The sequence below is a fragment of the Pan troglodytes genome, chromosome 8, assembly GCF_028858775.2.
Source record: "Pan troglodytes isolate AG18354 chromosome 8, NHGRI_mPanTro3-v2.0_pri, whole genome shotgun sequence".
Taxonomy (NCBI): domain Eukaryota; kingdom Metazoa; phylum Chordata; class Mammalia; order Primates; family Hominidae; genus Pan; species Pan troglodytes.
Genome location: NC_072406.2, coordinates 73,931,179 through 74,075,357, shown reverse-complemented (window position 1 = coordinate 74,075,357; position 144,179 = coordinate 73,931,179). Strand labels below are relative to the sequence as shown.

General features: G+C 36.4%; 1 protein-coding gene across 10 annotated transcripts; it reads right to left on the bottom strand.

The window, feature by feature from the left end:
• Positions 1–39,225: 39,225 nt before the first annotated feature.
• On the bottom strand, positions 39,226–142,228 carry CABCOCO1 (ciliary associated calcium binding coiled-coil 1). 10 transcript variants are annotated; one of them, XM_009458522.4, is made up of 8 exons: positions 141,973–142,228; positions 132,705–132,808; positions 124,257–124,426; positions 119,374–119,518; positions 114,943–115,015; positions 45,373–45,495; positions 44,552–44,692; positions 39,226–39,620 (listed from the first exon to the last, which is right to left on the bottom strand). In XM_009458522.4, the coding sequence occupies exons 1-8, from the start codon at positions 142,045–142,047 to the stop codon at positions 39,546–39,548; spliced, it is 906 nt and encodes a 301-aa protein (XP_009456797.1). In that variant the 5' UTR covers positions 142,048–142,228; the 3' UTR covers positions 39,226–39,545. The 10 variants fall into 10 exon arrangements, with proteins under 10 accessions (XP_009456797.1, XP_009456798.1, XP_009456804.1 ...); XM_009458523.4 differs by having other exon boundaries at positions 44,536–44,692; positions 141,973–142,116; XM_009458529.5 differs by having other exon boundaries at positions 141,840–142,099.
• Between the last annotated feature and the right edge of the window lie 1,951 nt (positions 142,229–144,179).

Sequence of the window (144,179 nt, the reverse complement as noted above, 5' to 3'; positions counted from 1 at the left end):
GTCTTTGGCCATTTCTCCTTCTAAGCAAAGTGCACAACCAGATGCACTGCCTACAGTTCTGTCTACTGAGAGCATTTTCTTTCAACACTGTGTTCAGGTATGTTCCAGAAAGGGACTGCAGTGGTATAGTAGTATACTTTTGAATGGTTCCTGCATTTCATGCAGAACCATCTGTAAGTCTGGCTTGAGTGTTCTCTTCCTCTGTCAGCTGACTACAGAAAACTCCTCATGTGACCATCTCAGTGCAGGCTAAGAAACAGAGGGCAGTGTAGCTGTAGCAGCAGTGGGGACCATGGGCGTTTGGGCCACTTCTTCATGTAACTCATTTGTGTGTTCGAGCCCGCTGGGGCCCTGATCACATATGTACCACTGCCATTTGATGATGGAATGTTGCTGGGCACACTCATCTTTATGGCTGGGTGGATGTAGGTTTGATAATCTCCATCATAGCATTTTTTTAATTCACCAGTCTGACTCCCACCAAAAAACTGATGGATTCTGGTGGTTGACAGTAGACCACTGTAGCCTCAGACAAGTAGTGATCCCAATTGTGGTTGCTATGCTGGATATTGTATCTTTGCTAGAGTAGTTTAACATAGTTTCAGATATGTAGACCAGTGTGTGGCTATTGAGCTGATGAGTGCATTTTTCCCATCTCTATCAATAAGAAAGATCAGAAGCATTCTCATTTATGTGGAATGGACATTCTTTCCCTAGGGATTTGTTGTTTTTTCTTTTTATTGTCATCTAATAGTCTGAAGGGATCTACATCCTAGGGACATTGCACAGAGCATCACCTTGGTCCTTTACATTGAGGACATCATATTCATTGGATCAGATAAGCAAGAGACAGCAATTAACTGGAGGTTTTGGTAAGATACATGTGCTTCAGAGGGTGGAAGTTAAACACTAGGAGTACATAGATGAAAGTTGGTGACACTGATGAAAGTTTTAGAGTTCATGTTGTCTAGATTATGCTGAGACATCCCCTCCAAAGAAAAGGAAATCTGTTTAATCACTTCCCTCTACGACTAAGAAATAATAACAGATTTTAGTTAGGCTTTTTTGGGCTCTGGGGCAGAATATTTCACCTTTGACAATACTGCCTCAATCCATTTATATATGACATGAAATACTGCCAGTTCTGAGTAGCATCAAGACCAGGAAAGAGCTCTATGGCAGATCCAATCTGTAGTGCAACCAGCCCTGCCACTTGGACCATTAGACCTGGTAGGTCTTATGGTACTATAAGTCTGTATGGTGGAAAGGACTCTATGTGGGGTTTATGTCAAGCCCCAATAGGAAGATGACAATGTAGACCTCTAGGATTCTAGGGTAATGCCATACCATCTGCAAAAGAGAACTATATTAGCTTTCCAAAAGTGGCTCTTGGCATGCTATTATTCCCTGGGTGGATAGGCCGTCTGACTTTGTACCATCAAACAGCTTTGTGGCCAGAGTTGCTTATTATGATCTAGATTCTTTCAGATCTACTAAGAATGGGTAGACCCATCATGGTCATCACCACCATCATCACTATCATCATCACCTGGCATTGGCCATGAACAGGGCCAGAAGACACAAGTAAGCTGCACAAAGGGTGTCCAGACCCTTATGCCATCCTCCACTTTGGCTCTAGGTCCTCTTTCTCACACACACTTATAGCCACATGAAGGGTTCCTTATAACCAGTTGACAGAGGAAGAAACTGTGGAGAAGAAAAGACCAGATTGGTCAGCTCAGTATGTGAGTGGAAGCCTAGAATGGACTGCTGATGCTGTACAGTCCTACCCTGTGAAAGGGAATAGTGAGGTGAGATCATCTCAATGGGCAGAGCTTCATGGGCTACACTTGCTCTTCCACTTCGTGTAAGAAAAGAAGTGGCCCAAGGTAAGAATACACGCAGACACATTATCAGCAGCAGATGCTTGGATTGGTTGGACAGAGGCCTCGGAGCAGGAAGATTAGAGGCTGGAGGACAAGATCTGGGGAAGAAGTATGTCAGCGGACTTGTAGAAAGGGACAGTATGCCTGAAGACCTTTGCATCACATGTTAACCCTCACCTACAAGCATTCTCCCTAAAAATGGCACTAGCAACCAAGTGTCTTCTTATTGTGAAATCTTGGCCTTTGGCCAATAGGTTGGCTGGCTTATCATTTGATTTTAAGGTTATTTGCTATGACTCCAGAGAGAACTTTTTTGACCACCTTAACAAAGGGCTTTCCCTCACTGCTCTATCACATCACCTTTATTTTTATTGTTCTTACATAAAATAATTTTGTTTATAGTATGTTATCTATGGCTTTGATTAGTCTCCAACCATGGAAAAGGGGTATCTTTGTCCCATTCATCACTTTATCTCCTATGCTGAGAACAATTCCTAACACAGAGTCTGCATTCATTATATACTTGTTGAATGAAGGCATAGAAGCAAACAAGGTTAGGTAAAGCCATACAGCTAATAAGTGTTAGAAATGAGGTTTGAACCCAGGTCCAGAGTGCTAGCTTTGTGACTTTGGACAAGAGACTAAGCATCTGTCTTTGTGCCTTAGTGTCTTCATTCCTGTATGCAGGAATGATAATAGTATCTATCTCTAGGTTATTGTGAGGATTAAAGGAGTTTGTATATAAAAGTATTTAGAATAGTGTCTGGCACATATTTGGCATGGTAGAAGTGTTTGCTGTTATCAGGTAGTGGAAATGTGATTGAACTTGGGTCTGATTGGCTTGTCAGCTTTGGTAGACCCTCGAAGTGGCATTTTTGAGGGTACTGGGAACTTGTAGGAAAAGGAACAGTGACTGATAAAAGGAAAGGATAGATAATTGTAAAGTTACCTTTATAATCCCACCATTCCTGTGTGTTGAGTATGTAATCTACACAAAGCAAAGTGTTGGGCACTATGGGAAACTCAAAGACAGCTACAATATGAGCTCTGTCTTCAAACAGGTCTTGCCCTAGGTCACAATTCCTTACAGCCACATCATTGAGTCTCAGGTCACTGGGGCAGTGCTGAGGCAGGAAGTGTCCTTCTCCAGGGCCAAGGATAAATAGCTATTGACACCTGCTGCCATCTCACCTGGTTTATATACTTTCCCAGTCCAGTTGTATGAGAACATCTGTAGAAAACCTGTGAAGCCTTCCTCTGACATTGACTCCAACTTCATTTTGACTTGTGTCACTGAACTTGTTCTCTAGCCCACCATAGGTCTTGTCTGAGAAAGAAGGGTAGCCTTCCTGAGAACCTTAACCTGACCACTTTGGGCTTGACTTCTGGACTTCTGAGCACAAAGGACTTTGAGTACTGGTTTAGGAGGAATTGGTGGGCCAGGACCGCTTGGGTTTATACCACTGGCTGATGGAAGCCTGTGGCCACGTTTTCACTCTTAACACTGAAAACTTTACCCGAGTTACTCTTCGGTGAATTGTATTTAACTTTGCCTAGTAGTTTGTGCCAGCATTGTTTACTGCATACTATAGTGAGTGCTGAGCTTATATTTATTGCATAATTTAACTGTTAAGTTTTATCATTTGGGTTGAACTTCATGCATCAAGGTAAATACCAAGGTCCATTATGTCTTAATTTTGTAGATTCGTCCATTGCTACAGGCACAGTGGATTCTGTGTGTCTGACAGTGGCGGCTGATTTTAACATAGGATGCTAGGAGAGTCCTTGCTTTGCTAATATTAGAAATAGGGTCTTTTCTAATGTGAATATGTGTGAAAAATTCTGATTCAACAACTTACATTGCTCTTCTTTTTGCTGCTGGCAATGTATTGTTGGCGTCTCCTTTGCTCTTGGTCTCAGGAAAGGTTATATGTTGTTTTAATAGCATGTGTATATAATGCCCATTAGTACTAATGGGATGTATTCTTTCATCAGGACATAATCGCCGACAGCATGCAAATCAGCACATTTGTTCTTCTTCAACGTTTGCTGAAGGCTCTGTTCTTGGGCAACATATGGTCTCCAGTCACCTCCTCACTTTGCTCTGAAAATTTTCCATTACACATCTTAATCACCAATTTTTCCTCTCTGTTTAAGAAATGAATTAAGGCAATACAAATTGGAATGATGACCACTTTTAGATTGAAAAGAACCTTTCTTTTGGCTGCCAAAACCTAGTGTTACATTTTTATTTTTCATTTTTTTAATTTATTTTTTTACATCACTAATTAGCTCCTCAAAATGGTTTTTATGTCTGGCATGCACGGGGTGTGAACTATAAAAATTATAGTTTCTAAGCTTTTTTTGCTCTGTTCTGTGGAAAAAATTTCCTTTATCAAGCAATTTCATAGGCACAGGGGATAGTAGTTTAAGATGCATCATGGACAGCATTTATTCAGACAGTCAAAGTAATTTTAGAAAATGATAACAGCTAATCTGATGAATACCCAGAAAGAAGAAATTAATATTGAAAGAGCACCTACTATGTGTCAGACACTATATATCATTTAATTTTTTTAATAGAGAAGGCGTCTAAAATAACTGGCCCAGATTTATTCATTCATTTGAACATGACTCTTTTACACACACACACACGCAATTACTGATTTCTACTTTATTCTAGGTGTTGTGCTAGGCACTGAGGATAGCATAATGAGCGTAATAGGCTTGGTTCCTGCTCTTATGGGGTTTACAATCTAATTGTGAGGACAGATAAAATATAGTGAAACAAAGAAATAAATCAACAAAAAACAAATGATTGGTAAACACTCCAAAAGGCTATAAATAGGATGTGGAAATAGAGGATAACTGGGGTTCAGTGTAGAAGGCCCTCCTTTGATCTTGAATGCCATACTGCAAGTAGGGACAAGAGGCTTGATACAAATCCAAGTTTGTCTGCTCACCTGCACCAGCTGAGCAGCTCCCTTCTGAGTTTTGATCATCTCTATGATTGCTAAAAGTTCCTGAGTCCCTACTATGTGACAGGCCTTATTCAATTTTGTGTGTTGCTTTAGCTACCTTATGAAGTGGGAATAATTTTTTCCCTTATTTTGCAGATGAGAAAACTGAGACTTAAGAAAAATCTGCAACTTGCTCAAAGTGACAGTGCCATTTTCTTGTCAGTTCCAATGCTCATGTTCTTAATAGAGAGATTTTGCAGCCACTCTTTTTTCCCAGGGCCCAAGGGTTTTTACTGTGCTCCTTGGGAACAGACACTTAGGCAATGCGGACTGGCTTATGCGACGTTCTCTCTCTCTCTCTTGCTCTAAAATAAAATAATAAAATAAAATAAAATAAACCACCCTCACCCCCCAGCAAAAAAAAAAAAAAAAAAAAGCAACAAAACCCCCCAAACCATTCATGCCTAGATGCTGTGAGTGAAGAATAAAATATATTTTGAATGGTGCTTTACTTCTTTAAAAGCAGCATATATTTTTTAGATTAAAAAAGTGATATGTGTTTATTATAAGCAATTTGAAAAATAAGAAAGAATAGAAAAAATGTAAAGGCAAGAATAAAAATCACTTAAAGTTCTACCACCTGGAAAGGGCAGTATTTTGGTTCTTTGAAGTATTTTTTGAATGTATAGTAGCAAAGATGACTGACCCTTATGTAGCACTTACTATTTGCCAGGTGTAATTCCACACACTGTACATATATTAACTCATATCCATGGTAGCCTTACATAGAGGGTATTATTATTATCCCAATTTAATTGATGAGAAATGTGAAGTAAAGAGTGATTAAAGTAACTTTCCCAAGACCACAGGGTCAAACCTACTCAAACCACACAGCTTGGTTCTGGAGCCCATGCTACTCTTCTCCTATCTCACTTCTCTCTATAAAATGTATATTCACATTTTCTATCTATCTATCTATCTATCTATCTATCTATCTATCTATCTATCTATCTTAAAAACCTGAAATCAAATTTTACTTACAATTCTATTATTTTTATTTTTATTTATATTTTTTTGAAACAGGGTCCTGCTCTGTCCCCCAGGCTGGAGTGCAGTGGCGCGATATCAGTTCACTGCAGTTTCAACCTCCCTGGGCTCAAGGGTTCCTCCCATCTCAGCCTCCTGAGTAGCTGGGATTACAGGAGTGGGCCACACCCAGCTAATTTTTGTATTTTTTATAGAGACAGGATTTCACAATGTTGCCCAGGCTGGTCTTGAACTCCATGGGCTGAAGTGATCCTCCCTCCTCAGCTTCCCAAAGTGCTGGGATTACGGGCATCAGCCACTGCGCCTGGCTATATTTTACATACAATTTTATATTCTTTTTTTTTAACATAACATTATTCAATGGGCATTCTTTCAATATCCCTAAATGTTCTTTAAAATATTTCTGATGACCATATAGACATATTTTATGTAGGAATCCCCACCATTGCACAGTTAAGTTGTTTCTGATTTTTGTTATTATAAAAAATGATGTGGCCAGGCCAGGTGGCCCATGCCTGCAATTCCAGTGTTTGGGAGGCAAAGACAGAAAGACTGCTTGAGGCCAGGAGTTCAAGACCAACCTAGGCAACATAGCTAGACCCCATCTCTAAAAAAATAAAAAATTAGCTGGGTGTGGTGGTGCACTCCTGTAGTCCTAGCTACTTGGCAGGCTGAGGACCTGTCTTTTAAAAAAATTCAGTGAATGTCCATGTTTGTAAATCTTTGATGAGCTTTTTGATTATTTACTCAGGACAGATTCCTGGAAGAGGATGACTTGCTCAGTATTTTGGCATTTGTTCAAATCTTTGGTGGAGTGGAAAAAGGGTTCAAATGTGTGGCACAGATTTACATAACATAGAAACTCAGGAAAGTTAGAGATCTGAGCAAGCAGAGGAAAAAAAAAATCATGGAAGCCTTCTTTGAGGAGGTGGGGCAGAGCATGAGCTGACCTTGGACAATGGGAGCCTGCTAGGGAAGGGCAATTCTCCAAGACTCTTGATGCCCTTTTTCTATAAGTCAGTTGACACAGGCACTGAGCTGGTAAGACAAGACTTCATTGAGCAGAGTCTTAAAGGACAGAAAGGAATTTCCAAGGCTGACAAGGATGTGAGGGGAAGAGGTAAGTGGGCCTCTTAGGTGGTGGGAACCACGTAGGCAGGCCCAGATGTAGAGATGTGAGAGAACCTGGAGGGCTTTGAGTTGATGCGGGGAGGGTTTGAGAGATGCTTAGTAGAAGCAGGCAGGGGCTAGATGGAACCTCATAAGGCCCAGCACATCATTTTAAGGATGATGGATTTTTAAATGTAGGCAATGGATAGTTGCTGAAGACTTTGAGCTCAAAGAGAGATGTGATGACATTTGCATTTCTGATAGACCACTGTGGGGCCAGGGAGTAGACAAAGACAGAGGAAGACCCTTGTGGGAGGATGTTTTGGGGACCTGGAGGAGAACGCTGCCCCGACACAGGCCTGCTCCCAGTTGCTGTGCCCACAGCAGGGCCCACAGCCATCTTCATCATTCCTCATGCCTGGAGGAGTACAGACCGAATATTTATAAAATACCGACATGGAAATGAAAGAGCTGCAGAAACAAAGAGCACAAACATTTCCTCTATTTTGTTGAGAGTTAACATCCATGAGGAATATGCGTGTATGTCAGAGCAGAAAATAATGAGGCAATATACTTCCTTAAACAGATTCAGTTCATCATCGCTGGGGCCTGCACAGGGGAGGACGGTTGGGGGCACCTTCCGTTGTCGGTGTGGCGGCTCCTTTCCGAGCAGACAGGTCACTCAGTGCTTTCTTCCAGGCAATTATTTTCGAGATGACTGGAGATTTCGATCAACCAATCAAGCTTTTATAGAAGCCACTTTCCTTGATTGTGTTCCTGATCTTTAACTCAGGGAGAGATTTTCCTCAGTATGGCTTGACAGCCTCAAGTTTTCAATTAATTTCTCTCTCCTGCATCTTGCTTTTGCTTTCAGCTGGGCAGCTGGCATGTTCACAGGCTCATGTGAGCTCCTGACATGGTGTGTGTGTGTGTGTGTGTGTGTGTGTGTGTGCACGCAAGTGCATGTGTGTGCACGTGAGTGCATGTGCGTGCTTTGAAGGCATCAGAAATCTCTTTCTGGCCTTCGATGAAAAATGTCCTGTCAAAGAGCAGAGGGACTTGTGAGCAGGAAGCTGGATGAACAAGGGGAGTCGAGAAGAGGCACTGTGGATGTGGAGTATCCTGATGCCTGGGGTGGCTGCATTCAGGACCAGCCCAGGGATATGTAGAATAAGGCAGCATGGATCAGTGCTTTCAAATGCAGGAGCCATATCCCTGCTTCCAAATATACTGACAAATATTTTGAATCATAATCAATACATATCTATTCTAGTGTGATTTATTCCACAGAAATGATTGCTTTTCTTTCAAAATAAAGTAATTTGAATAATATATAAATGACTTAAAGGTATGTATAGTTATACTTAAGGTATATATAATCTATAATAACTTGCATAATATTTAAATGACTTAAAGTTTTGGCAAATACTAATTCAGATGTTATGTGAAAGTTGGTGAAACTCTTGAAGGTGGCACATGTATTTCTTAAGATGAGGAGACCCTGGTGTTATGGAAAGAATTTTAGAGTCAGAGAGACATGGATAAAATCCAAGATCTGCCTGTTACTAAATGTGTGCCTGTGGGAAAATTACTTAATTGCTAGACCTCAGTTTGTTAGTCTGTAGAATGGGCATTTAAAACCCACCTTTCAATGTTGCTGCGGGGTCTGGAGATTCATTCATGTATTCATGCAACCTTGAGATATTAACTGTCTGTTATGTGCCATTCACTGCTCTGGCCACAGGGAATACAGCAGTGAATCAAAGTTCCTGTCCTCATGGAGCTCTCATTCTAATGGGGGAGACAGACAATAAATATATAGATAGTTACGTAAGAAACTACGAAGTACTGTGAAAAATACATCAGAGTAAGGGAGAGGTTATAGGAAAGCCTCTGAGACAGGAGTGTGGTAGAGATGTTTGAGGAAAATCAAGGTGGTCACAGTGTGGTGAGAATGAACAGGGAAAGGGAGAAAGGAAGAAATGAGGTGAAACAGGTAGTCAGGTGCCAGGGCAGAGAGTGCCTGGTAGACTAAGGTGAGCCTTGGGTTTTACTTTAACTGTTGATACAAGAAGATGATCAAAAGGTGGTATCTATTAAAAATGACATATTCAATTAATATTAGAATAGTTTTATACCGTGTGCCCAAGCTGTGCAGAGCACCACATCAGGTTCCTAGGTTTGGGGCATACCAAGATAACCTGGACAGAGGAGCTCAAATTCTTGTTGGGGGAACAGTAGACTCTAATGAATTAGTATCTGACATTCATTAAGTACTTGCTATGTGCCAGGCACAGTTCCAAGTTTTCCTTTAATGGAGTAGCTTGTGTAGTCCTTATGAAACAAAAGTACAGTATATAGTCAGTTATTATCCCTATTTTACAGTTGAGGAAACTGAGGCACAGAGAGACTTACCATTATACATACTGCCTCTCAACTTCCAAAGAAAGCAGAGTGGTCTAACGGTGCTTCCCTTGAGGTTGGAAGTGCAGTGGGAGCACAGAACAAACATTACCCCGAAGAGGGATGCCGTAGCCATGGGACTGCAGATGCTCTGGAGGGAAGCCGCCCCTCCTAACTGTGACAAACATGTTGCCTCTCCTCTCTGTGCTTCAGTTTCCTCATCCATAAAATGGGATCAGCAGAGGGTATCCATTCTATAGGCTAGGCATGATGATGAGATGAGACAGTGGATAGGAAATGCTTTTGCACAGAGCCTGCCACATGGCAAGTATCATTTAAGTCTTAGCAATACACCTACAAGAGATTAGGGAGCACTTTATGAACTGGCTCTCCTGGGCCTGGCCTTGAGGCATGAGGAAGACTTTAACAGAAAGCAAAGGTAGAGAAGTAATTTTAAGTTGATGGGGAATATTTCTGGAAATTAATAGAGTGTTGAAAGTGCATGGTGTGGCTGGAGCATGCGACTTGTGGTGGGTGAGGGTATAGCAGATAATTTTATCAGCCTGTGACATTGAGGAGACCTGAACTGCCATCGGAAGAGCAGTGGAGCAGTCTGTGAAGGGTGCCATAACAAGATACCACAGACTGGGTGCTTAAGAAACAGACATTTATTCTTACAGTTCTGGAGGCTGGAAGTCCAAGACCAAGGTCTTAGCAGGGTTGGTTTTCTCTGAGGCCTCTCTCCGGGGCTTGCAAGTGGCCACCTTCTCACTGTGTCTTCCTGTGGTCATTCCCTGGGTCAGCGTGTTTTCTGTGTCTTAATCTTTTCTCCTTATAGAGACACCAGTCCTATTGGACTAGGGCCCATCCGTATGACCTCATTTTACTTTGATTACCTCTTTGAAGGCCCTATCTCCAAGTCCAGTCATATTTTGAGGTACTGGGGGCTAGAACTTCAGCATATGGATTTGGGGTGGGGGTGCATAATTCAGCCCACAAGAGACAATTCAACATGGTGGGGGTGGGGGCTGTGATGTGCCCCATGCTGTCATAGACATGTCCAGCAAGAGCAGGAGCAGAAGAGAGCACTTTCCCAGGTGGCAGGTCCTCCAAGTCTGACTTGCACAATGGAGAGAGGGTGGAGAAGAAGGTGAGGGATGAGACATTTCAGGGGTGGAACCTACAGGGCTTGGATGCTGATTTCTCTGACTCCTTGGAGCTATACAGAAATAAACACAAAAGCAAGAAAATCCAGATTTGCCTTACCCTGGCCTCTTTCTCTGTCCCCCAGGGATGAGTCTACTTATAGCTCCTTAGTTTTCCCATCTGTTAAGTGGGAAAAATAAAACCAGGATCTCATGGTTCCCAATGGGATATAGTCATATGTTATCGTAGCACTGAGACTTTGTACAAATGCAGACTGGTTTCGTTCTCCCTGCTAATAAACTGTCTTTCTACCAGAATACAGTACCAACAAACTTATATTTTCTGGGTATCAGAAAGCAATGGTTTGGGTTTGAGCTATTCACTCACTTATGATCTGAGCTTATTCTAAAAAGACTTTGCAGCTTAGTCTAATTGGGTAATTGGGATGTTTCCAGATGAAATTCAACTTGTAGTTTTAAAAAAATGCTTTGAAGAACTGGTTGCCATGGCGCTTTTCTGCTGACAAGATCCTTCACTGGCTCCCACTAAGCAGCAATAATGGGCTTCTGTTTATTCTGTTTCAGGTTACCCCACCTGAACATCCTCCTGGGAGGAAGCAGGGCATGAATCCGAAGGAATTAGTGAAGTCCTTCCATAGCCATCCTTGATGGCGGAGCGGGGGTGTGTCTCAGCAAAAAGGTTTGTCATTGCAGGGGCTGGAGGGCTTAGACCTAGTAGTGGCCCAGCTGTCGTGCTGGGGCTTCCCAGACCACTTCACTCCTGGGCAGCTGGGAGTTGAGGAAGAAACCACTGTGCATTTGTCACTGTATAAACCAGATGGCTGCTTCAGGATATGAACACTAATCCCCTCATATTTGTGGGCAAATGAGTGTCTGGCAGAGAGAATTGCCCTTATTTTAAGAAATAACATGGTCTTAAAAATTAATATTCATGTTTTTATAGTATCACTGTTTTAAATTTGAGAAGGTCTTTGTTCAAAGTCAATTTTTCAACCTATTGGACACCATTCTTACCCCTCATCCTTAGAGTTCTTGTACCCGAGTGTTTATTGTTAGAATGTGAAACATCTGCCCCAGATGCAGTATTTTTGGCCTCATTAAGAGTTTTTCTAGTTCCTCTTCAGTTATGTCAATATTTACCTTGGACAATGCTTTGTATCCTTTTGTTTATAATTCCAGAATTCTCCAAGACAAACTGATTATTCATGACTCTCTGGCCTGGGTTACAATTTAAACATACCTTATGTTGATGTTTTAAGAATATAAGTCCCCCAAACTATTTCTACTACTTCTCCTAGATTCATACTTCATAATCTTTCATTCTCACTTCATACCCTATATTTTTCCTCCTTCCAGGTATCTTCCAAACATATCCTTTTTTTTTTTTGTGGATTATATTCTTAGAACGTGAGATGCAAAATTTTCCTCCTTTCCCTTTAAAATCCCACGATCCCGGCTGGGCGTTGTGGCTCACACCTGTAATCCCAGCACTTTGGGAGGCCATGGCGGGTGGATCATCTGAGGTCAGGAGTTCAAGACCAGCCTGGCCAACATGATGAAACCCTGTCTGTACTAAAAATACAAAAAATTAGCTGGGTGTGGTGGCATCACCTGTAATCCCAGCTACTTAGGAGGCTGAAGCAGGAGAGTCACTTGAACTCAGTAGGTGGAGGTTGCAGTGAGCTGAGATCACGCCATTGCACTCCAGCCTGGGCAACAAGAGTAAAATTCCATCTCAAAAAAAAAAAAAAAAAATCCCAGGATCCCTCTCTCCTGCCAAGGATGTTTTTATAAGTGCATTGTACCCACATTCTTTGAACACTTCCATTGTTTTCCTAGAGAGCACACTTTTCCACACTGCCTTCTCCCTCTTATTACATTTCTGATCACTGATATAAAAGACACATGACCCTTGTCTCCCCTGTCTGAAGACTATAGTTTAACCTCACACAATGAGTATAAGGAAGCTTAGTGGGTAAATAGACATCAGAAAGCTCAAGCATGTTTTTCTCAAGTGACCCAATTATACAGAGCCAGTCATCTTTCCTTAATCATGCAGGATTTATGAATCTACATAATAGTTTTAGTTCTTGACGTGTGCCTTGGAGTTGTAGATGACTTTAAATTTGCTATTTTACCTATATTATTACATTTGATCCTTATAACAACATTATGAGAGACCCCCAGAGGATTCAAGTAACCTGTTTAAGATTACATTGTAAGTGGAATAAGAATAGTTTTTGCCCTTAAGAATGTTTATATTAATAAACTATTTGAGTTTATACAAGTCTTTCTCTTCCTCTAAAATACTATACTGTTTCTTGATTTGGGAGACATTGCTTGTGCTGTTTCCTTTGCTTGAACTACCTAACTTCTCTCTTTGATTAGACAAACTCTTACCCATTTTTCAAACCTCAACTTCAAGTTCATTTCCTCTAGAAGCATTCCCTGATCTCCCAAGGCTGGGCTAGGATTCCTTTCTCTGTGCTCTGTAACACCCTTAAAATTATGTAAATAAATTCATCACAGTGTCTGCCACCTAATGATAAATATTAGTTGTGATGTCATTCCTTATCCTATCTTTTATCATACTTTATACATCTTGCTTGCCATTGTATCCCCAGTAACTAGGTCTGGGGAGGTGCACAATAGTTGTTGAATGAATGAGCAATGCACTATGAGTCTTCTAGTTGATGTAGTCTTGGGTCTTTGAACTGAAGAGCAAATGCCGGAGATGGCACTGAGGTTGTCTAGAGAATTTTAGGCATTTCCAAGTCTAATCCACAGACTGCCATCTGAGTGTTGGTAGCTAAAATGGTTATCTGTTGTTTGTCTGCCCAACACCCTTTTCCCTTATTTTGCCATCACTCTCTCACTTTTCCTTTGGGGACTGTCCCCTTCCTCTCTTTTGATCAGTGCTGTTCAGGTGGGGCTCCCAACACCTCTTGAACAGGAATAGGTCTAATAAGCACATTCCATCCCCTAGGTGCAGTGTAAAACTTACGGATGGCATTCAACCCAAACTGGGCTGATGCGTGTAACCCTTGGACTTCTGCTGAAACTTTTGGAGGAGAGGATCTGTTTTTTTTCTTTCTAAGATTGCAAGCAACAGAAACAAGCCTGGAACTACAGGTTCTTTGGGAATTTGTGAAGAGATCAGTGAATCCAACACAGAACATCCAGAGCCAGGAGATGGTGATAGAGTGAAGGCATAATGAAGACATCATTTGAGTATCTGGGATTCAGTAGTACCTGAAGCAAGATTGAATTTCCAAGTTTAGGAACTGATAGGTTCCCTTTCTGGTTGCAACTAGTTTGAGTTGCATTTTTGTCAGTCACCAATAGCTGATAGTGTTCTGACTAACTCAGTTGGAAACAAAATATCATGGTATTTTTATTACTGTCATTAGGGCTTTTTGTCCCTTTGTGGATTTGCCTTATGCTTTCACTTTTTCATATGTGTTTTGCATCCATGCCACTTGTCTTAAATAGTTAATCATGAACCAAGTAAGCAAGCATATTTTTGACTTACTTTTCCCAAGTCCAGTGTCATGTGACAGGCTCACTGGATGTCCCCCAGTTCATATTTGAGCTGAGTACATGCTTGGGATTCTTTTTCTGGGAATGGTTATGACTTTACACAGATTCATCTTTCACCCTCTCACACTCTGCCTGTTGGACTCCTGGGGTAAACTGTGGGAGAGTGAATTCGCTGGGATCTCGGAGGGTGACCTGTGATCTCAGAGTAATGTAAGCAAACTCCTGAGCCTGTGGTGTCAGAGCCTCAGAGCTGAACCTAACTGAGCTTTGCATCCAGATCTGGGCAGACAAGGCCTTCAAACTCTCTTTGGAGAAACTTCATGCCCCCTTAGGGAGGTGGAGAATCAAAAGGAATTGCAGCCTATTTGGTTTTCATGGTTGGTGGACACTGGTCTCTAAGTGCTATGGTGACTTCATGCATGGGCTTCTTTGTCCTATGAACTGAAGGATGGATACATCCCTTTTTGCCACAAGCCCTCTATGAAATGGCAATGAAGCTCCCTATGGTGCTTGTTTACCATAATCAATAGATGAATCAATTGCTTTCTATACCTGATTCAAGGAAGTAATTAAAGCAGGGAGGCAGGGGTATCATTAATAGAAGTTCAGTCCTCGCTATTTGCCAAAATCTATTTCTGGAAACTAGATCATTGAATGCATCAGTGTATAATGGATAATATATTCCCATTCAAACAGTGTTATATTTGGGAATTGTGTTCCCAAACAAGGCCACAGCTTCACATAACTCAGAGGTGACCTTTCGTTGTCCTGAAATCCAAGATACAAACTGCAAAGTCTTAAGATAATGAGATTAGAATCTAATTACTATTAAATTGCAAAAATGTAAAATGACAAGTTTAAAATGGAATTATATGTTCCATACCTATTGTTTATATAAGGGCCTGTATTATCCATGAACTATTCATATATCATTAAAAAATGTATTTGACTATCACAATTTAAACAAAAGGGCAAGGTACTAATTATAAAAAGTATTCTTACTTTAAAAGTAAATTAATATTACTTGTCTTCTTAGGATTTTGAAGGGTTTTTAGGAGGATAATTTAGATGGCTTAGATCTCTTTAAATGACCGCTGCGCTGGCCTTCTCTTTTACATTTCCCTACAGTAAGCACCGGTATGCTAGTCTATTGTGGAACCAACTGTGCTAGAAAATATGTGTTTGTAATGATGGCAATGATAGTAATTTAGTGGTGTTATATTCTCTGAATCTGGTAAAGACATGGAGGAGTAATATTCAAGTCATCATCTATATAATAGAGTAAAATTTCAATTAAAAAGGCATAAAATTATCCATGAGGTGAAACCCATTTTTGCCGTGAACCACATTTATTATTAAGGGTAAAATCTGCTTCTCTTCTTCAGGAGGCTGAAGTAGGCAGTTTAGCACTCACTTCCATGTAGCAGATTAAGCAAAGATATTTTGCACTTTCTTCTCATTGTAAACATTCTTTATTTGCTCTTTTCCTGTGATGTCCTAATAATAAGATTTGACTTTAGGCACATGGGCAGGGTGAGGACCTAAAAGTCCTGAGCTAAGGCATAGGCTCCAGCTAACTCTATCAGAGAGCTCTACCTAAAGGCCTGGGACACAAACACAGCTGACAATGATGTATTATTTGCCTTCTTTTTGTCAGGATTTCTTTTGCATATGACTTCCCAAGAAATTTCCTAGGAACCTAGGTCCCTGGGTCTCCAGGACACCATCATTTCCATTCCATCAGTACTTTATAGGATTCCTACTAGAAACAAAAAAGAAAAAAGTTTTCTGCTTAGCCCCAGTTAACCTGAAAATTCAATTAAACAGCATCCTCCAAACACTACAGTTCATTGACGATTAACTATGCACGTTCTTGGAAAGGCCAAACTAGATGAAACTGACATTTTGAGAACTGTATTTTGCACTGAAATAGAAATTGAAGTAGGAATATGTTTTTCCTTGCTTGTTTTGATAGCATTTTACTGATGGGAAGTTTGGGGAGGCCTGAGGGGGCAAATATTGAGCTTTTGATTTATTATCAGTGAACATTTGCTCCAAATTGTACCCCATTGCTTCATTTCCAAGTGATGTTTATCTTTTTGCTTTGGAATTTTATTGGTGCTTTCTCTCTTGCTTCCCTAGAAGATCGTTGGATATATAAGGGCTACAGTCACTGAGGTTAGTGTTGTGTTCTGCATTGGAGGAATTTTCTTGACTTTATCCCAGAATTAGTGGATCCATTCTACTTGGTGACACACTCCTGCCAGAGCAACTGGCAGATGGTCTAGTGTGGAGGGTTGCATTGGGATGGGGAAGATGCTGGTAGGAGAGTGAGTCCCATTTATTTAAAGCCATAATCCTCCATTTTTCTCCTGATATTAAGCATTCCTGCTTCATAACTTTGTTCCACCACTCTAATTAGGCAGGCAGCCTTCCTCTGCCATTTTATTTTATTATTTTATTTTATTTTTGAGACAGGGTCTCATTCTGTCATCCAGGCTGGAGTACAGTGGTGCAATCTGGGCTCACTGCAGCCTCAGCCTCCTGTGCTGGAGTGTTCCTCCTGCCTCAGTCACCCAAGAAGCAGGGACTACAGGCGTGTGCCACCACGCCCAGCTAACTTTTGTCTTTTTTGTAAAGACAAGGTTTCTCTGTGTTGCCCAGGCTGCTCTTGAACTCCTGAGCTCAAGTGATTTGCCTGTCTCAGCCTCCCAAAGTGCTGGGATTATAGGTGCGAGCCATCACATCTGGCCCTCCTCTGCCATTTTATATTTCCACTTGGTTGTACTTCATTTTCAAATTCAACATTTTTATTCCTGACACAGAAAACTTTGCCTAAACTACTCTTGGGTGAATGTCTGGGGGCATTATTCCATAAGTCTACAGCTTGATTCAATCTCCTGCTGAAATTATAAACGGGAAACAGCAGAGTCAATGAAAGGTGACAAGTGGTGCTAACTGAGTGACAAAGGTAATCTCATTCCACTAGAGTTTTTCAAACCAGTGATAGACTAGACACAGAGCACATGCCCTGTAAGATGTGTGTGGTGCTGTTTTGTCTTTGGATTGTATTACTGTGCCTTGAATGACATTAGTTCTTTTATATCTTACGTTCCTCTCAGAACATTATTCTTAGAACATGCTACCTTATGTTCTAGGCCCGGAAGTGTAAGAAACCTATAAATAACATATTTCTGAGTGTCTAGAAATCCAGATATTGTTTTTTGTTTGTTTGTTTGTTTGTTTTAAAGTGTTCTTGATGGAAGGAAAAGGAAGCCTCCATTTGCTTCTAAGGAAATAATAATTTCTTTCCTCCAATGTCTCTTGGATAGCTAATGGCTCTAGAGACAGGCACGGACATGTCTATGGATATAGTCATATGAGCTCAGAATTTTACCTTTGATTTGCTGGGAATCTTTTCTTTAGAGCCCTTTCATGGACATTAATTATCAATTTTTATTTTTAAGCTGTGGATAGTTTACTCACCCTTGAGAGAAACTTTCTTATGTAAAAGTTGTTTTCCACGGTCCCAAGATGGAAAACGACAACTCTTTAATCAAAGGCTCTGAGGTACTGGTGCCACCTTTGTCTCTGGTTCCCAAAGAATGTTCTTGGAATCCTGACACCATAAGGAAAGTGTGGGGCAGCAGGCCTTAAGGAAGATTGTTAAAGCAAGATCCACATCTTCTGTGCATAGCCAATGCCTGCTTTTTCTCCACCATCTTCTTCCAAGTGGTTATCATTCCTCCTCCATGGAGATCCTGCTTTTGCTGCCCTTTCCAGCCTTTAGCTGATACAGGGAATATGGAAAACGTAGAGTGTTCCTTTAATGGTTTATAAAATCAGACCTTCTTAGGGGGTCACACCGAGGGGAATGTTGCTAAAAACAACTGGCTCTTTGGCAATGCTAATCTGCATTTTCCTAAAACACATATCCAAGAAGGAAAAAGTGCATGTGTTAAGATGAAGATGAAGAATGAAGTTATCGATCTTCTTAAAGTTCATAATGTTGGAAGGGTCATGAGAGAAACACACTCTCAAACTGAGTAATAATCTACAAAGAGTTAAAGCAAAAGTTCCTCCAGCCATAGCTGCACCAAGAGAAGTGGGACAGAAGTTCTGATTGAGAACTTTGATTTCCCACAGATTGTTTGAGTCTTACATGAAATTTGGAAAGGTTCCCTGACATCAAAGGCTGTTTCTTTTGGCTAATCTATTGAGTATGTTGTACCTGTCCTCCCATGAGCCCCCCCACGACTGGGAACATATGTCAGATTCTTCTTGTGCCAGTAATTTAGAGGCTCGTGACAATAAAATATCCTTTTTCCAGGTAAAAAAGAAAGGGTGGTCCTGGGGAATGTTAATGCAGCAGAGAATAGCAATGATTTACTCCTCCCTGAAAAAAATATACCAAGTCTGATAGACCCATATCTGAATATTATCTGCATAATTTGAAAATAACACCTAGAAGGAAATAGGCCCAATCTCAGTATCCTGTTCACATTTACATCTGGAACAGCTGCCAGGGCCTCTCAGAGTTGATTTTGTTCAGTTCTGCAGGGCCGATCTGAAACCCAGGCAGAAAATGAAAGTGAGCAAATTTACCTCTGGCATTCAAAGAAATGCTTTTGGTCAAAGTGAGTATTTCTGACCATGACTCATTTTCAAAAGAAGCATTGAATTCGCTTTGTCATCTTTGCCTGGATCGGGCTCAATCAGCCCTTTTATGATTTTTAAAATATCCTATATAGGCGGGATGGCATTTATTAGGCTTCAGTTATTCAATATTGCATTTCAATGTATAAAAGTCACTGTTCAATTGAATATTGAGTTTTCTGAGGAAGTAAACCTACAGAAAAGAAATTTGCAAGAATCTAAAATAAATGAGTTTGAGAAAGATCAAACTGCCCTATGGCTGTTTCAAAGATCAAAAGATCTCTCTTTTATAGAAATCAGGAGCAGTTTGAATAGCCTCTTTCCTCTATCGCAAAGCCCCATTTTTTCACTATCATTGATAGCTTGGGACTGCACCATAATGGTATGAAAGGCCCTGGGGAGGAGGGAAGACGATTTTATTCCCAAAAAGGACGCAGGACTTTTTCGTCTGAAATAGCTGGCTTTTAATTTAATTTGATCTGGAGCCCAGTAGAGTGAGCAAATGAAAACCTGTCCTTAGCTCCTTCAGGAGGAGCAGTGGCCTTGAGGGGCATGAGAGGGTCTCCTGATAATTGTTTTTAAAGGCTGCCGTGTATCTTTGTTTCTGCTTCTAGGAGAGGCTGGATTATATGGTAGATCGCTATCTTTGAGTTCATGTGTTATGCATAACCTTAGGAAGTTACTTAATCTTTGTAGATCTCAGTTGCTTCATGTGTAAAATGGGGATAATAATATGTACCTTATTCTTGGAGTAAGCTCCTTCCAACTCAGGGCCTTTGCTGGTGCTGTTCCTTCCACTGGACTAATTCATGCTTGGCCCCAGAACCCAGCTGGAATAGCTTTTTTCTGGGAGGGCTTCCATGGACCCTCAGACCAAGTCATGCTAACTCCTCCTCCTCCTCCATTAGACCACGTGCTATGATTTTCCTTGTAGTACTTGCCTCAGTTATAATTGAAAACGTTTTGTGTAAGTACTGATGTCATGTCTGGCTCCCTCTATAAGGGATTAGGAAACCTAACTTATTCATCTGTCTCATAAACTAGAACAAAAACAAAATATTTATTGTATGAATGAAATCAATAGAGACAAAGTCTACTAGCAAACGATAGGTGATTAAGAAATGGCAATTTCCCGTGTTCCTCTACACTGTGAGATCCTGGAAGCCAGGACAAGCCTTACCTCTTTACCAGAAGCACCTAGGGTGGGGTCTTGACAAAGTAGCTGATTCAGGAACATCTGTGGATGTGCAGGTGGACATTGTCAGTCATCTCTGTCTACCTATTTGCCTTCTTCCTCAGCCTGTTCTCTGTCTTCTATCTAAAAGTGCACTATCAATTTGCAGAGAGATGCTAGAACCCTTGTTCATTTTCTTATATGGCAAGTTTTCTCTGTATAGTTTCATGAAACCTCCATATATGAAGTTTGCAGTGAGAGGCAAAAAACTGAGTCATGATCATGGTGTTTTTAGCCCCAGTTAGAGGATTAGGTGAGTTGAAGTTGTCAGCCCAGGGAACTTTACAAGTGAGGACAGCTTTTAAACATCACCGCTGACATTATCATCATCAGCAACAACTAATAACAACTTCTTTAAATTTAAAAAAACCTTTGCCTTCTTGCCTAGGAAAAAAATCTCCATCAACATCATAGACCATTCATGGTTGTCTACCATTAGAATCTTTTGCTTTGATTAAGGCCATTATTCATAAGAAGTTGCTATATTAGTCACTGACTATTTATTGTGAATTAGTTTATCAACCGTTTCATCTGAGAAGATGAAGGGCCAAGTTTTAAGTCACTTGGTTGCCTATGTGGGAAGGAAGTATTTCTGTCAGAGTTTAGTTGTACATAACAGAATTCAGTGTAGTCATTTTTAGCAGAAATGAGTTTCATACAAGGAATAAGAGCTTACAAAGATCACTAGAAAGGCTAGAGTTCTTTAAGCAGAGCTTCCAGGAATCACACCTCAGAACAACACCTCAGGGCTGGCCCAAGGAGGCAGTTGCTGCCTCTGCCATGATCAAGTTTGTGAATAAGGAGGTCGCCTCTACAACTGCTGGCTCTGCACCTCACCACGTCTATCCAACCTGCACTTGCCTCTCAATAGCCACAGTGATAGGATCTGGACCCTGGGGGCTCTGTTATAGTTCCCACATGTCTCCACACTGTGCTGGTTAGCAGAAGTAGTGGGGTGCGGCCTCAGCCTTGATGTCTGCTTCTATAGTCCAGCTCTCATGAGGGAGTGTGTTTGGCTCACGCTGGGTTTCACATGGAACCTAAGCAGCAGGGGACTCTGGGAAATGAGGTCTTTAGCTTTTCTGACTCTTGAGGGCCATACAGTAGCTATAAGGAGGGATCTTGCAATGGAGTGAAGTAGTCTGCAGATCTTATCGCAGGGGTTACATAGTGGGCGGGGTGGGGGAGGGGCGTGGGGGCAGGGGAACATTTTTGAGAGAGATGTAAATGGAGAGGGGGCTGAAAAGAATCTTGACTGGCCTCACAACTTTGCCTAGAGCTGGTCCTGGTTATTAAAATGAGGCATTTTGGGAATGCCACATCAGGGAGACATTATTATTTTCCTTGGGTAAGTGGTTTTGAGGTCTGTATGTAAAGTTTCTTGAGTAAATAGGCTCCTTCTTCTATGCTCCTGACATTTATGGTGGGGTGTTTTAGTTTCCTTCTTAGCAGAGACGGAAAAGTGTTCCTATGCCCTGTTCAGACACATCTACTACTGGGTAATCTTTCTTCATGCTAGTGTCCATCTTTAAAAACTTCCCCATGACATCGAGTGAAGAGAGAAGCTTTAGATGCTATCCAGGAATGTCTGACACTTTTATCTGCTAGGTAAATTGCTATTTCCCTGATGAAGAGACCCAAATGAGGGCTGGAAGTCAGTTATTTTGGGTGGATCATGGGAGCCCCTCTGGGTTTTGGAAGCGGGCAGTCAGTGGCACTATCCTGCCATCTTCTTTTTAACATTCCATCTAGCAAACACCTTAAGCTTTAATAAACATCTTCTCCTTTAATAGTGTTGACTCCAAGCTAATAAGGCAACTAGCAAATCCAGTGAAGGTAAATTTCTCATTAACAATTTATTTAACTTTGTTGAAGAGAGCAATTCCAACTTCTGCTAATTGCGTTTGTAATAAAAACATGGATCCATTTTACTGCCACCCTCAGGACCTTAATCAAACTCCAGGAAAGGTAAAGTCACTCTCATTAGCAGACTAAGAGGCAAAATCCAGGATGGAATGGAAGGTATCAGAACACTGTTAAATTCCAGAAACTTCAACAGGATTATAAAGCAGCGGCACAGACTGGCATTTCACAGTGTTTTGAATTTTATTTGCCAGAGGAAGAGCCCTTTTGACATGAAGCTAAAGCTGTGTGTAAGACTTTGAAGATACTGGCTTTAGTATGTGGGTGATGTGTTCAGTTTCTCCCCCTTTATTTAAGATCTCTCTGTGGAATATGGAAAAGTCTGCTGGCTAGACCTGTAAGAGGACTTGCCCTTTTTTCAGTCAATCCAAAGCCTTTTTCTGTGGCTCCAGGAGGTGGCTGTAATTTAGGAGTTTTATAAGGAAACACTGAGGAAGACCGCCTAAAGTGACGGCCCTGTGGGCAGAGGGACATGTGGCATGTCTGTGATCGGCCAGCGATTGAATTTGAAGGGATTTAATAATTCTTCATGAAATTCTCTTCTTTTTCTTCAGACTTTCCTCTGGAAGCCTGATTAAATGCATATTATTTCTTCTTAAGCGATTTTACAGGTCGTTTATTTTGGATTTATGAGCATCAACACGTTTTAAAAGGTATTAGCAAGCTGTACTGCTTTATACTTGTTCTGTAAATCAGTGACTCTACTCTCTATCAGCATCAGATAATAAGAAATCCTTCAAATTATTACTTTTTCTTCTTCTTATATATTCATTCAGGCAACAAATATTTTAAAACACCTACTGGGTGCCAGACATTGTGCTAGGTTCTAGAAATACTCCAGTGAACAAGATAGACATGGCCCTTGCTCTCAGTACATTGTAAAAAAATGTTTAAGTTTGGTGTCCATATTATTGTGAAATTATAGAGAATGAATTTGAGTTAAAGTTCTGTTCCCATTCAGCACTCTTCGTCTACTGAGTCAACATCTATATGGAGAGGCATGAGCAGAAGATGGTTCCTCTGTGTTTTTGACGTATGCTAGTATGTGGTTCCATTTAAGATAGGAATAAAAGATGAGTGGGGGGAAAACTTCCCCTTCTCCCCATCACCTTTTCCCAAGGTACCTGTTCCATAGAATTTGAAATTGTTCAATTGGTCCAAGTTTTTGCCCCAAAAGAGAAAGTGCCTGAAGTGCTGGTAGAAGTCCTTTAACAGCCTATTTTTGGGGGAGGCATCTCAGTTCCTACATCTGCATATAAAACTTTCTGTTTGTCTGTGTCCCATTCACAGGGCTGAAGTATAAGGTGCTGGGACCAGTTGTCAGTAAAGGCAGTATGATTCAATGAATCAATTAAATCAGGATGGAGAAGGGAAGCAAAAAGTCCAAGCCAGATAAGTGGAATTACCCATGAAACTGGAGGGTGTGGTGAACAAAAGCAAAATGATTAGTCACAAGGTCAGGAGCAAGGTGAGTCAAGGGGAGTGGTTCAGAAAGTAGACTGTGAGGAACCTTGGGAAGTGGTGAATGGGGGTGGCTGTGTTTTATCTCAAGCCCCACTTCTCAGTGTAATGGGTAGGGGGCTGTCAGCTGAACAGCTCTTATTAGGCCACATGCATGGAGCCCACTGGAGGCAGTTGGCTGTGCAGCAGCTGGAAGTCTCCCCTAGGACAACTTGTTCATTTTGCCCACAGCATTGGGAAACCTGGATGAAGAAGAAGGTGGGAGAAGACAAGGAGGCTACCATTTTCTCTGCAGGAAATGGTGGTTAGCTCAAAGCAGAGGAGAATTCAGCAGTGTAGATGAAGCTTGAGACTTTACAAAGTACTTTCCCATCCTTTTCTTTTGTCCTTCTCAGTGGCCCCAGGATGAAGAAAGGTAGCTAGATGGAGGATGGTTCTCCTCATTCCACAGATGATGAACTTGAAACCAGTGACAGTGAGTGAGTTTAAGGTCACATAACTACGTAGGGTCAGGGCTTGATTGTAAATCTCATTCTAGCTGTAACTCTTTCCATTACAATTTACTAGTATTCAAACAATATGTAAAAAATAAGAAAATAATGAAACACAGCATTTTGCAAGACATAAGGGTAAGATTGTAACCACGTCTCTGCAATTCTCATGGAGACTTTGGTATTTGCCCTTGGCCACCTCCTTTCCTACCCTTCTGGCCCTGATTGGGCACTGGTGAAAAGGTGTCTGTGAGCATCTACCACACCTGCCTCCCCCAATACACAGACTGGCATTCTCTCTATGGCCACAGTCCTCAGGGTAGTTAAGGTTGTGGAGTAACAGGAAATATTTTATTCAGTAAGATTGTACTCATTTGCTTATTCAGTTGCTGAACTATCTTCCAGGAATACATCAGAAGGTTTTACCATTCTATTTGCCTGCCTTAGTTGGGAGATCTGAAGGAAATGAGTTTAATTCACCCTTCACATTTCTAATTAAAACTTTTTACATTTCAAGCTTTTTGACAGGAAAAAAAAAAGAAAAATTCTGTGGAAGGCAGCTTCGAGAAGACATAATCCATGTGTGATTGTTTGAGAGCAAGAAGGGTTAAAAAAGGCAACAACAAAAAACCTGCTCATTTTTGCTGCTTGCTTAAGAAAAAAACAACTCAAGCCATCTCCAAATGTAGTTTAATCCATTTTCAGACTCTATACATTATGCATCAAGATTTTGTACAAAAGGAATTTGAGAGGAGTGTTTGCATGAAACCACTTCAGTGGATTAAATTTGCAGTTCAGCACATTAGACTCAAAAAGTATACAAGACATTTTGAGAGTCCCTGTCTCCTTCCTTTATATGCATAGTTCCTACTTCAGGTAAATAAGTTTTTAAGAATGAGTGGATTCCAGCAGCTGTCTTTAAGGGAAAAATTAAGAAAGGATTTGGTCTACCTTCCACTTAGCTTCACAATGATTGCAAATGTTTGAAGAACAGAAAGCCTAGTTAAGAAGGTGGATCTAAGCTGTTCTATGGACCTCGAGATTCTTTTAGGCAAAGCTACCCTATCCAAGGTGGAAAAGCTAATGTGAAAAGACATTCTCAATAGAAGGAGTTCACACAGCGATGTCATAACTGCAAACCCCACCCACCTTCATTTCAGAGTTGAGATGCCACTTGCGTAGGCCACCCAGATGGTAAGCTCAGACAGTCATCCAGATGTCTTTATCTAGTGGAGGCCAAACATCACTGAGACCACATCTGGATGTTTAGTGGGCCAATGACATTTTTATTTCCTGCTGTTTAAATAATAGATTTGGGGGATCTTGGAAACGTAGTCTTTATTTCCTCTTACCCCAGAGTTGCTCTGCTGCAGGAACACACTTTATGACAATCGGGTCAAATCAGGAGCAGCCAGAGAGCCACCCGTTTCTGGGCTGTTAATGATGGGAGGTCCTAAACTGACAGGCGGAGTCTGACGTCTAAACATCATGACTGTTATAAACCAGGAGGTGTCCAAACAACCTATGGAGCACCTGAAAGTTTCTATAATAACTTGTATTTTTTTTTTCAAGTGTTGAAAACTTCCTAGCAGTGTGGCTGGTTGCCTGGGCTACAGTGTTGTGTTGACAGCTCTGGTCCTTTTCCTGGCAGCCGAGGATCTGCACAGTGACCAATGAGAGGGGAGCATTCTGCTCTGAACTTTCCATTAGGCTGATGATTCACTTTGAAATCCACACTTTATGAATGCTGTGAATTCAATGTAATGTAGCTGTTGAGGTGTCTACATTCAAATTGGATTCCATTAACTTTACGGTGTGATTAAGTGTCTGAATCATCAGGACTTGGGATTGAATTTATGTGCCTTCTGCGAGCCCTTTTGTAGACTGGTAGTTTTGATGAGTGTAATTTGATGTATGGGATTGGGAGAAGAAACCTAAAAAGATATCACCTCAAATATAACAAGGATCTGAGAACCCAAATTTGAGCGTTGAGGTGGGTGGTCACTCTCAGATGTGCAGAGTGGAGCTACTCTTCAGCATGCATGCTTTTTTCTTTAAAGAACTTGATTTTTGGTGTTAGAAGGGACCTCTAAATTTGGCTTTCAAATTTTAAAGTACTGAACTATTAATTAGGGTGCTTCTTAAAAAAAACCGCCGATTTCAGATCGTGCCTTCTGATTCTGAAGGGCTGGAATGGGATGCAGGAATGGAATTATAGACCTCCCTGGGAGAAATGCTGACTTAGTTGTTTTGCATTTGGGGGAGTGACAGGCCTCATCCATGGCCTTCCTCACAGCTAGTGGTAAGAGAGTCAAGCCCAGAACTGGATCTCTACATGTTTCCTCAGGGGTCATTCATCACGTACTTAGTTCATGCTCATGCGAATTGACATTTATGACATGGAAATTATCGGTAGTAAGAAAGTGAAAAGAACATGGAGTGGCAGAGAGTGTGGCATATTGCAGTTTAGCAAAAATGAGTTCTGAAATCTCATTTGAAAATTTTAAGTTCTCCTTAACACATAGGGGTTAAATGGGAGATGCACAATGCTTCACATATTTGAGTCAATTTTAGGCAGTTGCTAAGATAGCAGTGTACAAAATATTTTTACTTTTGCATTTCCCTTTATAGATTTCTTTGGACTTAAATACACTGAAATTTTAATTTAAATTCTCCATGTATTTAAATTCCAGAATTGATGAAATTAAACACTTTTTCATTATTGCTGACAATTTGTACTTATTTTTTAATTCTTTGTGAATCATTTTTCAGATCCTTTGTGAACTTCTCTACTGAGTTGCTGGCTTTCTTTTTCTGGTATTGTTTTTAAATAGATGTTTTTTATTAAAGTTATTAACTCCATGTCTGTCATACAATTCCCTGAAAGTGTTTTTCTGTTTTTTGTTTTATGTTTATTTATGGTTACTTTTCTTTTATATGGAGCAGTTTAAAATTTTTCTACAGAAACATTAAAATCCTTCCTTTTTTCTGTTCTTTGTGATTATGTTTCATCAGTTTTATTTGTTAAAGCTCTCCCTATTACAAGATCAGGAAAATAATTACTTATACTTTCTTATAGCTATTTTGTAGTTCTAATATTTACTGCTTTCACTTGTTGGTATGCTTTGTAAAATGTAACATACAAAATATAAATATATAACATATAAACATTATTCCTCAAATAGTTGTCCTAGCATCATTTCCTGTATATTACTTTCTAATTGGTTTGTAAAATACATGATAACTACCATTTATTATATACTTAGGTACAGTGCTAAATATATTTAATGAATTGTTCATTTTAATGCATATATATTTTATTTGCTTCTTACAACAACATTCTAGCAGTTATTTTAAATCCCCTTTTACAGATGAGCAAACAGAGGCTTAGATAGCTCAAGTTGCTTATCTATTAAGAGGCAGAGCTGAGAGGCAACCTCAGGATAGAGTGACTCCAAAACCCACAGACTCAGTCACCCAAATCAGTTTTACCATAAAACAAATTCTTAGTGTTAAGGTCATTTTAGGGTTTTGTATTCTGTTTCATTAACTGGGTTTCTATTTTTTGCACTAATATCATACTTTTAAGTATTTTAGCTTTATAATGTTTTTAAAACTGAAAGTGTCACACCTTATTACTCTTCAGCTTTTCAAATATTGAGCTCTCACTGGTTCAATATTCATGTTCACCTCAGACTAACATCAGCAAATACAAAAATACTTCCTGAGATTTTCAATGGAGTTACTTTTAAAACTTGACATCTTTCCTATATTTAAACTTTGCATCTAGCAACATGTCCTTTAGAAGAGTTTTATAATTTTCTTCAAACAGGTCCTTTACCTCTGCCACTTTAAATATTCTGTATGTTTGTCACTCTTGTAAGAGATTTTTTTCCATTATATTTTCTAACCATTGTTAATTTATAGATAATCTATTTTTTTTTTTGAGATGGAGTCTCACTTTGTTGCCCAGGCTGGAGTGCAATGGAGCGATCTCAGCTCACTGCAACCTCCATCCACTGGGTTCAAGCGATTCTCCTGCCTTGGCCTCCTGGGTAGCTGGAATTACGGGTGTGCGCCGCCATGCCTGGCTAATTTTTGTATTTTGGGTAGAGACAGGGTTTTGCCATGTTGGCCAGGCTGGTTGCGAACTCCTGACCTCAAGCAATCTGCCCATCTTGGCCTCCCAAAGTGTTGGGATTACAGGCGTGAGCCACCGACCAAGCCCGGCCAGATAATCTGTGTTTTAATATTTATTTTCTCATTTGACTTCTTACTGAAATTTTTAGAATGATTTTCTCATGGGTTTTCATTGTAGATAGTCTTACAGTCTACAAACAATAATGATTTTGGCTTTGTGTTAATTATACTTTTAAGTCCTACATGCTGTCTTACGGCAGTGGTAGAAAAATCAAAATACTAGTAGTGAAAACAGCCAACCAACCAGCGTATCAGTCTGCCTTCTGCACTTTCTTTCACGAGAGATTTACAAAGTACCTATTCTGCACCAGACACTGTGCTCAACCTTGGAGATAGAGCACCAAACCAGATAGAAACAGTTTCTGTCCTTCTAGAGCTACAGCCTGGGCTGGAGACAGACATTAAACATGGAATAATACAATTACTTCAAATCACAACCCTTATCTCATTCTTGATTTTAATGAGAATGCGTCTGGTGTTTCAATTTTTAGTCAATGTGAGATATTCTTTAAGATGTGTTCTTCTAAGACTAGTTTTCTAGTTTTTTAAAATAAAGTCAGTATGTCTCTTGAGTTTTAGGAAAAGTTTCTCAATGTTGCCTCCTTTCACCTGTTTTCAACTTCATGCATTGTATAAACAATAAACCTGAAGCTTAGTTGGGGAGATGTGACAGGCCCACCATCATGACATTGATTTTGACCGAATCGTTGCTGGAATCCATCTCTAGAATTTATCTCATTACTGCAAGGGCAATGTGTCTATTTACTGGATGTCACGAACCTGTCAATGTATCTAACTGAGATTGGAGGCTTTTCCAGAACAAGAACTGTTTCTGGGATGCTCTTTGGGCTTCCTGGGTCAAAATAGTACCTGCTGCATTCCAATGATTGCTACTGGAAAAGGAGAATCTCCATGCTTCCAGTGGGTTGATCTGGAGGCTGGCAAATGACACTGAAGGCTGGGATGCAGCATACACCAGTCAGAAGCAGTGTTTAATTCTTCTTCTTCATAAAAAAGTCAATATAGAATGTATGAAAAACACAGAAAGATTTTTTAAAAATCACCTGTAGTTTCACCACTAAGAGATAACCCTCCAATTTGTTTGAATTCTTTTTCTTTGCCTATCAATGTTCCCGCACAAACACAAGTCATACTAAATGATAGATTTCACCCTTTTATCATTTGATAGTATATTATAAGCAATTTCCCAAATCTGTAATTGTCTTATTATTTTGTTTGTTTTGTTTCCTCCTTTTAGTGCTGTGCAGTGCTCTGGTGATTCATCTGTCTATTCATTTTGAAATAGTTCTAACAAATAAAGGAGCCTATGAGGACACCTTGAATAAAGACACTTAACTAAATCTGAAATAGCCACACTTGGTTGAATGAGTGATGACCATGTCATCAATATTTCAGCAGAAAGGAAATGGCAATAATAATTCAATATGAGGCCAGCACCCAAGAGCTGAATAGACTTGGTTTCAAAAATTTCTAGCTATTTTTCACAGACATGTTAGAATGCAGTAGCTTTTTCTATGACAATTATTTTTAAACCACACCCACACAGAGAGATAATAATTAGCACCAGTAGCATAATCTTTGAAAAAGAAGAAAATTTCTATCTGTCTGTCTATCTACCTATCTATTATCTATATCTAAATTTGGAAATGAAGAATGAAGTGAATGTTAGGTCATTCCCAGATATAAAATATTACAGAGGAAAGATCGCTTTGTGGAGTAGAAATGGCAATTACCTGCCCAATAGCTGTTCTTTTTTTTCTCTCTAACAGAATCCCAATTTTGTTCAAGTATTGGCTGACTGTGTTTTTCAGGGCCATCCTCTAGCCTTGGTTAGTAAATCTTAACTCACCTAAATCTATCATGACAATTCTACTTCACTTATCAATATCTGGTTTAGGGTTCATCATGTGACACAATTCTGGCCAAAGGGACACAGAAAATTATCTTGGCAGGCTTTAGGAAGTTTTTCTTGTTCTTAAGAAGATATATAAAAGAGGAAAAAAATGTTTCTTAAAAAAATTTTTTTTGAGTATTTAGTCTTTTTGTGAGGATATTGCCGCCATTTTGGGACTATAAAGGAACAATACTGGGGACAAAAGCCAAGGTGCTGGTGAGGGCACCACAGATAAATGATCTGGGTCCTCCATGACGTCATGAAGGGTCTCTACATTTTTTTTTGTTGTTATTTTTTGAGCCATTTTGAGTTTAGCATTTTGCTTTCTTGCAGCCAAGAACATGCCAACTGATTCAGGTGGCACCCATCAGAAGTGAACAACTGGTGACTGGGCATGTTTGCAGGAGGGAAAAACAAAGTTCTGTTTCTCTTTCCAACTCTGTGTATGATCTGACTGTGCCTTTTATTTTAACCTATGGAACGGTCTACTATCTAAGCCAGATTAATACTTCAGAAATACATACTAGTGTTTAGAACTGGATATAGTTAATATCCATAGCAGCCAACACATCAATATTGGCTCTGCTAAGGGACTTAGACATGTTCTTGGAGTAGGTATTTAGTAAATAATTTTTAGTGAATTAAAGACTATAACAGCTGAAGAAATGACCTTGGCCTAAGGGGAAAATTACTAGAAAATTAATAATTTTGGGTCTTGTTTTTTACATTGCTTATTAGAGAAATCCCAAGCCAATCATAGACATTTTAAAAATTACTAGCCTCACTTAAAGGAGAAAGTAGTTAAGGTGTGGACCCTGGTAGAAAATTCCTAAGTGTGCAATTCATCATACTTGTGAGGCTCAGTGAATTATTTCATAGAATGTCAGTTTAGGAGGGACTGTGACCTTATATAAACTAAGAAGTAATTATATTATATAATAAAACTATAAGCAGGTCCCTAGTTAATGAATTTGCTAGTTGCTTTTTCCAGTTTATAGACATTGACCCATATGAGACATATTATGTATGCTAAACATAGAAAGACATATCGATTGAGTTAATTAGAACAGGCTAAGTTGTTGTAAAGAATGGACCTAAGAATGAAGTGGCTCTAAGAAGTGGAAGTTCATATTTATTGCTCATCAGACAGTCTGGATGTGTGCTCCAGGTTGGTGAGTTTCTCCTGTCAACGTGTTTATTCAGGAACCCAGGCTGATAAGTGCACTGTTACCTTCAAATTCTCATTGTCCTCAATGCTATGCAGCCAGCGGAAGAAGAGAGGAGAGAACATGGAGGAGGTGTTGCCTGGTCTTGAGCAAAGCCCTTAATATAGCCAATTTCACTTCTGCCCACATTCCACTGGGTAGAACTTCATCACATGGCCATACCTAACTGCAAAGGGATCTGGGAAATGGAGTCCAACCACATGGTTAGGGAGAATGGGAAAATGGATTTTGGTGGGCAGATTCTGACGCATATGTAGGGTAATAGAAAGAGCACTGGGTTGGAAAATATCCTAACTGGGGTGACCCCATCCTCCCAGGTCTCTTCTTCATTCTCCCTACTGCAGCTAGAGTAATCTTTGCATAGTGCAAAATGCCTGTCCTTCACCAACCACCTCCAAGTTCTGCTTAAAATCTTTTAATAACTTCTGATTGTATTTAGGACAAAGACAAAACTCTTTATTCTGACTTACAAGGTTTTGCATTATCTAATCTCCACTTATATTCATCCTCAACTTTGAAAAATGCTCTTTCTCACTTAGAGACTTCAGCCACACAGGCCTCCTTTCACACCCTCTGCCTTCCATATTTTATTTCCACAGGGATTTGCACTTGCTGTTCCCTTTGCTTAACAACTTTCTCCTCTCCTTGCTTAACGAGTGCTCAATTCATCCTCGACATGTGACTCTTCAGTAGAACCTTCCTTGATTAGGTCAAATTTATCTATGTAAGCTCTCGTTGCAGGGTATACCTTTTTTCATAGAATGCGTTATAGCTTTTTTAAAAAATAATTGTTTATGTGATTGATTAAAATCTACCTCTCCCAGTAGACTATAAACTCCATGAGGCAGTGGTTTTATCTGTTTTTGCTGATGTATGCTTAGCATAGCTTCTGACACACAGAAGATACCCAGTAAACATTTGTTGAATATAACCATGTTTGAATGAATGAATCATAATGTGGATGCTAGTTTGGACTTTGTCATAAATTACTTGTGTTATTACAGTGTCTTTTCACTTTCCTGGCCCTCAGGAAAAGTGAGGGTTATTGTGAAAGGGTTAAACTAGAAGATGTTTAGGACTTTTACCACCATGGTCTTGTGGTAGTACTATTTTTAAATCGAATCTTGTTGGTCATTGCTTTTGTTCGATCATTCAGTTATGCATACTAAGCAAATGCAACAATTCTGGGTCTGGCAAAATGGAGTGAGAACACTTTTTATTTGGAATTTTTGACTATTACAAATTCAATGCAAATTTTAAATTTATTCTAATCCATAAAGTCCAATAACAATGCAAAAAGGGACTGGATAGAGTTAATGAAAAATAATAATATCAATTTTTATACTAAAAAAGGAAAGAAAAATCTATATTTTGTTGGTCATTGTAACAGTTTAACTCACGCATGAGGTTGGAAGATGAGTACTGTTACTTTTATTCTGGTTGAATTTGGGCCTTGGTTTTATGAAAGCTATCCATGTATTGACAATGCATTAATATAAAATGTCATTCATATTAAAAACGGGTTACTTTTTCCTCTTTTTGATTTTGAGATGAATATTCAATGAAAATATTAATAACCAGGCTATTTTGATCTCTTTTTTTGGTGATAGGATGGCAGGTGATATGATTATTACCAAGCTTGATTTTAAGTAGCTGGATAGCATTTCTTTATTTGTTTATGTATTTATTGTGTTTTCCATGTTATATAAAACAAGGACTGCTCATTTAGAGAAGTCTTAGCAGAATCTAAAGAAGTCTTACCTCATTGTGAGCTACTTGAGAGACTGGGGCCATTCTATAGATGGTTGATCTCTCTCTCTCTCTCTCTCTCTTTTTGTTTGAGAGATGGGGGTCTCACTCTGTCCCCCAGGCTGGAATGCAGTGGTGCAATCATAGCTTACTGCAGCCTCAAATTCCTAGGCTCAAATGATCCTCCTACTTCAGCCTCCCAAGTAGCTGGGACTACAGGCATGTGCCACCAGGCATGACTAATTTTTAAAAGTTTCTTTTGTAGAGACGAGGGTCTCTCTATGTTGCCCAGGCTGGTCTTGAATTCCTGGCCTAAAGCAATTCTCCTGCCTTGGCCTCCCAATGTGTTGGGATTACAGGTGAGCCACTGTACCCAGCCTGGTTGATCTCTCTATTTAAGATTAGCTGATAGAACATATTATGATGTTGTGTTATACAATGAGTTTGGTACTAAAAGAAATCAATGTACTCTGCTTTTATAAAGTATGCATATTTTTGGAAAGTTTCGAATTCTACTATGGAAGTAAGAAGGTATGAAGAGGCCCAGAACAGATGAAAGTTACAATTACCCTTTTAAAATGGGATATATTATTTTCTGTTTTTTCTGAGTATATTTTTTCTAATTTGCAAGATGACTATATTTGATTTTTCATGTGACATTTACAAGGGGGTATCATTTTATTAATAGTGACATCTGACTGTGGGCATTTTTTCTTCTAATTAATTTTGTTTTGACTGAGATTCTTTTTAAAAAATTAATAGATTTTATTCTTTTAAAACAGTTTTAGATTTTTTTAGAAAAGTTGTAGATTTGTAGAATAATTGAGCAGATAGTACAGAATTCCCCTATGCTGTCCCCACTCCACCACTGCACACAGTTTCCTGTTAGTATTATTATTAATCTTACATTAGTATAGTACATTTGGTGCAACTGATGAACTACTATTGACACATTTTTATTAATTGAGTTTCATAGTTTATTCATATTTTTTAAGATTTCCCTTTTCTGTTCCAGAATCCCATCCAGGATACCGTACTACAATTTAGTTGTCATTCTCTTTACGCTCCTCTTGGCTGTGACATTTTCTTACACTTTCCTTGTTTTGATGATTTTGGCAGTTTTGAGGAGTACTAATCAGGTGTAGACTGTTCCTTCATTGGAATTTGCCTGATGTTTTCTTCATGATTAGACTGGGGTTTTAAGTTTTTGGCATGAAGATCACAGAGATCTTCACCATTTTCACCTCATATCAAGGGTACATGCATTAACATGATTTACTGACTGTTGATGTTGACCTTGATCACCTGGCTGAAGCAGTGTTTGTCAGGTTTCTCAACTATGAAAGCATTACTTTTTCCATACTATATTCTTTGGAAGTCTCTACGTACAGCCCATACATCAGTGGAGTTATATTCCTCCTCCTTTGAGTGGAGTATCCACATAATTTATTTGGAATTCTGCAAAGAAGATTTGGACCAAAATTATTTTAAATAGGTGGGTTTATCTGGGTTTGAGGATTATCCTTCTAAGCATTTTGTGGTTATAATTCTGCATGTTCTTTTGAAAAAGAACATTCACTTGTGTGTCATCTGACTCTAGATTATAAACGTCATTAATTCCATGGACTCCCTCAAGTCAAGGACCTTAATTGTATTCTTTCATTCTGCTACTTAGAAAGCCCAGAATAAATTACAAGCTAGATTAAAAGGAAGAAACAAACACCAAAATGACCATCGAAGACATTTTCAATGATCATTCTCTGAAGCTAAAAATTATATTAACATAAAACACTTTGGCAGCTCTGACAAATAAAATACGATAAACCAATCTTCTTCACTGCAGGTTCTTCTGTGAAAAGGAAAGTCATCCTGAAAGCGAAAGGAATTTTTAGTATTCTCTCTTTGGTTTGGAATTACTTTGATCTGGATGGAATTATTTTGATCTGGATTCATCTTTCTTTGGAAACTTAAATTAATAGGTATTATGGCTGTCATGAGGGGGTCTTGACTTCTCTTATTTAACAGATGAATGTCCAGGAAACAAATGACTTTCATGTCCAGAAGAGGGACGTCTTCCAGAGGCTGAAATTTGAGATGTCAGAAGTATTTCTCCTCTACAATTCTTGGGAAAAGGAGCACATTTATTCTCTAGGGGAACTGAAGCATACTGAAATGCAATCTAAGAACATGCAAACTTATTATCTACCAGGATGATTGAATGGTTCCAATCAAATGAAGGATAGAAATAGAGGCTTTATATTCAGATTTTGGAAAAATGACTCCACAGTTATATTTAGGCACAATAGTGCCTGCAAATACCTGAAATAGTGGTAGTCTGTGGCTTGTTTATAACATAATGAATATATTTGCTCTTTGAAACTTATCATGGGATCTATGCAAAAAGCTTTCCAAGTTATTCCTGCAAATGGAAGAAACATACTTTATTATGGATGACAAGAGAAAAGCTTCTCCTAAGTGATAGGTTGGTATTATTTTTAAATTGGCTCTTCAGAGGGCAACCGTTATGCCAAAGACTACTTGGAGTAGGTGGGCTCTGTCACTTTAAAAAAGTCAAACATTTTCTTTATTTCTCCCTCTCTTAGAAACTGCTATGAAGTGGTGCTATGGCATCATTAGCAGTAGGACTCTTTTTATAAGCATATTCCCTTTTCCAGGTCTCCATAGACAGAAGTCTTGGTACTAGAGAGATGACCTTTTTAAAAACATAAATCTGATGTCACTTGCTACTTAACATTTGTCAACAATGAGTCATTGTTTTTAAGTTAAAAATCTGTGCCCAGGTGCGGTGGCTCATGCCTGTAATCCCAGCACTTTGGGAGGCTGAGGCGGGCAGATCACGAGGTCAGGAGATCTAGACCATCCTGGCTAACACGGTGAAACCCTGTCTCTACTAAAAACACAAAAAAATTAGCTGGGCGTGGTGGCGGGCGCCTGTAGTCCCAGCTACTCAGGAGGCTGAGGCAGGAGAATGGCGTGAACCCAGGAGGCAGAGCTTGCAGTGAGCCGAGATGGCGCCACTGCACTCCAGCCTGGGCAACAGTGAGACTCCGTCTCGAAATAAATAAATAAATAAATAAAATAAAAATAAAAAATAAAAATAAAAATCTGTAATGTGGTCCACAACCCCACAAGAGCCTTGGCTCTGGACAATTGTTCAGCTTCAGCTTGTGTCCCAAGGACTTGGCACATGCCTCCTTCTGTCAGAAACACATCTTCCTTCACCTTCCCTCTGGTTAAATTTTACTTCTTGGGCCCAGCTCTGAAGTTACCCATAGGAAGCTTCTCTGACCTCTTAGATGCCACCAAGCTCCTTTGCCTTATATTCTCCTAACTCCCTGAGCTTGTCTTTACCACAGTTACTATTAACTGCCCCCACTAAATTATTAGGGCAGATACCATGTCTATTTGGCTCACCACTAAATGCCCAGGCACATAGAAGGTGCTCAACAAATACATAATACGTGAATAGATGAATGGAAATGAGTTATATATTCTATCCTTGGATACATTTTCCAAAAACTTAATACACTCATTAGCATAAGCAAGTTTGTTCCCTTATTATAGTAATAAGGGAACAACAACAAACTTGCTTATTCTAATAATATTATTATATAATAAGGAAAAGGAAAGGTTAGCTTTCCCTTGATTTCATGTCAACTATGAGATGGCCAGATGAAGATAAAGGTTAAGCACGTGGGTTTTGTGATCGTACAGGCCCAAGTTCCAAAGTTAATTCTACCACCTACTGGCAGTACGATCATGGAGAGTTACCTAAACTTTCTCTGTATTCCAGTTTCGTCATCTGTAAAATAGGTCAGACTTGGTTTGGAAGCCCCGTCCCACCAATTATTAAATGTGTAACTTGGTTTAGGTTAATAATCCCTCTAAGCTTCAGGCTCCATAAGTATAAAATGAGGCTAACTATTAAAGGCTAATAGTATCTACCTATCATCTCTCTCTCTCTCTCTCTCTGTCTCTCTCTCTCTCTCGGTTATTAGGAAGACTAAATGAATATAGTCTTCCTAATAACCATAATATATATATTATCATCACACATTATATATGTTACATGAATATATGTATATATTTTCTTATAAACATATGAAAAGGTGTTCAACCCATGTGGAGTAAAACAATAAAAGCAAATTAAAGCAGTAGCGTGACATTATTTTCTATCAGAATATCAAAGACAAAAAATTGACAAATGTACGTTGTTGGTAAAATGTAGAGAAAGAGGTATTCTTATACACTGTTGGTGGACATACAAAATGGTGAAATATCTTTGACAATATCTAAGAATATTGGAATGCACATACAACTGGACCTAGGAATTCCACTTCTAGAGTTTTGACCTACAGGTATAATCATACACATTCACAAAGATGTGTGCACAAGGGTGGCGATACAGCATGGTGATAACAAACTGCTGGAAACAAAAAAGTTCAGCAGGAGGACCCATCAAAAAATCGTGAAACTGATAAATATTACATGGTTGTTAAAATGTACTGATAGGGAATTATCTCTCAGATATATTACTTGATGAAAAAGGAATGTAAACAGCAATATTAATTGTGTAAAAAAAGACCACTTATGCATGTATCCAATTGTTTGGGCAAAAAATACTTTTGAAAGTTGTGGTTGCTCTTGCTCCTATTATCATTCTGAAGGTTGGGTTGCCAGAGAGATCCCTGGGCTTCTCCACCATGGAAAATATAGGAGATCAGAGTGGCAGGGTGGCTACCATGGGATGACTTCAACAGAGGGAGAGGACATGCTGCCCCACAGGTGCCAGTGGAGAGACAGAGAAGGCTCGGAATTCTGGCAGACAGCCTAATCAAGCAACTGGGCAATGGGTATTAGGGATGGGCAGTGGCATATTGAGTCCTCATAACCACTTCAAAAATAAGTGTTACTTCCATTTAATAGATGAGCAAATAGAAGTTGAGTAGCCTGTCCAAGGTCACACACTCACCAGTGTGAAGCCAATATCACACTGTGGGAATCTCAGTCTAGAGACCACAGCTTTAAGCACACTTACATATATTGTCTCTATATAGTGTTTAGGCATCCTAGTGCTATTTTGACTCAGTCTTAGAGTCCTGATACTTCTGACTGATACCCTTGCTCAAGTAAGCACTCTTTATTAGAAATGCAGGTCTACTCTGTGCCAACAATTGCACTTGAAGCTGTTTTTGGTGACTTTTGGAAGCTCCTTTATTCCACATTTGCTGTCTCCCCAGTTTCAGTTTGCTCTGGAGAAAACACTGCTTGATGGAATCCAGACTTCATGAGCCCTCCTACTGATCTGCAGCCATCAACGTTTTCATTCAGGAACGACAGCTCAGAGAAGAAACACATCTCCAGACCTTTTATTTGTGGAACTACAGGAAAAATAAACATTGTTTTACCTCAAGGGGTACTCTTACTTTACTGATCAGTGTAGTTAGAAAATTACCAAATGCTGTCAGATCTGCCTGTGCCCCCAGTGAATATATTTTGGGCAGTTTCTTTGAACTGATGGAGAAAGTAGGGTTAAAGATGATATCCAATCAAGTGTCACCCAGATCCAAGTACTGTATAGCCTGGAAAATTTTTGAAGAAACTGCTACCTCCTAGCAATGCTCTCCATTCCAGTAAACTCTGAAGTATAAGAACTTTGGAAAAGAGTTTGGTAGTAATTAATTAATTTGTCCAACTGGGGACAATCAGCTGGCAAATTGATATTTTTCTTTTGAAATTATATTTTAGTAAAGGTATTTAAAGACTTGAGATTTAAAAAAATCATTCCACTTCAATATAATGGCTAATTCTGGGAACTCTATGAGTTTGATTTGTATTTAAGATTTTTACAATCTATTTATAGGTTGGTCTTTAATAACCATTTATACATTGCTTCTTTTTATATAGGTCATGTATTCTCCTGGGAGAGTAACAAGATTAGAAATAACAAATACAGTACAGAATAAATTAAAGTGCTTCAAACTGCATTATATAATTTCAGAAAATTGGTTTCACACTGAAACGTTTAAATAAGAAAACCAAATGACTTCAGTAAAAAAAAAAACCTCATATATGCATTTGAATTGCTATTGTTTAACAAATTTTATCCTCAATAGTGTGGTACTGGTATGTTTTCACAGTGTTCCAGTAACGTGGCAGTCCGTTTGGGTCAAAATGGATGAAGTTATTATCATCTTTCTTTATTTCTGGTTATTTAAAAAGTTGACTTAATTCTCCTTGAAGATGAATAGCATTTATTAGTCAAAACGTCAAAGGACTATCATAAAAGTAATTGTATTTTTATATATAATTCTCCAAACTCTTGTATACAAAATGTTCTCATTACACTTGGTGCAATAAATTCAGAGGCTGTTATGGGATGGGAGATAGCAAAATTGGGACCAATACTTTTCTAATTACTTAGGAAAATAAAAAGTGGGGCTTGGTTTTCCTTTCACAACTAGGTGATGGAGACACGACGCTCCAGAGGGTCTATTATTCTGGCTGGTTTTGTTTGTTTCTGTGAAGTTTAGCATCACTCTCCTTGTACCGAGTCCTTAGGCCTTTTTCAATTTTTCTATTCGTGCATTAAAGACCTCTTCCTGTATTTGCAGTTTTTCGTTTATCTCGGTCTGTGAAGACAATCATAAAAAACGTGGTTATGATGGAGCTATCTTTTGCTGCACATTGTCTTTGTGGTTTTGACATACTATAGTGCCTAAAGACAGACATTATCCCTCACACACCTTCCTGTTTTGCAGACATAGCTGTGTTTCAGCCTGTAGTGATGTGATAACACTTTATCATATTTCTCTGCACATTTCCAATGTATAGCATGTCTGCTATGAACAGGAAGTGGTATTTGGACAGCCATTTTTCACATAGCCTTGTGTTGGAAGATAGGATAATTTATCTGTATTTTCAGACAGACTTTACCAATAAGCACCGAATCAGAATAACTGCTTTGGGCTCAGTTATTGCAGTGCTGTGGGTCCCTCCACCATCTGCAATGGATGTCTGTGTCTCCTGTGTAATACATTCTAAATGAGATCCCAGGAAGCTTCTGTTGTGAAATAACAACACAAATAACCTTACAATTAGAACAACTCCCATAATTAAGAGTATTCATCATACATTAGAACTCTTGGAATGATGCCACTTTCTGATATATTTTTGGTAAAAAAAGTAAGCAATTGCTCTCAGGTTTTGTGATTGCCGAGGTGGTGATAGCATTTTGCCTCTGGCAGTGATCTTCTGTGGACTCACATTGCTACCTGCACAATTCCATAAATACGTTCACATTATCTGAACATTAGTAGCCCTGGAAATGTCTTCCCTTTTTCACAAGGGATAATAAAATTACGTACAGAAAAAGCAGTGATGGTTGACGTGGCAAAATTGATGTTTTTGTTTTTGTTTAGGTGATTTTTAAAATGTCTACCACTGTATAAGGAGTAGCTTATACACATATGTGTTAATAAATTCAAAGTTTAGATTTCTAATAGCTATAACATTATTTGAGGGCTTCAGGGTAACTGTACTTTGCAAACCTTTTATTATTTTAATTTAGATAGAAGACATTTAAAAAAATCAAATACTGTTTTACGCCCAGATATAATTTTTCATATTTATTTACAAGAGTGTAACTATAACAGATAGTTGTGACATGTCCATGCTGCCTTATCTGATGAGATTTGATTTCACCTCACAGTAAGATTTGATATTTCTGGAAAGATCGTATGTGTGCCAACAATTCTGGGTTCAGAATTCACATAAGTATCAGTCTCTTCTGGTTCAAGCTTTAGTAAACTTTGGGATCAAGCTCCGGCCTCTGGTTTCTTATCTTTTCCTTTCTTGGTGGTTGGGTGGAGGAGGCAAGGAGGGATGGAGCGGTCCTCCAGGTCACAGAGGAACTCTTCCTTTAGGATGCACTGACTCTAAAGAAATCATCATCTATGCATGATTTTAGGTAGGGTCGAAAGAAGCACTGGTCTTGGACTGGGAAGATCTAGGTACTAGTTCAGCTACGTCACCTTAGGTAAGTCATTTCACCACCTGGATTTTAGCTCTTACCTTAAAAATTAAGTAGGGGAATAGGATTATGTTAATATCACACTTTAGTTTTTGAATTCGTAATTCCAACTTCCAATTTTGTGATATACTTCACCAATGTTATCTTTCATTGTTATGATGTCATGAAATACTTAAAAATCTGTTACTCCTGCCTTATTAAAATAAATTTATGGCATACAACATATTGGACCACATAGGGATTAAAATGGTTTGAAATAATTTTACCACAATTTCAAAGGATTGGGAAGAATTGCTCCACTCAAACAATCGATTCTTCCCACTTTCAATTAATGTCCCTCTATGCCCACCAGTAATCTCATTTCTTTTCAGCTAAGGATTGATGTGCTTATCATCTACCAGTTTCTGTTTCACTACCACATAGGGATTTTACATTCACTTGGAGGCCTTTCTGGTATTTTACTGAGACAGAATTTATCAAAACAAGTGTAGGCCTTGGGAAAAGGTTCATGAAGGTGCACCTAAGAGAGTGGCATACTGACAGAGGTGAGTAATGTCTCAGATCTCCAGACCTTAGGCTTAGTACTTTAGTTCAGTCACAACCAGCAGAGTTTGGATCTAAAGGCTCCAGTCTAGTCAAGAACAGGCTGTCATTAGCCGTGTTTCCTTGTCATTCTTCAGAACTTTGCTGAACAGACAAGCAATCCTGCAAATACTATGGTTGGGTCTGGTTCTATTTTTTTTTTAAGGAAAAAAAATAGGTTCAGTAGTCTCTCATTGACCACTTCTTTGAGATGATCTCATGCTCAGCTTTTCTAACCTAGAAAATTCAAGTTGACCTAAAAACATCTAGGGTCCCAAGATGGCAAACTTCCCTCAAAGTTTTTACATTATATTACCCTATTGCTTCCACAGGGCCAACAGCCAACATGTAATGTAAGAATTTAGTGTTAGCATTCATATTTCTCTGAAATGTAATTCTTTAAATATATTTAAGTTTGCTCCATTGGGTATAATTTTTATTACACAACTCAGGGCCAAAATAATTTCATTTTGAATGTATCTTTAAAATTAAAATACCTAAACTATACAGGCTTAAAATGTTTGCTCTATTCAGTATAATTTTAATTAACATCTCAGGGCCAAGATAACTTCATTCTTAATAAATCTCTAAAACCATAAAGTGAGTCAATGGGAAAATAAGTGAATTAACATAAAAAACTTATGGATTCATACTACATTTTCAGAAATTTCTGTATTAGAGAAGGTAAAATATGCCTGAAACCACATAGAAAAGGAGTTTTGAAAAAAACTGTACTTAAAACATGAATTATTTACTGCCTTTTTTTTGCAAAAATTGTAATAACAGTATGACTTTTAAACAAAATAGGAGAAAAAAATCTGTGAGAAAATTTAAAACATCTTACGAGTAGTGATTCATTAAATGTTCCTACAGCAGGTCGGTGTGTTCAAATAGCATATATACACTGACCACTGACACATAGCTACCTTTGAAAAGGGATATGGCAGTTCTTAGAGCCAGGAACACTGGAAGGCAGGTTTTAGAAGTGGAAAATAACCTACACATCTAAAATAGGAGGAGGAATTTAGGTAAGCAGAGAGTAATTACCCAACTTGGAATTTGACCAAGACACAAGGGTAAACACGGAAAAAGTGCCACACCACGGGAGTATTAAAATCCAGAGTAGTCTGGTTGTGATATTAGAAGTTATGTGGTTTTTGTGGATAACGCTGGAATTAGAACTAGAACCCAGGTCACAGCTCCCATTCAGGGTCTTTTATCAGTTGTCAACCCTGGGAACTCTGGACAAATAACTTAAGTCTTTCTGTGTCCCATTTTTCAATTTATCAGGGGAAGTGCCTGCCTAACTCACATGGAGTTTACTAGGATTACTGATAGAAAATACATAAAGGGGCTTGCCATCTTGAGCCATTGTATAAATCCACATCATCATGCTATTTCATTGAAAAATTGGCAGTAATTTGGCCCAGGCTGATGTCTACAAATCCACTTACTATGGAAATGATTGTGGCACCTAGCGGTTCTGCATCCCTGTCCTCTGGTCCACATCCTCTCCATGCCTAATTACATTTAGGTGAGCAAGCTATTGAACTTCCAGGATGGCTTCAGGCCAATGGGAAGATAACATACAGACACATAGCTATCATATAGAATAGGGGTATAAATGCTGCAGGCTGTAATATTTAAAATAATTTCAATGAATAGTTAAAACATACTGTTCACTGCATGGAACACAGCTTTGGTAAAGACATTTTCAATTTTTTGGGCCTGCAAACAATTCAGTTACTGTCTAGTAGTTCCTCGGCAATAATTTCAGAGCTGTAGGATTGCAAAGGAGCCCAGAGCCATGATTATACATAAACTATATTTAGATGAAATGTTATCAGATCTAAAAAGGAGATATGTTCTGAACTCAGCTTAATTCAACTGCTCTCTGCCCTTCTACACAATAACCAGTTATTACATTCATGAAGTTGTTAACAATAAAGCTTTGTGTAAAACGTGTTCTTCCACTATTTCTGGTAAACACTAAACACCCCTTATTAAGCTGAGGACTTTGGCTGAGTCTGTTGGCACCAAATCATTAAATGTTCGTGTAAATAGTGCAATAACATTTGATGATTAAACAAGTAACAAGGTATGCTTATGCCAAGCTAATCTTTTGCTCTTTTTAAATTAGTTGTTAATACAGTGGGCTTTTAATATATGGTCTCATGTTCAGATGACAACTAAATCTTCTCCTGAGATGCATTAATATTTTAAATATGCACTAGGTTGCCCTCCTGATTTATAGCCATTTCTAAATAAATTGCAAATGTACTCAAAATATACATTTTACTTATTTAATCATTTGGCCTGAAAAATTATGTGAATTCCTGTAAGTCTTTGAGTTGAGGTAGAAATGGCTGTTTGTTTTTTGAACAGAATGAGATGAGAAAGAATTAAGCATAAACCTAAGCCAGTTAATAAATCACTGGCAGCTGCTATTCATACGGCTGCTGCCATCACCATGTTCATGTAGTTATTGGTGTAAACTGCTTAGCCATTAATGATAGGTCAAAAGGAACAAACTGTCTGAGAGGCAGTTCAAAGATCTGAAAGCCTGTAGAAATTTGGTGAGAAGACTTAGCTGAGGATTAAGGTTTGATCTTCAGTGTTTACCGTTCAGAAATGCATTCCAATTCCTTTTGCATAAGCAACGTTTACAGTTTGACAAGATATGAAGCCTTTACCATGTTATTTTTTGGGTTTTGTTGTTGATTTTTTTAACTGATAACATGCACCACACTAGATGCTGTTGGAAAATCTATTTTGTGATCTTACTGAATCTCTGATGACTCAACTGAGAATTATGTGAAGCTGTTAAATTGAACTTCGTCATAAGCATCGCTCATGCTGGCAGTGTGGGGAGTGTTTATAGACATTAAAGTTAAGGTTGGCTAATTAACCAGTAATAAAGTAAGTGAGCATACCATCAATACTGAGTACCTGAATGCCGATTAAAATGTCGTCTGTGACTTGATCCAGCACTGATTTTACATCTTCAATGGTGAAACCAACTAAAGGATCCATGTCTGAGGTGTCAGTTTCTGGCTGAGACTCTTCAGGGCCTTGTTCTTGATCCACCCTCTAGAATATTGAAAGTAAATAGCACTCGGGTGATTTCTAGAGCATTCGGTGATTTATATGGAACCTAAAACTTCTTGTTTTAAATTTATTTTATTTTACTTTAAGTTCCAGGATACAAGTGCAAAATGTGTAGGTTTGTTACATAGGTATACGTGTGCCATGGTGGTTTTCTGCACCTATCAACCTGTCATCTAGGTTTTAAGGCCCGCATGCATTAGCTATTTGTCCTGATGTTCTCCATTCCCTTCCTTGCCCACCCTCCAAATGGCCCAGATGTGTGTTGTTCTCCTCCCTGTGTCCATGTGTTCTCATTGGAACCTCAAATTTCTATTGGATACTTTTCTAGCAGAAACAATGTCAATCTGGGGGGAGATTTTGATATGATGTTACTCTGTATTTATATTCCTGCTCATGAGGGTTATGACAGATCAACTCATGGTACCAATGTGGTGCCCAGGGGAAAGTGAAGGTGGAGATTAGGAAGGGTAGGGTGGAAAAGATTACAATTGCTGAACTACCATCAGCGGACTCATCTTTGAATCAACACTTAGAGAAATATTTGTATTTGGTTGGGAAAAATCAGAGGCAAAGAAAATGAAGAAAACATTTAGTTCGTTTCCTCCCACCCCAAGAGAATATAATATGAGGTAGGGTGAATGAAAAGACAAAAAGAAATATACCTTCATTTCCGTATCCAGTATTGTGGGGGGCTCTATGAATGGTGAATAAATATCAAATGAGATTCCTTCTTCCAGAGGATTTGGGAAAGGGCCACATGCAGACTTGACAACCTCTATCACTTGCTGATGGGAAGAAAAAAGTTGAATTATGACAGAGCCTTTGGTGAGCAACCACAGTTTTGGTCAGTTCCGTTATATATGTACCATAGTTCCAAGTCTGTTATCTTTCAAGTGCCACCTCCTTTGAATTTTTGATGCCGTTGCCCTTTTTGTCCTCTAGTGCTTTTTGAGCTCCATTTCTCAAAATTAACACTTTGTTTTCCCACTGTCTCATTTCCTTTCTATACTCTGTGGTTTAGGATTTCATGTAGTATCTCCTTGTTCTTAACTGTTTTGTGCTTCAGTATCCCCCTTCTCCTGACTACAAGCCCTCTGTAGGTGGAGAACCAAGTTTTAGATGCTCTGTGTATCTTCTCTAGTTCTGGCAGAGGATTAGGTGTTTAATACACTTAATGTCATCCTGATGGGGACTGCTATTACTCGGCAGAATGTAGCTGCTGAAGTGGCCATCAAGAACTTGGTGATGAAGACAATAAGGGCTGCAAAGATTAATATATGAAGCCAGTAGATCAGGAAGGAGATTTGTCAAAAACACACAGGGCAAGGCAAGACTTCACTATGAGTATTTAACAATTCTTTAGCAACAGCGTGCCACTCAGAAGGAGGCTGACGGTTAACACTGGAAATGAAGGAAAAGGAGAGTCAAGGAAGCCAACTTTGGCAGTGCTCATCTCACTCTGACTCGGGGGAGGGAAAGGGGAGATGAGGGTATTAATAACATTAAACATTTGATTCATTTAATTAGTTGTTCTAATTCCATGTTTAATAAGCAACATTTGATTATAATTTCAATTCCCATCCCAATTGATCTGTAGAGACGTGCCCACTTGAGGGTTCTCGTTTTCATGCCTACTACATGCCTCATTGTAAACTGATGAATTGTTTTGCTTTATAGGAGCTTGTTATTGTGGCCCAGGGATGAAGCCACCCACAGTATGCTGACAAAGTCAGGCCCTGAGATTAGAGCTTCAAACATAAGTTTGAAGACAAAATTTTGAAAATGCATAAATTCACGAAATAATTATCATCCTGTGAAGCCTGAAAAAAAACCCAATGAAATAATAATGCATTCATTTTTAATGTCTCTACAATATTTCAAATAAATATGTTACATGTCATCATTTAAATATTAATGTTTTTGATTTAGATAGGTTTTGAAATGCGCTGGAAGCTAAGGTTTGTTTTTGGTCTTACAAATGCTTATGTGTTTTGCATTGAATTAATATTATTAATTTTAACTTGATTTTATACAAAGTTGTTGCTTAGTGTAAATATATAGAAGCCCCAACGTGTCCTAACTTTATAGGCAAAAAGATTTGGAAACCAAGAGGTTACATGATTGGCCTAAGGTCAAATAATTACTTCTTGACAGGGCTGGGAATTAAACCCTGGTGTGCTGACTTCTTGTCCTTTGTGGTTTTCAGTAAACTGTAATACGTCATTAAGTTGCCATATTTGGAAATTATTGCTATTATCAAGCACTTAATTTTTATTCTGTTAGGTGACATCATTCCAGATTGTTTATCTTAAGTCAACTAAATGTTAATCAAAATAGAATATTGAGAAAACATATCAGAACAGTTCTTTTCTCTTATGCACTTCCACGAGCCATTGCATTTTTCCTAAATGGGGCATACAAGAATTTCATCTTCCCACGAAATGATTTGTACCTTTTTTCAGCACTCTTGTTTTTCATCCTTCCTTTACCTTCTATTGCTCTTTATTTTACCAAGCTAGGGAAAGGAGACAGCTAAACATATTTTAGCAGCCTCTGAAACATTATAGGTAAAATAAATAAGCTGCACATGGGAATCAGAGACAAGGGAAGATGATGAGGTATTTACTTAGTGGTATAGACTTTAATATACACCAAGGAACAGGAAGTTTGGAGTGGGGGTGGTGGGGATGAGTGAGACGTTGAAAAGAAGAGAGAAAGGAATTGAATGGAGTCTACTGAATTTACCGCAGGCACTGAGATAATCTGCAAGGTAAAAGTGTTGTTTTTAATGCAGTAGAATTTTTTCTGGTCTACTGTCACCATATTTGTCTTGTTGCTAAGCTTGGCCATACACAGGCTAGGCCTTCCTGCTCACTTGCCCTCACCCCCTGTGGAAGTTCTCAATAGGTTGCCTCTCTAGCCTGGTAGTAGCAGATTCTACTACTGGCCCTTTTCTACTTGTACCCATTTCCCCATCACATTATACACTTAAATGTAAGCAGGTATTTGTGTCCAATTCTCTCATTTCTTTCCCTCACATCCCTGTCCTCTGGATTTCTTTATAAGGCTCATCTGAATGACTCACCAACTACCCAGTTTCCTGGTCTTTGGCACTGTGTGTGTGTGTGTGTCTGTGTGTGTGTGTGTACTGGGCACACACTTGGAAACTTGGAACTTCCCAGCTTCCACATCATCATTTCTTTGGTGGAGTGAAACTCCCAAGAACCTGAAGTTCTGACTGAGAGTTGAGCTTTTCTTTGCCTTGATTTTTATGAGTGTAGCCCATATAACTATTAATTTGATTTAATTGGTGCACAAAAACTGGGGGGTGAGAATTTCTTTTCTTCAGGGTGTTTTGCATACTATTAGTGAACCAAACCCTAGCTCAGTTTTTCTCTTTTATGAAGAATTACACTTAGCTGTGTTAGTGAGATACTGCAAGGGAAAGAAATGTCCCAATTTCAGATGAGGGTAAATATAAAGTCTTTTCATTAATAATAGTAAAGTACATTATCAAATATATGGTTTGAAATAAACATAATGCCCAGAAGCATCACAGTGATTTTTTTCACATTAAAATGGTAGCCTTTTTAAAAAGAAAGTTTAAGGAAAATTAGAATCAATAATTGTGGTGAGAGCCCAGAGCCAGAAAATACGTTTAAATGAAACCGTCTGATGCAATAGTTTCTTTAAAAAATACAATTAGGCCTTTGTATTTTTTTTTTTAACAAAACCTCATGTTTTACAACATCACTGGTTCTGTAATAAAATCTATTTAAAAACAGAGAGACATGGTCAGCTTTATTAAGTTAGATTTTCTGAAAGAACGTTATAATTTCCTCAAGTCTATGAATAGTTGAAACAAATTAAATAAAGCTAGTTTTATAACTATTTTTATACATTCCTGTAGAATTGTAATTGTCTCATTTTTTTTCCTCAGAAGTCTAATATGTTACCTCTTAAATCTGGAAAAATAAAAACAGAAAAGGATCAAGAATGTTTATTAAAAAAACACTCCTATTTGGTACCCTGGTTTAGCAACCTCCCTTTTTCTATATGAGAATAGCACCCATAATCTTCAGATCAGGAAACAAAGGGAAGGCCTTTAAGTGAGTTGCCTGAGGCCTAATGCTGAGATTAAAAATCAGGAGTTTCTGATTATACACATACATCCATTTGGCCAAATGATTGGTTTTGCTTGACTTTCAAATACCCCCTAAATATTACTTTGAATGTAAAGCAATAAATGTGTTTCTCTTGCCATTTTTGAATGCTTGAACACAAATGGATATAATAAAAACAATCATGTTGTTCCATGTGAATGCCATTTATATTTTTTCTGATAATGAGCAGACCATTTGAACTAAGGTGAGTACATTAAAAGCTCTAATAAAGAAGAGAATAGATTTCTAAACAGAATAATGGACTGTTAAGTGAACATACAATAAATAACATCTACAGATGTGGTTGCTAGAAAATTAGTTTTGCATAACTTGCCAATATACATTTCCCCCAGATGTTATCTGTTACATGAAAATTAAGTTAGTTATATTGTTCATTATGTGCACATTGCATTAGTGTTATTTAAGATGGTTTACATCTTTACTTGACTTGTGCTATGGTATTTAAAGTTGAATTGTGCTTTAAGTTGAATTGTGCTATGGTATTTGAAGAATATCAAGTAAATGGCTTTTTGGCATAATTTAATACTCGTCAGTATAAAATTTCATTGCCAAACGTTATGTATCTTAAAAAATCAAGGTCGTTATTTACATGGCAAATAAAATCGTAAGAAATCTTTTAAAAATTTGCATATTCAAGATGAAATGGACATCCGCCATGGGAATAAACACTAAGAATTTTGAACTCTCTTGGAACAAAGTACAGAGTCAGTTTGGATTTAAAAACATGCTTATAGGAATTAGACTCTGCTTCTAGATCTTACTATGTCTGAGAAGTGGTATAAAGATTTTATCTGAAAATTTTATCACTTTATGCTTTCTTTTTTCTATTTTCCGTGTTAACATTATCAATAGTATGAGCTCTGATGTATTGTTTTACTTTAGTAATGCTTGTTTGGAGAAAGTATAGTGATTTGCGTGTAGTGTTTGTGCCACTAAAATCTATGACTAAGGGGATAATTATTAAATTATTAAAATCTATTATTACATTTTTTGAGATATTAAATATGCAGTTGAGATTACAACTTTCCACTATGTTGAACAGCAGAAAGCAAGATAAATCTGCTCAAGCTTTTTTGAGCCATAGGCACATAGACAAAATACCGGTTTGCTTTGTAAAGACATTTGTTTGGAATTGTCAGATGATGACTTCATATGTAAATCAGAACTTTGTATAAAATGTCAAAGTTTCAAGAAGTAAACTTTATTGCAAACTTTCCTGACTATTAACTAAGGGAAAAAAGGCACAGAAATTCCTGTAATGTTTTAACTATTTTCCCCTCCTTGAAGAAAGGCATTACTCATTTGCAAGTCTAATTAAGAAGTACTTGTGTGGTTCTGGAAATTTTTAACAAAAACTTGCAACCCATTGCCCACAATATATGGCACATAAAGTAGCAACATATGAATGCCACCTGCAAAATGCAATAAACTCTAGTAATGTCATACTGAGGCCATAAATTTTAAATGAAAAGAGGAAATTCAAAAGCCAACATTATCAGAGAAACTAATTAATCCATTTTTAAAGTATTTTTCTTTTGTGATAGGGCCATTACAAACTTCTTAATATACTCTGTAAATGTAGAATATCAATTCTGCTAACAAGAGTCCTCCTCCTCCTTTGCATTTTTGACTTGGAAATAAATTTGCAAATGCAGCACATTAATTTTCTTTCCTATGCTTAATATGCAGTATTTACATTTTGAAAAGGTTCAAAATGTTGCCAGGCTTCTGCAGAGTATGAATAGACATCTAATAGCAAGTTCTATTTTTATCCACAGCATACTGGTAGTTTGAACATTTATAACTTAATAGAGCTTTGAGACCATTAGATCCACACATGCTAATCACCTAAACAGTGAACGGTAACACAGTACAACAAGTTAGGACAGGAAATGAAGATTACCCATTCCAGCTGAAGCTGCAAGGAGAAATTTAAGTTGGCAGGCCACAGTAAACCAATTTGCAATCTGGCTAGGACACTCCAGTTAACACCTTGTGCCCATTTTTATTTATCTCTTGATTTGATCTTGTTTCGCTTGGGCTTCAAATAATCATTTTTTAAAAAGTTAGATGATTAAAGTAACTGATTCCAGAGTATTTTAGATATCTTTTGACTTTTTAAGTGTACTCCTGCTTAAGGCCAATACTACAATTTGGAAAGAAATCTGAGTATTCCTATTTTAATGACCTCAGACAATAAAATCCTCTCTAATGAATCAGAAAAGGAGCACCTTCTTGTAGTGTAAATGCAGTTTAAAAGGAAAAGATGTTTTGATCTGGCCGTGGTGCAAACATTTCCTGAGGGATAGAGCAGTCCTTCAGGTACCCAGATATTTTCTAAAGATGCAATAATCTGGAAGATAGATCACTGAATTATAGGCTTTAGACTTGGCTCTATTCCTAACTGTGGGATGCTAAGAAAATCCCTAGGCCTCAGTTTATTTATCTGTAAAAGGAGGATAATGATAATTGCTACCTGGCTACTTCATCGAATTGTTTCAAGCACAAACTAGATAATGTGGATGAAAATGCTGGGAGTTCTTCAAAGGGAAAGTATTATTAAACCTCAAGGTGTATTATTATTATTACTTATAATTACTGTTATTATTGAAAGGATCATCTTTCTAATGCCATCATTGAAAGACAGACTAGAATAGCCATATTGAGGATGCTGGTCCATGCTATTTTTATATGTAATTGTTAACACTGCTCAAGCAGCCCAATTAACTGGGAAGAATTTGTTAATGAGGACATGCTATCACTCTGTTTCCATATAGTGACAGTCTTTAAAGTATCAAACATATATTCAAAACCACGTTATTTGAAGAGTTCCTTGGTCCCAAACAACTTCTCTTTTGAGACCTAGACAGAATGACATAATGAGGTAGATATGTAGCATGATCAGGATTAGGGCAAGCCACCTATTTAGAAAAGGAGAGTGTTTACACCTAACTTTCCAATTAGAAAATCTGCCTCTCCCCTTCCCCCACCCAGTTTATCACTCTCTTTATCTTTTGTTTTTCAGTTTCAAATATGGCCTGTGGTTGCCCTGATTACATTCATTTTTAAAAGATTCCCTTAACAAATTTTGTCAAAAGTAAAGAGTCAGGGCTTACAGGGCAAACTTTCAACACGTCTCTCTTGTGAAAATGAAATACCGGAGCTCTTCAACTACTAAATTCAGCATTGTACTTTTGATTCTTAGACTGACCTTACCTTGCAACTTCCTCAGGGTGAGAGATGGAAAAGTATGGTTCCATTATAAATAGTTAAAAAAATTGAATGCTTTTCAAAATATTTTTTACAAGCCACTCAGAGTATATTTGTTTAGCTTACTAGGTTCAAGGCATACCCTTGAACTCAGTATGAAATATTTCAAACAATTCTAATCATAGATTTTTGGTTAGTTTCTTCTAGAGCGTTCTATTTAAAATTGAGGTGTTTAATATTTAAAAATTTTATTTTATGGACATTGCATTTTCATTACATATTATGACAGCTTATATGAAGATGAAGCTATTTCATGACTCTCATATTAGAGAATACTCTTTTTGAATAAGTACCGATAATTTGCAGAAATCATATGAGATAATAAATTATAATGGTTAGAACAGAAAGAAACTACAATGGAAGAACTCTAGGTCCTTGGTTCAAGTCTTTCTTTTTTCATGCACTTCCTGTTGACAGTTGAAACTACCTGAATAGGAGGAGGCTGAAACTATTTGGATAAAGCTATCATGTAATTTACTTAACTTCAAAGCATACTGATTGAACTGCACTTCAGTCCCGAAGTCCACAACTGAAAGTGGGGGCTAAACTTCTTAAAACCATATTCGTTTAGAAATAAAAAGCTTTTGGTGCTAAATTAGAATGCTTGTAAAGTGCTATGAAATCTTTAGAGAAGTCAACCTAATATTATTATTTCTGACCTCTTAGAGCCAAGATGTCTATTTTAAGTAATCTGACATTAAAAATGTGCTGACAAATATAGATTTAAAAAACAACACAGGAAGTTGTAAATCAGTTGGTAACCCTTAGCATCAAGGAAATAAGAGACCACGAAAATGCAGTCATTTACTTTAGTCAACCTCAGCCTTAATTTTTAACTAAAGAAAATTTGCAGAAAGCATGATGTTTACGTTTAGATATTTTATTCATAGTTTGTGTGTTTCCCTTTTCTCCAGTAGGCTCATAAATTATTACCAGGAAACATGTTGTTACAGTTATAAATATTTCCCTCTCTGCTTAGCTCTCCCTAGCCCCTACCCTTTTTTTTTTTTTTTCCTTTTTTATAAAAAAGTCTCACTTAGTGATTCTTTAACCGTATTAGGCACTTTTCTCTGGTCAGCAGGCAGGATTTTCTTGCTTTGGAGGAAACTACTGCCAATTAGTCATATGTGCTTGGCATTCTAGAAACAGGACACTTTCAGTGAGCACCCAAGCCCTTCCTCCTAGGCAAGGCAGCCTTTTATTCCATATATGGCAGATGTCATTATTTCAATGACCTAAAGAAGCATGTCTTCCCTTATACAGAATGGGTCTAGGTACTCTAAGCTTCCCTGGCTTTTCTTGAAATCTGAAATCTTAGACATTAACTACAAAACTGATTTTGTGGACAACGGTGTACATAGCAATACATGTTCTCAAAAGAGACCTTTCACCTACAGTCTGCGAATCATACTAGTTTAGTTAAAAATAAACAAACTGAAATAGCAGCAGCTCTGAAAAATCTAGGTGGTATCTTGATTCCAGATTTGAATGTTCTAAAAATGTAGATTTTTTTCCCCTTAAATGTGTAGTCAGAGTTCTGGATTGGCTCTGCTGCTCAGTTGAGAGTAGGTCTGAGATGTGGTTTCTTTGTTTGTAAAATTAGGGAGTTGGACTAGGTCGTCTCTAGTCCAGCTACAGATGTTGTATCTTATGTTACTAAATTTCAAGTGGCTTTTTCTCTATTTATACAAAACTCAAAGTTGCTTGCCTGTGTAGATCCCCAGATTCAGTATTTTTCTGTCACGATGTAGAAGAATATTTGGATTACACATTTAGTGCTTACTGGAATCACTGACAGGCTGAAGCTTGTCCATTTATTTTTCCTTAATTACCTTCCCCAAACCTGCTCCTCCTCCAATTCCTTTATCTTTTGGTGGCATCACCAGCTTCTCAGTTACTGGACTCAAAGCCTTGCAGCTGTCTTCAGTTATTCCCTCCCCCTTGTCCCTAACATTAAGTCAGCCATAAAACTCATTGGGGGCACCTACTGATGCCTGTCCCACCTGTGCCCATCTATTTTTTGAAGGATTCAACTCCATGTTCTTGCCTTCACAGATCTCGAGCTCCAGCTGTACTAGACCACTCACTCTTTCCCTGCTTGCCCAGTGCTTGCAGCAGAGTGGGTGCTCCATAATTGTTATATGAAGAAAAAAAAAAAAAAAAAAAAAAAAAAAGAGCAAGGCAAAGCAAAGCAGAGCGAAGCAAAGCAAGGGGTGGAGGAAGCTGTGGTCTCAGCCCTGTATTGCCTGTGCTGCTCCCTCTGCTGGGGGAGCTTTTCCCTGCATCCTGCCAGGCCATCTCATCCACCTGGACTTTCCACCCAGCTCAATCAACTCTGTGAAGTTTCTCGTCATCGCCCTTGTGCTCGCAGAGTATCTTGCTTATTCAACTTCATAGTATTTGTCACATTGGCCTTGAGTGACAGCCAGGTAGAGTGATTTCTCGCCATTGTGTGGAAACAACTCGAGGACGTGGGGCACGTCATATTCATCTTAAGGACCCCTAGCTCAGGCCTTTATACACGGGGGGCATTCATTGGATGTTGAGTATTTAATCAGAGTATCTATCCATTCATCTAAAAATCTTCAGGGATGCCTAGTTTGTTAGACCAGCTACAAGTCAGTTTAAATATTTTTCTTGAAAAACGGTAACACTTGGAGAAGCAAACCCAGTCATTGTATTGTTGCATCAGTGCAACTATCTGTATTTCATATCAATGGAGCCCTAGAGTATTTGTTTGATTAGCAGAATGCCAAACAACCAGACAGATTCTCACTGATTTGACTTCATTGATAGTTACTATTAGTTTTTTGAGACACAGTCTTGCTCTGTCGCCCAGGCTGGAGTCCAGTGGCACGATCTCGGCTCACTGCAACCTCCGCCTCCCAGGTTCAAGCAATTCTCCTGCCTCAGCCTCCCAAGTAGCTGGGATTACAGGTACCCACCACCACGCTAGGCTAATTTTTGTATTTTTAGTAGAGACAGTGCTTCACCATGTTGGCCAGGCTGGTCTTGAACTCCTGACCTCAGGTGATCCACCTGCCTCGGCCTCCAAAGTGCTGGGATGACAGGCATGAGCCACTGCACCTGGCCCAGTAGTTATTTTTAACTGACTTATCATTAAACTGTTTTTTAGACACAGTGTAGTTTAAAACCATAAAGAGTTCCTCAGAGATACCATACCCCTCACCTAGCTCCTGATGAAAGTAACATCATGAAGCAAATTTCTAGGAGGGCTGATAAGTTGCCAGACTCTAGGGGCCATGATTCACATTGCTTTCCATGAGCCTCCTCTGGTCCCCCACTCACAATACAATGTGAAAGGTACCCACTGGAGTTGTTCAATGGGGAGGCCCTAAGGTCAGTGCTGGCCACCATTTGGGAATATAAACTGTGATGATGAAAAAAAAAAAGCAGCTCTCATTTATTGAGAACTTACTCTGTGTTTGGCACTGGGCTAGTTAGAAAGCACGTTATAAATAGTAGGTCCTTCAAATCATACTGCATTGGGAGGAAAGGTTTTATTGACTTCATGTTTTGAGAAAGAGCCAAAAGCTCAAAGAGGTTAAATAACTCAGCCAATGCCCCACAACTAGAAAATGGAGAATTCTATCAGAAATAGAACCCGGATCTATCTGACTCTGAAACCCATGCACCTAACTTTAGGGGGAAGGGGAACCCTAGTAGTTCATTATGGATTCCAAAAAATGTTTATCTCTAGTTTATATGTGAGGAAATACAGGTTCAGAAAAGTAAAATGACATGTGTATACTAGAGTTGTGAAAGCAGGCATTCTCTGATAAATTCAGAAAGAGAATTTGTTCACTGGCTCTACATAGTGTTGGCACTAACTACAGTGCATTGTTCCAAAATAAGTCAATGAAAGTAAGAATGAAAGGTTGAATAGTTTTTAAAGATGGCAAGATATAAAAAGCATTGCATGCATAAAGAAATCTGAGAACACGCTTATTTCATTTGTGTAAAGAGGAAAGCGTAGGGGCATCAGTTTGCTTTTGGCCACTAAAACTGCATGTTCCTGCTCAAATGGCAATTTGTCCTATTTGTTATAATTGTAATTACTGTTTTCATTGGAATCACAGTTTTCTCTAGGAACAGGCATGCAGAAAAACAACCAATAACCTAGACAGTTAAAAAATACATAGAGGAATGAGGATGGTCGTGTGACCAAAGCTCCTGTGATTATTCTTCCACTGTGCACTGTAATGTGCTTTAAATCCATTTCCATATTTTTAATTAACACTTACTTGCAAAAAACTTTCTGGAGGTCATTTAAATCACAAATGGGGAAAAAATAAATTTACTTTTATCAGAAAATTGACTATAGACTATTTTGGTGGCTTTTATTATTTTTACATATTAATGATTAAAATTAAATATAGCCCGATTGTTCACCACAGAAGGCAGTGAAATAATTTTCATGGCTGATATAATTTTAAAGTCAAACCTGGGTGAATAAGATATTAGTTCTGTTGTGGATGAGTCTCATTGTCCATCCCGAGGCTCTGATTCCTGATCAGACCCATCCATTTCATAAAAGGAATTATACAGCTGTACCAAGTTACTCTTCTAACAGAGGCCCAGGGGTGCACTGGCTTTTTCTCAACAGTGGTCCCACAGGGCCTAGAGTGCTGCTTCTGCCCTGTGGATTTTAGGCACCTATTTTCGTGGTTTGAATAATTTATTTTTTTGAGTGGGAAACAGAGAATGCGATCTTACTGCACAAATACTATTTTAAAACTCTAACACCAAAAAAGCTGTATCATCTGCTAGGTCAAAACACTGTCATTGTCACTAGTCAAAGGCATAACTGCAGCTCTCTGAGGATTCACATTTATTCACAGTTCTGCAGCAAGGGTCACAGTTTCCTTGTCTAGAAAATGGCCATAACAGTGGTCACCCACTGCGTGTTTTCTTCAGAGGACTAAATCAGTATGTGGAAGGTACTCACACAGTGCCTGGCATGTAGAAAAAGCTTAAAAGTATGAGGCTTTTTGTTTTTTAAATTTCCATGTGACATATTTATGTCTACAACAATGCTAAACAAAACTCTCTGAGGGTAAGGACTTGGTCTGTTTTGTTCCCAACTTCACTGCCTGGCAGGTAGCTAAGAAATAGTGGGAAAATAATAAATATTTACTAAAGAATTAAATGTAGGAAATAATTGTAGTTTTATATGGTCAGTAAGTCACTATATATTGCTATTTTCCCCTGTTATATAGTCTCTTAATTAATAGTGCCAAATTTTAGGGTTTTTTTTTTTTCCCCGTATCTCCCTGCTCTTCACCTCCCCAATACAACCTATACATCAGGCTGCTCCTCATCTGGGTGTCCAATCCTGCTCCTTGGCTTTTCCATATTCATCCTATGCTAATGGTCTTCCAAAAAGTGTCCATGCTAGGTGAAGTTATGTAGAATGAATTGATTGTGGTGATAAAACTGGAATATTAGGATGAGTATAGCCTATTATCTGATGAGAGAATTATTCTGGCCAAGAAAACTTTTGAAGGGTCGTTCTGGTTTTCACACTTGCATGAAGACAGCCTTGATGTGAGGGTTTGCTAAGGAAGCTGGTGAATCTGGCCCAGTATGTTAATTTACTTGATTCAGGGAACTTCCCAGTATTTATAAATTAACTCTGTACATTAGGCAACTAATATTTAGATAAGAAAATCAGAAAACAGCACATTCTGCAACATATCACTTCAGCAGATCGAAGTATCAATCGACTCTAGCAAAGCTAACATTGTTTAAGTAATCAAAACCAAGCAAGGACAATGAGCTACTGTTGGGAAATTCTGCTAGAAACAAGAAACCAGGGCTAAAAGCATTCAAATAATAAAGGAACATTGCAAAACCAAGCCATAGCATTAATTGGCTTAATCTAATTATACAATCTACAATTAAGCCTTAACATATTTCAGATTGCTAGTATCATTGGAAATACCAACCAAATGATTATCGTCATTGCCCCAGGAAAAGATGAAGGTTGTAACTTTGAAAGATCTGGTGTGCAAGGTATGTTTTGAAGAACAGATAGACTATCAAAATGTTATGAAATGACACATTCTATTTCTTCAGCTTCTGTTTGTGTTAGAAGCTTTTTATTCTCATTCTGCTCAACAATGCTGTGTAAATGCTATGAAATGACTGGGAAGGTAATATTACCACACCAATTCTTTATCTAAAAAATACCAGTGTCCTTGCAGTGTATTTTGTTATAATTGGTATATTTATCTACTTATTGGTGAATAATTTCATTTTGGTTTTAGACACAGAAATACAACATTATAACTAATTTATTCTTTTGTCAGATCGATTTTTCTATTGGTAGATCATAAGACATTTTATTATTTTAACAAGATTTTTTTAAAGTGTTTGCTGTTATATCTCTGAACTTCACCATCTTACTAGCATCTGTCACATTTAATCACCTACAGAACTACCTTATAAAGATTACCTTATCAGAAAAAGTGTCATCTTGTAAGCTTAGGTGTGAGAATTGCAAAATAAAGCTGAGCTACACTAACAACTGCTGTGCTAATTTATTGTAAATTATGGTTTTTTTTGTTTGCAGAGATAAGACATGAGAAGTGTTTCTATTTAAATTCATTTCCTATTATTCCAACATATACAAAACAGCTTTATAAAAAACAGTGAGAACATAGAATATTCCTTAAATAGGCTCTAGTGACAGTGAAATTTATTTTCTAAGCTATTAGTACCAGTCCTGTCACACCATTCTAGGTGCAGAATCAGACAGAGCCATTAAGACAAAACATGGATGCTTAGAACACAAGATGGAAATTACTGATTGTCGTGTGAAGAGTGATGATTTATATGATATGAACTGGAAATAATTGTGTAGCAAGCTGATATACAACAAAGCTTTAATTCACTGGGTTGACACTGTACACTCATAATCTGCAGACCAAGCACCAGCCATGATAGATTACAGCCATTCAGAATATATAAGCATGTTTTTTTCATAAACATTCTGGGAACCATAGTTCAGATGACCCCAGTAAAAACAACTGCAAAGTTTTTTACCAAGCTGGTTCTCTAAGAAATGTAAAAATCATAATGAGTCATTATATTATTAAAGTTCAGAACTAGGCGGCAATGAATCACATGAAGTTATCACCTTTAAATCACCAAGGAGAGCATAAATTGTGTCCTATAAAGCACCATGATTCTCAGTGCATTTTAAACAAGATGAACCTCTTATATAAACATGATTTTATTAATATATTTATTGTGATTATTATTAAAACTAGAGTAAAATTTAGTGCATATAAAAGTGAAGGGCTAAGGTTGCTGGCCAGAGCCAGAGAGAGCATAGGCCTATATTTTGTAGACTCCTTTGTGTAACTCAGCCAATATATGTTGACCTATTCTGGTTCTTATGAGTACATGACAAACATGGTAATTGGTGTGATCCTTAAAAAAATGCATTAGCAGATAGGCTTTGTGGTAAGAGTCCTTCAAATCCATCTTGGTTTTTAATTCAAACTAAGATTTGAACTCTAGTCTCAGAGAACCAGTTGTAGGTCAACCCAACTGTTACGTCTCCTCCTTTTTAAAGAACACTTTGGGTCTTTCAAAGAAAATGGAGTTGAAATACATTTGAGAAAAAAGTGAAAAGCCATCTTGCTGGATTTGCTGTGACCCTCTGCCAGTAAGCTTTATGCTGCAGCACATCACACGTTTAAAAGAAGAGTCTCTTGTGTTTTGCGTAAGATTCAGATTTTGGTTCAATTCAACTGATCTGTGTGCGTTCCATGTGCAAAACATGGCATAGGCAGGATTTCTGCCTCAAAAGAGTTACAGTCTGAAGGTGGAGTAAGAAGGCAGGGATACAAATGCCTGCACAATTCATTTGTAACACTACATAAAAACGGCTACAGTTGGGCCATAGGGGTAGAGAACTGTTGGGTGAGTCCCTGATTTTAGCTGACAACAAAACAATGTACCTGTTAGGGATAGGCCAGACAAAGAGAAGAGCAAGGACAGGGAGGGCATAGTGGGGTTTGTAGGTGGACCCTGTCAACTAGCTATGCCTCATAATAGTTACCCAAAGCCAGAGGAATAAGTGGTATTAAGTGACCTGGAATATAAAAACATGTCAAAATAAACTTGGCTCTGGAAGAATTTGAGCGTAACTGCTAACTTCTGATAAATATTACTTTGATTATAAAGAAGAACAGAAGAAATACTGTTGTTGGTCAGTGGTTATTTTTACTTAAAACGTTTATAGTTAGATGGATACAAATAGACCTCTGGTCATAGACTATGAAAAACACATTTGATAGCTAGATATAAAAATCCCAGTATTAATAACTACTGACATTTATGTAGTCCTTTCCTTCCAAAGCTCTTGACAAACATTACTGACTGTATACACAGAGGAATAGCACTGAAATGCTGCTGTCCTTTCAAAAGACTAGACATTAATTCAAGGAAAAAGTAGCAAATGGAAATATAGGGCTGCAGAATATAGTGCGCATTTGGAAACGAACTCATACGTTTCACCTTGCTTGCAAAGTGTTTGCCATATTTTATTTTAATTTTATTGAATTGCTGGTGTTATTTAACTTAATTCTCTTACTAAGACCTCTATGGTGTTTGCCATTTTTCTTAGGTAGCGTCTAAGCTGATTTATGATACAGTAGGGCAGTAAGTACCAGGGCTGATGTTCTCTCCTTTCTGAGGACAATAGGTCTGACTCTCTAGCACCTCCTAGTGTGAGGAGGGCTGATATGCCAGCCAACATAGGTGTGCCATGTACTGGAAGACTAGTTTTATTTCATCACAAACTGAGATTGTATGTGGTTATTTGAGAACTACCACCTGGCTCAAACAAGTTTAATGATATATTAGGTCAAACGGGTTGCTGCTGAGCTGCTTGATGACCCTGATTAAAATGATGCTATGTTTGTTCATTTGCTTAAACAAAGTGTAAATTACAGGGTAGTAATCATTTTTAAAAGCCAGGAAACACAAAATGTTTAATGTACATGTTTAGAGCCCTCACTATAAAATATGAACAATTTCACTGCATTCTCAAAATATGACTGCAATGATAGAAATATAAATTAAGGTTATTTACATTTCCTGTAATAATGTTATACTTTGGAAATTTCAATTCAATTCAGGATTTATTTCCAATCACTTGTTTTAGATTTTAACATTCCTCCTGCCCTCTTCTATAAATCCTGTGTATCGTCAAAAGTTAAGTTAAACTCTTAGCAATTACTTAAAACTTTCATATTTTTTCAGAAAACAAGGAACTTTATATTTTATAAACTCTCATTTATATTATCATTTTCACCTTCACTGAACATGCACTCCAAGCCAAGTACTGTACTAGGTCATGGAGATTCAGAGACAAACAACACAAAGGCTCTGACTTTTGAGGAGGTCTCAGTCTATTGTGTGGGTGGTGGGGGCACTTGGTAGGAATAACATAATTTGAAGAATGAAACAATTATTAGAAGTATATGTAGAGTGTTCTAGAAATATAGAAGAAGGATTGCCAATTGATTTTTGGTGGGAGGGAAGAGAAGAAGGGATTCAGAGAAAGCTTAAAAAGGGAGATGGTGCTTGAGTTGAATCTCAAAGGAGAAATAGGAGTTAGCATGCAGATGGGGTTGGATAGGGAGGGAAAATACCAGATAGACAGACAGACAGAGGAAGTGGCATATATAAATGAACAGATACATACGGAGAACATTCTAGAACAAAAGATGTGTGTGACACTGGTGAAAAGCTAGGGTCAAACAGGCCTGGGTTCAGCCCCAGCTTTGGTATTTTGTAACTACAAGACCTCTGGGAAAATCATCTAATCTCCTACAAGCCTTGGGTTTTCCATCCATTAAATGGGACAAATGACCTGCTGATTGATAGTAAACCAATTGGTAGAGTCAATTTTCTTAGAAACATATATAAAAATGCAAAAATTAGAAAAATGGAAAGGGAAATTAAAGTGAAATTTAGTCGAGTGCTAATGTTTTAAATATTGAAATGTAAATGTTTTAAATTTAAAATGTGATTTACAATCTTTCACAGAGTAAGTCATGTCTAGAAGTAAGTATATGTTTGTCTTTTGCTATGGCTACATTGAAAGATGGAGAAAAATATAAAAAAGAAATCAAGGGATTTATTTTCCATATGTCCAAGTAATATCCAGCAACTTAAAAAACAAGTTTAGCAAAAGTTAGGACAATATATTTCCCTCATCATTTGTTGAGAGGAAGCCTGCTTGATTAATGTAATTAAAGGGTTGCTTGTAACTCGACTCAATTAAAAAAATAAATTTGGCCTTATTACTTTACTTCCAACTGGTGGTTTTCCTAGTGTGATTTTTGAGCTAAAATCTGCGGCTGCTTTGTTCATGACACATGAATTGTTTTAGCACATCCTTTCCCCTGCTGTGCATATGATTAAGAAAGCAGAGGTTAAATAGTGCAGTAAAGAATTGGGTAAATTCATTCTATTTTTGCTCACAGTGCCTTTTAGTCCCCCTCCTTTTCAGGACTAGAAGAGTACAGAAACCTATTATCTTCTCCTGAAATTATTTAAGATATGTTCTTATGCTGAAAAAAATAACTTCTCTCTCAACATTTTCTAGTACACTGATTTTGTGATGTCTGTGCTATAGATATTGTCTGTATTGGCAGGAAAACCAAATGCAAGTACATCCTACCATTTATTGAGTGCTAATGTATGCTGGGCACTGTAATAAGCATTTTGCACACATTGTTTTATTTTTACTTTGTGATAATCCTATAAGACAGGGATAATCATTCTCATTTTTAGACGAGGAACAAGAAGCTCTGAGAGGTGATGTTACTGTTCCAAGGCCCCACAATTAGCAGGTGACAGAACTAAGGTGCTAAGTCTGGTCTATCTCATTCCAAATCTGGGCTCTTATCCACTTGCCTTTTTTTTTCTTTGTAGTTTGAGTTTGAGTCAAAGGATTTGAATCTAGTTTCTGGTGGAGCATCTTGCATATAGTTCGTGCAACACATGTTAAATTCAATTGAATAGAAATCTTACGTCATGAGAGTAAAAAGCAGTCAGTTCTTGCCCTCTTTGAGTTTATAGTCTAATGTGGGTGGCACTATAAAGTACAATACAATAGGCAGCATGGAGAAAACATGACAAGCTTAATGTCCCCGGCAAAGAAGCTTTTTTTCTTCACTCAGCCCTGTCTTCCCCCGAGTCTTGCAGCTACTCAAACTGAATCCTGGAAGGCATTCTTAATTCCTCCCTTTCGCTCACTCTTTGCACCCAATTTTTCAGCAAGTCCTGTCATATATACTCTGAAATAAAACTGAAATCGACTTCTCTCTACCTTCCACGCCACTATCCTGTTCCATGTGACTCAGACCACAGCCATTACCTTCTACCTGGTCTCACTGCTTCCCCACATTTGGTAAGAACCATGTACAAACAGCAGCCAGAGAAGATTTTGTGAAGCCTGAAGCTAAATCAGTACATAAAATTAGGTACAGAAGTGAATCCATAGAATTCACAAATGTGGGTATACAGAATAATAAAAGAACAACAAATTACTTTTATTAAAAAGCTGACAAATTCCAAAAATAGCACAAAATTAAAAATTAAATTTAAAAATTAAGTGCTTAACCTATCTCAACAATACACTTAACCCTACTTTTTTGGGCGTCATATTCTAATCAGCCCTTCAGGTACAACAACATTAGAATATTATTTTCCGTAGAAAAAATAGAAAAATTAGTCAGTCTTTTTTCTAGCTTGGTTAACGGATATGTTTTTAAATTATTAATAGTTTAGGAAAGCTTCAGCCTCACAACTTATTATTGGTAACATCATGTAGATTTTAGCATTAATGTCCAATTTCAGAAAACATTTAGCAAGTTTTCTTCATACATTAGCTAAAAGATTTAAGCTTCTTTTCAGGTTATTTTATGCAGGAAACAATTTAAAATACTCTTTACTCCTTAAATAGGTGGCACTCATTCACCAAGTTGTGTTGATGCCCTCCTTGGAAAGGCATATTATACAATTTATGCTACCTTCATCAATATTAGTTATTTTTTTGTAAAAATGCAAGAAGCTTAAATCTATTTTTAATGTTGTCATATGATTCACTTCTATTAATTGGGTTAGCAATTAATAATAAGCAATGTAGAAACTTATTCATTGCTTCCATTTAAAATGTATTTCTTCCTTTTATTGGATTTTAAAATTTATTTATTTATTTTTATTTTATTATTTTATTTTTTTTCTTTGAGATAGAGTCTCACTCTTGTCATCCAGGCTGGAGTGCAATGGTGCGATCTTGGCTCACTGCAACCTCTGCCTCCTGGGTTCAAGCGATTCTCTTGCCTCAGCCTCCCGAGTAGCTGGGATTACATGTGCACACCACACTCAGCTAATTTTTGTATTTTTAGTAGAGATGGGGTTTCACCATGTTGGTCAGGCTGGTCTCGAACTCCTGACCTCAAATGATCCTCCCACCTCAGCCTCCCAAAGTGTTGGGATTACAGGCATGAGCCACTGCACCCGGCCCTCTTATTGGATTCCTACTTTAGTTATGACCTCAATTTTGGGGAGTTATGATTTACTTCTTGATGTTAAATTAGTTTCTATTGATTTCATTGCTCATTTATATTGTTCGTTTCATATTCCACTATATTTTAATTTTTTTCTCAGTTCTCAGTAAATAAGTCAATTTAAAGATGACAAAAGAAGGTACCCTGCATATAATTCCAAATCAGAAGTTGTAATTTCTCACTTGTTGAACTAAAACATTCCAAAAGTCTGCCCAAATTGCAGTTAAAATGGTATATTCAAAATTTACTGAATAAAATGTTTGCATTTCATTTGCACTTTGGTTTTTATTCCAAGTCTTCAAAAATATATTTTAGAGTTCTTAAAATGTCACTTAAATCATGGCAAGACTTGAATAGCTTTCTACACAGCTGATGTTTAGATGAATATCCCGTAGGCTTGCTGCTAGCTCCATACATTTCAAACCTGGTTTCTCCTCCTCCATTACTCACACATGTCCAGAGCCTGCCCACAAAGGACACACAGACAGGACCTGGCATCTTTCTATCATGATGTCACAGTGGATGGTACGAGAAGCTGTATCTATACAAAGATGGCGATAGATTATTATACAAGGGTTCCCTCTCCCAGTTGAGGTAATGACCTTTCTAATGTACATATCCAGTCCTATCTGTTTGTTGGAAGTTTATATTTTGTCATTCCAATATCACATTAAACTTAATGTATTTAAAACTAAACTTATATTCACATCTCATTATTATTATGAAAAATTGGCTTCGAATTATACTAATGGCACAACTTCTCTTTTAGATCCTCTTGTTCAAATGTGTGCAAATTTTGGTTTGTCTTAGCTTCTCAAGTCGTTTATATCCAAGTAGTTACCAACTTCTATGTTAAATTTCCTTTATCATTTTTTTTTTCGAGACGGAGTCTCGCTCTGTCGCCCAGGCTGGAGTGCAGTGGTGCGATCTCTGCTCACTGCAACCTCCGCCTTCTGGGTTCAAGCGATTCTCCTGCCTCAGCCTCCCGTGTAGCTGGGACTACAGGCACGTGCCACCATGCCTGGCTAAATTTTCGTATTTTTAGTAGAGACAGGGTTTCACTGTGTTAGCAAGGATGGTCTCGATCTCCTGACCTCGTGCCTCAGCCTCCCAAAGTGCTGGGATTACAGGCATGAGCCACTGCACCCAGCCAATATTTTTTACATAAGTCCATTCCTTTCCATTACCGTTGCTATATGCTAGCATTAAAAAAAAAAAACTTAGCAATTTCCTAATTTTCCAATTAATCTCTCTGTCCCTAATCACTTTTCATTTCAAAATGTTGTTATAACATTGCCAAGTTACTTTGCTCAAAATACTGCTGTTATCATACCAGTCTCATGCTTAAAACTTGCAATCTAAATTGCTGTTTATAACATTTACATGAGAACTTTTACCAAAGATAGAATTTAAAAAATGAACTCAAATTTCTGAAGAATTAAAGCTACTTCCATATCTAGTAAATACTTTTAATTTGGATGAATTCGGTGGAAAGCTAGTCTAAATTTGAGAGCAGTCTGAATTATAGAATATTTCTAAATAAAACTTCACTTTCAAGTGGTAGCAATTCTCAACCTCTCAAGCAAGATTCCTAGAGAATTTATCCCTCATGGCCAAGGCATCCACTTTTGTAATGAGTTAATTTCTCTCTTATGCATCTAGAATCTTACTAGCTATGCAACTGTCCTTGAGAAAATTCAGAAAATAGTCATTTAATCATTTTCTGTAGAATGTAGTTCTCTTGCAGATCCCTATTAAAAAAGACTGGTATAGTAACTGACAGTGCTAATAAAAGGTTACAAGTTGAGATTCTGGATATACCTAAATGACTTAAGAAAAAAAACCTCACTTATAATTAGCAATGTCCATTTGCATATAAACAACAAATGCTGCCAAATTCAAACTGTTCTGCTTAAGAGAGCAAGAGCTGGTTTATAAACAGCCTCCATGTAATATTCTCTAAATTATGAGTGTCTTTGTTTTTTTATAGACCAAAACTTACTATTAGTGCAGGCCAAGTTGATATATTTGAAATTCAAAGTTATTTGGGCTTGATTTAATATAGTTTTTACTGTGCATAATTTGCAAGAAGGTTCAAGCCACTACAACATTTATTGTACAATTGTTAAGACATAATGTAGACTACAATAATATTTAGTTACAATTATAAGACAACATATTTTTTTGAGAAGACAAAATATGTTATAATAGAGGTGATTCTGGACTTAAGATGTTTTGAATTTAAATATGTAAAAATTAAAGGTGGCTAATTTTTGTTTACTAGCAATATAATATTTGTTTACTAGCAAAACTATATTTGTTTACCAGCAATATAAAGTAGTGATATTGGTATATTTAGATGGTATTATATTTAGCTGTTAAAGTGACAGAAAATTCAAAATTCCAGCAGCTTTGACATGACAGTATTTTATCTTGCCTTCACATAAAAATCCAGAAATAGACAGTACCAAGCTGTATGGTGTCTCTGCTTTTCACAAAATCTTATGGGATCTAGGCTCCTGCTACCTTTCTGCTCCTGTAACTGGCCTCCATTCCTGTCTCTTTTAGGGGAGTAGATGGTAGATGAACGTATGCTGGCAAATTATACACAGTTGCAGCAAAATTTAATTTGCTGGTTTTCAGCCACTGGTTGTGCATCAGAATCACCATGGGGCGTTTAAAAACTAGAGATGCGAAGCCCTACCCCAGACCTATTGAATTAGAATAGTGGTGGGGGAGGTGTCTTTGTTTTTTTTTTTGAAATAAGATATTTTATTTATTGTTTTTTTGTATACTCTTTAATTGGTAAGCGAAGATATTTTCCACATTTTCCCCAGATATCATTTAAAAAAATTTTTATTTTAGTTTGGGGGTACATGTGGAGGTTTGTTACATAGGTAAACATGTGTCACAGGGGTTTGTTGTACATATTATTACATCACCCAGGTACTTAACTCAGTACCCAATAGTTATCTTTTCTACTCCTCTCCCTCCTCCCACCCTCCCGCTTCAAGTAGACCCCAGTGTCTGTTGTTTCCTCCTTCGTGTTCATAAATTCTTATCATTTAGCTCTCGCTTATAAGTGAGAACATGTGGTATTTGGTTTCCTGTTCCTGTGTTAGTTTGTTAAAGATGATAGCCTTTGGCTCCAACCACGTTCCTGCAAAAGGCATGATCTTGTGCTTTTTTATGGCTGCATAATATTCCATGGTGTATATGTACCACATTTCCTTTATCCAGTCTGTCATTGATGAGCATTTAGGTTGATTCCATGTCTTTGCTATTGTGAATAGTGCTGCAACAAAAATTCGCGTGAATGTGTCTTTATGGTAGAATGCTTTATACTCCTCTGGGTATATACCCAGTAATGGGATTGCTGGGTCAAATGGTTACCCGTTCTGCTTTTAGCTTTTTGAGAAATCACCACACTGCTTTCCACAATGATTGAACTAATTTACACTCCCACCAACAGTGTAGAGGGGTTCCCTTTTCTCTGCAAACTCACCAGCATCTGTTATTTTTTGACCTTGTAATAATAGCCATTCTGACTGGTGTGAGACGCTATCTCATTGTGGTTTTGATTTGCATTTCTCTAATAATCAGTGATATTGAGCTTTTTTCATATGCTTGTTGGTCGCATGTATGTCTTCTTTGGAGCAATCAGGCAAGAGAAAGAAATTAAGGGCATCCAAATAGGAAGAGAGGAAGCCAAACTATCTCTGCTTGCATATGACAAGATAATTCTCTATCTATAAAACCCCATAGTCTTGGTCCAAAAGCTCCTTCAGCTGATAATCAACTTCAGCAAAGTTGCAGAATACAAAATCAGTGTACAAAAATCACTAGTATTCCTACACACGAGCAGCAACCAAACTGAGAGCCAAATCAGAAAGGCGATCCCATTCACGACAGCCACAAAAAAACAATAAAATACCTAGGCAAACAGCTAATGAGGGAGGTGAAAGATCTCTGCAATGAGAATTACAAAACACTGCTCAAAGAAATCAGAGAAGACACAAATAAATGGAAAAACATCCCATGCTCCCATGGATAAGAAGAATCAATATCTTTAAAATGGCTATATTGCCCAAAGTAATGTACATATTTAATTCTATTCCTATCAAACAACCAATGACATTCTTCACAGAACTAGAAAAAGTTATTTTGAAATTTACATGGACCCATGAAAGAGCCCAAATAGCCAAGGCAATCCTAAGCAAAAAGAACAAATCTGCAGGAATCATGTTACCCAACTTGAAACTATACTACATAGCTACAGCAACCAAAACAGCATGGTATTGATACAAAAACAGGCATGTAGACCAAAGGAACAGAATAGAGAGCCCAGAAATAAGGCTGCACATCTATGACCATCTGATCTTTCATGAAGCTGATAAAAACAAGCAATGAGGAAAAGATTCCCTATTAAATAAATGGTGCTGGGATAACTGGCTAGCCATATGCAGAAGATTGAGGCTGGAACCCTTTCTTACACCATATATAAAAGTCAACTCAAGATGAATTGAAGACTTAAATGTAAAACCCAAAACTATAGGAATCTTGGAAGGCAACCTAGGCAATACCATCCTGGACCTAGGAATGACAAAGACACCGAAAACAATCTCAACAAAAGCAAAAATTGAAAATGGGATCTAATTAAACTTAAGAGCTTCTGCACAGTAAAAGAAACTATCAGAGTAAACATACAATCTACAGAATGTGAGAAAATATTTGCAAACTATGCATCTGACAAATGTCTAATATTCAGCATCTATAAGGAACTTAAACACATTTCCAAGAGAAAAATAAATAACCCCATTAACAAGTGGGCAAAGGACATGAACAGATACCTCTTAAAAGAAGGCATACTTTCGGCCAACAGGCATGTGAAAAAAAGTTCAATATCACTGATAATTAGAGAAGCGTAGTTTGTTTTTAAAGCGCTTCAAGTGATTCAGCTACATGGTTGGGGTTCTGAACCACATTACTTCAGAACTGCTATGGGAAGGAATTATAGGAAAGACTGAGTGAGAATTGTGAGCACTTCTTCAAACCTCCCTTTCTTCCCCTCACTCATCTGACTTGGTTATATATTCTTCTCTTCTCCAACTCTCATCAAGCCTTTGGAGCAATTTTTGCCATGGCTCATGTGACAGAAGAAATACAGAGAGAAATGTAATTTAGGATTAAAACAAAAACATTTCTAAAATAAACTTAGGTGATAGATAAAAGCTAACATTCACATCTGTAAGGTGAACTCCTTGAAGGCAAGGCCCTCATCTTTTTCAGCAAGACCTCCATAGGACAACAGAAGCTCCAGAGGGGTTGGTGGGGGAATAAGCTATATTGGTACCAGACTGTAGCTGTCCGTCTAACTTTGGTTGCTCCAGGGTGGGAAACTAGGACTAAAGATTTAAGGGTTATAGCTACCTCGTCTTAGATGATTTCACATCAATGACTTTATCTGATTTTATTGATAGAAAACTGCTCTCAGACTTGTGTGGAGTCTAGGAAGAGAGCAAACCAAGTTCTTGATGATACTAAATTAGATTTCTGGAGAGGATGTGTTCTGAGCCCCACACATTCTCTTTTGACTTTGAGCCCTGTGATGCTTGCTTACTTTATAAATGGCTTTTGGGGGTTCATCCTGGATCGTTTTGAGGGAAATTTTCTAGCTGGCTCCCAATTTTATTCTCTTGAGACTATTCTAAAGACGCATCTTAGATATCACCTTCGCTCATTAATGGAACTTTATGTATTCCTGGCCTTGGAAAAATCTCATTCTTCTAAATTCTCTTTTGAACACAGGACAACAAGAATGCGCAGTACTAAGCATATTTTATTTAACATTTTAAGGTTACTTTTAGGTTAGGTTGAATTTCTCAGTTATGTTTCTTATCTAATCTGGTCTCACAAATTAAGCCATTTTTTACTAAAGGAAATGAACACCATCTTCCACCCTGTTCTGCATTTTCTCATCCTATTTTTGTTCTTGTTTTAAAATTTTATCCAACACTTCTAGTTTGGATGAGCTCACTCACAATCTCTTTGATCATGGCCATTCCTACAGAGAGCGCTCCACTTACTTCTTTAGTTATGAACGTTGCCAGTTAGCTAATAGTCTGTAATTACAGACATTTAAACTTTGAAAAACCAATGTTTTCTCCTTCCCATTTTCAGGAGACAGATTTAAAAAGATTTATGTGAAGAGATAAAAATCCATTGTGTTTCTTGTTGACATAAAATGCTGCGTAAAACTTCCTGGTTTTTCTCTTAAGTCTTTTTAGTGTTTTTTTTTCCCCCTTCCTACTTCTTGAATAAAGTCTTAATTAGGTTCTATGATTCTTAACACCTGTTTAATATCCCATTGAAGAGTGAAGGTGGGCTTCAGGTTTTCAATAGTTAACAGGCATCCCTGGCAGTCGCAAATTAGAAAAGCTTGGGTGGTGGAGCATTGGGCTGGGGAGGAAAAGAGGAAATGCAAAAGGAAATACCTAATCCATCGATCTGAGAATTTTGTATACACTGAAACTTAATTTTAAAGGTGTACAAATGACAACTGTGTAAAGAAGTCTCAGGGCATATATGAGTGTGCACGTGCCACATATGATAAAATTCACATTTTCATACCCTTGAAACTAAGCATAAAAAGAGGTTTAGGGCAGAGAGCAAAAACAAATGAACCAAATTATTTTGAAATAAATACCTAATAAGGAGCATTAATTTATCTTCAGAAAAAAGGTTAACTCTTCAACTGGGGGTAAGCGGGGGGAAGTATAACAGTTTGAAAAAGAATCACTGTTTGCACATTTTTTGATGAATATAAATGAGTGTATAGTCTAAACTTTTGTTGTTATTTTTTCTTTTGTGATTCTACAATATTATAATCTTTATGCTTTTAACAAGAAAACTCTTTTTATTACATAAATCTGTAAATATGCTAGCTGAAGAATTTATCTTCCTAGTTCAGGAACTGATTATGCTCTCTCCTCTTTAACATTCAACTATTTAAGTAAAAATTGAGGTAAAATCCACTAAAATAAAATAAGAAATGTAGATAAAATGCTGACAAGTCTCGGTTTGTATTTTGAACTGCAAATCTTCTGAACTGTGAATGTTTCTTATATTTTAAAAGTAATTTAATGTCTAGTTGCAAAGGAAAAAAATGACAAAACTATATTGAACTTTGGCAATTTTGAATGTGATGACTTTGTCACTTAGTTTGAAAATCATTCTCATGGGCACAAAAATGAAGTTTTAACCAAACCTCCACAGGAGGGCACTATAGTGTGACTCTGGTGTAAGTTGCAGCCACAGCAATTCATTCTGTCCTTCTCCAGCTCTTGATTAAACACCTTAAATAGTGAGTCCTTCTCCTGGATTAGAAAATTCTGGATTTCAAAACTCAAGCTAGGTAGACTTCACATATGGTAAATATTTTTTCTTTGCTAAATTAGGTAGGTAATTTAATCTTTCTTTTGAGGCATGTATTTAACATAAAATCTTATCTCAAAATACAGCAAAAAATGGCAGGATGCATGTTCTGAATGAAATAAACTATAAATAGGTTAAAATTATATAATGCTTTAAAATAACAGAAATAGTTTAGAACATTTGGTTAAGCAATCAAAACCAAAAGACATTACAACAGATAAACGCATGTATTACCTATAAATGATACTATTTATAAAAAGCATATATAAATGGTATTAGTTAAACACGGTATATACTACTTTCAATGGTACATCTAGCTAAGTAGATGGTAGATAGTTACATAAATCTTAGTAAATGTAGAAACAGAATCCAAACATAAATATCAAAGCATTTCCAAACTGGTTCACTTGATCCCAATAAAAGCTCTAAAAACATTCACTGTAATGATAAAGATCGAGATTTGGCCAAGATTAAGATTTAATAAGCGTTTCTCATCCTAACTTTCAATTTCACTAGTTTATTTTCAAGTTGTTCTCCAGGAGATAACATATTTTGATATTTTACTAGAGTTTTTAAAATCAATATAAAAGTAATTGTAATCTTGGCAATTGCCATCTGTCTTTGTGAGCCTTGCCTTATTATTTTGAGGACTAACAGAGCCTTGCAAATCCAAGAAAGCTGTACTGAATAGACAGTTTTATTAAATTTGAAAAGTCGCAGGAGCAGTAGTTATAGATACAGATTATATGGTTCTAATAACTGTTTACATAGCAAATCTATTTCCAGTAAGGAAACTTCATTTTTCAGTTTTGCCAAAAGGATTTAGGTAAATCCAAGACTGGTAAAAAGTTAAAGTGGGCTATATCAGCAGGGCTTAACTTTTGGGTAGTAGTTGTTGTCTTTACAGTCAACTATTGATAGATTTAATGTTCTGGGAATTTACAATTGAAACAAAATAATGTAACCACAGTACAAATATGATAGCTTTTTGAACCTGCATTCTAGATTAGACATTGATGGCATCATATTTTCCTAGAAATGAAAAGTACTTGCTTAAAGCAAAGGAGTTCTCTAAATTTTTGATGGTTCACACCTGGATTGAATAATTAAATTTGTTAGTAATTAAAATGCTAGTTCATCACTCCCCTGGGGAATCCAGGCAGACTGTATTAATTTAAATATCTTTTCTTTCAGCTCATACAGATCTTTATGCCAATAAAGAATTCAAAAAGTAGATTTAAAGAAAGACTTGGGTAATCTGCTTTCACATAATAAAATTACTTTTAAATATTGTTATATAAAACTGGCAAATTTTATACAGTCTGACAAACAATAGAACCATATATATTCAAAATTCTTTTGCTTTAAAATCTGGAATCTAGTTAATCAGAACATTTTAATTATGAGATTCTTCATTGTTTAGAAATTTTAGAACAGGTAAATTGTAATCAAATGGCTTGATATCAATCACTCAAAATAATGTAACTTCTGGCATCTATATTAAGGGTGAAGCAATTTCTGCTGGATTTTATAGGACTTTGAGGTACTAAAAGATCTCCCTTTAAAAAAGAAACTTTCCCCTCCTTCCCTCCCTCCCTCCTTCCTTCCCTCCCTCCCTCTGTCCTCCCTCCCTTCCTCCCTCCCTCCCTTCCATTTTTAATGTTTTTCCAGTCAGAAAATTGTGCCAACAGATTTTTCATAAAATATCACGTCAAAAGCAAATTTAGTTAAGCAAAATGCTCCGTTAAGCACTAATCAAAATTTTGCTGCAAAAGTCTGTTTAATTTCCAAGTTTGACTCCTTAGAAGTATTTTGAGGGGCAACTGCTGTATTAATCTTAATACAAAAAAAATGAGAAGGTGAAATATGAGATTTGGTAAATACTGAAAACCTCTACAATGCAAGGGAGATAAAAGGAAGATCCTGGATTTTATGTGGGTTTCATCTTCAGGTGAAGGACTGAAAGAACCATGCCTCCTCAGAGGATTATGTAACAAAACCCAACAAAAACAAGAGCCAGTATGTGTGGAAGCAGCTTCTCCTGATAGCTCAGATGACCATTCCTAGAATTCTCATGACCTCGGGAATTCTGTTTGTTTTACTTTTTTTTGGAAAAACTTCAAATTTACATATAGTTAGAGAAATAATACATAGTGCTCCCATATAACTATTGAAAATAAATTGCAGACTAATGCTGCATCCCTTGTCATACTTCAATGTGCATTTCTTAAGTACAATGACACTCTCCTACATAACCAGAAAACAGCTATTAAGATTAACTTTGATCTAGTATTGCCATATGATCCCTCTACTCCAATAAAATTTGCCAATTATCCCAAGAATGTTATTTATAAGTCCAATATCCAATTTAGGAGCATATGTTTTATTTAAATATTCCTTTAGTCTCTTTCGATTTACAAGAGGTCCTCAGCCTTTCCTTATTTTTCTTGACCTTGACATTTTTAAAGAGCCTACAACAGTTACTTTTTAGAATCTCCCTCTTTGGGGCTGTCTGATGTTTCTTAATGATTTATGCATTTTTGACAGTAATATCACAGAATTCATGTTGTTTTTCTTAATGCAGTATATGAGGAGGAAACAATAATAATTTGCACTATTACTTGTATTATGAATGTTTATTACTTAGATCAAATGATATCTGCCAAGTTTCTCAACTGTGAAATTAATTATTCAGTACATTATATTTATTACTTAATAAACAATTAATAATAATTTTATGGGAAGATACATTGGCACGCTTTAAATATTTGATTCCTTACCAAACTTACACCTACCAAGTTCAGCACTCTTTGATCATTCATTCCTAAATCAATTATTGGGATGGTTACTAAATGACAATATTCAAACTCTATTGTTTCTTGTGGATTTATTAGTTGTCATTCTACTGATGTATCTTCCTTCCTCTTCATATATCTATTTTTTCATTTACCTATTTATAACTGTAGTGCTTTATGGATATGTATTTTGCTCAAATAGTTACAATTTGTTCCTATCATAATTTACTTGGATGTTCACATTGGCTAGGAGGAGTCCCTTCAAGCTGGATCTGTGTCTTTTGGGCAAGATCCCATCATTCTTCTTTACTTTTTGTCATGATAACATATTCCAGCCCCATCTAATTTTTTCCTTTCCCAAACCCAAAGTCAGGCATTTCTTAAGAAGCTCTAGTTTTTTTTTTTTTATTGGACAATGGTATTTAGAAACCAAGAGCTGGGTGCTAAGAGTGCTCATTGTTTCGTTTTGGGTGGCATATTTTACTTTTAGTGGTGAGAATGCAACATGAGATCTATCATCTTAACAAATTTTTAAGTCTACAATACATCATTATTGACTGTAGGTACAATGTTGTGCAGGAGATCTCTAGAGCTTATTCATTTTACTTGACTGAAACCTTATGTCCATTGATCAGTAACTCCCCATATTCCTCTCCCCGCTGGCCTCTATTTTAGATAACTGATATAAGTGAAATCATACAGAATTTGCCTTTCTGTAACTGACTTATTTCACTTAGCACGATGTCCTCAAGGTTTATCCATGCTGTCCATATTGCACAATTGCCTTCTTTTTAAAGGCTGAGTAATATTCCATTGTATGTATACACCACATTCTAAAATCCATTATCTGTTGATGGGCATTTAGGGTTTTCCACATCTTGGCTATTGGGAATAGTGCTGTGGTGAACACAGGAGTGCTAAAATCTCTTTGGGATCTTGATTTAAATTCTTTTTGATAAATACTAAGAAGTGGGATTGCTGGATCATATATGGCAGTTATATTTTTAATTTCTGAGGAACCTCCATACTGTTTTCCACAGTGGCTGGAAATTGTGCATTCCCACCAACAGTGTACAAGGGTACCAATTTCTCCACATCTTCACCTTGTCTTTTGTTTGTTTTTGATAATAGCCATCCTGACGAGTGTGAGATGATTATCTCATTGTGGTTTTAATTTGCATTTCCCTGATGATTGGTGACATTGAGCATTTTTTTTCCCATATACCTGTTGGCTATTTGTCTGTCTTCATTGTAGAAATGTCTTAAACTGGATTTATGATTCAATGAAAGCACAACAACAATTACTAGAAAATGAAATAGTCCATCATATACAATCATAGATTATAGTAATCAGAATCTCAAAGTGAATCATAATCCTTAAGTTTGCTCATTGTTAATGAGGTATTGTTCTGGCCCTCTTAGAAGTCAAAGTTAGAAAAAATATTATATTATGTCTTATACTTATCTATTTGTCTTAAAACCCTTAGTTCACACTGATATGTGTAACACCACATGGTTTATTCTAGTCTTCCCCCTTACCACAAATATAACTCCCTTCTGTGGTCACAAAGCTCACTTTTTTGATATATTTACTTTTTTGCCCAGTTCCCCCCACATGTAACCATATTTCAAAGCTGTGCTATGAAAATCTTGACTGTAGACATGCGCTGGCATTCCCCTCTCTCCAGTGCCCCAGCCATGACTTCAAGAAGGAGAATGGAAATGGGATGAAGAAAGGAGGAAGAAGGAAAGGCTTAGGAATCTTGGCTCTGGCTATAGTAGTCCCCTACACTGCTGTCAGTTATGTTGACTCAAAGGTGGCTCGTGGATGGATAAGCTCCATCTCGCTAGCCTCCTTCTGGTTGTGCTGGCAGAAGCTTAGCTTGGTCAAAATTTCTGAAAATTCAAATTCTGAAGTAATCCTTTGGGATCTATTTAATATTAATTGAAACAAATTGCTTATATATGTGTATTTTAAAAACTAGTAATTCCTCTTAATCTCAAGGGTTCAATACATTTTTCACCTTTAAGGAAGATATAAATGTGAAGAGATAATACAAATTATTATTTCTTTGTAATTGTCAAGAAGAATTCTATTGAATTCACTTATGAGGATTGATATGTTTTTGCCCAGAGATCTGCAGGGGCTGGGTGATATTTGGTGCTGCTTTGCAAAGACTGACAGGCCAACTGTAATGCTGGCAGCTCTGTCTCCACAATTCCATACTTCAGGAAAGGTATTTTATTACCAAATATCGCAGAACTGACATGTCAAGTGTTAAAGGCCTTCTACATAAACATAGGTAAGAACTAACTTTATATATTTAAGGGAAAACAAACAAAAAAATAGAAAAACCAACAATGCACAAGAAGACTTACAGATCTAAAAGAAGCTAAAGAAATCAGAAAGAAAGATACAAAAAATCAGAAAGATAAAACACCCATGTCTTTATATGCTTTCAAAAGCATGTTGAAACAAAGGTTCAAAAATGGGTTTAGTCCTTTGAAATTATATCTAAAAATACTGATGTGTGTAACCCACAGGTTTTAAGCGTCTAGAAATAAAATTTAAAACCAATTCTGTAACAGATGCTAATGTAAATGATGCTTACAGGCATTGATAAAACACTTTGCCTTCCTTCTACTAACATATTCCATAATTATACTGTGACTTAAATAGTTTATATATAGAGGGATGAATGTGGAACAGGAGAAAAGTATTCATACATTAGCATTCAGAGTAAGTAATTCAAACATCTAATTGTTCCAGCTCAAGGAATATTTAAAAATATTACCAGTTAGGTGTTCAAAATTATTTTGGTTTATTTTTTATTGAGTCATGCCGATAATTTGCAAAATTATAAAATGTTCCCAATCAACGTAAATACACGCTACAGAAAATACAGAAAAGGAATAGAATGACAATTATCAGGAAAATATTTCTGCTTTTCTTTTATCCCAGAAACATGCAAAAATCTTTTCCTTTTTTCTTAACCAAGTTTCTGCTATTTGAAGAGAGTTATGGATGAAAACAGACATTTCTAGTTTTTTTCTTCTTTTACAGGAGAGAAATTCTGTGTATAAGGGGTTTGATTATACATTCTTTGAACTCTAGAGCTCTTTCAGATGCATTTTAATTAACTTAAAACAATTCAAATCTTTCTTCAATATTCTATCAGTGAAAATCTTATTAATGTAAAACTATTCTTGAGATTTATGAAATGAACAATTTATACATCTTTCTCTTTGTAACTAGATAAATTTGAAATTGTAAGATAATTGAAAATTCCAGTTTTATTAGTGTAGGTATAGAGATTATGATTTTTTTTTGTTGGTTGTAGAAGTATAATTGGTTCAATTCAATAAATATTTACTGAGTACTTCCCTATGTTAAGATCTATGGGAGTCTAAAAAATAAGAAATAATCCTGCCTTCAAGAAGTTTATAATCTAATAGAAGGTGATAGCTCTAAGATCACATTTTATCTCTTATTATTATAACTTTTTTTTGTGTATGTGGCAGGGTCTCACTGTGTCGCCCAAGCTGGAGTGCAGTGGCACAGTCTTGGCTCACTGCAACGTATGCCTCTCAGGCTCAAGCAATTCTTGTGCCTCAGTCTCCCTAGAGCTGGAATTACAGGTGTGTGCCACCATACTTGGTACTTTTTTTTTTTTTTTTTTTTTGTAGAGACGGGGTTTTGCCATGTTGGCCAGGCTGGTCTCAAACTCCTGACCTCAGGTGATTCACCCCCCTCGCCTCCCAAAGTGCTGGGATTACAGGAGTGAGCCACTGTGCCTGGCCTTATTATAATTTATACAAGTGCCATAAATGAAGGCTGTAGGAGTAAAAAGGAGGTCATCCAGTTCTGGGCAATCATATATGATTCCATGAATAATAATATTTTCTAACTATTATGAACGCACAAAGTAACCCCTCTTACAATATTTTCCCCACCAGATAAAGGGATTTTATTGCTTTTTATTCATAAAAATAAACAGAATCATTGTAAAAGAGTTCAAGCAATACAAGTAGTAAAAATATTTTAAAAAAACTAAAAATCACTGCACGTCCCATTGTAAATAACTAGATAAACATTTTTTCCAGATAGTTTGCTCTGTAATCAAGTAAAAATATAGCCCACATTTTTATATTGTGACACTTAATATTATATATGTATTTATTTTAATAAATAAGTATGATACAGGTATTTTGTAATTTTGTTATGTCAATATCCTGTGAATATGCACAAGTTTATAATTTTTAATTGGTACGTAGCCTTATATTGGATGTATGTACAAATGTGTACTTAATCGATTTCTTATTGAGAAACACTATTTTCCAAATTTTCATGATTGTAATAAATAACACTAGAACAGAAATCTTCATGGACATATTGCTACACATATTGAATTACCTTCTTGGAACAAATCTTTGAAATTAAAATTGCTATGTCAAGGGGTATGCCTGCCTAAAATTTTGATAGATTTTAAAAAATCGCACTGTACTGGAATCCCAATTTAAGATTCCACAAACAGTATGAGAGTTTCTCTCACACAGGGATCACATTGCTGATCTGATAAAAAGTTGCTGATCTGATAAAGGAGGAACAGTGTCATATTATCTTGTTTGTATCCCTTTTGTCATTAGCAAGCCTGAATATCTTTTTCTTTCTTTTTTTTTTCTTGGTATAAGTGTTTATTTTTATAAAAACTAACCACATTATCCATAGTGTTTCATGACTCACTTCATCCACTCGACATTGTAGATATCTACCCATGTCAATACATGCAGAACTATATTTTTATTTTTTATTTATTTTATTTTTTATTATACTTTAAGTTCTAAGGTACATGTTCACAATGTGCAGGTTTGTTACATATGTATACATGTGCCATGTTGGTGTGCTGCACCCATTAACTCATCATTTACATTAGGTATATCTCCTAATGCTATCCCTCCCCCCTCCCCCTACCCCACAACAGGCCCCATTGTATGATGTTCCCCACCCTGTGTCCAAGTGTTCTCACTGTTCAATTCCCACCTATGAGTGAGAACATGTGGTGTTTGGTTTTCTGTCCTTCTGATAGTTTGCTCAGTATGATGGTTTCTAGCTTCATCCATGTCCCTGAAAAGGACATGAACTCATCCTTTTTTATGGCTGCATAGTATTCCTTGGTGTATATGCGCCACATTTTCTTAATCCAGTCTACCATTGATGGACATTTGGGTTGGTTCCAAGTTTTTGCTACTGTGAATAGTGCTGCAGTAAACATATGTGTGCATGTGTCTTTATAGCAGCATGATTTATAATCCTTTGGGTATGTACCCAGTAATGGGATGGCTGGGTAAAATGGTATTTCTGGTTCTAGATCCTTGAGGAATTGCCACACTGTCTTCCACAATGGTTGAACTAGTTTACAGTCCCACCAACAGTGTAAAAGCGTTCCTATTTCTCCACATCCTCTCCAGCACCTGTTGTTTCCTGACTTTTTAATGATCGCCAATAAGAGAAAGGAAAACACTACAACAGTAAAATAAACAACATCAACAGGCATTTCCTAAAAGAAGAAAGAAAATGTCCACCAATATAAGAAAAAGATATTCGGTAAGATGAACCTGTTTTATTATACTTTAAGTTCTAGGGTATATGTGCACAACATGCAGGTTTGTTACATATGTATACACGTGCCATGTTGGTGTGCTGCACCTGTTAACTCATCGTTTACATTAGGTATATCTCCTAATGCTATCCCTCCCCCCTACTGTTGTGATGTTTTCCTTTCTCTTATTGATGTATGAGATGCTGAAGATATTAACCCTTTAACATGTGTTACAAATAATATTTCTTTTTAAAAAAAGTTCAAGCTTGTTTTTGGTGCCTGATTCAATTAAAAATATAATTTTGATGTTTTACAATTATCCATCTTTTCCTTTGTGGCTGATGAGACATTTTCAAAGGCCTTCCCATCTAAAACTATAAACAAATTATGAATGTTCACTCATATAAAATCTACTTCTGGTATCTAAGTTTTAGATATGGGAGTGTTTTCCCATTTTCCATATTTCAATCATTAATTTGAATGCCATGTTTATCAGATATTAAGATAAAGAAAAGGCTCACAGCTATTTCTAAACTCTTTATTGTGCTACAATGATCTGTTGGTCTTTTCCATATCCTGTATCATTGTATATGGTATAGTCAGTTTTTCTTTATTACATCATGTTTATTTCTCCAGATGAAAGAATAATTTTGCAATATTCTCTATTCTCAGTCTACATATCCTGAATGGAGATACTCCAGTCACAAATTTTGTTAGGGTTTTGATTGGCATCACATTGGATTTAAACATTAAGAAAGGGCTTGAATTTGTACAATATTGAGTATTTCTATCAATGAAGAAAGTATGCTTCTTTTGTTAAAGTCTTCCTTTATTTTTTTCAGGAAAGTTTATAGTTTGATCATTTGGGTCATTCTTTTGGGATTTTCATAGCTATCTAAAACTTTTCTTACTTTTGTGAATGGACTTTTTATTCTGCTATATTTTCTAATTATATTGCTTAAACATAAAAATGCTACTGACTTTTGTGTTTTGGTTTTTAAAGCCAGCATACTGAATGCTACTTTTTTGCTCAGAATTTTCAATTGATTCTCTGGGCTTTTTCAGATAATTATACAGTTTAAAAGTCATCATAATTTTACCTTCTTTCCAGTATTAATACTTTTTGCCATGATTGATTGTGTTCCCTCCAGCCTCAATTTATATGTTGAAGCCTTAACCTCCAATGTTACTGCATTTAGTGTAAGGAAGTAATCAAGATTAAATGAGTCCTAAGGGTGGGGTCCTGATCTGATAGAATTAGTGTCCTTATTAAAAGAGACACTAGAGAGCTAGCTCTTCCTCTTTGCCCTGTGAGGACCCAGTGAGAAGGTGGCCATCTGCAAACCTAAAAGAGACCCCTTACCAAAAGCTAAGCATGCTGGCCCCTGGTCTTGGGCTTCCAGACTCCAGAACTGTGAGGAAACAAATTTCTATTGTTTCCATCATCTAGCCTATGGTGCTTGGCTACGGCAATCTGAGCACACTAATACACTGCCTGTTTCATTCTCTTATTACATTGACTAGCAAAAGCCAGTCATGTAAATGTTAAATAATGTAGGACCTTGTCTTAGCATCATTTTTAATGGGAATGCTTCTAGTATTTCATATTTTTGCTTTTGATTTGGGGAATGTATACTATAAAAATGTTAAATATTCTTATATTCATATTTTAGTAAAAGCCCCTATCAGTAATGTGTGAGAATATTAAATTGTATCAAGTTTTTTTAGTGTTTATCAAGAAGATATCAAAATTGTAACAGTTTTTTCTTTTTGTCTACTAAGTGGTGACTTATGTCAATGAGCCATCCTTGCTGTCCTGCAATAACTCCACTTGATCATGACGTGTTATTCTTTTAAAGTGTTGCTGAATTCTACTTGCCAACATTTTATTTAGGTCATTTGTACCAATATTCAGAAGTGAATTGATTGTAATTTTCCCTTTTAGCATACTTTTGACAGGATTTGAATCATTATTTTTCACTTATAAAAAATGTGAACAGCTTTTCTACTTTATCTAGCCTTGTTAAATACGGGTCAATTATCAATTATTTGAAGCTTTAAAAATTCCCCTCTGAAGACTTCTTTGTTTTCAGTTTTTCTTCCATAGGTATTGGTTGATTTAGGCTTTCAATATAATCTAGTGTCTATTTTGATAATTTTTACTTCTCCTTCAACCACATTTCTCTGCAGTGATCTATGGCCATTGCTGCTTTCTAATTTATGTATTTTTTTGTATTGGTGCTTATCGTTTAATTTTCTTTTTAAAATTTAGGCTAGCTAGTATTTTACCTAGTTTTTTTTTTTAGAAGAAGCAATTCTTGAATTTATGAGTTCTACCACTTTTCTTTAAAATATTCATTTATTTAAAAAATTCATTTATTTCTGCTGTGATCGTTAATGACTTTCTTCTGATTTATTTGCTGTTAATTTTTTAAATAAACTCTTGAGTAAATGCTTTATTCTTTTTTTATTGTTTCACATTAAAACAATTTTAAGGACCTGAGTACAGCTCTAGTTATGTGTCATAGGTTTGGCAATTAATTTGTAGATTATTATTTTTCTAGAAATTTTCATTTAGATTTACTTTTTGGCTAAAGAGTTGTTCCAGTAAATTAAAAAATTTGCAACAGCTGTTGTATTGTTTCTTTATATATATGTTTTGCATTCCTAACTTTAATGCATCATTGTCAGACAGTTTATTATGTACTATTTCTAATATAGGAATTTATTGAGGTTTATTTTGTGGACAAAATATTACTTTAAAAATTTGTGATGGCTGCTTAAAATAATGTTTTATCTGTAGGTAAAAAGAGGAAATATAGATATAGTTTGTGTGTATGTATGTGCCACATGTTAACGCCCACCAGAGACCATTCACCACAGAAGAACTAAACAAACAAGTAGACAAAGAGACTCATCCAATTGACAACAAATATCTTTGGCCATCAGCCTTTTTCAGGGCTGTCATGATGGGCACAGGGCTGAGCATTTTGGCCTTCTGTGGAAGATTTTTATAGATAATCCTTACGTCAGAACTCGCCAGTGGACTGGCTGAGGTTCTGTAGTTCATTGTCTGCATAATTACGTTCAACATCTTTCTCTGTCCAATCCTGCTTCTTCCCCCTTCTCTTCACAGGTGTTGATTCCTAATAAAGATTTTGCACCCAAAATCTGTCGTAGCATTTGATAATGGGAAACCTGGCTTGTGACACTGAATTCTATGGAATGCATCACTCCTCAGTCTTCTGCTTCCAGCCGGATTTGGTGAAAGGGAGCCACAAGCAGGAAGTAACATGGTGGGAGGAAAGAGAAGTCAGGGTTTTATTGCCCCACGTCCGACTGCTTCATCATGGCTGTGGCCTGTGCTGTACTCTGTGACTTCAGTTCCTCTTTTGTGGCTCCTCTTCCATGATTCCATCCCTTATTAGACTCTACTAATACTTTGCCCTTCCCTTTCCTCTTCAGGCTTAGGAGTAGTATACTAGTGAGGAAAGGTTAGATTTGCTGCTGTAAAATTACTCCCAAATATCAATGACTTACAACTATTGTTCATGGTACATATCCATCACGGGTTGGTTGTGGTGCTTCTTCCTGATGTCTAGCTGGAGATTACGTGATGGAGAAGCACAAACGGGCTTCAGAAGCTTCTTCCCATCTGTTTCATGACATTTCAGCTCACATTTTATTCAGGTAAATGGGCAAGTCTAACTTTAAGTGGGGCAGGGAAGTATAAGACTCCTCCAGAAAAAGCAGAGGTGGGGCCGGGCACAGTGTCTCACGCCTGTAATCCCAGCACTTTGGGAGGCCGAGGCGGGCGGATCACGAGGTCAGGAGATCGAGACCATCCTGGCTAACATGGTGAAACACCATCTCTACTAAAAATACAAAAAATTAGCCGGGCGTGGTGGCGGGCGCGTGTAGTCCCAGCTACTCAGGAGGCTGAGGCGGGAGAATGGCGTGAACCCGGGAGGCGGAGTTTGCAGTTAACCGAGATCGCGCCACCGCACTCCAGCCTGGGCGACAGAGTGAGACTCTGTCTCAAAAAAAGAAAGAAAGAAAAAAAAAAGAATGAATGAAAAGAAAAAAAGAAAAAGCAGAGGTGGGTGACCAGCAATACAATCTAACAAAAATATTATACTTTCCTACTACTGTTTGTACACGGGTGCTTACCAGCCCATGGAGGTTCACCACTATATAGACTGTTCTTTAAGTCTTTTTGAAGATGCTGTTTCATGCCCAGAATCCTGATAGATACTGTGATATTCTCTGAAGGTTTTGTCCTCATTACCTGCCCCCCCACCACATGATGTAGTGTTTCTTTCAAGAATTAGAAACATTATACCGTTTTACACTAATTAGTTGTTTGGCCTTAATTTTATGTTCAACTGAATTTAATAATCCCCTACCATTTCTCATCCTGGGACTTTCCCATTCCTGTCGTTTTTATTTGGATTAATCTGTATATTGGCTAGATTGTGACAAGTAGATTTTTTAAAAACATTACCTGGATATGTGGGAGATATACTTCCTCAGACTTTGTACATTTGAGATCATTTCCTATCATCTGGACATTTAAATGCCAGTTTGACTGAGTATGTAATTCAAATCTCTTTTCTTCCAAAATCCTGTTGACAATGTTCCACAGTTTTTTTTGCATGTAAAGCTGCTAAAATTTGTAAGTCAGTGTTTTTTTATTTTTATTTTTTATTTTTTACCTCTTCCTTTGTTGGTGACGCATTTTTATTGCTTGCATACTTAAAAAAAATTGAAGTTCAATAACTTCGTAAGACCACATCTCAGAGTGTGTCATTCTTCATCTTTTTCTTTTAGAACAGTGGTTCCTTTTGTTCTTCAGATCCTGCGTTTCTTCCTTGCCCAAATGTTATTTCAATGATGTCTTTGAATGATTTTTTATTCCATTCGTTCTACTGTTTCCTTCAGAGACGGCAGTCCTATGCATGTTGAATCTTTCTTGGCTCTCTGGCAATCCTTGTTTCTATGTCCATTCCCTCACAGTTCTTGTGTGATTTTATTTTCTTTTTTCCTTGTCTTTTTTTTTTTTTTTTTTGAGATGGAGTCTCACTCTGCTGCCCAGGCTGGAGTGCAGTGGTGTGATCTCCAGCTCACTGAAACCTCTGACTCCTGAGTTCAAGTGATTCTCCTACCTCAGCCTCCAGAGTAGCTGGGATTACAGGTGCCGGTCACCACACCGAGCTAATTTTTTGTATTTCTGTTAGAGACGGGGTTTCACCATGTTGGCCAGGTTGGTCTCGAACTCCTGACCTCGGGTGATCCACCCTCCTCGGCCTCCCAAAGTGGTGGGATTACAGGCATGAGCCACTGCGCCGGCCCGATGACACCACTCTTAATTAAGAGAACAGGTCAAACATAACAAGATGCTGTTTTGAAAAGTCATTTCCCATCTTGCTCATCAGCAGTGCAAGTGTAGACCCTATGCTGAGTATTTTCTGTGTTTTTCAAAGCTAACCAAAAAATGTGTGTGTGTGGAGGGTGTGGGGGTGAGAATCTAGATTTTTTTTTTTTAATCATGTGTAACCTGTAACTATATTGTGTTCATTAACTGGAGAGGTTAAGTTAAACTAGCAACTCAGTGTGTACTCTCAATATTGTCTAAATAATATTGCACCTAATAATTGCTCTTTGGAGTTTATAAAGTAGGCCTAACCTTTCTTAGTTTAAGTTGGAAATCAAACAAAGCAGTTTTGTAACCATGCCCTTATGTCATTACCTTTCCAAGAAGTCCATTATAACTTTCATAATTTGTTTTTCTAAGACTGAAGAAAGCAATGATCAAACTAAATGTTTGGTTTAAGATACAGGAAGCGGGGCCTTATTAATACCTTCCTGAAACTCTGAGGCATTCAGAAGCAAATGATATATTGGAATTATTTTATTCCATTAGTAAATATACCCAAAAAGTGATTTATGCAACCTAATGACTTTCTGTAAAATTAACAAGGTGTTTTCAAAGCATGTTTATAAAATGAAAAGTAATTGATGAAAGCTTTTCATTTGACAATTTTACTGGACTTTTTATTATGAATTGGAAATCAATTTCTAAGCACCTAGAAGATGTACGTATTGGGTAGAAATGAACACCTTTTTGTGAGAAATATGTCCCCTCAGTTTAATCAAATTTATTTATATAATACAGTGACAAGCTGTTAGATGTGGTAAAATAATAGATATATTAATACCTTTCATTAGATAAACTTAAGGTGACTTTTCATAATGAATTGGTAAATATTTTATTTTAAACTTAATTGCTTGAACTTTTTCCAGTGAACTGTCTACTTTGTAGACAAGGACAAAGACCAAAACGACAACTTGATTGGTTGCCTTGGCCCCTTGCAGTCCTAATCTGCCTCCTAACCCCCACTTAGGAAATTAAAACACAAATACACATGCATATAAACACTCAAATTCTGACCTTTGCTTCATGTTTAAAGAAAAATATCTTTAGGGAAAATTATGCATATGCAAAATTATTCATACCTTTTTAAAACAAACTGTGGTTGCTTTTTACAAACAATTCATAACTATTTTAATTTACACTTAGTTGATTGAGCATTTTCCAGTGAATTGACTACTTTTTGGACTGAAACAAACAACTTGATTGGTTGTCATGACACTGTAGCCCTAATCTGCTTCCTGACCCTGATTTTGGAAATTAAAACACCTACATACATCATAATGTTCATGGACAAAAATACACACCCAAACTCTGACCTTTGCTTCATGTCAAAAATAATAATCTCTTTATGGAAAATCATACTGATTTTATGGAAAACAAGTAGGAAGATTTCATTCCAACTACGCTTTGGGAGGAACTTTCCTATGTTAAAACTCAGTAAAGGTTCCGTTAGTACATTACATACTCTCGCAGACAGGGATGAAAACGGCCTCAGGTTGTTTTTATTGTACCAAGCCTGAACCATGCGGACCAGCATCCATTCAGAGCTTGTCATAATCTACCTTACCCATTAGATTCTATTTTCCAGTAATCTCAAATACATAACCCTGCTCAAGATGAGTCGTCTCTTCCCTGCTATTGGGTTAAAATATTACAATCATTCTTGTCTCTATGCCCTTGCTTGTGCAGTTACTTATTTTCACCTTCTCAAACCTGGAATATTCTTTGCTAACCTTTCTAAATTCTGCCCTTCTCTGAAGGCCCACCTCAATTCCCAACACTTCCAACAAAAGTTTATTTTGCTGCTATATTCCGAAGTGATTCCTCCCTTTCCTGATCTCTATCTTGTTTTTTAAACTAAAGCTTTCCCGTTAATTTCCTAAATATTTAATTTTATCTTTTCAAATAGATTGCATAATTCTCTGATGTCTGGTACCATATTACCCTCCTTTTTTGTTTTTCCACCATTATAAAGCATAGTACTGAACATGCAATACTTTTTGGTTGTTAAATAAAAGTATCAGAAATTTGTTTAATTTTGTCTCATTGTAGTTGTGGATCTCTAGGTACAGCACAATTTTTAAAAACTAAGTCATTATTAGGCTTTTCTTTTCCTGGCAGTTAAAGATGTTAACATTATATTAAAAATGAAGGTAATTTAAAGAACTTAAAGTTCCATTCGCCAGAAAATTGATGTATTTATTTTCAAAAATAAGAATTCATAAAATAGTACTCCATTAAATATGAAAAGAATAGATTAAGTCAGAGGAAAAGTGCCCTTTATTCCAAAGTTCTTTCCTGTATATGTTCTTAGAAGCTGGCTTCCCTCACCATGTAGCCAACTTATGTCAGAATTTCAGATGTTTTGGAGCTCTTCAGGTCTATAGGATAATTTTTTTTTTGCCTCTTTCGTTTCCTTTGTTTTGCATTCCTTGGTAATTTTATCCTTTTCTTCAAAACCTTGCAGGATGTTAGGAGGATGAAGTTTTTAGAATTGTGCCTGACACATAGTTAAGAATTCGGTAGTGTTTGCCATTATACTATTTTCTTTTTCTTTTCTTTTTTTCTCCCCAATGTGAGTCTGGTAAAATACACACAACTATTATTTAGTTTCATTTTTGCCTACCTGTATTTAAATATATATGATTAGTATACAGAAGAAAGTCACAAGCCAAACAATCTCAGAAATATCTAGTATTGACCTATTAGAAAGTTTGGATTTTATTATAATCTTCACTTATTAAATGTTTATCAGGCATCTCATATTTGCAAGGCAGTTTGAGAGAGGTATTATTCAGAAATGAATCTTGACAATTTTCTACAATATGAATTTCTTATTTCAGTAACTAGTAATAAATGTTATTTAAAATGTAGAGGAGATAAGACTTACATAAATAATTCAAGATTGAAAGTTAAAAGTGCCCCAAGAAAGGTAGAGATAAAAATGAGAGTTCACAGGGGAAAATGGAAGAGCTATTTTCAGTTTAGGGGTTAATAATTCATACAACAGAGAGGATTTGAAATGAACTTTGGTGATAGAGCTGGTTTTGGACAAGCATAAATTTGAGAGAGGTGGGAAGATGTGATGAATTGTGGGTGCCTGCAAATTCCCTGTCACTCCCCCCATTGAAAGGTGGGGTTTATTTCTGCTCCCCTTGCATCCTAGCTGACTCTGTGACTGCTTTAACCAATGCAACAAGACTGAAGTGACACTGTGCCAGTTCTGAGCCTGACTTCTAAGAGGACTGGCAGCTTCTGCTTCCTCCCTGTTGCAACCCTCAGATTTAGGATATCCTAAAATTTACTTCGTGTGTTAATAACAAAGATATGTGAGTAATTTTCCTTTCTTACAATGAATGTCCTTGTCATGTTTTGGCATTATAGGAAATACAGAAAAAAATATATTGAATATTAAAAAATTATAGGAAAACTTCTTATAATTTTATATCATCTTAAATATGAAGCAATTTAGGCTGGGAAGTTGGCTTGTGGAAAATATTTTTAAATATTATAATTTAATTCCATTTATTTTAATTCCACAGAGATACTCCTCAGGAAAAGCAACCCCAAGAAACATAATTGTCAGATTCACCAAGGTTGAAATGAAGGAAAAAATGTTGAGGGCAGCCAGAGAGAAAGGTTGAGTTACCCACAAAGGGAAGTCCATCAGACTAACAGTGGATCTCCTGGCAGAAACCCTACAAGCCAGAAGAGAGTGGGGGCCAATATTCAACATTCTTAAAGAAAAGAATTTTCAACCCAGAATTTCATATCCAGCCAAACTAAGCTTCATAAGTGAAGGAGAAATAAAATCCTTTACAGACAAGCAAATGCTGAGATTTTGTCACCACTAGGCCTGCCTTAGAAGAGCTCCTGAAGGAAGCACTAAACATGGAAAGAAACAACCGGTACGAGCCACTGCAAAAACATGCCAAATTGTAAAGACCATCGATGCTATGAAGAAACTACATCAATTAACGGGCAAAATAACCAACTAATATCACAATGACAGGATCAAATTCACACACAACAATATTAACCTTAAATGTAAATGGGCTAAATGCCCCAATTAAAGGACACAGACTGGCAAATTGGATAAAGAGTCAAGACCCATCAGTGTGCTGTATTCAGGAGATGCATCTCACATGCAAAGACGCACATAAGCTCAAAATAAAGAGATGGAGGAAGATCTACCAAGCAAATGGGAAACAAAAAAAAAAGCAGGGTTGCAAGCCTAATCTCTGATAAAACAGATTTTAAACCAACAAAGATTAAAAGAGACAAAGAAGGCCATTGCATAATGGTAAAGGGATCAATTCAACAAGAAGAGCTAACTATCCTAAATATATATGCACCCAATACAGGAGCACCCAGATTCATAAAGCAAGTCCTTAGAGACCTACAAAGAGACTTGGACTCCCACACAATAATAATGGGACACTTTAACACCCCACTGTCAATATTAGATCAACGAGACAGAAGGTTTACAAGGATATCCAGGACTTCAACTCAGCTCTGCACCAAGCAGACCTAATAAACATCTACGGAACTCTCCACCCCAAATCAACAGAATATACATTCTTCTCAGCACCACATCACACTTATTCTAAAACTGACCACATAATTGGAAGTAAAGCACTCCTCAGCAAATGTAAAAGAACAGAAATCACAACAAACTGTCTCTCAGACCACAGTGCAATCAAATTAGAACTTAGGATTAGGAAACTCACTCAAAAGTGCACAACTACATGGAAACTGAACAACTTGCTCCTGAATGATTACAGGGTAAATAACGAAATGAAGGCAGAAATAAAGATGTTCTTTGACACCAATAAGAACAAAGACACAACGTACCAGAATCTCTAGGACACATTTAAAGCAGTATATAGAGGGAAATTTATAGCACTAAATGCCCACAAAAGAAAGCAGGAAAGATCTAAAATTGACATGCTAACATCACAATTGAAATAACTAGAGAAGCAAGAACAAACAAATTCAAAAGCTAGCAGAAGGCAAGAAATAACTAAGATCAGAGCAGGACTGAAAGAGATAGAGACACAAAAAAACCCTTCAAAAAATCAATGAATCCAGGAGCTGGTTTTTTGAAAAGATCAACAAAATTGATAGACCGCTAGCAAGACTAATAAAGAAGAAAAGAGAGAAGAATCAAATAGACACAATAAAAAATGACAAAGGGGATATCACCACCAATCCTACAGAAATACAAACTACCATCAGAGAATACTATAAACACCTCTATGCAAATAAACTAGAAAATCTACAAGAAATGGATATATTCCTGGACACATAGACCCTCCCAAGACTAAACCAGGAAGAAGTTGAATCTCCGAATAGACCAATAATAGACTCTGAAATTGAGGCAATAATTAGTAGCCTACCAACCAAAAAAAGTCCAGGACAAGATGGATTCACAGCCAAATTCTACCAAAGGCACTAAGAGGAGCTGGTACCATTCCTTCTGAAACTATTCCAATCAATAGAAAAAGAGGGAATCCTCCCTAACTCATTTTATGAGGCCAACATCATCGTGATACCAAAGCCTGGCAGAGACACAACAAAAAAAGAGAATTGTAGACCAATATCCCTGATGAACATCGATGCAAAAATCCTCAATAAAATACTGGCAAACCGAATCCAGCAGCACATCAAAAAGCTTATCCACCACGATCAGGTTGGCTTCATCCCTGGGATGCAAGGCTGGTTCCACATATGCAAATCAATAAACGTAATCCATCACATAAACAGAACCAATGACAAAAACCACATGATTATCTCAATAGATGCAGAAAAGGCCTTTGAAAAAATTCAAAAGCCCTCATGCTAAAAACTCTCAATAAACTAGGTATTGATGGAACGTATCTCAAAATAATAAGAGCTATTTATGACAAACCCACAGCCAATATCATACTGAATAGGCAACAACTGGAAGCATTCTCTTTGAAAACCAGCACAAGACAAGGATGCCCTCTCTCACCATTCCTATTCAACGTAGTGTTGGAAGTTCTGGCCAGGGCAATCAGGCCAGAGAAAGAAATAAAGCGTATTCAATTAGGAAAAGAGGAAGTCAAATTGTCCCTGTTTGCAGTTGACATGCTTGTTATTTAGAAAACCCCATCGTTTCAGCCCAAAATCTACCTAAGGTGATTAGCAACTTCAGCAAAGTCTCAGGATACAAAATCGATGTGCAAAAATCAATCACAAGGCATTCTTATACACGAATAACAGACAAACAGAGAGCCAAATCATGAGTGAACTCCCATTCACAACTGCTACAAAGAGGATAAAATACCTACAAAGAGGATAAAATACCTAGGAATCCAACTTACAAGGGATGTGAAGGACCTCTTCAAGGAGAACTACAAACCACTGCTCAACGAAATAAAAGAGGATACAAACAAATGGAAGAACATTCCATGCCCATGGATAAGAGGAATCAATATCGTGAAAATGGCCATAGTGCCCAAGGTAATTTATAGATTCAATGCCATCCCCATCAAGCTACCAATGACTTTCGTCACAGAATTGGAAAAAGCTACTTTAAAGTTCATATAGAACCAAAAAAGAGCCCGCATTGCCAAGGCAATCCTAAGCAAAAAGAACAAAGCTGAAAACATCATGCTACCTGACTTCAAACTATACTACAAGGGCTACAGTAACCAAAACAGCATGGTACTGGTACGAAAACAGAGATATAGACCAGTGGAACAGAACAGAGGCTTCAGAAATAACACCACACATCTACAACCATTGGATCTTTGACAAACCTGACAAAAACAAGAAATGGGGAAAGGATTCCCTATTTAATAAATGGTGCTGGGAAAACTGGCTAGCCATATGTAGAAAGCTGAAACTAAATCCCTTAATTACACCTTATACATAAATTATTTCAAGATGGATTAAAGACTTAAATGTTAGATCTAAAACCATAAAAACCCTAGAAGAAAACCTAGGCAGTACCATTCAGGACATAGGCATGGGCAAGGACTTCATGACTAAAACACCAAAAGCAATGGCAACAAAAGCCAAAATAGACAAATGGGATCTAATTAAACTAAAGTGCTTCTGCATGGCAAAAGAAACTACTGTCAGAGTGAACAGGCAACCTACAGAATGGAAGAAAATTTTTGTAATCTACCCATCTGCCAAAGGGCTAATATCCAGAATTTACAAAGACCTCAAACAAATTTACAAGAAAAAAACAACCCCATCAAAAACTGGGCAAAGGATATGAACAGACACTTCTCAGAAGAAGACATCTATGCAGCCAACAGACACGTGAAAAAATGCTCATCATCACTGGTCATCAGAGAAATGCAAATCAAAACCACGATGAGAAACCATCTGACACCAGTTAGAATGGTAATCATTAAAAAGTCAGGAAACAACAGATGCTGTGGAGGATGTGGAGAAATAGGAATGCTTTTACACTGTTGATGGGAGTGTAAATTAGTTCAACCATTGTGGAAGACAGTGTGGCGATTCCTCAAGGATCTAGAACCAGAAATATCATTTGACCCAGCAATCCCATTACTAGGTATATAACCAAAGGATTATAAATCATGCACACGTATGTTTATTGCAGCACTATTCACAATAGCACAAATTTTGGTATTTTGTGCTTTCATTTTCATCCCATTCAAAATGCTTTTTAAATTCCTTTTTTATTTCTTCTTTTATCCATGGGTTATGGAGAACTGTGTATGTAGTCTGTACATATTTGGGATTTTCTGTTACTGACTTCTAAAATTCAATTTTGATCAGAAAGCATACTTTGTGTGATTTGAATCTTTTGAAATTAATTTAGACTTGTTTTATGGTCTAGAATATGAACTAACTTGAAAATATTTTTTGTGCACTTAAAATGAATGTTTTCTGTTGTTCTCCTTATATAAATGTCAATGATGTCAAATTATTTGATAGTCTTGTTCAAATTGTCTATATTTTTACTAACTTTGTCTTTATCAATTGTTAAAAGAGAGTGTTGACATTTACCATTATAAGAGTAAATGTGTCTATTTTCCTTGCAGGTCTATTGGCCTTTGCTTCATATATTTTCAATCTCTGTTAAGTATATAAACATTTAGGATTTTTATGTCCTCTTGATGATTTGGTGCTTTTTTTTATCAGGAAATCACCTTCTTTCTCACTGGTCATATTCTTTGCTCTGACAGCTACTGAGTCTGATACTTATAAAACCAATCCTGCTTTTTATGATTGCTGTTAACATGGTATACATATTTTCCATAATTTCCCCACTTGCAAACTGTTTATGTCCTTATTCTTGTAGGAATTATATAGTGGGTGAAATAGTTGGCAATCTGATCATCTTTACCTTTTTTCTTTTCACAAGGGGTGTTATGTTTAATGTGATAATTTATATGGTTAGGCATACATTTCTTTTTAGTGTGATAACTGATTTAGTTCGGTTTAAATCTACCATCTTGACTATTTATTTCTATTTATCCCATAACTCCTTTGTTCTCTTTTTCTGCCTTCTTTTGTATTGAGTACTTTTGTATTTAATGTTATCCCTTCTGCTTGATTTTTAGCCATAAGTTTTTGTTTGTTTTTGGTGATTGATTTGGGGTTTGTAGTATACATTTGGGTCATTTGACCACCATGGCTTAAGAATCAGCAAATGCCTGGAGTGAAAAGCTGTCACAGAGTATCAGGTTCACTTCTGTGTACCCAGCTTCTTCCTGTAATCTTGTCCTCTTGATCCTGGCCACCTTGACATGCTCATATTCAGAGTTTTGATTCCCCTAGAGGAAGAGCAACACAAATATTGGGTCCACCTCAAAAATCTTTGCTTCTCTCTAGGATTGTGACCTCTTAAATCCTGACTACCTTGGAAAACCTCCAATGCCTTCAAACACTTTAAAAAAAGTATCCACTTTTCTATGTATTCTTGATTAGAGCATGGTTTTTTACAAGATAGTCCATCAGAGCTGAAACCAGGTGGACCAGGATCATTAGTTTTTGGATGAAGCATTTTTCATATTTGAAAGATAAAATTATTTGTAAATTTTATGCCTTATTAACATATTTCCACTATTTTAAAAAGTGGAATATTTTTGTGTTTACAGTATATTCGGAGAATATAAATAGCATCACAACTACTTTAGGATTCAAACTGTGTTCAATGAAACTTAGGGTTTCTCCAGTTAACTCTAAGAGCTCCCTAAAGAAGCTATTATAATGATGTCTCTATCATTATCTCTATATTTATATCTCCCCCCCACACACACACACACTCACACACACAAACATTAATTCAGCATGTCAAGTCTCCGGTCACAAAACTGTATGTGGAAATGAGAATCTGTGGCACAGAATAAAAAGTTTCCATCAGTGATATACACACAAAAAACTCACTGGAAAAATCATTTAAAATAATTTTTATCAGTAATCAGGCAAATTTCTTCTTGTTTTTGGCAAATAAATGCATTATGTTTATAAATCATTCTGCCTACATTTTGAGGTAACAAAAATTTAAATTTACAAATTATGTAAAGTGTTTATTGTTATGAAGTCACTAATGCTTTAATTCAAGTCGTTCTCCCTCTTAATTCATTTTATAGTTTTGGAATGGCAAGTAGAGCTAATGTTACCACAAACATTTCCATTAATCTGAAAAATGTGTTTTTTGAAAAGCTGCTCAGCACAAATAAGGCTATAAATAAAGCTTCTTTTGCTAAATAAGTTTAAATTAGTTACATTTCAAATAGTGATACCGTGCTGGAACCCTACGAAAAATGAGAGAAATGAGGGGAAGCAGCATTGAGTTGTTGTCTCTATACATTTTTTTTTTTTAATTTGAAGGGGACAAGTAAGTCAGGCAAATAGCGATTTAAATGGCTTTAAAAAAATTTCCACTTTTTTGCCTTTTAGTTTTAGTGATTTAGTGGTTATTGGCATTTCTTTTAGTATGAAAAATGAATTTATTTAAAGGCACTGATTTTGTGAATTTGTGTGAAGGCACTAGGCACTTACTGTGAAATTTTAACTGAGTTTTTATGGCTATGGCATAAAGCTAAAAAATCAATCCAAACATGGTAGCCATAATTTAATGAAAGGTGACTCTCTTAAACTGACTTAGTTCCAAATGTCTGGCCTTATTTTAATTTAATGGCTCTGTTTCTAAGCAATAATCTAATTTTAAGCTTTTTGTTTATTCCAAGCAAAGTCAAACAATATGTACATTTGTTAGGAATAATCTTTGGGTGACACTTGAGTTGATGTATCCCATTAAAAAGGATTTGGGGAGCCTCTTTTGAGGAACCTGTCCAAACTGTTTCTTCTTATGGTTTGTAGAAATAAAAGGGATAAAATCAACTACGTATCTCTCTTATTCAAAATTAACTGTTGAATGTTAAATATTTTCCACATCTATTCATTTCGGATTTATTGAAATAACTTTCAGAAGTGGGACTTCTTCCAAATTCTTAGAGCATTTTAACCATAAAAGGCATAAAAATATTTTGCAATCCCATGGGCAGTAATATGATATTTGGGAGTTTTTTAAAAGAAATGAACAGTGTATAAACTTTCCAAATTAGAAGTTTATGCGTAGTCCATCATGGACAACATTTATTTCAGTGTCTATAATGTGTTGAGTCCTTGAAATACAAATTGGACAAAAGAAAGGAAAATAAAATTTATGGAGTATGCCCTATTTTGTAGGTATTTAAACTGTTATCTAATTTATTTCACAGCACTACTACTAGGGTAGTAGGTTGCTATGGTCTGAATGTTCCCATCTCCCCAACATTGATATGTTGAAACTTAGTCCCCAACGTATGGTATTAAGAGGGGTGGCCTTTGGGAGGCAATTAGGTCACGATGGCTCCGCCCTCATAAAGGGGATTAATGCCCTATGAAAGAAGCCAAAGGGAGTTTGTTCACCCCTTCCACCAAGTGAGGACACAGTAAGAAGGCACTCCTTATAAAGCAGAGAGCAAGTCTTCTCTAGACACTAGAAATCTGCTGGTGCCTTATCTTGGATTTACCAGTCTCTAGAACTGTAAGAAATAAATTCTTGTTGCTTATGAGCCATCCAGTTTATGATATTTTTGTTATAGCAGCCCGAATGGAAAAGAGAGAGATGTCATCTCAATTTTAATGAGGAGGAACCTACTGCAAACCTGCAGTTAAGTAAACTGTCCTTGACTATAAAGGCAACAAATGAAGACGTGAAATATAAACACCAATAGAGGGAAGGAAAGAAAGGTACACCTTAAAGTAACCACTTCCATTGCATCCTCACAACAACACATTCATGAATTCATTCAATCACTCTCACTAGTTAGGATCTGGTATGCATCTGTCTATGTGCTGGGCATGAGGGATGTAAAATAAGTAGTTGTGGAGCCTGATCTCAAGGTTATAGTATAAGATGTAGTAATAGATTGCAAATGCCAATGAGAGAGGAATGCCCAAGGCAAACGTACTTTGCCCTGTTAGTTGAGATGCTGTCCTATGCCAGGCCCTGTCTTGTTTATCTGCACAACAACGGGAGACAGATATCAGTCCCCTTATTTTGTAGATGAAGAATCGAACTTCATAGAGATTAAGAAAATCGTTAATGGTAATCCAACTACCTGTGGTGGGGGGCTTACCTTTGAACCAAGCTCATGTATCAGCTTCTGTTTTTACCTTGTGCAAAACTTGAAATAATTCTCCACACTTTTTTGTGTCAATTATGCAGAGTACATTCATTCAAGGTTAGTGAGCAGTGTATATTTTCAGGAGATTTCTTTAAAAAAAAGTTCCATTGCAACACGTTTTTCTCACTAATACTGAAGATTCATTTAGTGATTAAAAACACATAAGCTTGTCATTAGAATGGTGATTGTGGACTGTTCCCTTCAGCACGCTCTTCATCCCAAACATTATTCAAAGCATCTCACGCCTCTGATTAGAAGTCAGCCTACTGAGAATAGCCACTACTAGGGTGGTCAGTGATGATGAAAACCTCCCCAATAAGGGATTCCCGAATGCCCAGATAAGAGGAGTGTATCCTCTGGACATCCACAGGTGATAAGTAGAAAATGGCTAAACAGATAGTACATTATTTCATCTCCCTGAACTATCAGAATCCTTTCTTTTCTTTGCATCCTGCCAGGGAGGTTCTGCCACAACAACCTAATTGACTGTATGGCAAGCCTAGCAGCCTAGCAGACTCTTAATGCCACTCCTGAGTGCTGGACCCACATTCTCAAGTCCCATATCCTGAGTGCACTCACATCAACACATTCGCCTGCCTAACTTGCTATTTAATTATCTTCTGTTGGCTATCCTTACAGTCAATGCTCAGTCATGTTCCTCAGTGTTGCATCCCAATTTCTCCCTACACCTACTCCTGCCCAGTAAGTTTTCTGGACACCACGCATATACATGAACAACCCAATTCGAATCTCATTTGAGGATCAGTTTCCTGAGGCCACTCCTGGTATCAATTACTATAGAGTTAGGGTTCTAAGAGAAAATAGTGCACCGAAAATGGGTCACTGAGGAGGGTTTAATAAAAGGACTTTATACAAAGGTGCAGGCTGGTTTGAGGGAAAGTAACGGGGATGGCACAGCACCCTATCTCTGTTATTATCCCTCGGGTGATTGGGAAAGGGGAAGGAACAGTTTCCAGAATACAGGGAGAAGAGCTGCATAGACAGGACAGAAACTATAACCTGTGAAGGATGCACCCAACATGTAGTGATTCAATGGGGAGGGAGCTGGGAATGAAACCACCCCAGCCTCACGCTTTCTCCCACCCAGGCACCCTGCCAGCATAGGTAGAAGACCAGGAAGCAAAGGAGCCTCTGGATGGTTTCCATAACATTAGCATTCTGAGGCACAATGTAGGGTAGAAAAAGGGGTCTGGAGAGGCAAATACAAGATATCCAAGCAGCGGGCCAAATATTTAACATAGGACTGTTTATGTTATTTAAAATGCATTTGGGAAGCAGCTATGTTCAATTATAATTGTTTTTCCCTAGATAACTAATTATGTTGAATAGGTGACTGCATTCATTTTGTGAAAGCGGAACAATTAAATATTCAGAATTCAGCCAAAGAGTTTATCTTAAGGAACATTTCAAGTTTTGAAAAATTTACATTTATATCAGAGTTATGCTCATTTGCATTTAATGATCATATTATTTCAAAAACATTCATTATTTAACAAAGAATAATGAACTGCGTTCCCTTCTCTTTTCTCAATTTCGGCTGTAATTTAATACACGGTACGGTGTTCGTTTTCATAAACTGCACATAAACTGAAACATATATATTTGGTTAGCAGTATTTATTACATAAAAAGAACATCATGGGGTTCTTGGGTAGAAAGTATAAAGAAATGGAAAGGGTTGTAAAAGAATAATTTAAAATAACTTCATTACACTATTATTTATATCATCCTTTATTCTTTTAGAGTGCATGTTTGGAAGGTAATAATTCAAACTGTGTTCTATTTTGTTTGGGTTTTAATTGTTGAAACTTCTGTAGGTAATCAATATCACATGCTGCTTAACTGAAAAATGATCTAAACAGTCTCTTTCATTCATGGTTGTCTTTGATACTTTTAAGGATTAACTCAAGTCTGCAGAGGAAGCTTCGGACAGTGGTTAAGCTTGTGGACATTAGTAATAGATTTCATGTTTTAAAAATATGGTTGAAGAGGTGTTCACCCTCTATGGTTGTTGTGAAGATTATGTGTGTGTAATATTTAAAGTGCTTAGTGCCTAGCATACAGTAAATGCTCAACTAACTCCACTTCCCTTTGCACTACATGTTTGCCTAGTTAACATGTTATGCCTAGATCTCTTCACAAAGATAACTAACTCACAGGAGGCTTCCTTGATCCACTGATTATAAGAAGCTCTCTAATATACCTCTTTAGGGTAACCTCTATTTTTCCTTTACAGTACTTGGTTTGTAATTATATGCCTGTGGGTTTACTAAATTAATGTCTGTTTCTCTTGCTAGGCTCTGAGCATTTTGAAACTGTGTTTGTTTTACTAGCCAGTGTCACATGATAGCAATAAAAGTAATATGTGTACAGGAACTTACTGACTGACCGAAAGTCTCCAGAGTACTGGGAATGCTGGTAGGCATACTGCATTTGTTCAATAAATACCTTGATAATCAGGTTGCAACAGACACTGACCTGGAAATGCATTTAGAAGACAATGATCTTCAACCCAGAATTGTTCCTGAGTGGAAATACTTGCTGAGCTTTAACTGTACAGCAGCTTTGATCATGTGAAATTAAAATGTATGCTTCTTCCTGTTCCAGAAGCCAAAGAGTACAGGGAGTCCAACGTCTGTCTCGCTCAGGTACCAGATAAGGTTTTAGAGTTATCAGTAGCAAGTCTTGCTCACAAAAGACTTAGCTTCAAACACTGAAGCACCTCTCTCCATAACTTTAGTCTCAATTGTTAAGAAAACATTTTTCAAATGAATAAATTTTGTTTGCACAAGTCAAAAGAATTTGAAGTTTGCTTATACTATGAACAGATATTTATTAAGCACCTATTATGAACAATGGTTTGGGAGACAAGCCATTCATGGAGGAGAACTGTTTTGTTTTTCTTTAACCAGAAATCCAAGGGGGCTTTTCTGAGATTGAAGAGCAACAACAGGAGGCTAGAGTGGGTTGTGCAAGAAGCAGCCAGACACAGGGGAGGAGAAAATGAAAAAAAAAAAAAAAGGAGTAAGCATTTTGGGGATGATTGAAATATGGGGCAAAAGAGAGAGATTTTGGCTGCTGTTATGAATGGGAAATGTATTAGTTATCTATTGCTATGTAACAAATTACCCCAAGCCTGGGCGCTTAAAACAGCAAATATTTAGAAATACACAATTCTGTGGGTCAGGGATCTGAGCACAGTTTAGCTATGTGGTACTTGCTCGGGTCTTTCATGATATTTCACTCAAGCTGTCAGTCAGGCCTGCATTCATCTCGGGGATCAATTAGAGGAGGATCTACTTCCATGCTCACTCAGGCATCTGTAGGTGGGCCTCAGGCTCTGGCCTTGTGGGCCTCTCCAGATGCTGCCAAGTGTCCTTATAGCATAGCGACCAGCATCACCAGTGCAAGAGAGAGATCAAGAGAGGAACCGAGATGGAAGCCACAGGTTTTTTATAGCCTCATCTTAGAAGTGGTATTCTGCCATTTCTGCCATATTGTATTCACTAGAAGAAAGGCACTAAGCCCAGCCCACTTTCAAGGGGAAAGAAATTAAGTTCTAGAATATTTGGAAGAATTTGGGCATATATATATATTTTTTTAGACAGGGTTTCACTCTGTCACCCAGGCTGGAAGGCAGTGGCACTATCTTGGCTCCCTGCAACCTCCACCTCCCAGGTTCAAGCGATTCTCCTGACTCAGCCTCCTGAGTAGCTGGGATTGCAGGTGCCTGCCACCACGCCCAGCTAATTATTTTTTTTTTTTGTATTTTTAATAGAGACGGGGGTTTCACCATGTTGGCCAGGCTGGTCTCGAACTACTGGCCTCAAGTGTTCTATCTGCCCACATTGGCCTCCCAAAGTGCTGGGATTACAGGCGTGAGCCACTGCGCCTGACCTTTGCACATATTTTTAAAACCAACAGAAAACTTAGGAGACTATCCAGGTCTCTGTGTGATGCCCTATGTATCATCTTTGGGCTGAGCTTTTAAAGAAAGCTAAAGATATGTAGTAAGAAGTCACCATTTCCCTCAAGCTCCTAGGAATCAACTGTGTGTAGGGGGCAGCAGGAGTTTATGTGCGTGCATATGTGTGTGTGTGTGAGAGAGAGAGAAAGAGAAAGTAGAGGCAGGCCTGAAGGCAGCCCAGCTAAAGTCAGATTACATATAAACTGATACCAAAAAGCACAGTGCCTTAGTTCACATCAATGGTGGTCTACAGGAGGGAGGATTCAGCATGGTCTACAGAAGTCAGAAAAGTCTTCATAGAAGAAACATGAGTTGCTCCAGGTCATGAATATTAGTATGTTATATTTATTTAATGTATTTTGCTTATTATTAAGGAAAAGATCATTCAAGTCAGATTTCCGCTCTTTAAATGAAGCAAAATAACTGGGTTCATTTGTTAGCTTATATTATGTCTTTTTTTCCCATCTAAAATACTTTATCTTTTTATATGAAAGTCTCTTATTATTTAAGTTACTGTGTATTGAATAGGGGCGAAAAAAATTCCTTGAATAATGGATGATCTACCTCTTTGGTGCTCCTGCTGTTTAGAGTGTGTGTGTGTGTGTGTGTGTGTGTGTGTGTGTGTCTCCTCACAAGCCTTTGTACATTTATATGATACTGTATGTACCAGGCATGCAAATCTTGAAATAAGGGAAAGTAGGTTGCATCTCCCATCTAAATTCTTCTTAGTCCAAAGTCAGTGCTCTGGGAGCTATGAAACTCCATATTCATCAGTTAAACTTGCTACTTCTGCTGTGGTCATTAGTGGTTCAGGCAAATAGAAGAAAAAGTAACTTCTCTCTACCACATCCCCCTTTATATTATTTCCTTGATCGAGCACAGAACTATTTTGCCACAGAGAACTCTGTTGTTGTTTTTTTTTTCCTGTTTTTTTTTCTCCTCTTCACTCCTATAATGTCAATGGTGCTGATGCAGCTGCATAATTTGCATAGAAAGTTTCTCAATTCTGTAGTCAGAATACCAATCAGGTGGCCTCTTTCTAAGCATGTTTATTCTTTCTTAATTGACTCTTCACTTGCATGCTTTCATGCACAATGCATATCTGCTTGTATATTCTCAGCCATCTGTCAAACACTCACCAAGCCTAAAGAGTGGCCTCATAAGCCAACTTGAACACTATGAAAACATTGGTATGTGGCCCAATATTATAGAACTGTGATCAAAATCTTCTTTTTTTTAAAAAAAGCGATCAATAAAAATATATAACCCTAGAGTCTTGGTTGACCTACATTGATTATATTTATTAACATGTAAGTCTGCATTCACCAAGATAGAGCCAGCTATATATTTATGGTAAGTGACCTTTTAGTTATAAACAACTGCATTTATCCACTCCAACTGTAAGCAATCCTACATGATTTCTCGCCCATAGAAAGGAATCCACTTTGTCATTCTATTAGTAACTGCTACCCAGAGTAAGACTGGCTGATCATAAATTTTGGACTTTACTAATGAGAAGAACATTTGGAAATATACCCATGGGAAGAATAGGACAAAATAGTTTAAATTGAAAGTCCTAAAAAATCCTAGAAAAATCTGGGTTTGATGGTCACATACTCATAGATCATCTAGTTCAATTTCCCTTCTAGTGCTTTAAACAACTTCAGAAAATATCATTCAACAAAAGCCATATTGCTAAACTTGAAATATATTCAATGAAGATGTAACCTATTATCTCTCAATTCATTCCATAAAACTTAAAGTGCCGTCTCTCTGCCAGAACCTGTGCTGAGAGTTGGTAGTATAAAACTGAGGAAGGCTTGAGCCTCTGCCCTCCCACATCTCATCCCTTCCATTTCTAGCTACTTCTATATTTAGAAAGTGATTGCATTTATTTAGTAAAAATCCTCCCTAGAAGATCCAACGATCTTTGGTTTGCCATCTGGGAGTTATGCAGACAAGACAAATCTCTTCTTTATCTTGCTAGTCCTTTAGATTTGAAGACAGTTATATCCACTCTGAATCTTTTCTTTTTCAGAGGCCTCTGGTCTTGGAAAATCCAGGTTATTTTCCTTTGAAAATATTTTGATTTGAAAATGTCCACTTTCAAATGTGGGTTGCTGAACCTGATACAGTTTACTTTAGGCATGCATATCTGGACACCCTAGAAAAGACTGAAAAGAACACTTTAAGCCAGAAGTGTGGATTATTAATGGATTCTGCGGGTTTGTAATCATAGAATGGAAACATGATGATTTTTCTTAGACTGCATTCATTCCCCCAAGTCCTGCCATCTATTGGCCAGATAGTATCATAAATAGCAGAGTAAATCCCCTTAGCTAAAGTCCTTGTTTTCTAGGTCGTATTGTTATCACCCTGGACATTTTTTATGACTTATATAACTCATGAATAATAGCATACTCATCCTCAAGTAATAATTAAATCTTCATTTGCAATAGAACCTTTTGCTTTAGGGGAAAAGGACACTGCCTAATCACATAAACATGAAATGCATCTGTTCAAAATAAAACAGACATTTTTATAATGTTATGCATTTTTTAAAAGTTAAATAAGCAAGGAAAAAAGAAATAATGCTGAGTAAGGAAAATAAAAGGGAACAGAGTAAAACTTTGGTAATTTAAGCTGTTACTTTTTAAAAATGAGAACATGTATATATGCTATAATACATGCTGATTGCAAAACATAATTTCAGAAAAATAATTTCATAAAGACAAGCATAAAGGAAAGAGAAAGTGAAGACGATCTGGTATACCATTAACATCAAATGCTTTTCATCATTTTCTTGACAACCCAGGACTACTGCTAACAATTTGATGTATGTCCTTCAGGACCCGTTCTCTCTCTCTCTGTGTATGTATATGTATACATGTATGTATATGTATATGTATACATATACATACACAGATGTGGGTGTAAAACTATAAACTGCAGTCACAATGGACACATTTAGTAGCTTGTTATCAAATAATTAACATAGTGTGAATAACTTTCCATCGTAAGTACAACACTATATGAATACTCTTAATGATGATAGAATTATATAGAGGCACCATAAGAATTTTAAACTTCTTCTAATAACAGACATTTGGCTACTCTACAGTTTTTTCCCATTATAATCAAATATATGCACCCATATTTCTGCCCATTGTCTGATTATCTACTTGGGATAAATCCAGTGAAGGACAATCCTTGGCTCAAAAGGTAAATACAAATAAAAAATTTGATATATCTTGCCAAACCACTCTCTGGAAAGTTTAACAATGTACATTCTTCCCAGCAATATATGAGAATGCCATTCATCACATTCTCACAAGCCAATGGTTTCATTTTAATTTTCGAGAATTTGATTTTTGTTGAATCTACATTGCTTTGAGTACTGTAAAGGGTGAAAATCTTTGCATAAGTTTATTGGCTATTTATATTTTCTCTTGTAAATATGCTTTGTTAATTTTCCCATTAGTGTGGTAACCTTTTTCTTATTGATTATATAGAATATTAAGACTATTATGCCTTTTCTGTCATTTATACTGGAAATTTTATTTTTAGAGTTTGATTTTTAAATTTGTTTATGATGTTTCCCTCCCCTAGAATAGAAATTTTAAATTTTGATATAGTCAATAATATTAGTGGCCTCTGGTAGCTTACAGTCTTGACAATAGTTAGCCATTTCCCAAGGTGGTCCATATAAGGCAGTTTCTCTATAACAGAAAACATGACTAATATAGACATGTGTTATTCCATTACCAGCTTTTAATTTCCTGGTCATGGGCTTAATGATTAATAATTTAAGATATTGATTTAGGTTTTTCAGTCTACACACCAAAATAATATTTTCCAAATATAACTTTGTATAATTAATCAATAAAATAAAACTTTTCTCCTTTACATTAATTGATTTAGTGAACAATTATTGAACACTAGGTGAATGTATGTAACTCCTATACTCAGAAAAACAGGAGAAACAATAATGTCAGTTACCCAGATCTCATGGAATTACAGATAGTAATAGGTTGCTTGAGATATCACTTTATAATTAGAAGTCAATTTCTAGGAGAGTGGATGCTGACAGTATTTTTGAACAAGACATTTAATGATGGGGAAATAACAAGTAAAAGGTAATGTAAGAGAAAGCACTTTTTATTCCTTCCTTCTTCTCTCGCTTTTTTTTTTTTCTGTAAGAAAAGTGTCTCTCAGACGAAGCTATGAGGGGATAGTAGGCACGGGTTGGTAGCAAAATGTTAGAGAACTTTTCAGGCAGTAAGAACAGCCTCATACTGCAAGGCAGAGGGAAATGAGCAAGCTGTAATTACGAAAAGGCCAACCTAGCTCAATCAGAGAACTGGTCACAGAGGAGCTGAGATTGATGCTCGTGGGCCAACAGATGGGAAGACTTGGGTGACAGACTCAAGAGTTGAGATGTCATGTGATCTGTGATGGAAATCATCTTTAAATTATGCTTCTGCCATTTATCAGTTATTTTGCTGGAGACAGATTCCTTGAATTTCTCCTAAAAGATTTATATTTAGAGAGGGATGATTATTTTTCTGTGCTTCGGAGAAAAAGGACTGGAGTGAAGTTTGATAAATTGTATATCCAAGCATCAACCATTTTCTTTAAATGATAGATTCTAAAGTCAGTTAGTCACACATGCCAGGTAGAGCAGATAGAGTTATTTTAACACAACAATTTCTGATTGATTTTCTTTAGCAACACCCAATGTGAGTAGGTCAAACTACAAATTATGGCCTGTATGATTTTCTCTTCCAGCAGTTTGCTAATAGGATCATCCAACAAGAAAAAAGCCTTTTTCAAGATTAAAAACATCATCTGGATAAGGTTAGATTATTTTGATAGGTACATCTCAAGGGTAAACTGAAGAGAAAAAAAGACGTCTTTATAGCTGTGCTTCAGTTGCCTTCCTCGTTTCCAAAATATGATCTAATGTGCAATGCTGTTTTGGTCTTTTTTTTCTTAAAAGGGTGAATGTTTACGTAAGTCTCATATTTTGTTTATTCAGGACACTATAACTTTATAGTTTAAAGAAAGAAAATAAAATTTATGTTTTTATATGGTTATTTTCTGCCACAAAGCTAACAATGTTTAAGTATAGTGTCATTAACACCCACAATCTATGTGGGTTTTGAAAAAAGGAAGGAAAAAGTGTTTTATTTTGTTTTTGCTATAGGAATAAGTGCTCAGAACATGAAATTATATACAGTTGACATTCACTGACTTTAGAGAGGTCCTGCATTTATTGACCTTAAGTGGTATTATTTCGGGTTATGAAAGGCTGCCAAAATGTGACTCTAGTCAAGGTAAGCACTTAGGCATATTTATGATTTTCTTTAAATATCTTTCTAAGTATATCATATTTATTATAATCAGATTCTGCTACAGAACTGCTTTCAAAAACAGGGCCTCCACCAATGGCTGCACAATCTGTACAATGCACAACTCCATTAAACACATGGACTGCAATGTGAATGGTGCCCCTGGAGCTGTGCAATGGGGCTTATGTGAAAATGCCCATGCTGCAAAATAAAATATTGAAACAGATTGAGTGAGTTGGCTTAAATGATTACAAATAAAGCTATACCTATCTATCACATTTTGTAAGTTAGAGAAATTATTAAAGCAGACTTAATCTTATGTTTTTATATCCAAACACAAATGTGTATATATGTGTGTGTGTATTGAAATGCATACATAGGATATAACCTTTGAAAATACAAATGATCTAAGATTTGATGTGTTGCCACTTTGGTGAAATTAAGCTGAATAAATATTTTTACAATATGATAAATATGCATAATTCATGATAGAAATTTTATTTTCTTGGGGAAAATTTGGGATGTTATAGCACCACACCAGATTTTTACTCTATAAATGACTTTTTAGTAAACCTAGTTTATATTGAAATTTTAAATATGGTAGCAACACACTTGTAAAGCACTTAATTTTATGGATTGAGAGTTCACGTATTTTTTCCTATGCAGCCTTTCGTCTTGTAAAAACCCAGATGAAATCACTCTGTCTATCAATATGTTAATAAGTTTGTTTATATGCTGCACTTAATTTACAAAATGTGCCTTAGCATTATAGTTCTTGGGAATGAACTAAGGAACAATTTTATTATTGTACAAAAATATGTGAAGACATTCACATTGTAAAAGACTAACATTAAATCTGAAATATACAGAATAAAATGTCCCTTTTCACATCCTATTCCATTCCTATTTCCACCCAACTACCCAAAAGTAAGCCATATTAATTGTTAGTATAAATTCTTTTGGTTTTTATACAATCACTTACATGCATATACATGTCTACATATTTTCATGTTTATTTGCTTTTAAAAATAAATGGGAACACTATTCATATTGTTCTACTTCTACACTTTTTAGATTAAGAATATATTTTAGAGATATTAACATAACCATACATAGGAATCTACTACATTCATTCTAAAGACTTGATAGTTTTTTATAGTGTGACTATACTTCATTTTATTTAAATGAATGTACACAACAAGTATTTATTGAGTACTTCCTTTAAATAAAGTATTTCCCTTCTGATTTACCTTCTGCAATTTTTAGCTGTAATAAACCATGCTTTGATGAATATTCAGGTAGGAAAAGCTTTATATAATATGAGTACATATGTCTACAGAGAAGATATTTAGGGAAGAAAGATATTCACATTCACAAAAACTTTATAGATTTTGCCAATCTGCTCTCCACAGTGGCTTTACAAATTTAACCTTGCACCAACTAAATACAGCTATGTTTTCTTGCATCCTCATTAACAAGGTATTAATCCATCTTTTTACTATTAGCTAATCTTATATTTAAGAAATACATATTTTTTGCAGGTCCTTGATAACTATTAAGGTTGGATATCTTTATATCTGTTTATTGGTAAAGTATATTATCTGTTCATATTATTTGCCCATGTTTCCGTTGCCTTGTTTGCCTTTTTCTTGTTTTATCAAAGAAACTATTTGTGTATAAAATATTTTTGGGCTGGAATCGGTGGCTCACACCTGTAATCCCAGCACTTTAGGGGGCTGCAGCTGAAGGATCACTTGAGGCCAGGACTTCAAGATCAGCCTGGGCAACAAAGTGAGACCCCCATCTCAACCAAAACAATAAAAATAAAAAATTAGCCGGGTATGAGGGTGTGTGTCTGTAGTCCCAGCTACATGGGAGGCTGAGGTGGAAGGATCACTTGAGCCCAGGAGTTCAAAGCTGCAGTGAGCTATAATCACATGACTGCATTCCGGCCTGAGCAACAGAATGAGACCCTATCTCTAAAATGATGAAAAAAAGAATTGACCTTCGTATGTTAATTTGCAAATGTTTTCTCCCAGTGACTTAAAAAATTTTATTCACAGTATTTTTCATCACATCTTAAAAAAATGTATATGGCCAATTCCACATTTAAAAATATTTTCCTTCATATTTTTCTCATATTTATTACTATAGTTTTGCATTTTAAATTTAGTACTTCAGCTGATTTTATTGTTCCATCTTCCTCCTCTCTTAGCTTAGCATTATCATTTATTCAATGCTTCCCCCAAGGATATAATATGCATCCTTGACTTATTAAATATTTATAAGTGAGTACTTTTACTTTCCTCAAACAATGGGAAGGGCTTAGAAAACTAACCCACTTACCTTGCTGTCAACTTATATGCTATTGTCATTGTGTATTTTAAACCTCACAAAACATTTTGTGCAACACATTTGATATTTATTTAGATTCATCGATCGATCTATCCATCCATCCATCCATCCATCTTAATCTGTCCGGTATCACTTGCTCTTCATTCCTTTCTATTTCTCTCACTTTCTGTTTGGAATCATTTTCTTTATGCCTGGAGAGCACCCATTAGTATTTCCTTTAGTGTGTTTCTGTTTGTAATAAATGTTCTTATTTTTTTAATTTAAAAATCCCTCTATTAAAATCCTCATATTGTCTGTTCGTATTCTTTGCCCATGTTTCTGTTGCCTTCTTTGCCTTTTTCTTATTTTATCACAGAAAGGGTTTTTTTCCGGAATGAAGTTCTAGATTGACAGTTATTTTCTTAGGACAATTTGAAATTACTTCATGGTCCTCTGGCTCTCATTATTACTGTTGAGAAGTTGACTGTCAGTCTTATTGTTACTTCTTTGAAGGACATATGTCTTTTGTTTTCTATGGCTGGTTTTAAGATTGTCTTCATCTTTCATTTTTAGAAATTTTACTATAATATGCTTAGGTATGGATTTACATGTATTTTGGGTTCAAGTAATATGCTTTGGTGTAGATTTACATGTATCTGGGGTTCAAGTAAATCCTAAATCTATGTCCTAATGGTGTTGGTTAGTTCTGGAAAATTAACGCTTCACATGTGACTTCTATCTTCTCATTCTAGAATTGACTTTTGTACTCTCGTTATACCTTTTACTATATCCATACTCTCTTACCCAGTTTCTGTGTTTATCATGCTTTTGCATCCCCATGCTTTATTTTAGATTTTTTCTTTTATCTTCCACTTTACCAATTTTTCTCTTCAGTTATGGACTAACTTGTTAAACACATCCATTTGGTTTTTAATTTTTATTGTATTTTTCTATTACAGAACATCCATTTACTATTGTAATCTTTTTTTATCTGCTAAAATTTATATATTTTATATATATATTTTTATTTCTTAAGGATAATTATTTTCAAGTACATGACTACTCCATCATCTGGAGCACTTGTGGTCTATTTTTGTTTTCTGTGTGATTTTTATTATATGACAAACACTGGTTATGAAAAACTGTTGATACAATCTGGAGTGTAGCATGATTTTATTTTACAGAGGAAGTTAACAACACTATACACAGCTAACCTAAATCCACCAGAAATGGAGAACATTTGGAGTTGAAGTTCAGTCCATGGTAGCTAGGGCTGATCTCCTAAAATGTGGTCTTGTGCAGACCCAACATGCTACTTGTAAAATCTGCTATATTCTCTTCCCCCTCCAATTTTTGTTCTCCTAGCTCCATGTGTCTACCAAAGCTTCACTTCTCAGCTTTTAAGTCTCTTAGCCACCTTTTCCAAACTTGTAGATGCCTATAGGTAGAAAGCATTTCTGAGTGTCAGGCTCATAATCTTTTTTGAGCTTTTCTAGCTGAGCTTTCAAACATTTAAGTCTTAAAAAAATCTTGTCCAATTTTTCTAGTTGTTCTCAGTGGAAGTGTTGACCAAATTATAGTTTGCCATTATGGAATATGTCTTCCATTATGGGAAATGAATCTGTTAATAAATTGGATTCATTTTTAAGTTTGGTATAAGGTAAAAATCTAATTTCTTTTAAACAAACACATAACCAATTATCCCAAGTAATTGTACATGCCAATTTACTAAATATTTGTATATGCCACACACTAAAAATCCACATATGCACAGGTTTATTTCTAAATTTCATACTTAAGAAAAATAAACAATAATAATTAAGTATTAAAAAGAACTATGAGAAGGTATTGCCATACTAGATAACAAGACAGTTGATAAAGTTGTGGCCTCTTCCTCCATCTTCCAGGCCAACAGTGTGACATCTTCAAATCTCCCTTTTTCTGACTGTGATCCTCCTGCCTTCCTCTTTCTCTTATATGGAGATTACATAGATCCCACTTCAGTAATTTAAGATAATCGCTCCATCTCAAATTCATTAACTTAATCAAATCCGCAAAGTCCCTTTTACCATGTAAAGTAATACACTAACAAGTTCCAGGAATTAGTAACAGTAATCATCAACTATGTGGCCAATATTCATACGCCTCAATTATCTCATAACTGTTTTGTGTTTGTGGTTTGGTTTGTCTATCTGTCTGTCTGAAGTAGGATCCAAATAAGATACCTACATTGAATTTGATTCAGTCATTTTTTAATCTATAGGTTCACCTGTTATATATTTTTTTTATTTCTTTGCAATTTATTTCTTGAATATTCCATGTCTTCTGCCCTATAGAATCTCCTACACCCTGGTTTGCTAATTGCCTTTTTGTGATATCCTTAAAATGTTCCTTTATCTTCCATATTTCCAGCAAATGAGAAGTTAGTGTTAGAAGACTGACCAAAAGACCAGCCAGTTCAAATTGCAAGAGCAATATATATGGGGTTTTGTATAATTTTATTAAAAAGCAGTGATGTCTGGTTTTCTTTTTGTGATGTCAGGAGCCACTCATCATCATTGCCTAGATCTATTATTTTATTAAAGGTTGACAAATGGTGATATTCTATTTCATCATTCTTTCCTCACTTATGAAATAGACACTTCTATGATTAGAGGGGATTTATGTTTTTTTCTCATCTATCCACAATTAAAGAAACTAAATTTCATCAGTGTTATCTAACTTGAATGCTTGCCTAAGAATTAAATTTCAAACATTCATGTTTGTCTTCTGGCCATTATTTGGTCCCAGAGCCCTGAGATCAGCATAAATAATCATATTGCTGGGGCAGGTCCCTACCTCCTCCATGAAAGGTTGTTAATTTAAAAACAGGTATTTGTACCAAGGGTTAGCAAACACTTCTAAAATGTCATAAAATACTTTCACTAATCCTTTAAAATGCCATGAGTGGCCTAATTCTTGAAGCCCCAGTATCATTCTCTTAAAGATTTTTTTTTTATTGCTCTGGTCAGCTTGGGGAAAATACAAGTGACAATGGAAAATAAAGCAGCCAAGCCTGTCTACTTTCTCCACTTTATCTTTCCATAGCATAAATGTCACCTAAATATATCCTTACAATATAAAAGAAAGGCATGATTGTGTAATTAACAAAGGAAAAGGGAGTTCTTTCTGAAATTTTTTCTTGATCACTCTCAATATCTACTTATGCTGTTATTGAAGCCTCTATCATTTTCCCAAAGTTTTGCTTGAATAGATGAGATAGGATTATATTCCAAACTGATAATTATTGCAAGGGCTGTCACGCGATATGATGTAATTCTGAAATGGAAACGTTTTTCAGTGAAACTTTGTCAAGTGACACCTAATTTAAGCTACAGTATGAGGAGACTGCAAAGAAGTAATTTTTATGAAAGTCAGAAGCAAAAAGGGTTCCTTGTTTTCTGGCAGTTTACTTTTAAAAGTCTAGCATTAGAACAAGTACCCAAATGAAGAGTGAGTAATGGTGACTGAGGTGTTTATGAAGCAAGTAATTTATAAATCCCAGAATAACAATACCCAGGAAGTCAGAATAGCTGGCATGTTCCATGTGGTTCTTAATATCAGGAAAATTACAAAGATAATGTGAATATCCTGTTACTCACTGTTTGTTTCTGATTATGGCCACTCCTGTCCCTGGTACTTCTAGGAGGCAACAAAGCCCCTTAAAGTAATTGTGGACCTACAGAAGCACTATTTCTTTAATGGCATCTTTAGTCTTCTTAAAATGATTCCCTGGAATCTACAAGGAACTTAAACAAATTTACAAGAAAAAAACAAGCAACCCCATCCAGAAGCGGGTGAAGGATAGGAACAGACACTTCTCAAAAGAAGACATTTATGTGGCCAACAAACATATGAAAAGAAGCTCATCATCACTGGTCATTAGAGGAATGCAAATCAAAACCACAATGAGATACAATCTCACACTAGTTAAAATGGTGATCATTAAAAAGTCAGGAAACAACAGATGCTGGAGAGGATGTGGAGAAACAGGAACGCTTTTACATTGTTGGTGGGAGTGTAAATTAGTTCAACCATTGTGGAAGACAGTGTAGTGATTCCTCAAGGATCTAGAACCAGAAATACTATTTGACCCAGCAATCCCATTACCAGGTATATACCCAAAGGATTATAAATCATTCTACTATAAAGATACATGTACACATATGTTTATTGAAGCAGTATTCACAATAGCAAAGACTTGAAACCAACCCAAATGCCCATCAATGATAGACTGGATAAAGAAAATGTGGCACATATACACCATGGAATACTATGCAGCCATAAAAAAGGATGAGTTCATGTCCTTTGCAGGGACATGGATGAAGCTGGAAACCATCATTCTCAGCAAACTAACACAGGAACAGAGAACCAAACACCGCATGTTCTCACTCATAAGTGGGAGTTGAACAATGAGAACACATGGACACAGGGAGGGGAACATCACACACTGGGGCCTGTTGGGGAGTAGGGGGCAAGGGGAGGGATAGTATTAGGAGAAATACCTAATGTAAATGACGGGTTGATGGGTGCAGCAAACCACCATGGCATGTGTACACCTATGTAACAAACCTGCACGTTGTGCACATGTATCCCAGAACTTAAAGTATAATAAAAAATAAAATAAAACAAAATAAAGTAAAAACATGTTTTCCTACTCAGAATTCATTTCTAGGAATTACAAATATGTGATTATAAGTAAGTTTGTTTGAAAGTGTCTCCAGATAGACCTTTCATTGTAGAACTGCTGTCCTATGCACTGAATTGTTTATGTAGTATTAATTGAGGGGTTACTGTATCCTACATTATACTATATGCTGTAGTAGAAAAGCAGCAGATATCCTTGTCTTCAAGAAAATTACTGTTGAGTTGTAGTAACTATATCAACCCACAGGAAACAATTAGGAAACCATATAACACAGTGAATATTGATATGCTTATTGGTGCAACAGTAGCCCAAATTCAGCAATAAGAGATCAGTTGGCACACAATAACAGGATTGATTAGAGAGTTTGTCTAAACCTTTTGTTTGAGATTATGATGCAATTAAGGTAGGTTTGATCCACTGAGGAAGTGGGATCTAAATTAGGTCTTAAACAATGAGTAGAATGAAAAAAAAAATGTGAAATTAGAAGGGATTTCACTGAGTTACCATTACCTTTACTTTACATAATTATTCTTTTTTGCAAATTACTAGTTGTTTTTTTCTGATTTTATTTGTATGAAGACATATGTACCTTATCCAATTGAACTTTGTCAAATAATCCATAAATACACAAAGTATAAATGATTAACAATGCTTTTAATGCCAAAAGACAGCTTATTTTCCTAATGCAAAGATCACTTTATATAATTATTCTTTTTGCAAACTACGAGTTGATTATATTAACACTTGAATAATCTTGACAAGAAGTTGCTTTAAGCAGTTAAAGATCCAGATGCTGATCAGCATGCATTAAGTGATTCTGCTTAATTGGTCCCATCTAGATAAATTACTTACCTCAGTTCCTATCACAATTTCTTCCCTGGCAGAGTAGAACATAAACTCGTATAGCTTGTAGTGTTGAAATAAGCTGAAATATAAAATAAATGTGCACTCTGATAAGTTGATTTCAGGAAAAAAAACACAATATGTAAAGACATTTATTAAAGGAAACTTCATATTGATCAAACTAATGCTATCAGACACTAAAATAGACTTAGCATCCTCCTTTATTCCAAAAGAAATTGTCGGGAAATGCTAAGAAATTAAGTTTTATTCTTTAAGGAAAGGACAATATAACATAGTACCTAGAATAATATCAGTAAATCCATCTGTAATGAGTGGGTAAGTTAGGAATAAGGGAGAAATTAGATGGCATCTTGACTTTTCCTAGCTTAAAAGCAAATAATGCACCATTACTAAATAACATGAAACTTTACATTATTTGCTCTTTTGCTGCAAACAGGAGTCAATTTCCTCTGGTACAAATGGCACTGAATTATATAATCTACCTCTATGTCAATTACTTCTCACATTCTCAAACTGTTTCAAGATTAAATTAATCTATAATAATACCTGAAAAATGGCGCATGAACTAAAATCCATTTAGAAAATGTCTGAGTTTTCTGCAGAATATTCGGTCATACATGAAAGGGAAAAATTAATTTAAGAAAGATCATTTCTTCAGTTCTTACCCTAAAGACTAGGTGGTCAGCATACAAAAACTATAAAGAACCAAAGGATAGAAGTTCCTTAAAACAAGTATTCTAGTAAGTTTAAGGAGCAATGCATTATTAAGAGTTAAAAATTTACAGAAGGGCTGACTTCTAATATCCTGTTTGTGATAATATTTGAATTTTTCTAGTTCTCTTCCTGCTGGTTGAGAAAATTAATAGACTCATAATACAGCAAAATGCCCAAGAACAAAAAATTGTCTTAGTGGTTTCTCTTTCACTCTGGTGCCTTTTGCTATTTAAGGAAATTGATTTTAATATAACTGAGAAATTAACATTTGCAAAATGTAGCTACAGAGCATGTATAATAATGGCTTCTCCTGGATGTTGTAATGGATCAAAGTTTCAATTCATTTGAAATCAATGAAGAAATCCTCAGGCAGCTGAGTCTCTCTGAGTTATATTAGCAGTTGATCTCACTACTAACACAATCCATTAAAAAGTGATGGGTGTGCAGAGTCTGTCATGGTATTTTGGGGGAAAAAAACCTCTTGTACATTCAAATTACTCATCAACATTCAGAAAAGTAACTTAGCTTTTGACATTACTTTGACTTGTTGGCTAGAAAAATACATCAAGATTAGTGAAGTCTGATAATTCAATGATGCAAAATAAATTCAAACTCTCCCTAACTTACGCTGGTTACCTAGAGAAAGCCTTAAGATAAAAAATATTAGACTGGCAATAACTGATTTTAAGTAGAAAAATTAAAGACTATAGAGTATTTTGGAAACAGCTTGGCTTCCTCTCAGTGAACCGGCATAAAATTTCCCTTTCTCCATCTTGCATCACACAAAGAACTTAGTTCATAGATCTTCTTTCCTGAAATTTCATAATCTTTCAGCCTTATTCTTTTAATTGCATATAGGAATTAGGTTGTCCCATGCCAAGAGGGAAATTCACTTCTTAACACTGAAAACGAAATGCATGATTTGTATGCGGTGGTCAAAGCTGCAGGCTTGGGGGCAAGGCCAGGACTAGGGCCTTGTCCAGCTTTACCAGGAGCGATTAGGTGGTGCTACATGGGAACAAAGTGACACTTCAGCTGCGATAATGCATTTTCTTCTGCTTCTGACTGACTCAACTTCCTAGATTATTTTGTCAAACATTTAGTCTTAGTCCTAAATTGAAGAGAGATGAAGTGAAAATAATTCAAGATGTCTGGCTTGATGCCTGGAAGTGCAATACCCTGTGGTTTACAGAGCGGCAGGGTTGATTTTCTTATTTTGGGTATATGCCTCTTATATTGAGTGTACACCTGAGATTACTATCGCCTAATTCCCAAAAATAGGTAGAATCCACAACGGCAGACGTGTATTTGGGCCGTATATATGTAAATGATGTTTTATACTAAAAAGCTGCAGAAGTATTTATATTTGTATACATGATACAATACACTGTAAAAATGTACAACTAGATTTGCCAGTACTTACAGTCATGTGGGGGAGGAAATTTGGTATTAGTTTTTTTCAAATCACAGACACATGACAGAGTGTGTTAAGGGCATCAAATGAAATTTCCATATTTTTGTCAGTTAAGTTTCATGTGGTATGGGTCACGTTCTAAAAACTGCTCTCCCTAAATTGACTAGGGCTTTTAGTGGTTGGGTAAACTTAATATCGGGTTAAATTCAAACACTTATACTTTTGATAACTGGGTTACCTTCATATTTATAAAACTGCTTTGTAGTCATCAAAATGAAAAATATTATATGATTTCATTGTCATTAAACTGTTTTTTTCCTTCAACTTTTAACTTTAAGGGTACATGTGCAGAATGGGTAGGTTTAAACGGGTGCCATGGTGGTTTGCTGCAGAGATCAACCTATCATTTAGGTATTAAACCCAGCATCTATTAGGTATTCTTCTTGATGCTGCCCCTCCTCTCAGTCCCCCCTAAACTTTCATTTGTGGACCTTTAAGGGGTTCTGAACAGGTGTTGTAGAAAAACATATTTTCTTTTATACAACTGCAGACTCAATTCCAGATATCCTACTAACTGATAGTTTATAGTTCTGTAATAGGGATATTTAAATTGCATAATTTCTTTGAAATAACAATATGAAGACTTAACAGCATCAACAATTGCTGTGATTTACTTTGACTAATTTCTTAAATACTACTTTTTGTTTTATTTTTAGTGAAGTAATAATATTAGGGATTTATAATATGTGAAATTACCCTGGTTAGAATCTAAAGGTGACGAACATGGACATCCCCTCTTAACTTAATTGTTTTCTGAAGGACAATGTCAAGAAATATGTAGATGAACATTTGCCCAGAGAGATGAGATGAAGGGGAAAAGAGCTGTCATCCTTCACCTTCCAGAAGGGGTCATTACGGCACCTGCATGGGTTTTGTGGCCCTGGTCAACTATCAGTCCCTGTGCCCATTAGAAACCTCCTGGGCTTAGAGCTCAGTTGTAAAAATGTGTTCTGCAAGAGAAACTGGGACTGTTCAACTAGAGAAGGAAAATAAGGATGCTAATACAATGTGCAAAGTAGAATTCCTCTGCCCAGTGATTCTCAAACCCTGATGGGTAGAAAGACCTTGAGGAATAGGCTCTGCTCCAATTTTGGATTACCGTCGTCTCCCCCAACACAAGGACCTTGCTTTACTTTAATTGATATGAAAACTACTCTGGCTTTTATTGGGAGATACCCCTTAGGAGCTATGTTTTAATATTAAGAAACCACATTGTTTTAAATGTTATTACGTAAAAACCATAGTATATCATATGACATTATTAATTCGTACCACAAACCAATATATAAACTTTATCATATTAAACATACTAGTATTTAAAAAGCTTTCTAGATTTCAGCTAGAATCCTTGCCAAGCAAATCATGAGCATGTCTAGGATATCAGTCAGCACTCTTATTTTAGAATTTTAAATTTTAAAGTTGAAAAACACTGGAGTATATAGTACAAGAGGAACAAAAATATTATGCAGAAGCTTTCAGCTTGACAAAAGATTTTAACCTACTCTTGTTTGAATATTTGCACTCTAAAAATGTCCCTTTAGAGAGATGCATGACTCTACTGCAGACCTTGTGACAGATTATATAAAAAGACAAATTTCTTAGTTCACCAATGAAGAATCACTGGAATAAAAGTACTTTACTTCCACACACCATCATTTTCAAGTAGTAAGAAAGACTTAATGAGTTTAATTGGTCAATACTACAAGGTATTTCAGGGGATGTAATAAATTTGAGGAAGTATATTCATAAATCTCTTCAATTTCTAATACAAAGCATTCAAAACAAATATTTAAATAGCAATGAATGTTGCTCTTCAAAATGTAGAATTAGGTAGTTGGAAAGATCAACTACCTAAAACATAGAGTCTATTATAATTGCAGCTGATTAATGTGAATCATCCTATTAATAAATATTAATTAAAGATGCAAAGAAAAATGAAATTCTTAATTTATTTCAATTCTAGATAAAATTATATTTATCAAACGCAAACCTTTTTTTTTTGGGAATGCAAAGTTAGCCAAACTGTTCACTGTTCTGACTTTTAGTTATTAGGTGAAAGATTTGAACACTTAATTTAAAGAAGATTTAAGTACCTAATTATTGGTTGGGCTAATTACGGCATAAATTCTGTAAATATCTGAATCTGCTAAAAACTGAATTACTTTTTATTTAACAGACATTTTCCAGAAGATGTGAAATGAAAAATAAATGTTACTGAAAATAATCCATACCTGATTTTTAAGTAATCAATGATAGCATTGGCTTGTTTTACATCAAAGATATTCCAGTCCTCACTCTTTTGCGAATGTGTTGGTCCTATTTCAGCCATAACTTCTCCAAGCCATTTTATGCTTTCCTCTAAGGACATATGTAGTGCTGAAATAAAATCCAGAGAAATCTTAATTATTATTTTGATAGATGTTTCCAGAATAAGATAATCCAAGATGTTTTCAATGTGCCAAAATTTACTTTGTTAAGTATTTGTGAGGATAAATGGTAAAACTCTTGTTTCTTCCTAATAAATTGATACGTTTTATGCAAAAGAATAGAAGCTGGCTGGGCACGGTGGCTCAAGCCTGTAATCCCAGCAATTTGGGAGGCCAAGGTGGGTGGATCACTTGAGCCCATGAGTTAGAGTACCAGCCAAGGCAACATGGCGAAACCCTGTCTCTACAAAAAAATCCAAAAATTAGCCAGGCATGGTGACACATGCCCGTGGTCCCAGCTACTTGGGGGGCTGAGTTGGGAGGATGGCTTGAGCCTGGGAGGCAGAGGTTGCAGTGAACTGGGATGGTGCCACTGCACTCCAGCCTGGGTGACACAGTGAGACTCTGTCTCAGGAATAGCGCTGACCCTGCCCCAACATTTGTAAATTACTACAATGCTACACAATTGTCTGCAGAGTTTATGTTTCCATTTTAGGATGAAAAAAAAGAAAAACAAATTCAAAATGTACTTTAAAATCTTTCTTTAAAATGAAAAGCGTTTGTTTTTTCTTTTTTCTACAGTCTCAGAATAAAAGCATGAAAACTGCAAAAAAAGATGTTTGACAACTGGTGAGGAATGGAAGACTTAGATGGGAGGTTCAGTTACTACACAGCAGAGCTGAACTTAGAGCTGAAAATGTAAATGAATGGAGTCAATCAACACTGGGCTTTAGCCAATTGTTTCCATGTGTAAATCTGGGTCTGAAGATTTTCAATGGAAGTCAGAAATATGGATTTTTATGTAAAACATCAAGTTTTTTTTTCTTTTCCACAGCCACAGACTTATAACTCATGTAAGCTGTTTCTCAAATATCTGCCCAGTGGTGCTGGTGAGAGCCCGATGAAAATGCACAAAGAGTGACACAACCTGGCCACCACTAAGAAGTAAAGAGCTCAGTGATTTCTCGTCTATTCTTTCACATCTACACACCAACGAAAACAAACACCCGAAACCGTCTTCTGTGGCATTTGTCCAGTTGAAAAAGAACACCTTAGACTTAACTTTTAAAATGTCTGTAATAAAAATATAATTCCATTTTTTTTTCTCGTTTGGTTCTGTTATGCTCAGTGTTACTTGTGACAGATAAAACATTATTTACAACCCACACACACACTATCCACCCTTCCCCTGGAAGATGGAGTCAGGTAAGTGGACTGGCCAGGGTGTCCTATGTTTGCGGAAAAGCGATGGGTGTGTGGACATAAGACAGAGGATGCTGGAGGTGGAGAGTAGAAAGATACTAAAGCCAGGCTGGACAGGCCGCTTGGGGGAGATGAATGTCAGTGGGGGGCCTGAATGTGGGATCTGGGGGAATTGTGCTGCTCAATGTGGACCCCACCAGCCAAATCTCTGTCTCTCTCTGAAACCATCAGTCAACATTACACTTGTTGTAATGTTGATTTGGAAGGGAATGGGTGGAGATTTAAAAAAGTTATGAGAACATAGGCTGATTGCTGGACCAGGTATTTCTGGATTACACAGCTACTCTTTCCCAGTGGGGTGTAAGTGCTCTACCCTAAATACCAAAATTACTAATAAGGTGAAAGTAAAGTAATTTAAAATGTTAGGAAGACACTATAAACACTAACTTGTAATCTGTTTAGTATAGCTTCTTATCTACTTATAGGAATTAGAAAGAAGCATAAAACTACATAAAACAATTAAAATCTGGTTTAATGAATTACAATTGGTTCGTTTCCCATTGCCTCCCTCCAGATCATCTTTTATGTATGTCAGATCCACTGAATTATTTCTGGATAACTAGGTTTTCCTATATCATTCTAATTGGAATTCAATTATTATTGTACATTTCTCTCTCCATGATAAACTTCTTTTGATAATAGTGGAAGTAGCTTCAGAAAAGAAAAATCTGTTGGATAAAAGCAATTCATAAATGAATGGAAAAATCTGAATTATTTTATTAATAAAATGATATTAATTAGAGATGCAGAGAAAAGAGAAATTCTTAGATAATTGATTATAATTCCAGATGAAATTATACTTATCAAACAAAAATACATTTATATGACTATTTCCTTCTGAAAATAGTTGAATCTTTAAAACTGTTTTTCTATGTCTAATGTCTTTCTGTAGATAATTGCTTTAAAAATTAGGGAAGTTATAATTTCATTTATCTAACTGAAATATTTGCTCTTTTAAAAATCACATTTAGTGATATGATTAAAATATAAAAGATTAAGCCACTCAAATAGTAAAAGCTTCTAGAAATAAAATGTATTCTTGAAAATTTAGAGTAATGAAAGAACATACTAGACTTACAATTAATTGGAAAATGTAGGATGATACCTCATAACTGACCTTTATTATTAGTAGTTAGGTGACCTGAGTCTCTTTTTATTTATTTATTTTTGGAGACAGCATCTTGCTGTGTTGCCCAGGCTGGAATGCAGTGATGCAATCATGGGTCACTGCAGCCCCAGCCTCCTGGGCTCAAGCGATTCTTCCACTTCAGCATCCCAAGTAGCTGAGACCACAGATGTGGGCCACCATACCCAGTTAATTTTTCAATTTTTTTTTAGATATGGGGTTTCTCCATGTTGCCCAGGCTAGTCTTGGACTCCTGGCCTCAAATGCTCCTCTTGCCTTGGCCTCCTAAAGTGCTGGGATTACAGGTATGAGCCACTACACCTGGCCTCACTTTCTTTCTATGTAAAATGAGAATACTGCAATACCTATTTTCAAAATTATAGTGCTGTTGGGAGGATTAAATAAGGAATTCATGGCCGGGCACAGTGGCTAATGCCTGTAATCCTAGCACTTTGGGAAGCTGAGGCGGGCAGATCACCTGAGCTCAGGACTTCAAGACCAGCCAGGCCAACATGGCGAAACCCCGTCTGTACTAAAAATACAAAAATTAGCTGGGCGTGGTAGCGCGTGCCTGTAGTCCCAGCTACTTGGAAGGCTGAGGCAGGAGAATCGCTTGAATCCAGGAGGCGGAGGTTGCGGTGAGCAAAGATGACACCACTGCACTCCAGCCTGGCCAAGTGGCAGAGTGACAATCTGTCTTAAAAAAAAAAAAAAAGAAAAAAGAAATTCATGTGAAACTAACTCCTGGTACTATTACATGTGTATAGTGCTTTCTAGATTTAGCCCAAAGCCAGCACATTTGATGTCGTATTCAAGAAGACGGGCCCTCACTTGCTAGTGTAGACCCTGTGTGTCCTTAAGGAGTCACTGAACTCCTCTGACTCTTATCAATTTCTCTCATAAGCTGGCATGTGAATTAAACATGACAATATTTTTAATGCAAATAGCACTATGACTGGCATAAGTTAATCTACATAAATGTTACCTGCATTTGCTATTCCTATTGAGGGGAAAACCAATTTAGCATCATAAGAAATAAAAAATATTCTACAGTTACTTGCTAACATTCACATCATACACCAGGGGGGTCCATCTAGGCCTATGGACCTGGCTACGTGCTCAGGAGTCTACTGCTACCTAGTTGAAGTGTAAACATACTTCACCTTTTTCCTTGGCACATTTGGTTAAAATTACATTCTTTCCTAATGATGACTATGAATTTGTTCAGTTTAAAAGTGTGGAGGGATTTTTAAAAAAAATTTTTTCTGCCAGGAGGAAAAACAAGATTCCTTGCTTTTTTTCTGGTTAGGTTCTACATATGTACTTTCTCTCTCATGGTTTATGAGGAGTTGGATGGATCCTGCTCAGGTTTTAGAAATTCATTTTTGCAATAATATCAACAATATAAAGTTTCACATAGAAGAAATGTTACTGAGTCAGTTATAAGTTACAGGAAAAGTTTAAAAAAGAAATATCTTCTCAAATTTGGGATGTGAGGTCCATGAAAATTTTTACTTTCCTTTATTCTATTTCTAGTGTGTGAATACTCAGCTCAGAAGTCGCCAAAGCTTAGGACTGTCCATGTTACATATTCTCTTTTAAAATTTAATTTTTGCATAAGTGATGTATTCATATTTCAAAAATACCTACGAAGAAATCTTGTGAAAAGACTTCCTCCAATATCTGTTGCCCACATGCCCAGTTCTTACTACCATTCATCCCAGGGAATTTTGATTATTATTTTTTTTCTGTATCTTCCAGCATTTCTTTGTGTATACACAAATGAAAATATGGATAGATTCTTATTTTTGCTTCTTTTATAAATAAAAGCATGTAGTTCTGCACCTTGCTTTACTTGATAACTATATATTGTTTCCCATACAGTACACAGAAAGTTTCTTCATTTTCTCCTTGTTATAGCTGCCTAATATTCTATTCTAGAGATAGCTAATAGTTACTGATAAACTTTTAATTTTAGTGTAGTTTTAAATTTACAAAAATTTCACAAGAATACCACAGAGTCCTCAGATATTTACAGGGTGGATGCCACTGATACAACTTTAAAATGAAATTAACATATCTTTGGCAAATTGGCTATTAAGAAAACTGTAGCCTTTGTTAAGTATTACTTGAGGTTTTATAACTCAATGGAGATAGGAACTATGTATTTGTTATACTCAGGAAAAACCCGTATTTTTCATTAAAGGAATTACAATAAAATCTGTAACTTTTGCTTAAGAACCTCAATTTATATGGTAAATTAAATTTGTTTTACTTCAAAGGAAAATAGTGTACTTACTTTTAAGATTTTGAAGTAACATAGCTAGTAAAGTCATAAATTTTGAATATTGAATAATAGAGAAATCCATTCCTCTAGCCCACAAAAATCCAGATACATAATAATCTAGTAGAATGGCATCCTTTAAACAAGTTTCAAGGTTTTTGAAATTCAAAAATATTCTCAGTTTTCTGTAAAATAAAACAAAAATCCACACATTAATTCAGATTAGATATTGAACCATTTCTTTCCTAAGTTTTGAAAACAGGTCTTTTTCTTTAATGAAAATTCTATAATGCCCATAATCTGAAAATATTCAGTTGCATCAAGCTTCATAAGACCAAAATGACATTCAAAAAAGAAACAGAGAGAGAGAGAACGAGGATGGGGGAGCAAACTCTATTTTTGGTCTCTTTCCTCCTCTTCCTCTTTATTTTCTGTTTCTCCTCCTTCTCTCCCCTTCCCCTTCTTTCTTCCCTGTTTATGTATAGCAATTTTACTAGTATATTTTTCTGTGAAATTCAATGTCTTTTTTCATTTATAAAATTGTTTCTTTTATTTCTGAAAATATTCTGGAACTAAATGGTTAAATATTCTGAGATATATATATTATATATATGTTATACATAACATATGTATTATATATGTATATATAACATATGTATTATATATGTTATATATATAAATATGTATTATATATGTTATATATATAAATATGTATTATATATGTTATATATATAAATATGTATTATATATGTTATATATAATATGTATTATATATGTTATATATAAATATATTTATATATGTTATATATAAATATATTTATATATGTTATATATGTAAATATATATTATATATGTTATATATATGTAAATATATATATATATATATTTTTGAGACAGGGCCTTGCTTCATCGGCCAGGCTGAGTGCAGTTGTGTGATCTTGGCTCACTGCAACCGCTGCCTCTCCAGTTCAAGCGATTCTTCCTCAGCCTCCAGAGTAACTGGAATTACAGGTACCCGCCACCATGCCAGACTAATTTTTTGTATTTTTAGTAGAGATGGGGTTTCACCATGTTGGCAAGGCTGGTCTCGAACTCCTGATCTCAAGTGATCTGCCCGCCTTGGCCTCTCAAAGTGCTGGGATTACAGGCGTGAACACTGCACCCAGTTCATTCTGCTATATTTTAAAAAGCATTCCAATTATGTACATTTTAGTCATTTTTTCTAGAGTTATAATTTTCTCTTCAACCTTAAAATTTTTTCAAGTCTATTTTCTTTTTTTTTATTTTGGATACTGTTTTATAATCTTTTATTTCTTTATCTCTTCCTTGAGCTTTTATATCTCTGTTGTATGCTTTCTGTAGTTGCTTCATATATTTTAAAATTCATGATAAAATAGTTGATTATATTTTTTGTCTTCTCATGGTTATATCTTTCTGGTGTGTTTGATTTGCTATTTCTCTTTCCTGTTCCTCTCCTATTTTTTCTTGCAGTGTCCTGGAATGCATATTCTTTGTTTACCACCTTATCTTTGGATGAAGGGAGTTTTTGTCCTTGAATACCTACTTTCGGGAAATACACTGGAGGTGGAGACCTGGCCAAGCTACAAACTAGCAGGCATTTTCTGTATGAAGTAACTTTGTGTCAATTATTCTAGCATTTATTTATTTTTTTTAATTGGTAAGGTAAAAGAAAGAAAAGAATGAATAGACTCTCTTTATTATCATATAAACAGTCAATTTCCTGTGCTACAGAAAGGATCTGCTCCAAGCCTGCACACCCTGGTCCTGCTATTGCAGACAAGGGTTCCTGGAATGGTACTTTAAGGTTTCTCCTCCTGGGAGATTAAGCAGATAGATAGATAGATATATAGATATAGATATAGATATAGATATAGATATAGATATAAGCTCATTCTAAGCTCTGTGACTATGAGCATCCTTCCTTATATTTTCTCCTGCCCTTCTGGTTGATCTATAATGACAGTGGCCATCATCTTTATATTTTGTGGTTTGGACCATTAGCATTCTCTTGGTTTTGACAAAGATGAAGGTGGTATTTCCTTGTTGGTTTTATGTGATTTTGAGAGGGGTAATATGTGTGTGACAACTTTTTACTGCTGTCTTCAAAAATGGAAGTCCTTATTATTCTTGACATCAAAATAAGTGATATAATCAGATTAATAAATACAGCAAGATTGAACAAGTTTGGGAACAAATAAAGCTGAGGTCGAGATAGGTCTATTTCTTCAACATGCATTTCATCTACAGTGGTGTCAGGGTAGACCTGAAACCCAAAAGTGAGTTCTGATTATTCTAAGCTAATCATACTAATTTCACCCCCTTGCCATAATGCCATTTGGTATATGGCATGTCTCAATAATAATTATTGTTCTATGATGGGCCTGCTCCTAAATTATTATAAATAATTCATAACAGAGGATGCAGTTTCTTTTTTTCTGTTGAATAAAAATAAGAAAGAGTGAATAAGTGGCTTTAGTTGCGACCGCCAGTTATCTTGTAACCCTAAGAAAAATGGGTTCTAAGATTAAGCCTCATTTTTTGATGATACTATTTTGACCTTGACTCCATTAACTTTGAAGTTAATCTATCTCTGAATTTCCTGTTATGTCATATATATGTACATATATGTATATATGTGAACATTGTGTATTTTAAATTTTTAGGTCAATATGGTCAGTTTTTTATGTTGCATGTCACTACACATTTTGACACATTTTTTCAGGCATTCACCTCAACTGGCAGATATAGACATCCTGATGATGGTGGTGGTAGGATTTTACTCTATTAGCCAGGGATCTTTAATTTGCACTGGACATCATTTGGCAGGATATATTTCTCAATGTTTAGTCTACAGTATCATTCACTCTTAAGTGAAAGTCAGTAAGAAAACTTCCACAATAATGAAAACTTGTGGTATTGTTATGGGATAAATAAGTAGGCCAGTGGAATATGTAGAAAGTCCAGAAACAGACCCAATATATGAGGGAGCCTGGTATATGGCAGAGGTATTATTTCAAATCAGTAGAGGAAGTATAAATTCTTCAAAAATGGTGCTGGGAGAATTGGTTATCCAAATGGAAAATAAAATAAAATACCATCCCACATAATACATTAAAATAAAATCCAGGGTTAAAGATTTAAATGGCAATAGCAAACATTACAAATTTTAAATAAAAAAATATATTTCTGACATTTGGATAGCCCAAAGTTTCTTAAAAGTGACACCAAAAAGATACAAACCATAAAGAAAAAGACTAATAAATTGGTCCTTGTTAAACAGACGAAACACTTCTGGAGAACCAGAGACAATCTAACTACATTGAAAAGACAAGCTGCAAGGACAAAAAAAAAAAAAAAACACCCAAAAAACCAAACACCGCATGTTCTCACTCATAGGTGGGAATTGAACAAAGAGAACACATGGACACGGGAAGGAGAACATCACACACTGGGGCCTGTTGGGTGGGGGGGAGTGGGGAGGGATAGCATTAGGAGATAGACCTAACGTTAAATGATGAGTTAATGGGTGCAGCACACCAACATGGCACATGTATACATATGTAACAATCCTGCACGTTGTGCACATGTACCCTAAAACTTAAAGTGTAATAAAAAAAAAGAAAAAGAAAAGACAAGCTGCAGACTGGGAAAAAAATGGTAATGAACATAACTGAAAAAGGATTAGTATTCGGTAAAGAAGGAGAAATAGGAAGCCTTCATACATTCTTAAGTCTTATCAGTAGGAGAGAGGTCTAAATACAGTTAATAATAGATCAGAAATATGTATTCCCACATGGGCTTTGATGTCCTCCATTGGTTAAGAATCTAAAGTAAAGAGAAATGATCAATTAAGATCTTTCCAAAACTCCAATTATCTTTTGCAATAAATTCCTAAAATTGGGACTGCTGGGTTATATTGGCCATGGTGAGATATGCTGCTGAACTTCCCTCCAGAAAGGCAGTGTCAAGTAAGTCTTTCATCAAGACCACACAGAAAGGTCCACTTCTCTATACTCCAATCTACGTTGGATTTTGTCCATAATCTTAACATCTACTAATCTAACAGAAAAATTTATTATTATTATTATTATTATTTTTTTTTTTTTTGAGACAGAGTCTCACTCTTTTCGCCCAGGCTGGAGTGCAGTGGCGCCATCCCGGCTCACTGCAAGCTCTGCCTCCCGGGTTCATGCCATTCTCCTGTCTCAGCCTCCTGAATAGCTGGGACTACAGGCACCTGCCACCACGCTCGGCTAAAATTTTTTTGTGTTTTTAGTAGAGATGGGGTTTCACCGTGTTACCCAGGATGGTCTCGATCTCCCGACCTCATGATCCGCTTGCCTCAGCCTCCCAAAGTGCTGGGTTTAAAGGCATGAGGCACCACGCCCGGCCGAAAATTACTATCTTATATATTTCTTTGCTTATTCATTAGATTGGATTTCTTTTTAATGTCCTCTATAGGTTACTTTTTCTTTTAAGTTTATAAAAGTTTTTCACATACTTAGGGATATTAACCCTTTACATTTATGATACAAGTTTTTAAAAGCATTTTGTTATGAGCCAATTCTTAAAGCAATTTTCTTGTGATTATATGATTTTTGTAACACTAATCCTAAAGTATTTGCAATCACTCACTTTCAATTTTAAATAGCATTACTATAAATAGGGGTCATCTGCTTCAATTCAATTTTATTTTGGTGAGAAAAGGAAATTCAATTACTTTTTTTCTCATGTGCTTGCCTATTTTTGTTGATGTTCTAGAATAATTGTTTCAGTCTATTATTACCATATTGGATTTAATTTTAATTTTAAATGATCCATACTTACTGCCAGGCTTCTTACATCACAATTTCTCATTGGCAGTTTTTTGTTGTTTAAAATTCACCAATGAACTGATTTATTTTTCAGCTGGGTTATGAAGTAAATTTTTCAATAAGACCACATGAATACTGTATTTTCTGAGTTGTTCTCTATATTGCAATGTCTTGTTGCCACTATAACTGAACATCAGACAAAATTAGTATTTTATTTTGCAATCATATTCTTTTGACTTCCTACGTTTTGGTTACTTGTTGCACCACTGATTTTTGCAGACTAACCTTGCTAAGGAAAAGTCTGAGGCCTGTTATTTTCCTGTTTAGGTGACTTGCTTTAAATTTATCCCACAAAAATTTAGCAGGTTTGATTCTATTAAAATATTAAAATCAAAGTTTTATGAAGTGTAGATTATTTTTTTCTGATTCACTATGTTGAATGTATATTCTAACTTTTTCGAATAATTGCTTTAATCTACACTTCATGTAAGTTTTCTTAAATTTGTCTTCCACATTACTGACTTGATTTTCAGCAAGGTAAGTTCTACACTGGTTTTACTCTTAGCCTTAGTTTCTTGCCTTAGTTCTAAAAGCTTCTTCTTCATATATTTTACCATGTTTTTTTTTTTTTTGGTCTCTTGTTTTGTGAAATTGATGCCCTCTTTAATTATTAGCTTTAATCTAACATTTTCTTCTGTTTCTAGCAGTTAGTTTTCCTTCTAATTGTACTCATCATCTGCCATCTGCACACTACGTATTTTTAATTAAATATTTGCCCTGAATATTTGCATATGTTCTTTGCTTTTTATTTTTACTTTTCAATGTTTAGTTGTGTTTGAATGACAGTAACTACTTGCCAAAAAATATTTTGGTGAAATTTCTTTGACCTTTTTCATCTTTGCTGTCCCCCACACTTCCTCCACCACTTTCCCTAATACCATTTTTCTCTTCCCTTTTAACTTGAACCACAGGGCTAAGGATTTATCATTTCCATTCTTTGCTCGGTCATTTTACTCCAAAGGAGATTATGTAGGGAGGCATCTGAAGGAAGACATTGCTATGGTTTGAATGCAAAGTTTCCAGTATTTTACTGGCAAATACGTAAACTTTTTCTCTGGGAATAACAGGAGCTGGAACAGGGGAGAGGGGAGAGATGGCTATGGCGGTAGCATGAAAGAACGTAGGGAAACAGAAAGATGATTCACTGTGTTTTAGGAAGTTTGGTACAGTGATGATAGGTGATATACCTATCTATTTTGTCTCACCAAGAATTTGGGTAAAAATATTACATTACTCTTGCATGTTCTTGACAATGGGGTGCATTTTAATTCTTAAATATGACATGCAGAAATAAACCTCAAGGCAAGAGCTAAATAGCTCATGGAGGCCCAGTTACCGAAAGGTTATTAAAAATGTCTCAGTGTTATTTTTGTGTTTATATAGTTACTTTCATTTTAGTCCTTATTCTTTTTTTAAAAAAATTGAGATGGATCTATAAATAAAGTCAAGGTTACATTAAAATATTTATGATTGATAGCAACTAAGGGATCATGAGAAATGTACCCAGACATTTAACTGCTTAAAGTGAATTTCAGAAATATGTTTTAATGATACTTTAATGTTTCATTTGGTTGGCTGCTTTCATGGAGAGAAATTTTTAATTTTAAGAGGTAGGGAAATGTGCTGATTTCTTCTAACTTATTTAAATAGGCTTATAACTTTGTAGACTCTATGATTTTCTGTCACTTGGTGATAGGATACTTAAACTATATTTCTGTCATTTTGAAAGCATATAACCCCCATTTATAATAATGCTGTTTTAAATTGAAAGTGAGTGACTGATTGCAAATATTTCAGGATTACCATTACGAAAATCATGTAAAGAATCTCAAGAAAATTGTTTTACAAAGAAATGGCTCCTAACATAATACTGATGTTATTTATCCAAAGATGATGTCTTAAAATTTGAGGTCACTTCAGGTGATTTCTACATTAATGAGACAGTCTAAAAAGGTCAACCTGCTATTGAGCCTGGCTGTTTTTATATTGCTAACTTCTGCATCACCTTCTGTATCACTTACTGTATCCTAGGCCTTACCACCTAAAGATTAAAAATATGTTCAGAATTTAGATATTCAACAACAAAGAGAGCCAATAATTTTTAAAAAATCATCACACAAAGTATGATACACAGCACAATTTACAACGTGGGAAGAAATAATTCTGAAAAGCACTTATTTGCAACACCTTTTATTTAATATTAATTGTATTTAATATAATATCTTTTACTTGACATTTAATATAAATAAATTATGAACTGTATAAAATGTCTGCTATTCGCATTGTGCTGTTTTGCCTAGTATCAAATACCTATTGTTTTGCATTGCAATGATCAATAACATTTGGGGTTACCTGGAAATGGAAAATAACATTTTACATAAAGACATGATCAGTGGTATTGCAGATCAATTCTTACATTAAGAATCAGAATTCCTAACGAACCTTAATTTCTATAAAAATGGTAAAATCATCAGGAGATACTTGCTTAAAAATCTCTGAAATTTTAAATTCACTCGTACTTGTAGAGATGCAGATAGTAAGTGGTATGGCTGATCACAGATAATCAATTTCCAGCAGAGGTTGCCAGCGCTAGAGCTGAGCAGCTCAGGAAAAGGCCTGTCAGTGTTATTCACCTGTTCTTGATAAACCTTCCCTTCTCGGATTTTTCTTCCAGCCAGGACATCTGTCATATTCCCTTCTCAGTAGTGAGTCATCTTTATGCTATAACATTTGTAAGATTTGTCAGTGATAACCACTGACAGAGTCATTTTCTATTTGTCCGTTATGGTCCACGACACCCTGTTTGTGTCCCAAGGACTGGCCTGCAGAGACCTGACACCAAGATGCTAGTGCATGACATCATCCCCACTCTCTACACACGATGGCCAATTAGGCTTCCATTCTACGTGGGATGATTTTTTAAATGGGTGATTACTAAAAACACCTTTTAGGATATTATGTTGTTGGATGTATCTGACAAAAATTCTAAATAGATGATCTACTATAGAAATAAATGGCCTGAAGAGTGAGATGTACATATATTGGAATTACTGCCTATAAATTCCATTGTATTCACATTTTTAAGTAATATGTACACAATCAGAGTACTTAGTATAGCATTATTTCTGATGAGAATCACAGGTGGATGGCAAATACTCAAGATTTCCAAAATAATAAAATGCATTGCCCATTATAATTACAGAAAACACAACTTACTCTTCTTACAATGAGGGAGAACATCCTTTAAGTTAATGTGCATATTGACAGTTTTATGAATGAAAGAGAAAAGAAGACAGCATATGCTAGAGCCTGCTTTTATCAACAAACCTCTGCTCTTGGTAAATATTAGTAAGTTGGTTTGCGATGTATTTTCTTTATAAAGGAGACTGCTGAGTAGTGCCAAAAGTCAGTTATTTGAGAATTTTTGTGTTTTGAAGTCTAGATATTTTTCAGTGCATAATATCATAACAAATATTGTGAAAAAAGCTTATACATGTAATCACAATCATTTACAGATGCAGAACTCGAACTGTTCTTCTACATGTGATTGTAATAGTGAAGTGCTTACTCTTGAACTCCATCGATGTCCTCCGTTAACAAATCAGTGATTTGGGCAACTGAAAGAAAATCCGGAGACAGAATCTTTTCATGCTCCTGGAATTCAGTGTCTCTCTACCAAAACACAATGTGGAGTGAGTTACTTTAATTGTACGTTTCATATATTAAACCCAATAGTAACAAAGTTGGCTCTTCTTATAGTCTAGTTGCTGTCAGGAAAAACATTTAAAAACAGCAATCTTCGAGATGGTATCTTTTCTTTTCCATATTATGCAATGGTACCTTTCACCTGAAAAGTCAAATGGCTAGTCAATCCGTCTTTGGGGCATATGTACAACTGGGTGATGGTTTTCAATTCAACAAATATTTATTATCTGCACATTCCTCATTGAATCTGGGGCTTATGAGGAGGCAAATACAAACAAGAAAGATGTGCTAACCTCAAGAAGCTTAACATCTAGTGAGAGGAGCAAGCCTAGGTTGATATTAAAAGAAGAAAAGAACACAAGTAAGCCATAATACATGCGGCATTCAGTCTAAAAGAAAGGACAAGTATAGGCACAAGACAAGGAAACCCTATAGACAGGAGTTCCAGGAATAGGCTTTGGAAGGTTAGGTGTGGCCAATGCCCCAAGTGAATGAACCAGCAACACCAAGGTTATGAAGATAGGATAATTAGGAAGGAGTTCTGTAAATATCAGCAGTTCACAATGTTACCTAGGTTACATGAGGGTGACTAGTTGGACTTAGGTGGAAGTGAGCATTGGAAAGGTATGGTGGGCAATCTTAAATTTAATGATTCAACAAATATGTACTGAGTGTTCACAAGGTAGAGCAAGGCATCATAAATATTTTAGACCCTGGCTGGTTGAAGAATGGTAGTCTGAGAAGTTTGTTTCTAGTAATGCAGACAGCACTCAGAACCATGAAGTTTCTGGGCAGGTAAATGACAAGACAAAACTGTGCTTTAAGGAAGGGTAATCTACTGGAGGGTGAAGGAAAGACAGGAGCAGAGGAAGAGTTAAACAAAGAGGCCATTTAAACAGTGCAGGGATGAAGCGTTGGGCTGCTCCGGTCTCCTTGGCAGTGTGGATGAAAAGAAAGTGGTGAATGTAGTCATGTTATGGGGGCCTAAAAGAGGGGAGAAAGAATGGAGATTCTGAGTTTCTGAAATAGGTGAGTTGGAGGAAATGGTGGTGATACTAATAATACATATGCCACCTTTGTGTGAGTTAGACAAAGATATCCTCTTTGGGTGGAGGAAGTGCTAAAAATATTTCCCTAATGCTGACACAGCTCTGTGTCCAAGTGTACTCCCTGTGAATAGAGTCTAGTTTTAGCCCCCACTCACCCCTCAGCCAAGTGCTCTTGCTCAGAGCACAACCTGCATAACTGTACATGTCAAACCTTTTTTTTTTTATTTTTCAGCCTGTCACCCAGGCTGAAGTGCAGTGGCTGATCTCGGCTCACTGCAAGCTCCGCCTCCCAGGTTCACACCATTCTCCTGTCTCAGCCTCTCAAGTAGCTGGGACTACAGGGGCCTGCCACCATGTCAGGCTAAATTTTTGTATTTTTAGTAGAGACGTGGTTTCACTGTGTTTGTCAGGATGATCTCGACCTCCTGACCTCGTGACCTGCCCGCCTCAGCCTCCCAAAGTGATGGGATTACAGGCGTGGGCCACGGTGCCCAGCCAACCCTTTTTATACTGATAGAAATAGAGTGTTGGAAGATGATGCTAGTTTTTAAAGAGCAAGATGTTGAGTTGATTTCAGTGGCTGAGTTTAAGGTGGAATACTAATAGCGAGAAAGAAATGTTTAGAGTTTAGTTAGAAATGCTGGAGTCACAAAGGTCAAGTTTACAGACGTTGGTTTAGGAGTCAACTGCAACTGTGACAATGGGTAAGACTGCTCAAAGCCAGGGCATGAAGAGAAGAGCTGTGAAGGGGAGATGGAAGAGGAGACTGGGAAATAGAGGCAAGACAGCAGCAGCTACACAAAAATAAAAAATTATGAGACTTTGGGGGGAAAGAGGGCAAATGTTTTTCAGTGCAACAAATAGTTATTGAGACTTCCATGCGATTGAGTTCCAAAAGATAAGGGCAGCAAAAAAAACTGCCTTGCGGTAGTTTACCAGATAACATACCAAATTCTTTTTCTTTTTCAAAAGTGGAAAAATCTCAAACCTACCACTTATTGGTAATGGTAATTGGCTTAATGTTTGTAATTTAATATTAGGTTATTGTGCTACATTTTTATCTTTGAAAATCTAATTTAGAAATAAAATATGCTACATTATTAACCACTTTTTTTGTAAGCTACGGTGGGCCAATTAATCTAAACTAGTTCATATAATTAGATTATAAACTCATTAAGAAAAAAGTATTTTAGTATGCTGCATCTAGTAGGTACTCAGATATTTACAAATTGAATTAAATGCACCCGGTTTTTGTTTAAGATACTGTTTTGATCTATAATATATGGTTATATATTTGTTTAAATGATTTTCATTATATATATTTTTATGAGTGGTAAAGTATAATTATTCCTATAGTGTCAATCCCATTAGATTGTAAATTCCTCAGGGACAGTCATTCAATCTTTTATTTCTTTTTAGAATTCCGCAGTTCTTGATATGTCAACATAGGTTGCTAACTGACTGTCTAAATTCATCTTCATCATCTGATGACATTGTTAGATAGTGGAGCATGATGAAAAGCAGGACTTAGAGGAACTCCAGATCTCATGATAGTTTGACTACTGATTAATTTTATGACTTAAGGCAAGTCATTTGAACCTAAATTTGAATTCATATTAAATATCATTTTTATGTGTTTTAATACACACAAGATTACTGTCATATTAATAATGAATAAAGATATACATGAAAAGTGAATTATACAGACATTCAGATCAATTTATCTGATTTGAAAAATCTCTGGGTAGGAGAAAAGTAGGTCACACAAGAACTATATGAAAGAGAATCCAATAATCTTAACCTTTTGGACAGTACTAATTCTAGCTAAGATGCCTAATATTAGAGCCTCATTCTTTTACTAAAATTTGCAGGCTTAATATAATCATCTTTTAGGGGAGTTTGCCTCTGGGTTTTTTCTTCTGTTTTAAATTATATTCCTGGACCTATTTTAAACCAGACTGCTTTTTTTGTTTGTTTATACAGTGCCTTGCATGAGAAGGCTATCAGATGGCTAAAAATGTTTAATCTTTCAACACATACATTCTGCTTTGTAAAAATTAAAGATATAATAGAAAATTCATAAATAAGCTAAAATATGTGCATATGTAATTGTGGCTTGCTCTGTAAAATTACATCTCCAACTAGGAAAATATGTAAGCTAAATGGCACTGTTAATTCATTTTACTCCACCACCTGGTGGATTTTAAGAGTTATTCCAAGAGCAATAAAACTGTAAGCCTGATATTATCTGCCAGATAACGTTTTTCTCTAATTTTTTTCCCTCTCTAATGTCAACTAAACTTTTCACATTTGTATATATTTTTTCTTTCTAGAATGTAAACTTTTAGGGACATCTTTGTATCCATCACTGGTAGTGCTTTATATAAAAAAGATTTTTAATAAGTATTCACCAAAAGAAAGATAACAGATTTCACCAAAGTTTACTAAAGAGAAGTTTCCTAGTCACAGAGGACATAGACTGGTCTGCAAATTCTAGACTTGGAAGGTGTTTTTTTTTTTTTTTTTCCCAAGCCTTAAAATAAATGAACCAAGGAGCAGGAGCAGTGCTGTGCTAAGCCATATTGGAGCTGAAACAAAAGGAAAAATCAGTAATACAGATCTGGTCTTTACTGAAAATGTTAATCCATCAGGGATTTTTGGGGGCATTAGGTTTGATTTTTCTAAAGTATTGCATTAAAATAGAAATTATCTTGATTACTGAGTTTTTTGGCACTTCCTTCAATTCTGTGCCCAAGGAGAGTGCCTCGTTCACCTTACCATAGTCTTGCTATGAAGCTAAAAAGCCAGTATTTTAAAAAACAATAAAAAAAGTGAAAGAAAAATAAGTAAAAGCAAGAGGTAATTCCATAGAATAGTTAATAAAATAGGCAAATATTTGGCAAATGTGACTGAAACATAAAGAAAACAAATTTGTGTCACATTCAGGGGCAATACATTAGAAAATTTTAAGAAAATGGGTGATTTCCTGGGAAAATGTAAGTTCTCAAAATTGATCACAGTTAGACGAGAACATTGATTTGATCAAAGATGAACTAAACCGGAAGTCTGCTTTCTAAAAAGTCACCATGCCCAGATGGTTTTACACTTGTAGTTTTACTTATTAATCATATAACACATAAATTCTATGTTAGTCTAATATTTACAGACTATAGAGAGTTCATTTTTAAGAGGCCAGCATAGTCTACACACAAAACCCTGAACTAACAAAAAAGGAAATTATAAACCAAAATCAAAAACCAATGCAGATGTAAAAATTATAATTAAAATACCTCTTAGAAAATTAAATTTTAAAATGTACTAAAACAATTACAAGCTATACCTATGACCAAATATGATTAATTTTAGAGATCCAAGGTTGGATCATCATTAGCAGGTCTAATATAATTTTTATGTCAAATTAAATGGTACAAATTATATGATTATTTAAATATATAATAAACAGGCACTTACTAAGATTCAGCAGCAAAACTCCCAGTAAAATATGAAAAGAAAAAAATGCTAAACACGAAAAAGACTATTTGCCAAAATCATATTGCAAGCATCATACTGAATAGTGAAATCCTAAGTCATTCTTATGAAAACAAGGAACTACAAAAAGGTTATGGATGGCAACATTATTGTAATTCAACACACTATAGAGGTTCTAACTAATACAATAAGAAAACTAAATATGTAACTTAAATAGCAGAAATGAGGAAATTTGAAAATCCTTATTTGAGGATTACAAGGTTGCATACCTAAGAAAGCGGACATTGTACTAACAAAAAAGTTATTACTAATAAAAAATTTGGCAAGATGGTTCTATATAACATAAATATATAAAAGCCAGTTTTTTCCTATATAAGAAGCTAATTAGAAACAGAAATGGTAAAAACTTGATTGAATTATACTGGGTTATAAATATAATGAGAAAGGTATAGTATCTATATAAATTATAAAACTATAAAAATTTCAAGAACGAGACTTGATAAAAGAGATTTATTAAAAACTTTCAAATTCAAAGAACTAAGTCCTTCCTACATTATAAATGTAATGTAATGACAGTCTCAAACCCTAATGAGATTATTCTGGAACTTTACAAAATAACTTTTTAGTTCCTATGGAAGAAGACATACTTGTCAAAAAAAAAATAGAGCGAACTTTCCAAAATAGATTTTGAAGATGAATGTAAAACGACATGATATTGACACAGTAATGGACAAACTAGTGTGTGGAAAAGCATAAAGAATCCAAAGATTTATTTTGTATAGATAAATATGTGTATATGTATGCATATATAAAATTTTTTAAATAAAAATGTATATAATAAACATATAATTTATAATTATATTTATATATAATATGTAAAATGTTTATATAAGATATAATTATATTTATATAATATATGAAATTTATATAATATATGAAATTTATATATAAATATAATTATATTTATATATAATATATAAATTTATATATAATATATAATTATATTTATATATAATATATGAAATTTATATATAATATATAATATACACACATAGTTTTGGATTTGCTATTCTCTTCTGCTGCCTATTTTGTCCATTCATGTATACGTATAATGGGATAGCAACAGTCAGTCTGTTCTCAATGGGAAGAGACAAAATAGTTCATTTAGTAAATGAAGCTGACATAATCAGTAATTCACTTCTAGGAGGAAATAAAATTAGATCCTCATTTCAAATATAAAAAAATTCTAGACTTGCTAAAGACCAAACTATAGTAAAATAAAACTTTAAATATTAGAAAAATTTTGAAGATTATTTGTGCCATCTAGGGAGGAAGACAGAAGGGAGAGGAGGAGCAGGACTTCTTAAATGAGACAGTAAACCCAAAGAACGACAGTAAGAATGACAAGCCTAAGTGTTTGTCAATATCTCCATGCTACAGCCAGAATTTGCTACAAGTTGTAAGTGTCTGATAAATACAGCTACCATGTACTCACATTTTGAGGTCCATTAGTACTGTTTTCTCAACAATATTTTAAGTGACTTTTTTGGCATTGTCCCCATAGCCTGCATAGGTTGATCTGTACTATGTGATTACAGTGTGTTCACTTACATTGAATTATTCATAATTTCAAGAAATACTTCTTGAATGACACTGATGTTGCAGGAAACTGACAATTTTGCTGCTCAATTGAGCCCTGAGTTTTCTCTGTAACAATGGAGTGGGGTCTGTGTTTTCTAAAGTCTTTAAGGACGAACCAGTGTAGAGAGAGTTGTCTATGGCCTGCTCCAGGACATGTTGATGATCTCCTAGACAGGTTACATCATCTTACCCCTCAAAATTATGTAAGCATCCTGTCCTGATAAAGCCGTGAATGCATTGAGTAATTGTCACCTATTGGGTGATGTGGTAACACTTTAAGAGACATTACTCAGAAGAAGCAATTGGGAAATAATCATTTGTGTTTTCTTTTAGGTCTCTGATGTAAGTTGAAGTTATTCCTTGTAAGTGTACTACTTATGATTCAATTCCCTAGAGATTTTTGAAGATATTAAGAAAGTCACTATATGAAAAAATTATTGATACAAAATCGATCACTGAATTCCAAGTACACATTTATAAACTTCTTTCACTTACAGGTCTATGCATAACAAATATTTATTTTCAGATTTTTGTCATTTTTTCTGTTATGCATTCATACAGATATCTGCCAAAAGTTTAGTTTTACCATGTAAAGGGAGGCATTTCCTCCAATATTACTAAAGAACTCGGGATGTTGAATTCAGAAGGTTGGCAAGCAGGACTTATTCAATGTCACAGAAAAAATAATTTCTCTAGATCTGCATCTCATATCTGCTTGTTCACAGTAACTCATAGAGTAATTCATAGAGTAGATAACTACCTTTCCTGGCATGCCTCAGACCATCCATGATTTTAATTAGTCATCATAATTTATTGAGTGCCTACCTCGTGATTGGGTCAATTACTTCTATTCTAGGTATTGGCCACAAACAACAAATGGGAAACATCAGACTACTGAAAGTTTATGATTTATTTCTGACAGACTTGGAAAGAAAGGAAATAATTCAGAACTGCTTGGCTCAGTTGACTACATGGGCTACTGGCTAAGTCATTTTGGATACAGAATTTATTAGAAATGACACCATAAGCGATTAGTTGTTGGGGGATCAACACTGTAAAGAATTTGATCTGAGAAGAACCTTTCGGTATTTACCTAAAAAGTGGTGGCCTTGGGAACAGACCACAAGAGAGAATCTTGCCATTTTTCTATCTAACATATGACACCCCCAATCAGCACAAATGGGTGGCAGGCAGGACTTGTTTTAATGAATGACACAGCTCTATGCATCAACTATATTCCCCATGAACTACAGAAACTCTGCTTTCATTAAAACGGAAAATGGAGTTTCCACCAAGCAGCGAATTAGCCTGTTATCTTAGTAAATGAGCACTGCTAATTGAGTCCCTGTTACAACTTGATTTCTTCTGTTTGTTACTAAGTGATTGAGCACATCCTGAATTGCATGTCATGAGAATACCTGGCCCTCCAAGAAGTTGACAAATGTGCAAGCTGACAATCCTAAGAGGGTAGATAATCATCTAAGATCTATAACTAGCTCATTCATCTGACTCAACCATTATAAAATGATTTCTTTTTTCCTGAAGCATAGCACTTCTTTACATCTTTTTAAAAATTTTGTATTTTTTTAAGTCCAGATTCATTAAAACCCCCAAATGATCAGTCTTTTTGGAAAGGACATGATCTACGTGGGTGAGCATATGTATGTGTACACTGATAATTGTGCATTGTCTTAAGCTTGGTATATATTTAAATAACACAATTTAATTGGAAAATTTCCTGTGCTACTTTTGAAATTGTATTACTTACATTAGAGATCACAAGGGAATAATAGGCTTAGTACCAGTTTATCACATTAAAATGTACTTTTAATGTCTGCTAATTTCAAAAGGCTCATATGAGAGTCCGCATGCCTTAGTGGTCTGCATTTTGTATTGGTAGGAATCTCGACTGGGAACAGCTTACATATCTCTGAGCAAGACATGGAATTATTGGCTCCTTGTGTTTCCTCATTTATAAAATTGCAGCTAACACTTACCTTCTGCACAAAGAATGTCGTTTAGACCAACGAATAAGGAAGTCAAGCAAAGCAATGTTAATTAAGACATGATTTTTCACCTTGAGAGCCTTAACAAAACGGAGGAAAAAAAACTTCCTAGGAACAATCATAACAGACTCCGTGTGCAAAGATTTAAACTTTTTTTTGTAATATCTGGCACGGCAGATGTGTTCTTAAAATCTCAGGATATTAAGTTTATGAGTAAAGTTACTTAAAACCGATTTATTATGGAGAGCTGGTGATGGGAGGGGCCTAAAGATCAACCTTTTGTCACACAGGAAGCCACTGGTGTCCAAGGAGATTAAATAACTTTCCTAAAGTCAAGCTGATGAGCAACTAAAGCCATAACCAGAGAAGATTTTCCAGCCAGTGTCCTTTGACCTGTATTTATTTGTTTAGGAAAATGGCAAAATAATGGAAACACCAATCTTCTAATATTAATCAGTCCATCACCAGTAAACAGCTATTATTTCATGACACCTTTTGAGCAATCGCAACACTGTAATCATTACAGAATTAGTAGCAATTTCAAAAAGAGACTGGCCCATTTAAAAATCTGAGATTACTTATTTTACCTAGAATTAAAAAAAAAACATGAAAAACCAAAAAACAAAACCTGCGGTAGAAGCGCGTGGTTATGAGGGCGTTTGGGCACGGAGCCGTCCAATGGAAGAATTCATACATTTAGACCCGCTGGCAGCGTGCACGGCGCGCCGGGGCCGGCTGGGGGGCGCCGGGCTGCAGAGGGTGTCGGGGACCCCAGCGCAGCTCCCAGCCCCGCCGCCCTCCCAGGCCGCTCACCAGCCGGGGCCAGACGTGCGGCGCCTCTTCGGAGACCGGATTTGGCTCGGCCGCGGACTCCGCGGACTGGGAATGAATGCTCGGAGGTCGCTGGTACCGGCACCGGTACCGGGAAGGGAAAGGGACGGTGTACCTCCGATTCGGGCGTGGTTCCCGCCGGGGTCGGCCCTGCCGGGGTCGGCCCCCAGGGAGTCGTCCCCTGCGACATCGCCGCAATCTCGGCCGAAAGAAGCGGCCCCTCGTCACCTAGGCAACTGGGGTGGGGCTGGCGTCCCTAGGCCTGGGAACAGATCCCAGCGGAAGGCGGCGCTGGGCCCGAGCCTCTGCCCGCCGGGTACAGGGTTGGGGACCGCGCAGAGGAGCAGGAGGCCGGGAGGGAGGCCTACAGCAGCCCGCTACGGAGGCCCTGAATCCTCCGGGAGAGACAGAGTCTTTCCTGTTAGTAGGAGTGAAAGTGGGGAAAAGGCAATTCAAGTAGTAGTAATTTAAATGAAATATGTCAAAGTACCTAATGCTAGCACATTGCAAGTTTCAACAAATATTAAAGTAAGATATATTATTAGAACTTCAACCACTGATTGATGTTTGATACTAAGCAATCATTGTAAATTTTAAAGTATCATGATGGTATTGTGGTCATGTTTAGAAGGAAAAATATGTCTTTATCTTTTAGAGATACATTCCGAACAATTTAGTGATGATGAAATGATATAAAATATGTGATTTATTCCAAAATAATGAGGGAGGGGCACAGGAAATGAGTGGTGGTATAGCAGATGAATCTAGATTAGGCATGTGAATGGAAGGGGTTCGATCTTTAATAGTGCACTTAATAGTACACTAGAAAGAATAGTACACAGGAAATGAGTGGTGGTATAGCAGATGAATCTAGATTAGGCATGTGAATGGAAGGGGTTCGATCTTTAATAGTGCACTTAATAGTACACTAGAAAGAAAGTGTACTATTCTCCTTTTGTATATGTTCGAAGAGTTCCACAACAAAAGCATTTACAAACAATAAGAAATATTACGTAGCAGCATGGGTATTCTTGACTTCTTTGGATGATCAACGCCTCCTTTGAAAATGAAATGTACTTGGCTTGTATTTACCTGCATGGAGGTTGCTATGCACGACACTTCCTGTGAAAATCAGACATCATTTAAGTGCTTCGGTTTCCTCATCTGTTAAATGAAATAACAGTATTGGCCTCAAAACATGACTGTGAGGATTGAACAGATTAATATATATATGAAAATGTTTATATCAGCCTTGACACCTAGTAGTGGTCTGTGTTTGATATTATTAGTGTTAGTATTAATATTGTGCTTCCCCTGATGTTAGTCCATATTGTAGACAGCTGCCAGGATAATATAATATTTCATCATGAACCTCTCCTTTATATTAGCCCATTGTCTTTTAGACCAAATATAACACATTAGCTTTATATAACCTCATGATAATTTTGCCTTTCCTTCAAATTGTCTCATAGTTCAAAGTATACAGTTTGTACTGTCAACCTGTGTTTATGAGTTGTCTCTAGTCTTGTAAATGTATGGCCCATCTTTTCAAGTGGGTTTTACTGTTTCCCTTGTTATTTTCACTTCTGAAGGAGCTAGTTTAGTTCTCAGTACAAAGAATGCATGCAACAATACATTTATGAATTACAACCCCATTTCAATAGGACCGTATTAAAATTTCTTCAATTGGTGAAAATATAGTCACTTTTTAGTGATTGCTAGAGTTAGTACAAAAGCCACCACTCATTACAGTGCTTAATCTTTTTCATTCCTTCCTTCTGATCGCCACTCCAAAGAAATTGAAAATAGCTGGTCACCTTCTTCAAGGTAAGGACTCTACCATAGTCCTTGAATTTAGTGTTTGATAAAATGATAAAGCATTTATTTCTCTAACGTGGAGTTCCAGTTTTCTCAAAGATTTGGTTTACTTTTCAGGCGTTTAATTTTGCTGCCATTTCTTTGACAGTTTTTAGGTTTTCTTCTCCTGTTTTTGGTTTTGGACCCCGGAACTAGATGCAAAACTCCATTAAAGATGGAATCAATTCTAACAGTAATAGGATGGTTACCTCAGGGAGAGGGGAATTGTTTTGTAGGAATTACAATTTTACTTTAAAAAATTTAATGTTGTAATTTGTTAGAGAAGTCAGTTTTGAGGGGGTAATTTAATTTTTTGGGACACAAATGTTTTGCTCAGTAAGAAGTGATGTTGAAAACCCATTAGCCTGAAGGTTACTTTTAATTTGCACAAGTTGAAGCTGATTTTAGCTTCCCATTTCTTTTGTAGGTAGGTGCCAACAAGAAAGACAAATCTCAGTAGGTGAT

What these genes read in the sequence shown, in the direction of transcription:
- CABCOCO1 (XM_009458522.4), bottom strand. Translation starts at nt 142,047, where the DNA reads ATGTCGCAGGGGACGACTCCCTGGGGGCCGACCCCGGCAGGGCCGACC. An exon ending in AAATTGTGATAGGAACTGAG is followed by an intron (nt 45,496 to 114,942) that starts GTAAGTAATTTA and finishes TCTTCCCATCAG; the next exon opens with CAAGTGATAGAGGTTGTCAA. An exon ending in ACATTTTAATCGGCATTCAG is followed by an intron (nt 39,621 to 44,551) that starts GTACTCAGTATT and finishes TTGTCTTCACAG; the next exon opens with ACCGAGATAAACGAAAAACT.